The 115,671-nt window shown below is 39.9% G+C and overlaps 1 long non-coding RNA gene across 1 annotated transcript; it reads left to right on the top strand.

The window, feature by feature from the left end:
* The first annotated feature begins 31,604 nt into the window (after positions 1–31,604).
* Positions 31,605–99,351, top strand: LOC144246134 (uncharacterized). The gene is made up of 3 exons (XR_013339818.1): positions 31,605–31,638; positions 95,269–95,375; positions 99,288–99,351. It is a non-coding gene; the product is annotated as an uncharacterized LOC144246134 (long non-coding RNA).
* Positions 99,352–115,671: the final 16,320 nt, after the last annotated feature.

Genomic DNA, 115,671 nt, shown 5'->3' with positions numbered 1-115,671 from the left:
ATTAGCCTGCACAGTATCTCTATTTAGCATGTGATAATGGCATCATGAAGGCCTGTCCTCTGTCCTTTCTTTGGTATATAGAACAGAGGGTATTGTGAGATTTGCTCTTGGTTTTGGATTTACTTGCTTGATTAGGCTTAGCCTAATAACCTCTTTCCCTGCTTCCTTCTTCCAGTTCCCCACTGGAAGAAATGATCCTTCAGCAGGAGATTTTTTTTATTCTTCAGCCTTGATAGCTCCTGTTCATCAGTCAGTCATGAAAAGGTTTAGCTAGGGCAGCAGAATTTATGCAATTTAAGGATGCTCAGCACTGTCCTATTTATCATGGCTGTGTGTTTTTATTGTGCTGCTGTCATGACAGTGCCAAACCACCTAGATTTTGAACAGTTTGCTTTTATTTGTGTAGCTTAAAACACATCTGGAAAACTTGAACCAAGTTTGAACTTGGTTTCTGATAATTGTTTATGAATGCAAAAGTCTTATTCCTGTCACCATCTGCAAGTGACTCAGTAGGATATTTAGCAGCTTCACAAGCATGCAAGTAAGGATGTTGCAGCAAAAGTGAAAGACCAAAACCAGAAATATAGTGTGTGGCTCTTCATCATGGCTAGAGGGGGACAAAGAGTGAGGAAAATCAGAGTCAAAGAACTGATTAGAGACAAGTTTTCTTCTGGAATATGATGCTGAGATGCAACTTTGCTGAACTATTAGACATACTGAACTAGTATGTCTAGAGATTAGTTGTGAGAAACAGTAAACAGAAATGAAGACTATTTTGAATTTCAGATAATACTCACAAATTTTTTGGTATGAGAAAACTTTTTTCTCCCTGAATGAAGGATTTCTTCAGCCATTGAGGGTTTGATCTTCTGATCCTCCTGAAAGGCTAAAGATATGTTTTGTTTTCTATTGTTATCAGCATGACTTATCTCTCTGTTCTTTCGCTGCTACACATAGGACATGACTGAAGGTGCTAAATTGCTGGCACGGTGAGGTGCCTGTGCCAAAATGTAATTTGTAGAGCACAGTCATTCTGTGAAAAGTAATTCTTATTCATTTGCTTTCCTGGTCAGCTAGGGCTTTGAGAGGAAAATATATTATACAAAGTGAGATACTAGCAATTTTTGAGAAGAAACAAAGTGGGTTGATTCAAGTGGTTCTCCTACCTGACAGCAATGTATATGGAGAGGAAGTAAAGGCAAAGTGAACTGGACTATGGTGTAATGAACATTTTCTTAGCTTATTGCAATTAGTCTTCTTTCCTGCTATTATTGTTTTCTTCTTTACATTCTTTGTGAGAGTCCTTGACGTTAATTAGTAAGGAACCTTCACTGATACTTTTTCCCCCTAGCTGCTGTACATTCTCTATTTTCTCTAGTGGGAGACAGTTTATTTGCAATTGTAAATCCAGGCACCTCTTCATTTTCTTCTTTCTGCAACCTCTCAAGTGCCTGTCTAATGTCATAGGTGAGATGAACTGACTTCTATGTGTGCACTGAATACATGTTTGCCCATATTCTTCTCTTCTTTTGAATTACTTTAATAACTTTTTAAAAAGTTACATTTAACAACAGAATTATACATGAGTCAGAATGTGTTTGATTGGATCTTGTAGGTTCAGAACGTACAGCCTTGAAATTAATGGGTAGCCGCTGTAGCCACCTGAAATTGCAAGTCCACTGAAGTCAATCAAAAAGACACCTACTGGCAGAAAAGAACATCTCCTCTGTCTCCTACAGGGCTCTTTCCAGCAATTTGTTTACTTACAAACATCCAAATTAAGGGGGATTTTATTGGTGACTTTTTTGACTCTTGAAGCGACTTACTCAATTATATACATATATTGCATATACTAAATTTACATTCATACTCTTACATAATAAATGTGTGTTTTCAGTTCTTGAGCAAGTTGAAAAGGCATGAATGGAACTGCAGTAATTCAGTGCTAAGTAAAATCAGAAAATAAGAATTTCTGATAGCTTTACCCATGTTATTTATAGAGCATCAGTGACACATCTGTGTTTCACTGTTACCTGAAAAGTAAAACAGATAGACTTTTTGGCTTTTTTTTTTTTTTTTTTTTTTTTTAATAACAGGAGATACCATCATTGTGGTATCAAGAGAATATTCTATTTTTTTTCCTTAAATAAAATAAAATTTTTATGGATCAGTCTTATATAAAGCACTACAGGAAAGCCACAGGTTTAAAATACTATCTAGACAATATTTCTAAAAAATAAAATATCTCATTTACTTTAGAAAACTGCTTGGAATGTTGGTATGGAACTGTGGTCTGTCAGCATAGAAATAGCTGGTTGCTCTTAGTTGTACAAGAAAAAAAAAAAGGAAAAAAACGTACAAATTTACACATGGTGTTACTGTTGACCAAAAATTATTTTACCTTCTGGGTGCTAGAGAAGGATCAGAGTAAAAGGAATTCTGTAATTGCTTGTGTAGTAGGCATATGATAATTTAGAAAAGCTGTATCTGCCAATGTGTAATAAATACAGGAGGGAACCTTTGGCAACATAGCAAATTTTGTCTTGAAATATATATATTTTGCTTGGGAAGTAAAGGATAAAATGAAAATATTACATCAGCTATTATCTCAAGTGTCCAATACCACTTGTGTTCTGTTCTACAGTTTGTAATCTGATTTGTGCCCTGCCGTTTTTAGAATCCAGTTTTTTCATCTGAGATAAAAGTGGAAAGGAGATCTGAACTTGGCTTTCCCACATTTTAAACCACTATTGTGTCCTAAATGGTAACAATGTCTTGTCATATCTTGTGCATTTTCCTATGTGATAGTCAGTGGAAAAGAAATTACTGTCAAAATTGATGCACAAGGATTATGGTATTCTTATTTTATCACACACCTTCTATTTCTAAACTTCAAGTTTCTTAAGCCAAAAGTTCTGCTATTTAGGTGGTGCTCAGTGAAATAGTTCACTTATTTGTCAAAAAACCCCACATGAATCATCTGTGTAAACTTTTATGGAGCCTGTTACTGAAATTATTGTGTCTTAAGAACTAGTATTTTTTACTGGAAGTTTATTTGTTGCCAAATGTATTTTTTTTCCTTCTCCTTAATATTAAGGTTGTTTCTCTGTCATGTGACCTTTATTCTTCCTTTGCAATTAGAATGAAAGGAAAAGCAACTACTTCCATATCAGTGAAATTCAATTTGTGGCTTCAAGAAGTCAGTCTCTTGCGCCTTTTCTGCAAACCACTGCACTATCTTATTTTTGCTGTGACATATATTTACAAAGGAGTTCCTATTAATTTGATTTTCTATATTCATGTTGAAAGAGATTATTTAAGTGAGAACAAGAGTTCAAGTGACCTAACCTTTCTCAATAATTCAGCAAGTTCTAGAGGTATTGTAAGGCAACAGAAAGGAAGGCAATTAATTTTCCGAGGTGAAGTGACTTAGGCTAATTTTTTTTTGTGGATGACATATATCACTAGATGAGTTTTGAAGAAGCAGTAGCAAAGAGGGAGGGAGAGGCATAAAAGCAAAATGTAGTAACTAAATATAATTTCTAAAGAATGTGTCTTATTAATTTGGCTCCAAGAATTAGCATTTTGATTTGATGACTAATAATTTCTGAACATCATTGAAGGTACTTTGATTTTTTCATCATGTTCTTTTAAGATTTTTAAAATTAATTTTTAAGTAACAGGCCACTTCTGATCCTCATTGCTGGTTTTAGAACAAAAACACCACTTTTATGTGGAAATGATAGAAAAAAACAGTTGATAGGCTTGCTACTGCTTTCCCAATGCCAGATTCAAGGCAGGTTTTGACAGTGTGTCTGCACCTGTAATGTGTCATTGTCTTAACAGTGGTGGTATTTGATCTTCTGTCATTTTAATTAACCATATTAATCTGGCAGCAACATTGTTCTCCTTAAAGAATGCCATTAATTTAGGGTTGGCAGCAGGTAGCAGTATCTTGCTAAAAACGCTTTCTATCTTTACTGGATTTCTTTTAATGATGAACAGTCTTTCCTGCCTAGGTTAGCAGCAAAGGAGGATGCTCACAGCCTAAATTTTTCACACATGTGCACACCCCTGTTCACATAAACAAATACAGACAAAGGTGTTTTGAAGGTAATTTTTGTGTCTTACGGTTGAATAAGATGTTTGACTCCATGAAGTGATAAATGAAAACAAGTTCTATGGAATTACAAATGTACCAACTAAGCCTCACTATTGGAAAACACATGCAACTACTCTTGCCTGATGCCTGATGCTCTTACAATAGAGTAGCTTATAAAAAGACTATAAAAGGAGGTCAGGGAACTGGAATTGTAAAAATTAAAATGTAACTCTTCCTTACCTTTCCTGAGGCAGACAAAGAAAAAAAAACTTTCTATTAAATCCTTTACATTCCCTTCAGGCTATTGTCTGAAGATAATTTGTTCTCATGTAGCAAGCACTGAGGATTGAAATTGTTTTATAAATCTTTTGCTCTTTTGCAACCAGATGGTGGGTGTTGATAAAATGTTTGTTGTCTCCCTAAATTGTTCAGATAATCTAATTTTAGCGAGTAGAGTTTGTAGTGGTAAGAATTATGTGTAGAGGTAACATTCGAAGGCTGAAGAAACTAATTTCTTGTGTCTGACTTCATGTATTCAGAGTTTTATCTAATGGATTTATTTCTAGATGTCTCTGGTGGAGAAAGGGCCCTCCATCTCTCCTGCTGTAGAGCACACATTTTCTTTTATGGGTGAATAAAGACAGAGAAGTCTTGGGCTGGCGTACAGATTCCAGCATTGCTCTAATGAAATACTGCTCTCTTAGAAAGATGAACTAATGTTCCCTGCTGCAAAGCTGTGTTTTTCCTTCATGTTCTTGTTCCTTACTGAGTTAGTGTGTGGAATACCCAAAAAGGAAAAGCAAGGGGCAATAGGAGTCTTAACCTGTGGAAGTAGACAATGACAGCTACTAAAACCAATTTACATTCCCTACAAAAAGAGAGAAGACTGGAGAGAGAGAATCCAAAGAAAGGACTAAAGGATAAAAGAAAAATCACTGAATAGCAGATTGGAATAGGTGATTGGAAAGAAAGCATTGAAGATAATTGGAAACTGAACCAAATTCTTTGGGGGATGAGGGAGAGGAGGAAGGACTGAAACACTGCTTTTGTCTGTGGTTATATTAAGGCTTGTATAATGATGAATTTCGACAGGCATCCACAGTGATGGATGCAGTTTTATCTGTCAACACAGAGCAGCCTTGTTTAGGCCCTGTCTTTCAGCAGCAGAATTTTATTCATTCTCCATTACCACAGAGTCTAGATGCTTGTCATGTCTTCAGACTTTAAATGAAAGCATTAGAGTTACAGACTGTGGAAATTGTTTCTTTTGCGAAATACTGCAAGACATTTTGCATGGGGGTGGGCTTTTTATTGTTTGGGGGTTTTTTGTTGTTGGTTTTTTGGTTTTTTTTTTAAATCTAAACTTTTGAGAACTCCCACTTGGGAAAAAAATTCTTCAGTTCTGTGTTGATATTTTTGTCTTGATTCAGGACCAAAGTACATGTTGAAATTTCTCATGGCTGTACACTGGAGGCTGGGGTTTTTTTGCATACTATCCAGCTTGTGGCATCTCTTTACCAGCAGCCCAAAGTCATAATATCAGGAAATTGTGTTTTATATATGGACATTAATAAAGGATTTTCTTTAGCCAGTTGCAACTCCCTCACCACAACTGCCATCAATCTGCAGCAATCAACTGTGTTTTTCACTGCTGTCACCTCTTGTTTGAAAAGAACAAACTGTTCTTTTCATAAAGCAAAGTGCAACTTGGCATTGCAGGTTTATATGACTGACAAATTCATATTGATATGCTAATCTATGCATGTTGTCACCTTTGTGTTGAGCTCTTTCCTGTCAGAATGGCTCTTTGTCCCATTTAGTTTTTTTTGCAAGATGCTTTGCTAATGCAAATAATCATCTAATCCAGAAAACCATCTCCCGTCATGGAAAACTGACATCTTTGCTGCTGTATATACTCTGCATCTTTTGTCTATGGTGGAATCTTAGATACATATACAATGTATTTTATAATTATAAATTGTTACCAGCCCTAGCTCCAAATCCCATGCAAAGGTGCTACTACAAATACATATATAATATTGGTCTGGTGGAAATCTCTCCTTCAGTCCTACAATGTTAAGTCTTGAAAAGCACATGTATCCAAAAGTTCTAATTCTAAAATCTATACATAGTGTTTCCTGGTTGGCACAGAATATATGATACCAGATTTAGAGATCTAAAACCTTCAATTTTTAAAAGAAAGGAAGCTGTGTGAAGTAAATTACTCTCCTGAATTTCTACTGCAATGAAAATGTTATTCAATAGCCTCTGAGTGTTTCAAATAGAGTGATGCTGCTGCTATTTTTTTATCCAATAAAAGAGGCCTCTGTAGTTCCAGATAAGTACAGGTAAGACTCTTGAAAGTTGGGCTTTTGGGTGAAGAGCTGGCCATCAGGTCTTTTCCAGTACAAAGATGGATAAAGCTGAACCCTCTACATGACAATGATCAGCTATAGCTTTCTATGTCAGAGATATAAAGAACTGAAGAAGTGTATTATGGTCTTTCTCCCAGTGTGCCATTTTCAGTGTGTCCTGGGAACTTACTGAGTAGATCAGATTTGGGGTACCATTGTTAATAATCATGATGAAACCTAGCAAAAGTGGTTTTATTTATACTTTTGGTAGATCCAAAAGTAAATAATAACTAGCCCCAAAAAGGTATTCCATCTTGTCTCTTAAATTTGTGGCCTGATAATTTCTTTGGACTCAGTTTCCTAATACTGTTGTTTATAAAACTCAAGAAATAAGAATTCTTTATATTCTCCAGACTCTGTTAAGATGTATTAGATGTGTTTCTCTTGCAAGCAGAGGATATATAATATTTTTAAACCTTCCCAATTGTAAACTACACCATAAGTCTCATTTCTGTTAAATATGGTTGCCTTTCTCAGCAAATCATGTTGCTACCTGTATATATATTTTTTTAATATTTATAGTTGCATTATATATTAATAGAGCAGTATAATTGTGTTTTGTTCTTTCTACCATTTCTGGTAGTTAATATGAAGAGTTAATATGTGAATTACTATGAATAGTTAATATGTGAATTTTGGTTGCTATAAGCCAATGTTTTCTAAGAATCAAGCAGCCATTTAAAGCCTAAATGGTGGGCCCATAGCTGCAGGGAAAAGCTCTTTATTCCATGAAATTTTTATTGACTCTTTTGGTAGTAAAGGTTCTTTCTTTACATGCTGTGTTGTTATTTACAGGATTTTAAATTTCTTTCGTAAAAAAATAGTATAAAAAAAAGTCTTGCAGAAGGCAATTTGAAGAACTGCAAATATACCCTCAGCAACCAGAAGGCAAATGAGAAGGATTTTCACTGGAACAATTTTGTCTTCCAAGATCAGAATCCTAACTTCTGGGTTCTTGGTGTGATTGTTCTTGTGTTAGGGAATTGCAAAGGACAGTGGCCAGAGAAAAAAAAAGAGAGAGAGCATAGGAGTCTGGCTGTAGAAATCTTTGAAGCAGCCATCCCTTGGGAGAAGCCATAGATTAGGATAAATGAGACACAGGAATTGCCCTGGTAGAAGCAGGCTGGGGCACCTGTCAATTTATTTTAGAATTATCTCTGTATCAGCTAATGAGATAGAAAAGGGCAGGTTTTTGTTGTTGTATGATGAGTTGGTAATTTATAAGTGAGGCAGTAACATGACCTGTTTGTATTTTCTTGGATTATTAGCAGAAAATATAGGTATTCCTGTAAGACTTAAAAAAACCCCCCAAACATCATCACATCAATAGATTGTCAAAACCTGTAGAAAAAAATCACTTTCTAATACAGGCTACCAGTTTTTTACATTATATTAAAAAAAGATATTATTTCTTCTAAATACTGTAAGATTTTTCTAGTTGGGATAAATTCCTTTAATTAGATTCTTAGCAGGCTTTAGCTAGTGATTTTAGCAGCGCCTTTCAGAACTATAGAAAGCAGAAAATGTAGAGCAAAACTACTGAATAATCTTAGAATGGCTTGGGTTGGAAGGGATCTTAAAGGTCATCTAGTACCAACCTCCCACCATGGGCAGGGACACCTTCTACTTGACCAGGTTGCTCAAAGCCCCATCCAGCCTGGCCTTGAACACAACCAGGGGTGGGATATCTGCAGCTTTTTTTGGCAACCTGTTCCAGTTCATCACCCTCACATCAGCAGGTTTCTTCCTAATATCCAATCTAAACCTCCCCTCTTAGTTTGAAGGCATTCCCTCTTATCCTATCTCTACATGCTCTTGTTAGAAGTCTCTCTCAAGCTTTCCTGCAAGCCCCTTTTAAGTACTTGAAGGCTGTTATAAGGTATCCCTGGAGTCTTCTCCAGGTGAAAACTCCAACTCTCAGCCTTCTGTTGGTAATTTAAAGTTTCGGGAGGATGATCATCATGAGTAAAATGCATAATTCCCCTATAAAGAATATGCATTATGGTAGATGAAAAGCAAGCAACAGCTTTAAGTACTGTCTCCAAATGGGTAGAACTATGGATTAGAAATGGATAAATGTACCCTTTATTTGGCAAAATTAACACAGAAAAAAAGAGGCAGAATATAGAGTTATATTGTAATTAATTATGACGTAGGAGGTCAGAAGTGGTGTTTCCCATCAGGGCTCAGTATTTAAGCCAGTCTTGTTTAATATCTTTATTGAAAAACTGGATGAGGGGATTGAGTGCACCCAAACAGATTTGTAGACAACACTAAGTTGAGTAGGAATGTTGATCTGCTAGAGGGTAGAAAAGGTCTGCAGAGGAATCTGGACAGGCTGGATCAGTGGGCCAAGGCCAGTTGTATGACATTCAACAAGGTCAAGTGCTGAGTCCTGCCCTTGGGTCACAGCAACCCCAGGCAGTGCCACAGGCAGAGTGGCTGGGAAGCTGCCCAGTGGAAAAGGACCTGGGAATGCTGGTCAACAGTGGCTGAACATGACCCAGCTGTGCCCAGGGGGCCAAGAAGGCCAAGGGCATCCTGGCCTGTGTCTGTGGCCAGAAGGACAAGGAGGCCACATTTCAAATTCTGTGTTCAGTTATGAGCCCCTCACTACAAGAAGGACATGTAGGTGCTGAAGAATGTCAGAGAAGGGCAGCGGAGGTGGGGAAGGGTCTGGAGCACAAGTTCTCAGCTGAGGGATCTGGAGGTGTGTTTAGCCTGGAGAAAAGGAGGCTCAGGCAGAGGGAACGTTGTTACCACTCAGCCTGGAAGAGGTTGTAGGTTGTAAGTTGGTGGGAGTCATTATCTTCTCCCAAGTAACGAGCAATTTGACAAGAGGATATGGCCTCAACTTGAACAAGGGGAGGTTTAGGTTTGATATTGAGAAAAATTTCTTCAAGTTGTGGAATTGCCAGCTTTGGAGGTATTTGCAAAATGGGTAGATGTGGCACTTGGTGACATGGGTAAGTGGTGTCTTAGTGGATCTGGGTTTAATGGTTGGACTTGATATTGGAGGTATTTATGATTCTATGATAATCAGTCTGTTTGATTATTTTCATCTTTTAATCTGCCTTGTATATGAAAAACAAAGTCTGTGCCAGAAACACCTAGACTGCGTAACAGTTATTCTCTTGGGATAAGAATCTAAGAATTACATCGTCAAGAGAAAACTGAAGACAGACTAAATGACAAGGGGGGAAAATAGCATTTGCTTCAGAAGGGCAGGAGCCTATTTACATTTATGTCTGTCATACCTAATTCTTAAAGGTCAATACGGGGTTTTTTTAAGAAAACAATCAATTAAGTAATACAGCAATAAGACATCAAACACTGTAAAAAATATACGCTGTCATTGAAGAAGAATGCTGACATTTTGCAAGAGATGTTGGAGGAGTCAATGGGAAACACTGAAGAGGGGAAATTATGTACTTTCAAACATTAGAAAGAGTTAGTGAAATTTTCAGGAGAGTTACAGTATTTGCAGTTCAGTATGGCATTCATTTCAGGCATTTGGGTCTGAATTTTGATTTAGAGCAGCTGAAGTGAGCCCTTTATCAGCCCAGCTAGTCCAGTAGGAGCTAACAAACCTGTGTAAGGAACTGCTCTTCTTTGTATGTGAGCCTGCAATTAACAAAATCATTAGCAGTTATTCAGATAATCTCAAAAGCATCTAAATTGAGCTACAGGGTCTTCTTTGAAGAGAGTACTGCCTTTTTGGCAATTGATGACATGTTCTGGTTCTGTTAGTCTGTTTTTACACCTTGGGAAAACACACCCTAGTTATTCCTTTCAAAGCCTCTGATATAGACATCTGTGAATAAATCATGCAGCCTGAGAGGGTTCCCCATTGCTCTTGTAGTGACCTGTGTGTGGCACTTCCTTGCTGAAGGCAGCACTTCCAGCTCCTTCCAGATACGTGTAAGATTGGTGCTAATGAGAGGGAAGGAGAGCTGAGGCAATGCAAAGGTGCTAGGCTTGAGGAAGAAGCAGCTGATGGATATATGGAAGCACAAAGGACAGAACTCATTGTGTAGCTGTCCACTAAAGCAAGCCTCAGGAAAAGTAGCAGAATTAATCTCAAAGGACCTTCCACCACCAAGCTCTTATTAATAATAGTCAAGCTACTTATTCTCTTTTGTAAAACTGGCAGTATTTTTTCTTCTTTAAATACGAATATTTTGAAAATAGCTGCCTGAGAGCAGTGAGAAACATAGAGCAGAAACATCCTGTCTTCTTCTTAATGAAGTTTACCATGGTGTCTAATTGGCTGTGCTTGGAGATGTATAGGCTGACTAGGACAGCAGCAGCATTCTGAATGAAGCCACCTTTCACAAAGCCACCCATTGCTTGTCCTTTGATGCTGTTTAAATGCAATGACTCTGCAACTCTGGTTCATAGGAAGATTTTTTGAAAAAGGGTAAGACAGACTGTCTTTTAAATGGTTCACCTCTGCAAGCTGAAGTAGAAAAATAAATTTGTAAACAGTGATTCACAGTAATTATCTGGATGGTTTTCCAGTAGAGATTTATGTTAGAAGTATGTGAAAGTCAAAGCATGAGAAAAGGTTAAAGAAAATACCTCTAGGTTGTGTTCTTCAGGCATTTATCTAACAATCATTTCCTTTGGATGCTTGTTTTGTTACATAAATGACTAATGTTTATAAAGCTTTTTGGAAAATATGAATATAAACAGTGTGCAAGTGCTCACTGTTGTTATTACACATAAATCATTGTATTAACAAAAGCAATGACTTGTCTCAGGCATGGAGCCAATCCATCTCACACTGGGTTTGATAGGATGCATCTTGTGACTTCAATGAGGATCGATTTGGCAAGGTTCAGTCCATTTTGCTGCTTTCTCCTTTCATCCCAATCCATTTCATTTTAGTCACTTTGTTTTGGAATTTTATTACCCAACATTTAATGTTTGATTACAAAAACACTGCTTTAAAGAGGCTTTTTAAGGTGTTATATTCTGGCTGCACTAACATCCCTTGTATTTGTTCTACCAAAGCTAGCAGAGTACCTCTCTAACTTTACCAGTGTGTTATGTGTAGCAACTTTTTATTGAGATTAGATCTCACTGTGCTGTGTAAATTCCTTCTTCCTCTGTAATTTTCTTAGCAGATACTATTTTTCCTGTATAGATATACCATCAATCAGCTGCCTCTTAGTTCCAGCATTTTTAGTATTCATATACAGGAAAGTTTAGTAGCATTAATTCAGCCCTATGTCAAACCCAAGTAAAATGGCTGTGACCTAGATAGACATGTGCTTCAAGAGCATGAGTTGTCTTTTGCCCTCATGGTGTTACTGTACAAAAGTATTAAGAATACTCAGCTGCCTGTTTCACTCAAGTACAACAATGTCAATGAGCACCCAGAGCCTTTTTGTGAAACTTGGGGGACTGAGCAGGAGATTCAGGCATGTGGCACAGAGAGCTGTGGACTGAGCAAAGAATCTTTGTGTGTGCACATGGGAACATGTCCTTGCTTGTCTGAAGTTATTATCTGACATGTTTTGTCATGTAGAGTGTTGAAGTCTGTCCCTTGCTCACCTTTCTTGTACCATTGTTGCCTGGAACATGTTAGAAAACAATGGAGACACCATACAGAAACATCAGCTTGGAAAACTGAGACCTCAGCTGGTGGCAGTGGTGATAGAAATTTTATTTTAATTTTTATTGTGCAATTCATTTATCTCTCCTCAGGCTTCTCTTCACATCTCTGTGGATGACATGAAAGGCATAAAATTCCAGTTATGAGATCCATACAATATCTAAATCCACTTCTATCTCTATTGTTTGTGAAGCCTAGTTTTTACTTCAGTTTGTTCTAAACAATTAGGGAGGAATAGAGGGCAGTGCAGAAAAGCAATGAGTTAAACTATTGGACAGAAAAAAAATATTTAATATTTGGTAACTAATGCAAATGAAGTAATGCTGAACTGCCAACTGTGGCAACTATACATAGGTGTGTAAATTATTAATAAAATTTCCTGGTTTGAAGATAGTAGTTGAAGAATAATTTATGAAGCTTTTTTTCTTCAAGGGGATGAAATGATGGTAGCTGTTCACCTTGTGTTTCTGCCGTGCTATGGTTATAAGTAATCAAATACATTGTTAGAATTGGCCCTTATTTCAGCACCAAAGATGTTCACTTGTGTTTCGTTTGTTGAGTGGGGATCTGTGCAGACACAGCTTGCACAACTACTTGCAGAAATTCTTGTAAGACTTGAAACATAATTAACAACAAATACTGAAGCAGCATTTGGAAACTTGCAGTGAAAGTGGAACAGGCAATAAAATACCTCTTTATAATTTAAGAAATAAACAGAATATAAGTTGATTTGCATCCCTGTCATTGTTGGAATGGAACAACACGCTTCCAATGGAAACACCACAGTGGGCTAAAGTGACAGGCTTTTCACAGCTTTCATTCCTTGTTGATTGGCTGAGAAGTTCCCAGTAAATAAGAACATGAAAAAGAAACAGGGGAACTTGAAGCACAGCACAAGACAGCTGTCAGTGCTGCTAAGGAGTTAAAGAATCACAGCCTGGAGATAATTCAGAGGTACTACCTTATGCGTCCTGCTTAACCCTTGGCACCAATCCACTCTCTACACCACAGCCTTCTGAACAGCCATATGGATGGAGGGAAGATGGTTGTGAGGGATAAGTGAAAAGAAAAATAGCTGCAATCAGTGGTCTTCTGATTCCTGAGTGCCCTACTAAGCTCTAGAGAGTACAGCATTATTATAAGACCTAGTTTCTTTTCTGTTCAGTACCATTTTTCATGTAGTTCCTGTGGAATGAACTACAGCAGAATAACTGTCTGTAATTAGCATCCAGCTCTTATTCTGGCAAAGATCAGGATGAGTTTTGCTGCTTTTGTCAGTGGAAGCCTTGATAGGTCCTTTGCTCTGCTCTGGAGGTAAGAAATAGTAATGACTCCAGTGGAAAAGGGCTGTAAGATGTAAGAGCTGCCAGGGAAGTAAATGGGTGTCAGCTGAGCAACTTGGTGTTCAAGAAGAGGGGCTAGAGTGTAAACCATCCACATTAAGCAATTGCGTAAGAATAGAATGGCCCCAAATTTGTTGACTAGGCAGAGCTGGGAGCCCAGTGTAGTACTGAAAACTTCACCACTTACTTCTCTTTGACACTTTTCTTTGTCTATGCTCGGTATCAAAGCTGGACTACGAAAAAAAAAAAAAAACAAACAAAACCACTATTCCTGATGTATTCTGTTAAAAGAGTTACATCGTCACCAAGTCTTTGTGTCTTGGTTTCCTGTCAAGGGAGAGCTTGGAGGCTCTATTGTGACAGTTCCTAGAATAAAGTGTGATGTGCACTGTACTGCCATGCCTGCTGCAGACAAAAGTCATTCTCTGCATGAAGTGAATGCTCACATGCACTAGCTGGTTTTGTCTGATAGCTACACAATGCTTGTATTTTTTGTCTCCTAAAGGGAAAAACTAAGTGAAATTTAATTTATTAACTAAATCCTTTCTTCTACAGATTATTTTCTGCAAAAAATTGCACCAGAAGTGTCTCCTTTTCGGTGCTGAGACCTTTCTGTTTAGTTTACTTTATAATATCTTTTTCTACTATTTATGATGATTAGTTATGCTTTTTATTCTTAAAAAATATTGAATGTAGATATTCCCTGAATGGGTACATTTTTATTTTCCATTCAGAGGATATCTGAATTCAGTTTATCCCTTCTCACCTTTTGGGTGCTGTGAAAATTTAATTGGTCTCTTAATTTATGTCTGCATCCGTGTCTCAGTTTTATTTACTCATTTTTGAAGGGTCAAAGGCGATAGATGGTGAGCTTTTTAAAGTGAGTGTGTCTATATTGTTTTGATATTGGTTTGACTACATTTAGAAGTAGTTTCAATAACAAAAGGTACTGCATTTGTAATGCTCTTCATACTAGTAAAGAAAAAGTGGTTATTTCTTCTACTTCTCCAGTTGGGAAGACTAGGAAACTCTGACTGTAACTAATTCAAAATTACTGCCAGTGTGATTTTAAAGATTTCTTGTGTATTTCCATGACACTATCACAAGGGTCAACAAAAGCAGCTACATGATGCAAATATCATTTGCATCAAATGCAGGGAGGCATAAAAGTAATTCTTATGAGCTGTAAGTAGGGAGGGTGTGGAATTGTATCTCTGTAGGAATTATACAAGTACTTTATAACATCAGAGAAATAACCTTTTCTACTTGGATCTGCAACCTAAATTATTCTCTTAAGAGCTAGTGTATGATAAACAATGTTTCTAATTTCTAATTCTGTAACAGAATTTACAATTTATGATTTTCAGTCATTCTCAATGCTGTTAATGCTGATCATGTACTAGCCAGCTGGCTAAGAGTCCTAATCAACACAGGGTGCAATTGCTGTGAAATCCTGTATCTTGCTGGGAACCGTAGCTTCTTAAAAGTCTGGATCATGGTGCTGCTCTGGACTTCCACTCTTCTGTTGAAAGTGGGCCAGTGTCCATTAAATGACTGAAGAAAAAGCAAAGCTGGAACAGGGTGAGTTTGTGGCCCAGAGATAAGAGCACTTGTTTGAATGATCTGTGTCAGACACCTCAGTGTTGATCTCTGTATTTCATTAAATGCTAAATTGAATATGTAGACAAGTGTTCTTGGGATGGAATAGGTTGCAATGCAACAGGTTAGTGTCTTAGTATATGTTGAGATCATGAAAGAGAATGGTCAGCCCTAGACGTATCAAATATATATTTTGGTGGTTGGGGAATATGCCTTTTGAAGTGTTTGCTCCCTAGGACTAGAACATGACTCAGCAAGAAGGAAAGCATATCATAAGATTTGATAAAACACCTAGTTGCAACATATTTCTATGCAAAACTGAGGACTGGCATTCTAGTAAGTGATATGGATGCACAGAAAACTATGCAAAGTTAATGAAAGATGCACCTCGTTTCTTCTGGCACCTTCTTGTTCTTGTGCCTTATGTGCATTCTCAGTGAATTACTGTGCATGATCACTACCTTGAGAAAAAAAGGATTTTGAGGAATTTGTAAATTCCATTCATAAATGACACTACTCACCTTGTATTTGCCATGCTGGCTACATGTAAGAACTAGTTTGTTGTTAGAACTGACTTTCTTTCAAATCAAGAAATATGTTTTGTTTTATTCTGTGTAATCCCAACTGCATACAGTAATTCTTTATGTAATCATTGAGAGAAGTAAGTCTTTACCACACTTGACAACCCCTGAAAGACTAACAGCAATTTCTGACATTTCATGAAGGTCCAGGTATTTAGGTATGATAACAGACTTTAAAAAAAGGAACACATTTTTTCTTTCAAAAAAAGATGAATTTGTGTCGGAATAAGAGAGAAAAAATGAGTGACACTACTCAGTAATCCATTTTCCCCCCTGCTTTGGGCCTGGTCTGTAGCAGCACTTCGGATTTTTCTTTCTTTTAAGTAAGCATACAACTGAACCCTTGCTAGTGTCAAGACTGAAACATTTCATACACAGAATAATTCCTCTAAAGATGTCACTTGCTGAAAAGCTCAAAACATATTTACATGGTTGCTCCTGGAGTAAACTAGCACCACCGCCTTCAACAGAGTGAAAAAATGTTTTTTACAAAAAAAATTCTTGGCCTCACCCAGAGTTCAAATAAACTACAGTTTCAATTCTATTATCAGTCCATGACACTAATACTACATATTTGTGCCTGTAAGACTTCAAGAACCAAAACAATATTTGGATCTAAAACAGACCTGATAAAAGGGGCAAAAATGACATTGGTTGACAGGTGGTCCAGAGAGACTGTGAAAGAATGAAATTTTGACGTTTGTACTTTGTTTGAGTATTCTCCTGCACTTTCTGTCTTTAGCACTCCACAACTGCATGAGTACTCCACAACTGCTATTCTGAGATTTAACAAGTGTAGTTAGGATGATATGGCATTACTTTGTGGGAAGAAAGAACAGTTTAAAATTGGACAAAGAAAAGGATAAATTCGTTAAGATGCTGACACTTATTACTGTCTGAAGCAAATGAAATTAAATAAAAGATGCTTGATGTTTTAGCTGGGAGGAAGCAGTGCTAATAGTCTTTACTTGAGTAATTATGGTAATAGAAAATTCCTGCTGTGATCAGTATTTATTAGATGCTAATATTTTGGTAATGCTCCATATTGCTGTTAAAATCTAATTGGTGGTACTTTTACAAATAAAGCCAAAAGCATATACAAAGGGTGGTATTTACTGATGTTCCAAATAAGCCATTTAGAAGATTTATTTTTTTTTTTTTGCTTTCTAAGTATGTTTCAGCCTTTTGCTGTTCCTTGCAATGCTTTGAAAAAAAATGCCTAAATTCTAACTGGTTCTATTCACTCAGGTTTTTTTTTCTTCCTAATAACCAGTAGGCCAGATGGAAGAATTGTGATTAACTAGTCTGTTCTTTTTCAGAATATCTCAAACAACTGAGTTCTATCCATGAATTTCATTCAGGAAAGGAGATGAGCTCCCTCCAAGACAGAACCACATATTTTTGAATAATATTCAGTTTCACTGCAATAACTCCAAGTTCAACTGCATTCTCAGGTAACCTACTACAAATATTTGTTTCCTTGACTACTCCTATTAGGTGGTCCCATTACCTAGGTATAACCTCTCAAAAAAGTCTATTCCTGTCTTCCAGTAGTATCCTCTACCAACAGTCATCTGTGAGATTATTAAATCCACAGCATCCCTCTTAAATTCCCTCATTTTATCCTTGATTTGTTCCCTGCCTGAGCAAACTGTTCCCTCTTTTATTACCATTCTCAAAGCCTATGGGCAGATTTTCAAACATTTTAGTGACTTTAGACCTTTCAGACTGAAATCTTTGTTTCTTCTCTGACTTGTAGCCTATTTCCATCTGTGTGCTTGCCTCTTCTGATTGTATGGACATTTGCATTTGCATTTTGTTGTTTCCCATATGAGAAATGAGAGCTTTCTTCTCAGTTATTGTATCATTAGTCTCAAGAATTTGATGCAGCCAGGAGTAACACCTGAAAAGTTCTGGGACAATATTTGGGTACATTTGTTGTCAATTTCAGTCAAGTGTTTAAGGCACATGTGGGACCTGTGACCCTGAGGAGATATTGCAAGCCACGAATGTTGCTGAATTTCACAGCATGGTTCTGCATCATGACACACTAGAGATTTTTAGTAAACAGCTTAGACAAATGACTTATTTTCCAAAGCCATCCTCCGCAGAACATCTGAAAATTTCCCCTGTGAGCCCTGCAGCTCTCAAAATCAATATGAAAGTTACTATGAAAATAACCTAACTTTGCTAGTGAGAACATAGAATTGTTTAGGTTGGAAAAGATCTTTATGATCATTGAATCTAACCCTTTAACCATGACTTCCAGTTTCACTGCTAAACCGTGTCCCTAAGCACCATATCTCCTATATGCCCCTTCAGATTTTTCTTGTCTCTTAAAGTTGTAGCTACTGAAAGAATATACACTTAGAGTTACAGGAGCAGTATTAGAAATTCTGCTTGGATTAATAATCCAGTGGATAAAAAAAAAAAAAAGAAAGAAAGAACAAGAGTGAAGAAAAGTTTGCTTATTACTTTAAATAACAAGAATTCAAGAATTACAACTTTCTATGAGGACTCTTGACCTACTCTCTTGACAGATCTCCCATGACTTGGCTATTTATTAAGGTAGCTCACTATGTTAAGACCATTGTCCATTAATTTAGTTATATTTTGAAATTATGCTTTGAAGTTCAAATTCCTTAGAAGGGGAAAAGAATATTTTATTTTTGGCAATGAAGTAGATGCAGGGGTTTGGAAAGAACAACTGTTTCTTACTAATAGTTTCACATCACAGGTCAGACCATATATAGGTGTAAAAAAATTAGAAAAGAAGCTGTATGAATTAAATATATAACATTAAAGATCACTTCATCCACATCTGTGTTAATCAGTGACTGAAAGCTGAGTATATTATAGAAGGATTAGCAGCTATTTCCCAAATATATTGCTTTTTCTGTAACTGTCTTGGTTTGACAAGACAGGAGTTTGTGAAGGAGGGCAAAAGCCTCCTGTGCAATGGAGAAGGTAAACCCCCTCCCTCCGAATTACCAGGATTTTTAAATTAAAAGGCTCTCAGGCAAAGATATGGGAATGGGAGTAACAATTCTTTACTAGGAGAAAACTAGATAACAATTTAAAAAGGCAAATGCAATCGGTACAAACAAAACTAGTGATAAAGTCCACAACCTGAGGAGTCAGGGTGTTGGTAGCAGTCCGGTTGAAATGACAGCTGCTCCTCTTGCAGTGGCTGATGAATTGCAGCTGCAGTGGTGATCTCTAGAAGGGTATAGTTTTCTCTGAAGATCTGGTGGCAGTGGGGCCGGTCTTCCTCTGCGCCGGGGCCGCCTCCGAGCTCCGCCGCCACCGCCTCAGCGCGCTCCAGCCGCTTCTCTGGGAATCCCGCCAAAGGAGCTGCTTCTCTGGGAAATCCTGCAGAGAGAGCTGCTCTGTCCCCCAAAAGGTACCCCTTTATACAATAAAAGAGTGCTTGGCTTCCCCCTCTGGGTGGGACCCCTCACAATGGGATGGTGTTACTTTACCAGGCCTGCAGTGAGTCAGTCAATGGCCCATTAACAAACCATTACCTCTTTGGAGCAAACCATTGTTCTTGGCAGAGATAACAAACCTGCCCAACCTCCAACAGATGGCAAATAGAATACAAGCTTATCTTACAACCCAGGGCAGTAACACTGAGCTCAGTCATGCCTTTTTTTCCATCAACAGTTAATAAGTAGAGATAGTATAGTCCCATGTGGCAGACTGAAAGCTAAGGAATCGGGAAGCATTCACTTCAGTTTGAGAAATTATGTGCTGGGATCCCACTGCTTTTGCAATGTAAGAAAAGTGACCTGAACCCTACATCACACATCCAAAGAGAACAAGACCATTTTGTGTAAAAATTAAAATTGGCAGCAGGAATTTCCCCATGACCTCAAAATCCCTGCACAGCTTCTGCCTCTCAATGGCCAAACGGGCTGGAGTTGGAGCTACTGGGTCAGAATTGGGTCATTGCTACGAGGTTAGTGCATGGGAATATAGTTTAGGAGTTCCAAGATGGAAGGCTTGTAGGAGGCTTGCTTCAGGGATTAGTGAAAATAATTGGATTGAGGGACTAGTGTGGAGTATAGAGATAAAGGTTGAAGCCCAACTGAAGTGGTCTGCAATTACCATCTCACTCTACTGTCCTGATGACTCAAATTCACATGATTTTTTTTTCATATACTGAATCACCAATTTGATGCTCTGAAGGGACCTGAGAACTTCTGAGCTATCAACAGTGAGTGGAACATTTTTACACAAAATTCCCTGTAGATAATTCTCCTTTGTGTGAACATTCACTCTGAAGGTAGAAAGAGGTTTTATATGACTACGTACAAATGAGGAAAACAGATATTGGAAGACAATGTAATCTGGTATATGGGATCAAAACTGACAAGAAAATGAGCTGATTTATCAGTGGTAGTGGGTTCCCTTCCACTAAACAGGTTGACTGAATTGATCTGCCAGGAAAGAAGAGAATTCAGATGAATGGACATCAGGCAGCTGGTGTGTGATCCAAGAGTGCACAAACCAGATGGTTGATCCTAGGAGAGGAAGGGAAGGACTAGATATCTACGCACAATAGAGATGACAAAGGGGAAAGAGTAGCTGATAACATTATTACAATTACAAAAGAATTTTAAAGTACTGTCATGGAATGGGCTCAAAGCCTCACAGGTTACCTACTATGGTTCAATTATGTTCTGTATCAGTTTATTTGTTAGGAGATAAATGTGAAATTGCAATTCATTTGCAATTGATGCTTAAGGCTGGTAGTCAATAGGATATATTGGTTCAACTAAACTAGCTTTAAGGCTGGTTTAGATTTAGTTGGTCTACCATTTAGGCTCAGGCAAGATATTTCAATATCTAGACAGGAATGAAACCTTACCCTCCAATAAATTTTCTGTGGTACTGATTTTCAGTGTGTTTCAGCATGTGAAAAATATCAGAGGATATGTCTAATAGTTTGTCTTTAAACTATAAATAACTATTGTTTTGCATATTTTCATAAATAGGATTGTACCTTGTCAATAGAAGTGATATTACTTCTTGATAAAAATATAAAAGACAGAGAAAAGGTAGAGATTAAAAAAAAAAATCAATGCTTGGTATTTTATTGACATTCCTATAAAATCCTAGTTGAATCTGAGTTTGAGCTAGCTTGAATAGGGCTAGAGTAATAAGCCAGAACAGTTAATGTAACAGGCAACAAGTAGCATCAGTCTGTCTGGAAATTAGTATTAGGAAGAGTTTTATTGAATGTCTCCTTATGTAAGCACTCAGGGAAAGTATTGGTAATAACTTAATGAAATCTGAAGGTAGTACTGAAATGATGAAAGAGGTGCTCACAATAGTTGAAGCAGATAATAAAATGTTAATTATAGGAAAATACAAATTATATAGCTGAGGAGGATCTGAGCAATGCCTTACAAAAACTCACATACATGAGTGAGAAGAGACTCACATATGAAGTTGAACAAAGAAGATCTCAGGTGAAAAAGTAGTAGTAGAAAAGTAGTTGAACAAGGGAGATCTCAGGTGACAGAAATGTGGTCGATTACAATGATAATTTATAGTGATGCTGTGAAGATAACCCACTCAAACCTGACTTGCTGTCCAACAGCATCTAAGGTAGAGAACTCTGTATGGCACTGATGTGACAAGTCAGAACAATTTATTATCAGAGAAATAAAAAACCATGGGTATTTCAAAGACTCTGGAAACCATCCTGTGCTCCATTCTATGCTAGTAAATTCAAAGGTGAATTCTGGAAAAAAAAAAAAAGAAAAGAAAAAAAAAAAGGCAAAAAAAAATTGTTCTCCACAGCTTCTCTAATACTGATGTACATGTATTGAAATTACTTATGGCAGGTTGAAAATAAACAAAGGGAAAAAACCCATACACAGTACTAAGCTATGTACTTCCTTGCCACAGGGTATTGCAGGCACTAAAGGTTTTATGGTGTTCAGAACTGATTGCATATATTAATTGAAGAAAAAATTATCTAGGCTGTTAAAAGAAATATGTCAACTGGGGTCAGGAAATTTTAGAATAAGAAACTAAAAGCTAGGTGTCAATTCCTGGGAAATATATTTCTCATTTTATTTCTACTTTTCCTTAGGAATCTTCTGCTGGTGTTACTGAGTACAGTGTACTGACCTAGACAGAGCTTTCGTCTGACATTTTGTGGTTGGTTCCATTTTCTCGCTAAATCTTCTTAAACCTAAAGCTCTACTTTATCTAAACTCAGTAAGTAATCCTCACCATTGCAAATCTTCCTCTTTACCTTCCAGGGTTTATAGAAGTGGTTGCTCAGTCCATGTGATCCACAAAACAATAAGACACCAGTTTTTCACTAAATGGTCTCATTTAAAAGGACATTTTTCAGGGAAGAATAAGACTACAAATAATCAAATAATCAAAAATAACCTTACTTTAATATGCATTTTTTGGCTACAATTGGGAAAAATGTATTATTCTAATATGTCACACATCCCTTCCTTGCAAGTTTCTGTTTTCCTATGCTCCTAATCTCTTAAAAATTGATATAAAGTGATGAACTGAAACTGCAAATGAGATGAAGCAGAAGTGTCTAATCCCTTCTTTGCCTCAGTCTTTAGTGGGAAGATGGCTTATCCTCAGGACAAGCCCTAACCCTCACTCTAACTGTCCTCCTGGGCTGATGGATGGTGTCAGGGAGCAGAATGGTGCCCCTGTTATCCAGGAGGAGGCAGTCCGAGAACTGCTGGGCCGCTTCTATGTTCATAAATCTGTGGGATCAGATGGGGTCCATCCCAGGGTGATGAGGGAGCTGGCAGATGAGCCTGTGAAGCTCTCCATCATTTACCAACAGTCCTGGATCACTGGTGAGGTTCCAGATGACTGGAAGCTGGCCAATGTGGCACCCATTCACAAAAAGAGTGGGAAGCAGGATCCCGGTAATTATAGACCAGTTAGCCTGACCTCAGTACCGGTAAGGTCATGGCACAGTTTACACTGTGGAGGGATAGGTCGTGTTTGACCAACCTGGTCTCCTTCTATGACCAGGTGACCCTCCTGGTGGATGCAGGAAAGGCTGTGGATGTTGTCTGTTTGGATTTCAGCAAGGCCTTTGCCACTGTCTCCCACAGCGCGCTCCTGGAAAAGCTGCAGCCCACAGCTGTACGGGTATGACAATAGTTACAGGATCATGGCCTAAAATTTCATCACAGCATCTGCAACCTTTGATAGTGATGTCTGCAAAAAGCTCATAAAGACCTGGAGCTGTTTTTTGGGACCTGAAAGATAGAAATGTCCATTCCAAAATATGCAGTTTGTCTTCCCATTCATCACTCTATTGACACTACCATCTGCATGGTATTTCATCATCTCCCAGAATAAATAATTGCACATACACAGAAACATCTATCCTGGTAAAAAAATTAGATGTCAAGGCCAATTCAACTTCTTCTACAGCCTTTTTTGCTGCAGCGGTCAAATATCTTTCATCCCTGGGGCAGACTTCTCGGGGGGAAATACATTGACAGCCTCAGGCCCATCATCCTCCTGTTCCTCTACTTCAGTTTTTTGCTCGAATTCCTCTTCCTCCAATTCCTCCCCTCCATCTTGTTCTGCTTTCCATTCCTTCAATGCCTTATACAACAGTCTTCAGCTAGTAGCCAAATTGACAACCGTCTTATCCCTCTTAGATATCACATCCTATAGTCTCTTCCCAACATTTTTCCATGCCCTGATACTAAAGGTAGTGTTGGCAGCAGCTTCAAAGTCCTGTGATTTACACCATATCTGTAAACTACAAAGGCATAATCAGAAGCTGGAATATTTTTCCTTTACAATAAGGCTTTCCACGTGGACAAAACAGTCTTTTCCTCATTTGATAAATTATTTTCCATTATTTTTTCCCAGTTGCTCACCTCAAATGAGATGGCTGAATTAGGTGTGGACCTCTGCAGCCTTCTTGTTGCCTTCACTTATTAGGGTGCCTGGTTGTACCCTTCAACTTTTTTCTCTTTTTTTTTTCTCCTTTTTTTTTTTTTACAGCCCTGTTGTAATCACGGTGGATGGTCACCCAATGTTGCCATTGAACCCCATACGGCCAAAGCACTGGGGCTCAGTCAGAAGGCTGTTTAGGCTTATTTATTAAAGCAACATGTTGCTTTCATAGTTTTACAAGATGTTTACATTTACTTATCGAACATATACACTGCACATTGGTCGTAAACAAAAAATAAAACTTTCAATAGGTGAAAGGAGCCACGCCACTGTGTAATGCAATCAAACTCCAGATCTTCTTGCTTACACTTTTCTCTCTCTCCCTGAGCTGTCATCGTGATAGCCTTGGTAAATTCCTTGAGAGAGATATGAGGCCTTCCTTATCTTCCAGAAGCCTTCACTAGCTCACTAGAACAGCACAGAAATGTCTTTCCCACAGAGTATTGAGTCTTTCATTAGTAAATTTGGGGATGACACTAAGCTGGGAGTATGTGTTGATCCATTGGAGGGTAGAAGGCTCTGTAGCCAGACCTGGAAGGGTTGGATGAATGGGCAGAGTCCAGTAGGATAACATTTAATAGGTCCAAGCGCTTACTCCTGCATTTTGGCCACAATAACCCCCTGCAGCGTTACAGGCTGGGGACGGTGTGGCTGGACAGTGCCCAGGCAGAAAGGGACCTGGGGGTACTGGTGACAGCAGCTGAACATCAGCCAGCAGTGTGGCCTGGTGGCCAAGAAGGCCAAGGGCATCCTGGCCTGTGTCAGGAATGGTGTGGCCAGCAGGAGCAGGGAGGTCATTCTTCCCCTGTACTCAGCACTGGTGAGGCTGCACCTTGAGTGCTGTGTCCAGTGCTGGGCCCTCAGTTTGGAAAGGATGTTGAGATGCTGGAGTGTGTCTAGAGGAGGCAACGAGGCTGGTGAGGGGCTTGGAACACAAACCCTGTGAGGAATGGCTGAGGGAGCTGGGGGTGTTTAGCCTGGAGAAAAGGAGACTCAGAGGTGACCTTATCACTCTCTACAACTTCCTGAAGGGTGGTTGTAGTCAGGTGGGGGTTGGTCTCTTTCTCCAGGCAGCAACTGAGAGAACCAGAGAACTGAGTCTCAAGCTGTGCCAAGAGAAATACAGGTTGGATATTAGGAAAAAGTTTTTACAGAAAGAGTGATAAAGTACTGGAATGGCCTGCCTGGGGAGGTGGTGGAGTCACCATCCCTGGATGTGTTTAAAAAAAGATTGGATGTGGCACTTGGTGCCATGGTTTAATTGAGGTTTTAGGGCATGGTTTAGACTTGATGATCTTGAAGGTCTCTTCCAACCTAGTGATTCTGTGTGATTCTGTGATTCTATGAATTATTAAACTTAGAAAAAAGCTCCAGGTTTATAGGCCCTTAATATTCCTTGAGGAATGGTGTGCTTTATTTTGAATAAAATAGCATAGCTTTGATGAATGTCTATGATTTCGTGTCATACAAAGAACATTCTGCTTTTCTGGATGAATTTAAAAGCATCCGATGTAGACAATTTCCCAGAAAAACTAATTTCTTTTTAGTCCTGTGGTACAGCATAAATGTCCTGTTATCTCTGGCAGAATTATTGCATAGACAATACTTACTTTGTTGCTGTTCATAGGCTTATTTTTCACTAATTCCATCTGTATTGCTACAGCGAAAAAGCTTGTGGCATTATGTCCCCAGGATTTTCAAAACAAAAAAATAAAGCTGGTAAACTTCAGGGTAACTCTGATAGTCCTTCCTGAAATGATGTGAAATATTATTGTATGTGATCTTACCAGTGATCTGCTTTCCTAACTTCTTAATCTAATATGATCCTCATTTACAAAAATTAACTGCACTAAAGTGAGCTGAACTGAACACTTAGTGGTGAGTCATCTGATAGAAATTTGCACACTCAGTGGTGCAAATAATAGACTGTAAATTCTATGCTAAAATTTCATGTCCTTTTGTGTGCTTTCTCAAATTTCTTAGCCTAAACTGTTGTGTGTTTGCAAAGCCTCTGTTTCTTTCTGAAGTAGAAAGAATGAAAAGGCTTTATTGGGGTGAATAAAAGGGGCTGCTATCTGCTATATTTTCATTGATATCAGACTGAATTTCCTCAAAATAAATATGTTGCATAAACAGTGATTGTCTCAGTATATTTTTGGCTTAAGAGACAAATTTTACTGTTTCCTATTATGAGGTTAACTTTTATCTGAGTAGAAGAATCACTAATTTTTAATAGCTTAGTGATAGGATTACTTCCAAAATCATCAGGAAAAAAATAGTATTCTCCTTTTATATGGTACTCTGCAATTAAATTTAAGTGAAATCTAGACTGAAGTATATGTACAGAAAATTAATGAATACTAGTGTCAAATATAAAAGAATATGAATTTAACTATCAGTTAAATCAGAGGGTTGGAAGAGTTGAGGGTGAAAGTATTTTTTGTTTGCTGTAGGCAGCAATTGATTAGGGTATACCTCACTTTCCAGTTAGTGGATAAAAAACCCATTTCTATCCAAGTAGGGAAGTTTTGACACAAACAAAAATCTGATGTTAATCAGAGAAAGGGCAGAGGTTTGGAGGGATCAATATTCTGATCTGGCATTCCACACTCCCACCTCCTTATTGCAGTGTACTAGAGCAGAGTTTGTGACATTCCAAGCCTTTAAAACACTGTAAAAATAAGTCTCTGCAGTCAGGTGTTTCAAACAAAGATTGGGCATCGGGGAAAGGGGGGAGAAATGTTTCTCTAATGAATTCTGAATCCCTAAAGATATCTCAAGTGTCCATGAAAGATCCATGGGGAGATTGAATAAAATCCCTAAAGATCCAATTGATTTTTCAAGGACAGTCCTCTCTGGTCAGACAACCAAGAGATCCACCTGAATGTGGTGGGTACATTCTATCTGTAGCTTTTCAGTCTAGTCAGTAGTAGTAGTCAGTAAAGAATATGCACCATGAGTTGTATATTTAGTAGAAAATTGCCAGTGATAAGAAAATATACTTAGGTTGTCAAAAGCTGAGCTGTTAGAGGAAATTATTCTTTCCATTCGTTGTCAGAATCTCTCTCCCTCCCTTGCCAAGGTAACTGCTTGAATGAATGCCTGCTGTGAGTGACCCAGCAAGTAGGTCCTGCTGAGTAGAGAGTGCATCCTTCAGTGTCCAGTGAACTGTGCACTGATCTGCCAAAGGATGAGCACGGGGAAGAGTTGAATATGTAAGAGGGAAAATTAAGACTGCCTAGTTCCTTTGTGCTTAGGAACAAACATCATCCCAAGCATTTTCCTTCACCACTGGTCTCGGGATGGAAACAATCCTGGAAAGTTAACAAGCAGCACTGTTGTTGGAAGGTCATCTGCCATTCATAAATGTTTGTTCTGTCTGTGCTGAAAAGTTGAAATTTACCCTATGTAGCAGGTAGAGACATCATCCAGCACTGAAGGTGCTACAAGACCCAATATTTGCTTAATCAGAAGACTTTTATTTGAGCAAACCATCAATGATTACACCCTAGGGATACTTCTAACAAAAGGACATGGGGTGCTAGTGAAATTGTACCTGATTTCCTCTGAGTTTACCATCTTAACTAAGAATCCTGTGCTACAATACGGATAGGACCTTCTCACTCCATGTGTCTGGGATAAAAAGACCATTTAAGTACCATGGGAATGAAAGGAAGAACAAAAGGCCGGGAATTTTCTGTCTGGAAAAGGAAAAACAGAAGGGAAAGGTAATAAGAATGTATGGAAAAGATGAAGAGGGAATAATTCCTTTAGGGTTTGTCATTCAAGTATGAGTTTTTCTTCCAAGAAATCGGGGTTGTAAAACAAAAACACAAAGAGATATATTAAAAAAACCCCAGAAGTTTCTTTGTGCCTTGTATAGTGAGACTGGGGAGCTCTGCTGCAATCTGCTGTAAAGACCAGTGTTTACATGGATGCAGAAAAGCAACTAGAAAGCTTCATAGATGAAAAAGAGGTCACCTCTTGTCAAGAGCTGATACATGATAAAGATATTACCTCAAACCCCAGAATTTATGAATGAAGTTCACTAGGTGATCTTTCAGGCCCCTTCCAACCCAAGTCTTTCTGTGACTGTATTAATTTCTTGCACCATAAGTGATTTATGTGACCAGATGACTATATGGGGAAGAATAAAAAACTTTGTTTTCTTAAAATCTTTCTTAGGCATTTGCTGCTGCCTGCTGTCAGAACAGTTGGAGGCTGGGTGAGGCTGTCACTGTGCAAGCTAAGCCCTTCCCTGATACAGATTTCTTATGGTGAACTCAGATCTCTAAACAGTAACAAATGTAATGAGAATATTCACTGTAGGTGCTGTGATCTTTGGCATGGCAGTAGCTGTAGTTCTGTCCTGGCATGTCTGTGACTACAGCCCGATCATGCACATGGGATCTTGGGAGATGTGAACTTTAGCAAGGAGGGAGTGAAAACAAAATTATGGGACTACTAGTGCATGAAGTAATCTCTGCACTTACTGACATTTTGCAAGGTAAGTAAGCTGGCTGCTGCTTAAGCAGGAAGCTCAGCTGTTGCTTTTTTCCTCTGGTTTGACTTCATTCATATGTGTCAAGATTCTAGAAAGCTGCCAGTAAAATTTCTGTCTAAAGCCTCCAAGGCTGGCATCTTCTGTTTTTAGACAGACAAATATTTTGATGAACTTTTAATTCAGTACATTTATTAGACATGCAACGTCCCAAGTCACAAAGTAATAAACCACATACAGACACCTACCAGCTTTCCAGCTAATTATTGGAGAAATCTGATTTTGATTTCTGCTGCACTGATTGCTGCTCTTCTTCCTATTAGAAAAATTGCTTACCACCTGTGCCTTAGCAGTACTGTTGATACTCTAGGTGTTACATTTCTTCTAAACTTGGCTATGTTGCAATGCTGAGAGTACTTGCTAGCTTTGATCCTCCTGTTTACATTTCTGTGCAAAGGTACAGGAAATTGTTTCATTTCAAACTGCCTCGCACATATTTATATTGAGTAAAGATAGAGTTCTTGAACTAACACGGTGGAGGAAATTTGATAACTCAGATGAACACTTGTCACACAAATTTTGGTCATGTCTGTGGTCTCTAAATAGCTTATCTTACCCCTCTCCTTTTTCTGTTACCTGCTGCAAAATGTACGTCACAGTCCACTTGTGACAGTTACGTGCAATTGTGCCTGCGGTGTGAAACCCATCTGCAGGGCTGGGGTGCTACAGAAGCAGATGGTACAGTGAAAAAGGGAAAAGAAACCAAGATCTCTGAATTTGATTTCCACTAATTCCAGAGGCCATTTTTGCTTTGCACATACAGAGCACTTCATGAAACCATTTTTCTGATATATGTAACCCCTTTTCAATTTATATCATAGGTACGCATTTTGTAATTTCCTCAGGAAATCAATGTTAAAATTGAGAAATAATGATTTCATTTTTTTTTGCCATTAACACATTACAGTGTTGTTCAGAAGATTTCAGTTATTCAGCACTATTTGTCTTCATTAGAAAATGAAAGAGTGTTCAGGAAGAGAAAGTCATCTAACTAAAGTCACATTTATATTCTATCCCAGGAGAATATTCTGACTATATTGGACCTACAAATGTAAACAGTTATTCAAATGCTGCACACATTTCAATAATGCAGTTAACCTTGGTATTAGGCATGAACAAAAACATAATGTTATATGAATAAGTAGTAATAAAATCGCTTTGCAGTTCTCTTTTCTGCACAACCTTTTGTTTCTTAAGGTTGAAGTGCTGTTGCAAATTCACTCTATTTATCTGCTCATGTAAATTCATGTTTGAATAACTGTGCAGTTATTGCTAAAAGTAAGAGAACTCCTTTTAGATGCTTTTCCCGACTGTGCTGGCAGCCTCTAGCATCTGCACTTCAAAAAACAAAGTTTAAGGGTGAATTGAACAAAGTTTCACATGGTCAAAATTGTGCTCTCTTCTCTTGCCAGCTTACAGGAGTACTTTGCAGTGCCTAAGTACCTAAGAATGCCTAAGTACCTTCCAAACATTACAGATAAATGGAATTGTAATATTATTACAATATACTGGTCTCCAGTAAGTATCTCTTAGCTTAAAATTGGGTCCATTGCAGAGTTATTGGAAAGAGCAAATATCCTTGATATTCTAAACTATTTTTCTAAAACAATTTTTATAATGATGATCTTGTGAACTGAAGTTTGGCAGGTTCAGATTGATTCCATTCTGCTCTTATGTTCAAATTTGACATCCCTAAAATAATCACAGAAGAACTGAGTGAAATTCTGAATGTTGTAAATGTTTTCAACTTGACACAGTGACAAGTTTACAAGACTCCCTGCAGGGTCTGAGCTAATTTTGGATGTAATTTCAAAGATGTTTTTAACTGATTGTGTCTAATTAACACCAGAAGATTTGGCTGGAGCTTTTATAATACTGAATTCATGTAAGCTACTTTATTATTTTGGTATAAATATAAACCAACTTAATCTATCTGCAGTATCTCTAGATCAACTGGGTACGAAAAAGAAGTAATCTCTTAGTTGCATATAAAGTTATATGAACCATTGTTCAATAAAGCTTGAAATGAGCACAGTTGTGCTATAATCTACTAAAAAGTAACTTTTATTGTAAAAACTTACAGGGTGATGTCCTGTATTCTCCATCCAATGAGGGGAATTAATTTCAAATGTTTATAGCATTTTTATTTCCTAAAAGGAAAAGAAAAAGAAAATACCATTAACTATTTCTGCTGTTGAAACATTTCATAGAATCATGGAGTGGTTTGGGTTGGAAGGGACCTCAAAGATTGTCCAAGTTCAAACCTTGCCTTTATCCAATTCAAACAGAAATAACAGATGTCCAGTTCCTAAACAGAAGTAAAATTTTTGTCATGAACTTAGTTACTGAAACTGAATTTCATAATAAGTTCATTAATTGTTTTTGTGCATTGCCTGCTAATGATCTTGTGAAATACACAACTTATTTTCATAAGTGTGCAAACACAACTGTGCTTGGGCTGGAGAGGGGCTCACCTTCTTCTACTTTTGAGAGGTAAGTTGTTTATGCAAACATTGTAACACACATTGACATGAAGGTACTTTACAAGTCATGCATAAACATTCTGGTCAGTCCTTTCCAGCTCCTTGCAAACTGTAGGAGACAAACTGTACAGAATGCCATATTAAAACCTTTTGTCCTCATCAGCTCTGCAGTGCAATTCATCCATGCAACAGCAAATAGATAACCTAGGGAGGGACATTAAGGGAGTTTTGCAGGAAAGCAAAATTGAGACATTTGATACTGGCTGTTTTTTTTTTTTTTTTCTGGTGGTTTCTTCATGCTTTTTCTTTTTATCTGGTTGGAAAATGGGACACAGTACGGATTGACAGATAGGATTCTGTGTAGTGGGAGTAAAATAATTGATACTATCAGAGCCTTAGGCTGCACTTAGCTGGTTCTTGACACTTGAACAGAGTGATATCTTGAGTGCTGTCAGTGATTCAGGTGCTAAACTTTATATTAATGCTTTCCTTATGTTTTCTCTGTGATTCATTAGGCACAAGTCATGTGGTGCCAGGTGTCAATACCAATAGCCAATTTTTAATCAAAAATAAAACTATCATGGAGCTAGCTGGTGGCAGAAATGTCTCTCAGGAATGCTTGCTTAATGTAGCACAGGAGAGAGGACATACCTTACTCATGTGCAATCTTACATATGCATGGTAAAAAATACAATTGCCTGTTACAGAACAAGATGTAAACAGATACTCTGCTCATTTATGTAGCTGTACCAAAGTCAATCTTATTTGATTTTGGATACCTGAAAGGTGGATTTCTACATCTAAGCTGGTTGTCCAAGCTCACAGTGCAGCCAAATCAGAGTTAGCACTTCCAGGCTGCGGTGCTTCAGTGAAGCTGAATCATCCTCAAGAGGATCCTGTTGCTCCAGTCTGATTCCAGAGAGCTTCGTTGAGCAGCTTTGGAAATAGCTACAGTCAGGTGGGACTTAATGAACTGAAAAATATATAGTTTTTATTCCTCTGACAGAAGGGAATCTTCTACCTCATTGCTCAGGTTTGTTGTATTGTCCTAGTCTTGCAATAACTCACAATATTTAGATAATACCAAAGGGCTTTTTTTTTTCTTATTGTGGAACTTTAAATTAATGGAGAGATGTATGGTAGCAAGACCTATTAGCAAGATTATGCATTTGGGGTCATATAGGAAGGTCTAGAATGTGAGAACAATTCTTCATTGAAAACATATAATACCTTCCCTTTTTTTTTACTAATAACTCAAGTGATTTATATACCATGTACATGATTTAATTCTGAAAATAATAAAAACCATATTTCATTCAGAGATAATTCAGACTATATTCTCCTTCAGACTATATTCTTGCATTATTTTTTGAAAGCAATATAATTTCAGTTGTTTTAATGATGAAAGTAACTGCAAGGACTGAAACTCCAGGTGATTTTTTAGAATTAGTTGATTGTGATATTAATCATTCTTATTGCTTGCTTTGCCATTTTCATGTATTATTTATGTAAACATTCATAAATACTTGTGGGTTGTTTTCATGTTGGCTATTTAATTTGCTAGAAATGGTTTGCTTTAGTATTATCTTCTTTCTTTTTGCATCTGTAGCTGTAAATATGAAGGCTGCTTATAAGAAAAAGGAAGATTAATTTTATGTGTGATATAGTTTTAATTTATGGCTACTTCTTTCCTTCCTCCTTCCCCTGTGTTGATCCATTCTGCCTTGTATAATGTAATCCCACTCTTCTTTACCCTGGGAGGAATTTTTTTTTACATGTCATACAGTTTCTAAACTAGATTTTGCTACTTGTGCTAATTTTTTTGACACCTATAGCTATAAAAGCAATTAGTCTTTACTGTGGTTTACATGAGGGACTAATGCATGGCCACACCCTTAGTCAAGAGTATCTGTTATGCCCATGAAAACTTACTTACACCTAGGCAGCAGGATTTATCAATGTCCAGTGAAGGGAGAAGTTGTTTCACTGGTTTAGATAGTGCAGGAAACAATAAATTTCAGTGTAAGGCTGTCTAGAAAGGACAGCTTCTGCACAGCTGACATTATCTCAGAGAGAGCCTATTCCAAAAAACATTCTGTGGAAATACCTAAAATACACTCTGACTTACTTGCAAATGTATTATTTGTGTTCTATCCTGGTTTGTTTTGCTTTACTTTAAAATATTCAGAGCTTGTAGAAATTATTTTTCTTGCCTGTACTTCTTATATCTTCTTATGTGACTTTTGTAATAATAATAATTGTGAATTAGAAAAGACAGAGAGAAAAATATTGAAATGTGCTGTTTCATGTATCCTCAGGTCTATGTTTTAATCTTATATTATATATTTTTATTTCATATTATTATTTATATTATATTTTTATATAAATATATAGAATATTTTAAATTTGTTTTAATTTCATATTATTTAATATAATTCAATATATAATGTAATATATAAAAATATTTAATATTCAACATATTTTGTAGTGATATATTAATATTTAGTATAATATGTAATATAACTTATCAATATTTACTAGAATACATAATATTTAATAGACATTTAATTGAAATTTAATTTATTTAAAACGTATTATATATTATATTTATTATATATATTTATATTCTTATTATATTATTTATATATGTTTTATTTTAGATTATATTTTTAATCTGAGAAAAGGTCCACTGGATTTAATCCAAATAGTTATGAAAATACAAAACTAATTAATGCTGTGTAGTTTTGGCCACGCTTATCTTTGCTCTGCTTTTAAAATGATATATATTTATTTCCAAATATAAAAGTTTTTATTTGCATCTATAATTTAATTTGACTTGTCACTCTCTGGGATAGGACTGAGAAATTGTATGTGTGGGTGTACATGTAAGAAACACTCAGTTATTTTTCAGAATGTAAAAATTAATATTTAGCACTAGGACATACTTTGGTAAATTAGAATTTTGAAGTATTTAGTTTAACCCCCTGTGCAATCCAGGGCAAACTTTAAATTACAAGGGAAGTGCCCAGGGCTTTGTCTGGTTGAGTTGGTTGAGTACTGAATGCAGTTTCTCTGGGCTGTAATCCAGAGCCTGACCATTATAAAACTGAATTTTGTTTTTCTATTTATGCAGACAAAATTTCCCTTGCTTAAACTTTTGAATATTTTTCCTTGTCCCTTTCTTGTGAAGATACATAATGTGCCAATCTTATCTGTAATCAATAATGTAGTCTCAGAATATAAATATAGTTGTCAAATCCTGCTTCATTCCTCACCACATGTGGTAAAACAGCTTTGAGAAGTACTGCTTACAACACAGTGGATAATACTAATGACTGCAGTATTTTTTGTCTATATGTGGAGTGCTATATTTTCAATACTTATTTAATTGAAATTTGGTCAGCATTACCAGTCAACTTTTTCAATCAATATATTCCCCACTATATTGTCTTCCTCTAATATCTAAAGTAGATGTCCTTTTAAAATATGTACTCTATTACATTTCTTATAGATAATGATTAAGGTGTCGTAAGGTAGTTTTTCCCACTTTTATTTAGGGGTTGTATTAAAATGTCCATTGCAAACACAAGAGGAGGGCAAACAGAAATTCTTGTGTGGTTTTTTTTGTGTGTGTGTGTGAAAGCAGACCCCAACTGTTTGAACTGTTCTGAAAAGAAGTAAGGTTACCTTCAGGCTTTTCCTGTTTATTTTTTGGTACAAATTCTCTGGGGTCCAATCCTGTCCTGCAATTTTTTCTAGAGAAGTTTAATTTGCAAGCAGCAAGAGATGAGGTTCCTCTGCAGCTTTTCTCCGCACTACCCCCATTCAATTTAAAAAATTCCAACTATACCCTAAATGTCTCAGACAAGTCCAGACTGATATTTAGGTCTCCTAACTAGTCAGAAACAGCTGTAATCTTTTCAGTCCTTGTTACAGTCTAGCCACGCGTGTATTTTACCATAGTGTGGATGCCTGAGTTTAAATTGCTTTCACTTGTTCTCCTTGAGCTGAAAATTACTTATTCAACAAGTATGTTCGTGACAGCAAGATGTAACCTTCCTAAAGAAAATAGTCTTTTACCATTCTTGCAAGGTATAGAAGTAGCTTTACAGCTCCTGCTTGAGAGGCAACTTGGCTTTTTACGTAAAGTAAAATTGCATAAGGATAAAAATATAGAAATGTAAAAATAGAATGTTGCTTAAGATCTTTGACCTCAGAAATACTGACACCAAGTGAAACCTATAGCAATTGCTCCCCCAAGTACAAGAATGAGAGCTTAAATTGCTGGCGTTTTTCGATAAAGTTACCAAATATAAATATAAATAGTGGTGATAAAACAGCTTTCTATCTCAAATATTGCCAATTAGTAATAATAGCCATCGTCATATTTTGATGGTGAAAAAATAAGATTGTGCACTTTTTAGTTGCTCTTTGACATCCACCAAAACAGCTTAATTTTAACCTCTTCCATAGGGGAAAAAAAATATAACAAGGTTTTTACTTGATTGCATGGGATTAAATCACTATGGTTTATGTAACTGTGAAGGAAAATAGACCACTGACTCACAGGAGTTTTTAAAAGCTGTCCTTGTTGCTGACTGATGTTCCAGTTAAAGATGTATTGTGTTCTTTGGTAGCTGCTTAAGTTTGTTTTATGTCTTGGCCTCCCATTATGGATAACAATATATTCACCCATTTTTTCAGTGTCTTTTCTAATAGTACCTGCAGGTCCCAAGCACAGGACAATGTAAAAAGGGTCACCTGTTCAGGGAAGCTGAAATGGGATTCTACCCCCACTAAACTTGGTGAATATTTGTGTCCAACTTAAAACAGAGAGCTTTAGTGAGAATTTACCAGTCTAGATAAAGAGCACAAAAGGGGAGGGAACTTATCTCAAGGGTCTCGAGTTTTTTCCTTGTTTTGCTGTAACCTGTAGTGGAACACTTCTGTTTCTTGCTTCATTTGCAGTCACCTGGAGCTTTTACTTCAAAAAGAAGCTAAACCACATGCTTCGATTTTATTATTTCAGTTCATATATTTTTTCAAATAATTATAATAATCAGCATTGATAGAGCCTGTAGAATTTGTAACATTGTTAGGATTATTACAATATTAATAGAGAAGCTCTCAAAACAAATTCTTGGAATCTCTCAATTTCTGAATTCCTAATTCTAGTAAAATTCTATTATTTTTCATTAAGAAGATACCAGTAATGCTAGTATAATAATAATAAAGTCAGTGTATATGCAAATAAATTAAGTACTTATCAGCTAGGCAAGGCCTGTCACCTGAATGGTCTCCCCTGCCATCCCTTCTATTTGCAATTCCATTGACTAATTAGGTGTTGCACCTTGTTATTTCCTGGAGACAACCTCTGCCTGTCTTTGTCAGGAAAAGCTTCTCTCTCCTGTCCAGTGAGAGTTACAAGGTGCTCCCCAGTTTCTGGGCAGGGGAAGGAGGAGGAGGTGGCCAGAGGGACAGAGTGGAGCAAGATGTTGCAGGAGCACTGGGCAAGAAGCAAATGGGACTGACCCTGCAGGCTGCAGCTCCACCCAGAGCCACGTTTCATATGGGCTGTGCACAGAGGTGGGAGCAGCTGCTGTGGAACAGATCTGATGTCAGGAGCAAAAATTCCTGCTTCCTAGGGTGGATGCTGGGACAGATTAATGCATGAACCTAGACTAATTTCCTCCACAGTCAAAACATGTTAAAACTCACTGCCCCTTCTCCTGCCACTGGGAGTGGATCTAGAAGAAGGCTGTAGATTCTGAGCAGGTCTGTCCTCTTAGATGAAAAGCTATCCCTGACAACAAGCAGTTACACAAGTTGAATAAATCCTTCTTTACCTTCCTGTGACCATAAATCAGATGCAAACTGCTTCACCATGTAGTCAGACATATTGCTGTGCTGATATTTGTGAGAAAAATGGGACAAAGTATGTGTAGATTTGACTTCCTCTTGACAGAAAATAAATATATAATATTCCCATTTCTTTGGATAAAGATTTATGTAGGCATTGCAGGTCATTATACCATTCTTTTAATATAGCTGAGATTAAAATCTTTGAAGGCAATGTTTCCCCTTTTTGACAGTTACTGTATGATCTGATGGAAAAGCTTCCTAAGTCAACAATGAAGTGACAAAAAGAACAAAAGCATTTGGCTTTCTATTAGACTGCCCAAAAGCAGTAAAATATTTAAAGGTTTTGCTGTCTATTTATAGTGCCATTTATATTCACTAGTTCAGTAAGAAATGTAGCTGTCTCCAAGCAGTGCACAAGATAAATGACAATGGACTTTCTGCCTGCAACATCTCTTAGTGCCACCATCAGTACATAATAACAAGTCAAAAATAATAAGAAGAGTAATAAATTTTGAAAACTGCAGAATGGTGATTAGTTGAAGGGAAGTTATTTTTAATTTCAGAAAAGGGCAATTTTTTTTTTTTCTATATGAGGAGTGGTAATTGGTCTTATGACATTTAATTCACATTTATTCAAACCTAAAGCATACATAATAAATAGAATAGTTTTGCAATAATGCATAGAATATGTATTTTGCACAATACAGAGAATAATTTTGCAATGATAAGTAATCATTATGTCTGAGGAAAAACAAATTGCCAAAGATTTGAATGACTGGAATACATTCACGTCTGTTGTGTTGGTCTGCAACCTGAATGTGGCCTTCTGACATCCAGAGCTTTTCTTGTCATGTGGCCAGAGCATCTGGAAGCACAGAATTGTCATTGAAAGATGATATTGTTAACTAATGAGTTAATCTTTTATGTGAAATTAAAAATTCTTGGAAACCATTAAAAATTCTTGGGAATATGTGGAAGCAAATACAGAATAAATCATAGGTGGAAGATAACTTTTACACACTGTTTTCAGTGCAGTACTAGAGAATCCCTAAGCTGTCATTTTTCTCTCCCATGTACCTGGTGTGGCAGTCTGTTGCCACAGCCTCAAACTGGGTAATAATTAGTATTGACTCCATGATTGCAGAAGGCTGATTAATTGCTTTATTATTATCTTATACTATATTTATTAAGAAACTCAGTAACCCTTACAGCCAGTCCAATACAGCTTTGACCTAATTGGTCAATCAATCTAAACATTATCCAGTGTAAAATTAAGAAATCACCCTTTGGTAAACAAATCTCCATGACACATTCTACGTGTGCACAACAGCAGGTGCAACAAGTGCACATAATAATTGTTTCTCAGTCTTTTCTCTGATCTTCTCACAGCCTTCCCTGGGAAAATGCTTGGGAAAGTCCGTGCCTGGTCTCTGTGGCCAGAGGGCTGCTGCCACAGCTGTCCATCACTGTAAAAGTCTGCAATAAATATAAAGCAATCACCATGTCATTGTTGGGTATTTTTCAGCTCCTAGTATGAAATGAGTGAATGTAGAAGGATAAACTGGAATTTTAGGTAGAAAAATATTTAATTTTGCTCACATTTTGTTCTCTATATCTAATGTCATGTAAATGTCTGTTTTTTTTCTCTTTGTTAAGGGGAAATGTATGACTAAAAGTATAGCATATCAAATTGCTGTTTCTAGGGGAAGGTTAGGTTCCTCTGCTGAAAAAGTAGCTCAAACACAAGGTACCTCTTCCTCATTGTTGAGACCTGTTGTTAGCCATACAGAGGTCTTGTCAGCTCTTTTATCTCAGCATTTCTCCCACTGGTGGTGACTCCTCAACTGCCAAAGTGTCCCCTGGTCCTTCAGAAACAAATCAGCATATTCCCTGCGGATGCTGGAGCTGTGGGAGTACAAACTGAAATGGGACAGAGCACTGGAGTTCTTATTGTAGAGTAGTGTGTTGATAAATTTTGAAGTGCCAAATGATTGTATGAGATTAATAAAAGTCAAGATAACAATTAGCACAGGGATCTCCCGGAAAGCTGTTTCCATGGTGACCCTCTATAATAATGGCACCCTGGGGGTGTGAGAGAATGGAGGAGATAATGAGGAAGTCACAGTTAAACCTGGGGAGTGTGGCAGTGCATTTCTCTCTCTCTCTCAGGATTTTTCATGCAGGTGCACAGAGAGACAGAGGAAACAATTTCGATTTCTGCTCCTTGTTTTTCTCACGTGGAATATGCTTGGAGAATTGTTTACCTGGAGTGAGTGCTTGATTGGATTCTGGTGAGGATTTGCACCTGATGGCAAATCCAATCCACCTTTGTCTGGACTCGAGAGAGAGGGTCACGAGTCGTGTGAGAGATATAGTTAGAACAAGTAGGTTTGTAGTTTTTACTATCTTCCTTTATATAGTTTATTAGTGTATTTTAACATAATTATAATAAGAAATCATTCAGCCTTCTGAATTGAGTCAGACATCTTCATTTCTTCCCATCGGGTTTGCCTGCATTTACAATAGGAGAGCAAGCAAACAATACTTGAGAAGGATATCAGTAAAGAAAGAGAAACACCTGTCTTGCTTTTGAAAGTGACCCAAAACTAGGTGACTTGCTTTGATCCAGTGGCAGTGTGGAGAAGGGCAGAGAGGCATGGTGCAAAATACAAACTGCTGTTTTGCTGGAAGTTTCTCTTTAACCAAGGCCTTCTTTTATCATGTGAGACAGGAGCACAGAAAATCTAGATGCATCTGAATGGGAATTTGCTGGAGAAGAGAGGGGAGTGAGAGAGAGAAAGAACATGAAAAGGGGAACACCTTTAAGATCATCCGTTTCAAACTTAATCTCCTGGGTTTGAATTTTTATGCAAGTTTTTCATTAGCTATGCAGGTGACTGAGCACTGGAACAGATCACCCAGAGATGCTGTGGAGTGTCCCTCACTGGCTCTTCTTGGTGGTGCCAGGCAATAGGACAAGAGGCAACAGGCAGAAACTGTTGTCACTTCACAGGAAGTGTCACCTGAATATGAGTAACCAAACTGGGGAGGATAATTCTGGCATACCTAGGGATCTCTTCTCACTGGAGATATTCAGGAACCAGCTGGACACAATTCTGATGACCCTGGACTGAGCAGGGTTGTTAGAGCATTGTGGTCCTTTCCAAGCCAATTAGCTTCCAATCCATTCTGTGATTATGTGATAGGTTTTACAGCTGGGCTAGAAGCCTGGAAACTTGCTTATTAGTTAGTACTTATGAGCCAAACCTGCGAGTAACACAAATTTGGCTGTGTATGACTCTTGTCTCCCATCCCTCCATAGACTGTATTAATTGAAACACTGCAAATTCATCTGCTAGTAGTTGAATAGTGAGATTAATAAATGAAGCCAATTCAGTTGAAGTTTCCTTTTCTCTCTTTATGACAAAATGTAATTCCTCAATGCTATCTTAAAAGGAATAGAATTCAGAGTAATGAAAATTTTGCAAGGAGCAGGGAATCTGACCAGAGCATTGGCAACTCTGAGCTGGTAAAAGCAGGAGCTTTATTTTAACAAAACCAAAAAGCATTCTCTTCATTTTTATGTTCAGCTTCCTGTGGACTTCAGTATAACGTACTGAGATGTTGAGCAGGACTAATTGCAATCTGGGCTGCATGGGTGGAGGTTACTGGGTGCACCTGGAGGGGACTGCTGCTGGGATCAGGTGAGATGGCTCTGAGAGGGGCAAGGGTAAGCAGGCATTGCTTGGTGCAGGGTGTATGGTTCAAGTAACCTGCCTTAGGGTGCCAGCAGAATGGTATATCAGTAATAAAAAGCTTGAAGAAGCAGGAATACTGTGCCAAGGAAATGCTTTAAATGCTTTTTATGCAAGAAGTATATGGAGAAAAGAGTCATGTCCCTATCTGAGCCAATAATGACCTTATTTTCATGATTTCTTCTGACTATTGTGAAGGACCACAGCAGCTCTGAACAGTTTTCTTTGTGTCAGTGGTAAGTGTGGCCTTTGAAGGAGAATAAAGCATTTAAAGGCTACAAATAAAAGTTGGAGTAGCCTGCTCTTGTTAATGTTTTGGCTAACAAGAGCTTTTAAAGTAGTTTTGAAAAAAATAGGGTCCTTAAAGCATGATACTCAGTAGTGAAAGCATAGCTTCAGAATGGAGAGATTAGAAATACGTTCTTTGAAGTTAACACACTTCTGACATTTAGAGCAGACTCATTGCACATCCTGTGTAATTCATATCTGTTTAAGTTGTCCCATGTACATTGCTGGAAAATACTGGTTATGTTTTACATGTACAAGTAAAACTAACTTTACCCTCTGCATAACTGCATTTAAAATAGTCTTATCAATTAGGAAATAAGCTTGTTAAAAGCAATGAGAACTTGCAGTAAACTTTGTCCTAGACTTTTGTATTTACATTACAAGCAAATGTAATCCAAAGAGAAAACAAAATGGGGAAAACTGTAAAACTACAGGGAACTTAACTGTTCCAGTATTATGCTCTACTAAAGCAGCTTTTTTTTTTTTTTTTTTTTTAAGCTTCCTTTTTCTGGCTGAACCACTTTGCTTTGAAACTAATCAACTATTGGTGGCAATTAGAGAGTTTAAGGAAGTTCTTTGCTGAAAGGTCTTTGTAGCTCAGAATGTGGCTGCAAGCAGGTCTAGAAATGCACAAGTTAAACTACCTGGAGCTGAATTCTGCTGCTCCCTTGAATAATACCAGTGCTGCAGTGGTGTCCCAGTGGACTGATGACTTACAAGTTATGATGTAGAATCTTGATTGCAGAGGTTTGGTGCCCAACTATGCTGTCTTCTACATGTTAAAACTTTTAAGTTTTCTTACTGTTTCTATGCAGTTTTGTGTCCCATGCAAACACCATGTATCCACCTGCCATAACTTCTCATCAGCCAACAGAAATTGTTTTCTGGTAGTGAGGGTGATTTGGCTCTGAAGCAGTCACTGTATGATTAGAAAATCACAGGGTTTAAGACTTTTCCTTTTTCTGGCTAACTTCAATTATAAGGATGGTAACAATAGCTATCAATTGGTTTACTCTTCAATCGTACTAATTATTACTGTAGCTATGGGCTTATGTGATGAATAAGTTCACAATCTTCATTTGTTCTGGTTTTGGGTTTGTTTTTTTATTTACCCAGGGGTCGTGCAGTAATTAACAGAAATTCTTACCCATAATTTATCAATGACAAGTTGCCTTTGTATACCTAGATGAAATTATGATCACAGGAAATCATATATGGGAGGTCTCAGAGCTGTGTTACAGACTTCTTCAGGTTCAAAGTATATTTGATCATGCAAAGGATGCTGCAAAAAGTGTGGGGGAAAAGTGTTAAAGTGTTTTTTAAACTTCACTATGTACTTGTTTCACTTCTTTCATAACCTGTGGAGTGTTCTTAGAGGTGTTACCTTGTTGTGATATATTTTGATCAGTGCTTCTGCTGGTAATTTAATGAGAACAGACTTCAGAAAGTGTTTTAACAAAGTATGTATTGTCTGAGCATAGAAAAAGAAAAGTTGGGAAGGCACAACCTGCATGAGGTTTCTGTTCCAATGCAAAAGCAAGGAAAGATGGAGGAGGAAAATTGTACATATCTGAATTTGTGTTACTTAAATGTTTAGCCCATAAGTACCAACTGATGCAAGTTTCTGGGATTCTTGGCAGAAGATACCAGTCATTACCTCACACTGCACTTCCAGGTTTTATTCACACCGTTCCACAGGGTGTTGGGGCATCACAGTGCCTTGTGGTGTTCACTCCTTAGTGCCTCCTCAGCAGCCCAAAATTCAAATGTGAAACATGTGAAGCATTGCTCCTGCCAAGCTGTTAACTGCTGCTGCCTCTCTGTACTGTAAACAAACATAAATATAGACTACAGAGAGCTACTAAGCAATGAACTCTGGCTGGTCCTGTGCCTGGCTGGTATATACACTGTTGACTCACTGTGGGCATTGCATTGTTTCTGCTTAGGCTGCTTGATGCTTAAAATGTGTGATAAAGCCTCTTTACAAGTTAAATCTTGTTTTTCTTTGTACTCAATTTAACTTTCTAATCATGCAGGTATGATTATATTAACTGTGATTAGTGCAGATAGCTCCTAGCTGCCTCCTTACTGATATCAGACCAGATGGCAATTAATTATACTGAGAGAAAGATAGTTGGGCTGAGGAACATCCACCTTCAGCCCTGCCTTTGGGGTCAGCTGCAGCAGTGCTGTTCTGTAGTTTCTAGTGAGCTAAATGAGCATGCCACATGAAAGATGCTGCTGCTGCTAATGGTTTTCTCTCTGAGAGCTTGCCTTCATAGCACTTCACAAACACTAATTAAAGAACCACTGGAAAAGGCTTTGCCTACCCAAGGATCTATGTGTTGTATCTGCTTTTTTTGGATAAGAAAATCATTGCAGAAGAAATGTCTTCCTATAGGGAAATCAGCAGAAAGCTGAGCTTATTGACCAGGACTTTGTTCCCAGGACTGTACTCAGCTGTGTTGTTATACAGGGATGATCCAGTGAAAATGCAGCTATGAATACCAAGACACTGAGCAATCCTTTTAAAAATAAGTAAATAAAAATGCACCATCTATTTTCAGAAGCAACTTTCCTAAGTGACAATACTTGCTTAGTTCCCCAACTTTATTCTCATTTCAAGTTCCTGCAACTAGTGGGAAAAAAAAAAAAAAAGGCAAAATTGCCTTTGCTATTGATCTCCCCCAAGTCTTTTTGCTCGATAACTATTTTTAAAGTCTGCACTCAAATATGTGTGTCAAATGATTCATGATTTTATTAAATGCAAGTTTCAAGTTGCCGCTCTGTTTCACAAATTCTTTCTGAATCTTATAATGGATTGGGTTTTGGAAGTAAAAGTGGTTGTTTGGGGTTTTTTTTATGATTTTTTTTTATTTCAAATAGCATATTGCCAGTCTCTAACTGCTTTTGTAAACATCATTCCTTGTCATTTTCCTCTGGTATAAGAAGTAACTTTATGATTAGACTGTGTCAAGATGTCATGCATTTCTTCCCGTATGGTTGTTTCAACCTGTTGGTATTGTAATAATTTTGTAATTATTACAATATTGTACAATTATTGTAATAATTTTGTAAACATTTTCAATATTGTTGAACATTGTGTCTTCCACTGTGTAATCACCTCTTGCACAGCCTAGCTCCTTTGGCATAAATTTAATGAATAAGATGGAGTAGATATTTTTCAGAATTGTGTAGCTAATTTAACAGTCTGTATGTGAGTGATCAAATGTTGCTGCTTTGGAGCCTTCATTTTTAAGTATAATTCCCACTTCTGCTGAAATTACCTTTGTAGAGGATTTTGGAGTCACTTCAGGAGGGGGTATAGCTAGAAAATAAACAATTTGGTTTTCATTGTTCAGCATAACGAATGCTTTAATTAATGGGGTATGTGTTTTGTATAATTTCTAATCATGTATTACTGCAGAAATGCTTTTTTTTTTTTTTTTTCTTTACTGGTATTCTCTTTGTGTGAATACCTCAGTCCTAATAACTTGATACTGCCAATGTCATGGCTGTACAAGGGAACTTAGCAATGTATGCCACAGATTAAATGGAGTCTGAATATACAGAGTTTACTGTGCATATATAGGCACATGATACAATCTGATGTCCAGTGGTACCATCAGACAGAAACCATGTTTTGAACAATCCTAAATTGTTGCATAAATGTGGGTACCTGGCCTGGTGGAAAAGGTGAAGAAGTCTGCATGTTTCAGAAGGGGGGTGTGAAATCTTGACTGGATGAGGAAAGGAGAATAGGATATATAGAAAGAGAAATAAGAAGCTATTATTAGAAAGCAAGAGGGAAGAAGAGGATAAAAATACAAATAGAAAATAACCATGAATACATGGAAGGAGTGCAGGAGACCATAGAGGATGGAACAAAATGCTTAGAAAAGGAGGGATACTATTATTTACCTACTACTTACTCTGGCTTTCTAAGAGGTTTTTTTGTTATTGTTGTTCACATAGATAAACTAAAAGAAAGCTGTGAGGAAATAATGATATATCTGTGTGCATATATATATATATATATATATATATATATATATATATATATATATATATATATATGTCCCAAAATAAAAAAATACTATGTGTAAAAAAATCACATTCTCAGAAGTTAGGAGTTAGGAAATAGTAATGATCCTTGACCTTAATCAACCCCACTTGTGTATTATAGTCTTTAGTTACGATTACATGAGTGATTATTCAAAAATAACCAGATAGCCTTTAGATAATTGAATTTTATTTAATCAAACAACATTAAAACTCTTTTTTATTCTATTTTATTAATTAGGGCTTAAATTTGTCACCTGGCAATCTAAAGGTAAAACTAAAGTACCTCTATTTTCAAGGTATTTAGAGATAGTTTCAGATGTCAGCATATCTTTAGAGAGAGCACAGTTCCCCACTCCCTCTGACATTTCACTGCATTTCTTTTTATTTAAATGTTTTTCCAGGATATTAAGTAATTTCCTCACCAGCAGAAGATAAAAAAGCATCAGAAAGGTCCTTGAACTGTTCTCTTTTGCTACCGTTCAGAAATAGGAAAAAACCCCAAACCCTACTTTAAGTGATCATCAACTCTGTTTGTTACAAATTTTCAGCCTTTCTGCCTTTCTAGTGTAGCTGAGCATGAGGTTGACTTTCTGGAACAGCAGCATTCCACTAACAGAAGTTTATATTGCAAAAAGAAGCCAGATATTCGGGTGACTTGATGGGGATGGGAGGCAAACTATTTTTTAATTGTCACGTCCTGTAATGTCCTCTTGCAATTCTCTTTATTCCCGTCAAAAATTTTTCTTCCTTCCCCTCTCCAAATGGCGATAAAACACAACAATCCTTGGTATCTTCTTCCTGCAACCCAGGTTTTCCCAAAACTTCTGTGTTCAGTGGGTTTTAATCATTGCTGCAAGTGGTACTTTCAGGGAGAAGTTACTGAAGGAAGTCATGTTGATGTGCCAGGAGACTAAATAAATTAAATTCTTAATGGCTGATTCTATAGGTATAGAAAACAGGAGTCCATGCTAATGCTGGAATTTTGACTTATAGGTAGAAAATATAGCAGAGAAAATCAACTTATTGTGTGTTTTGTGCAACTAAAGCACCATGAATAAGCAAGAGGCCCAGCACAGTTGATTATAACTATTTTCATTATCTGGTGACATTTAATTTATGGTGAAATTGTGGACTTCAGTGATCTGGAAATGCAGCTGCAGCAGCTGATGATTTTCATAGCTACTGTAGAAGTTTTAGCTGTAATTTTTTTATGTATTGCTATTGCAGTTGAACTTTAGGTTGCCACTGTAATTTGTTAGTTAAGATTATATACAGCCTGTTTTGAATTGACCCACTGCAATTTAGGAGGGTTATTTATTTATTTAAATAACAGAAGGAAAACTGAAAAGGTGTTAAGGTTGGGGTTATGAAATAGGAACAATTGCATAGTTGCACACCAGAAATTCCTTTAGATTTGTAAATATGAAGCATCATACAGTGATTTCATTCATCTGCAGTTTTTGTGCATAGCACTATGAGACCAGGTATTAGAGGCCTGCAAGTTGGTTCTTGGCTTAAATTAAAGATCACTGATATTAGAAATGCTGTCCTTTTCTTTATAACATTTGTGTAATATGTGAAAAAGAGTTTAAGCATCTTAAAGCTTCTCTGTTATAGGCCACTGTTCTCCTTTGGCTTCTTCTAGCCTGTGTTTATGTAGCCCACCAAACACAACAGGATGGTGCTCAAGAACTGCATTTTAGAAAAAGACATAATGTGCACAGGATGACTTTTGCTGTGCACTGAAGTGCAGTTTTACATGATTACGGTGGTTAAAAAATGAATTAAGCAGCGAGTCCGTAGGTCCTGTTGAACCTCCAAACCCTGTGAAAGGGCTTTGTGTGGCTCTGGGCTGACGTGTAGGTGTGCTTTCTGAGCATCACTAGTGCTCAGCATCACTATGCTTTCAGCTGGCAGCGGGAGGAGCTCACTGCTGACCCTGTAATAAGCAAAGACTTGGCAAACTGACACCTATTAATTCTCTACAGCTGTCTGAAATCTTTCAGTATGTTTGCTTCCTACTGCAGGTAAGGCTTGTAAAGCAAACTGCAAGACAAATTCCCTGGAGGAAAATCCCTTCCTGCAGGTAGCTATTACAAGATTCCAGTTGCTGCCTCGCTGTGTGCAGATGTCTGGTCTCTGCCAAGCCATGTGGTGCCAGCAGCTGTCCTCATGCCACACTGTGCTTTGCTCCCAGCCCCTGGGGAACCACTGTTTGGCTGGCAGCCCCACAGGTGGCAGAGCAGGAGAGAAAGGGAGCTGTGTGCACTGTTAATCAGCTCGGGAAACCTTTTAAACCTCTCTTTTTATCCATGCCTGTTACAGCAGCTTGTTGTCACTTGTGTTGTCCTAGTGCCACCTTGCCTCTTCCCAGCAGCCTTTGTCAGATTGGATGAAGGGGGGCTGTGAGTCAGGATGACTCCTGCAGTAAGCAGGCATGGAAGCAGCCTGCTGGATCTTACCCACACTCAGCAGCACCTGTTGCCAGGGCTGTCCCCTCCTTTTAACAGTGTACCTCAGGTGGCTTTAGGGCCCATGGGGACAAAGGGTGGAAACCTGCTTGGAGGTGCAGTGATGGCAGTAGTTCCCCTCCACAAGGATTCCTTGCAGAGGAGGCCCTTGTTTCACAGGGCCAAGAAGGAGGCAAACTCTTAACCTTTCAGATGACCCCCTTTGTGTCCATGCCAAGGCCAGAGTAAGATGCCTACCACTGAAGCCATGGAGCTCCTGTTCTGCTCTTGAGTTTTTCAATCTGCCTTTCTGGTGGCAATCCCCAAAGTCATGTGGCCTGAGCTGTGCTCAGAGTATTGGCAGACTGGCTGTTGCTGAAGCCCCTTTAACGGCAGGCTAACAATTTAGCCACTTTGGTAAGACTTTTGTTAGTATCGTGCTGACCTGCATTTGCAGTCTGATTTAGGGCATCCTGACAATGTCTAGACACCATGACCATGATGTTTCCTTCCAACAGCTGTTAGTAGGAACTTTTTTGATATGTTTTTCTTGTGTGCAATCACTGATTGCCTAGCAGTAAAATATAATAGCTCTCTAATGGCCTCTGTCTGCTGTCGTGCTGTTGCTCACTATGAATGAGGCGCTCAGGAAAGGAGCTTGGCTTCTGGATAGGAATTTATTATAGGGTTGGTGTTTTTAAAAAAGCTGGTTTGGTCTGTTCTATGAGAGGAAGAGGAAACATCTTTTCAGGCTGCCAGGGTTTTTTCTGAAGAGGAGTCCTTTGCAACAGCCTGGCAAGTTCCTTCCTCAGGCACAGGGCCATTTGTCTTCTTGGCCAGGCTGGCTCAAGAAGGGCTGCTCCTTTTTTCTCTGTGGGTTTTGCTCAGGAAAGAGGCCTGGCTCTGCTTATGCTGCTGGGGCTAATCACAGCTTAGCATTGTGGCAGGCCAGGTCCCAAGCAGTTTAATAATCTGCTACCAGCATTCCTGCCTCTCCAGTCTAAGTGCAGGAAAGGCCTCATATATGTGAGCAGTGCCACTTTGGGAAGCACTCCTTTCCCAAAGGCTGTGAATACAGCCTTGCCAGAGATGAACTTGTGTGGGCAGTCTGCAGATCATGTTGTCCTCTGACCTTGGGCAAGTCTCTCAACCACCTGACACTTCTCCGTTCACATCCTTCTAGCAAAATGTGTTGCATGTCTTAAAATGCTGTTATGAAGTAGGCTGAGGTAGCTGTGTGTCTTGAAAATTCTGCTATGGTTGGATTGGGGAACTTGATCTAGGCACCTCAGTGCTCTGCAGAATTACTAGGAATGAATCTACAGTACCCCTTGGGGTAAGGCTTAATTGTATTGAAGAGTACTGACAGTTTAATGTAAATATCCAGTTAGAAATTAGCAACAAAAATCACTTACTACTGAGGCCCTTTTAAATGTCAAGCTATATGGGAGGAGACCCCATGGAAATACAGTGCTGAAAGTTAAAGGCATTGAGTAGCAGATTTAAAGAAAATATGCAGTTTTATTAATAAAGGAATTTAGCTACACAGTGCACATTAATTTTAAATCCACCATTTTACTTGGCTTTAAGATTAACTAGCTTGCTGCCACTTTTTTTTTCCTCCCTCCTCCACCTAGCTAGAACAGTCCTAAAAGAACAAGGGTCTTACATGTAATAAGATTAATGATTCAGCTGCTCTTGTAGCTAGGAAACTATTGGAGATGAACCTTTCATATAACACCTGTGCCTCTCTGAGTTCTATCATATATCTGTCAATGTATTATCTGTAATAAAGTCATGATTTGAAAAGGATACCTTCAAAAAATTGTTCTTAACAACATTAGTTACTATCTCTTGTATTGGTAGGAATGTCCTCCCTAATGCTGTCACTTCCCCTCCTTGCTACTCTCTTCAGAAAGCGGCTGATGAGATTAAACATTTTTGGGAGATAAAGCTTAGCCAGTGTTATAACTCAGTGGTTCTTGCTGTCTGGAGTTCATCTACTTTAGAGCAAAGCATGAGTTTTTCTGGAGTTAAATGTCTTGGTACCTCTGAACAGTGAGGAGGATGTCCTTGGCAGGAATCAGTGTCCATAGTAAGGAAAGAAAGCAAAGCAGGGCACATCAGCTACTCCTGTAGCAGACTGACTGAAGGTGCAGCCTTCATGGCCTCTCCAAGCACAGCCACGTTCTGCCTGGTTTTGGGAAAGGCCCATGTTGGTAGCATCTGTCAGATATTTCAGATCTGTCTGCTCTGGGTCCTAGTTTAAAATTCCTTCCCCTCCCACTCTTGTTCCCCATAAGTCACCACCTCCTTTGAGTATAGCTGATGGTAGAGCTGTTACTTCAGGGTCAAAAAAACTGTTCTCTTTGGTCCCATTAGCTTATGTCCTTGTAAGAGCCCAGCTAACAGTGGTTGTCAGCCTGCCTCTCTAGCCTAAGTCAGCCCTCTTGGCCCTTTCCTTTACTAGGAATTTTTGCATCCTGAAGCAGAGACTGAGAAGTGCAGCAGACATAGATCTTTGTGTGAGCATCTTCCTTCTGTCCCATTTCTGTGTTAAGACTCTTTCCCATTTCACAATGTGACCGCAGCAGTGCTTCATTAAGACACTAGAGGAGAAACAAGATGAATGAGAAGGAAACAGAATGCTGTTGACAAGCTGCCCTACCTGTTGATGAACTACAGTGGAATAATGCAAGAATTGTTTGAACTTGCAGGCAAAGTACTGGATTGTTGGGATTTTTATATTTTTTTATAATAGAGCAGGAAGGCCAGAGAGGTACAAGTGTGAGCAGATCAATTTAAACTCTTGCTTCCTGCCCTAGGAATATATTCTGGTGTGTATTGGAGAGGGGAAGATGCACATGGAATACCAAGTTACACATCGTGATCTCATTTTGAGCTCTGTATTTAGTGGTAGTCAGCTCAGTCTAGGAGAGCACAATGACAGCACTGAAATAGAGAATGGGCAACAACAAGGGCCTGATACTGAGGTGTCTCTTTACTGAGCCAACTCATGGCAGCTTCCTCTTAAGCAATCCTATTATAAATGTGCTTCACTTTTGGAGGTTAGTTTTTATTGTTGAAAAGGAGAAATCTGTGGGTTTGGGAAGGGTCAGGAAGGAGGCAGTGTGATAACAGGGAACCAGACTGCTGCAAGCTTGGAGTAGAGATTTGCCATGAGCTCTGTCAAACTTGCTCCTTTGAAATGCAAATAACACCAGTGTTCAAAGAACTACAGAGGTGATTTTAATGATCTCTCCAGTTGCTTTTCAAGAAGAGTGATCTAAAAAATGATAATTTTCCATTGTACTGTATGTACTTGGATTCCTTTTTATAAGGGCTAAGTGGTATTTTCCTTCCACTATCTGCTTTTCCTGCAGATCTTTTTTTGATGTAAAATTACTTCTCTAGTCCAACCCAGAGATAAAGCATTGAAACAGAAGTAGTGATGAGCAGTCTATATCTGAGCAAAAATTTGCAGCATTTCCACAGGGAGTATACTCACTGGGATGACTGGAGCCAAAGGAAGGCTTCCAAAAAACATGAGGCTTCCATGTAGGAAGAACTAGGCAAATACTAATATTTCTGTAATACCATCAGGAGACATTCACCAGGTAGTCAATGCCCATTGCCACTTGTATTACCAGGGCTCTCAGAAGATGCTCTAACTCTTGACTCCTTACGCGACCCTCCATCAAATGTCAAAGCAGCACATCTAACTTGAGATGAGTGACTGAAGGGGAATTGTCCTAAAACTCACTCTTTGAAACTTGAAATGTCTAGAGTATAATGACTAAAAATCACAGGCCAAACTCCATTGTCAGATTTTGGAAATGGTCCTTTTAACTTCCTAAAAGTGAGAATTTGTAAGGTTTTGGATATAGAGAACGAATGGTGAGAGACATCCCACTGGCACAGCTCTCTGGAGTTCAGGAGAGCTCAAAGAGCCTCACTTAGGAGCATTGTTTATAACATTACAGGATGATTTGGTTTATTCATCCATAAATTTATATCCTGACCATGTTCAGATCCATGAAAAACAGTCCTGGAAAACCACTATTCATATATTAATCAATGACTGGTGTTCCAAGCTCATGTGCATTGATGATCACTGGGTTACTCTGCCCTTTGTGAGTTTTCTGGAGGAGTTCTTGGCCCAGCTACAGCTCAAGCTGTATCTCCTTTGCAGCCTGTTCCACACCATTGCTAGTTTGGATATGGGGGTTGAGTACACCTTCTTAGGATTTATGCCCCAGTTACAATTTGATGTCCCCTTGTGCTTGGCAAATTAAGGGAAATAATGGGTAGCTGGTGCCATTTGCCCTTTGCATCGTGCTATTGGAATTGCAGGAAAACCCAAAGCTGCAGGTATAGTTGTATTGCTACTGAACCAAAAAACTCATAGCCTGCAGAGGCAGAAACTGGCTCAGGTTCCTGCCAAGAGAGTTCAGTTCCGGGAGTGCTGTTGCCTTCTTCTCTCTCAGCACAGCTGGAACTTGGCAGCTCAGCCTGTGGAGTTTCCACAGCCTTTTTACTGGGGAAACAACCCTCTGTTGTCATTCAAAAGCTGCTGACAAAGTGTTTGAGCCTTCCAATTTGAAGGGTCATAGAAAGATGCCTGGCTTTTATCTGCCTCTCTGTGCATTTTTACAGATAGGTCTCTTAAACCTGGGGTCCATCAAGACTCCTGTGGTGGCACCACTGACAAGGACATCCTTATATAGTCTGAAAAATTGCTGGGTGGGGCCACCTTTGTTCCTTGTTTGTTTTTTCTAATATTTAAAGCTAATAGAAACTCATATGAAATATTGTAAGGCAGCTTGTGACAAAACAGATGCTAGAGATATGCTGGAAATCATAGTTTTTTGTCTTCTTCACACTCCATCTACCAGCAGCCACTTCCCTATAGCACAGCATGAAGCGCTGCTGTAATTAAAATCAATGAAAAAACAACAACAACAAACCATTTAAAAAAACTGTTGGTGCATTTATGAACTTACTTACAAACTAGTACAACAGAGCTGATGTGTAATGTCTTACTGCTGAAGTGACATCTATGGTAACTTTTGAGAGCTTGATCCTGTCTTTTGTGGAAATTTATCAAAGACATTAGTAATATAGTAAATACTAAAAAGAAAAGGTTGTGTCCAAACAGATTTAACATGTGTGCTATCAATTTACCCCACACCTCGACCGCACTTAATTTAGAGCTCTGTAATGCAGAACTTCAGGTTGGTCAGTGTGTTTTATTCAGGACCTTTAATTTCCCCACTTCAATAGGTCCCACTTTGGACAGCACTTAATTGAGATAGTTATTAATACTCTTGGCAACTCCTTTTTGAATGCTAAACTGGCAGTGTTCACTTCATGGTTTTGCCTTGCAAAAGAGAGAGGCTCCTCTCTCACATTCATGGGGAATAGTGAAAGGATATATGGTACATTTAGACAGTAAAAAAAAAAGTACTTCCTTTAATATTTAGGATATGATGCTTTCATTGAAGAGAAGTACTGTTTCAGGAAGAATATTAGGGTTTCTACATTCAAGTAGGCATGTAGATAAATAGACTTGGTATATTTCCTTCCAAATACAGTAATATGGACAGGTCATGCTTAGAACATGAGACTTATAGTGATGGAGGAAAAAGATATAATTATGTTTTCAGAGCTTGTTAGGCTGTGGAAGTGGCAAAGCCAAAATCAGTGAATTTAAACTTGAATCATGTCTTTTGGGAATATGATATTGTGTATAAGCCTCGTGTGAAGATGGCAGATCTTATGACTGCATGATGTGTTTAAACATTTGATTCTTCTTTGCTGACAGCACAATTTCTCTGAAGGCAAAAACCATAGCTAAACTGTGAGTACTGCCCAGGCACAAGGGCATTTGCCTTTTGGGAGCCAGCTAGAGCTTGGACACTTATTCTAGAAAGGTTTCAGGACTTCAGGAACACCATTAGTTTGGATAGCACCTGGTTTCACTCACCAAATATTCTTGAAATGTACTTTGTTTCTGTGTATTTCTTGTTCATTTAAAATGCAGTTATGTGGAGAGATTTTGAGATGATATTGCTGAGCTGCTGTTCAGAGGTCAAGTCTGAACAGCAGCACAGTCTTCAGGCAGTTTTCTTTAGGACCACATGGAATTTCTGACTCTAAGGTGGTTTATAATAAGCAGGAGAGAAGTGCCCTCATTTACCTTAAGAGAGATGACAGTGTGGTGCACCTAGGCATTCTTCTAGTTTGTTGTAAAATGGGTTGGAGGAATTTTAGCAAATTGGATGCAATGTAGATTCTCTGAAAAGAGTCCTTAGTTGCAGTTTTATGGGGTAATTTGGGCTGGTAGAGCGCAAAATACTGTGCTGTCCTACAGCACAGTAGGAAACTACTCCCTGACCACTGCATATTTTTTAACATATGAATCTAAACAAAAGTTATAAATGTATGAAAAGTTCTGAACAGCAGCATGTAATGTTTATACTGAATGTTTGTATATATTTATATAAATGTCTGTATTTATGAATTAATTTTCCATGAACAGTTATTTTGGAGAGGTGTGCTGGTGCACCCTAATTCTTTGGCAATAACTTCCGTAAGATGCTTTGCTAATACCAGCCTGAGCCAAACTGCTGTATTTGTGAGACTTTTTTGAAGAAGAAAATAATAAATTTGAAGAGGTGGAATATCTCAGGGTTTCTCTGAAAAGAGTTGTAAAGTGTAAGGATGAGACCTAGTACAATGCTTAGATAAATGCTTCCAAATTATTAGAGGTGTCCTAAGGATGTGAAATTCACAACATTTAAGAAATAAAAACACTAACTACCTCCTTAACAATGGCAAGAACCACTGAAAAGAAGGGCTATCTCTTTTGACAATAGGAAGTACAGCACTTAGTCTGGCATCTCTTTTGACCTCCACCTGTTAATAGCTGTCTTTCCGACTAAATGGAGTCGTATTAGGGTCATACCGCCAGCCTTCCAGTGGCTAAAGGGGGCTGGCAAGAAAGCTGGAAAGAGATTTCTTTACTAGGGCATGTAGAGACAGGACCAGGAGGAACGGCTTTAAACTGACAGAGGGCAGGTTTAGATCAGCTATTAGCAAGAAAGTCTTTGCTGGGAGAGTGGAGATTCACTGGAACAGGTTGCACAGAGAAGCTCTGGCTGCCCCATCTCTCTAAGTGTTCAAGGCCAGGTTGGATGGGGCTTTGAGCAGCCTGGTCTAGTGGAAGGTGTCCCTGCCCATGGTGGAGGGTTGAAAGTAGGTGACCTTTAAGGTGCCTTCCGATCCAAACCATTCTATGAGTCTATCTTATTTCTCATCTTCATGACTGTTTAATTTCTGGTTCAGAACTTGAGGCTTGCAACTTGTTCTTCAGTTTGACTTAGTTGACCATTTTCTTTTTGAACCTTCAATCTCACACTTAAGAAAACACTGTGAAATATTTTAGAAGTTGCCCATATGGTGTAGAGTTGAGTCATGAAGACCCTAAATAAATAGTTGATTAATAGCATAACAGTAATTTGACAAATCTGGTTGCCCCTTTCTTTGCTCACTGTACAGCATACAATTTAAAACACATTGGCAAGCATTATTTGGTAATGTATTTTTGCCAGATGACACCAAGGTCTGCATTATCTTGGTACATGTGCTGCAATAATAGCGATAAGAGACATGGAGGTTGTCTGCTGACAAAACCTGCCAACCAAAATTTTCAGCAGAGAATAAAGAAGCAGTGATGATGTTTTGATTTTCATAGATTGTATTTTCATGTTGCTGCATTCCAGCATTACAGGATTGAGCTGTGGGCAGTCTGTAGCAGAACACTGTGTGCTCCTCCCTTTCTCTGCACCTAAGTAGTTTCCTCATTCTTGCACAGGGCCAGGCTGATCCCCCTGTACCAGGTCAGACTGAGCTCCGCTGAGTGAACAGTAAGTCTGCCTCTCTCCAATGATTGGTTTTTTCATTGGGAGCAGAGATGTTTTATAGTATGCCCTTCATTCTATCAACCCCTAAGTACAGTGCATTGCTTCAGGTGAAGCAACTCAAAAGTTGCTTACTTTGGAAATCTAAAATACTGGGGTTCTGGCAACTGAATATTAATTCCCAAAGCATAGCACACACTGCCTATTGGTCACAGAAGTAAAGGGCAACCTCTTCACTTTCAGTATTCCCTCCTTGAAATCAGGGAGGAAAGACTACCTGAGGAATAGCCATTGCTGTTGCCATGACATTAGAAATGAATACAATTATGTTCTTGGCACTCTCTAATTACCCCAAGGAAATCTTGACAATGGCAGGGTGAGAGACGGAATAAAGCAAGAGCAGGAAAGACTAGAAGACAAGCTTGGCTTAGAGCTGAGTGAGAGGGAGAAACCAAACATAATGACTAAGCTGAGGTAGGGGCAGCTGAGGAATATCATCAGCAGAACATGTGAACAAAAATAACAGAGAAATTACATTCTGTCCCTTTTTATGCCTACATAATTGGAACTGCTATAAAATTGATGCCCAGAGCATGGAGAAGACTTGGAGAACTCTATAGTGGCCCAATGAACCAAAGGGGACTACTGAATAACAAACAGCAACCCAAATCCCCAAATTACATAGCAGATAGTTTCCTTAGAAGAAAGACAAGCTTAATATAAATTCAAGATGACTGGCAAAAAAACCCCCTCAAAATTTACCACAAAGACGAGACAGCAATTTCACTATAGAAAAAGAAACTGAAGTAAATGTTTTGGAACCCAGATGCAGGAGGAGTGTTTTAGACCTTGATTACCCAGTGGCTTGAATTTACAACCCTTCCATTCCAGAAGCTTTATTGGAGAAGCAAAGGTCTCAGTCTTTTCATCTTGGAGGCTGTGAGGAAGGACTGCACAGCCTTGCTGTGCTGCCCTGCCTGTCCCCTGAGAATTGTGGCTACATGCCCTTTACAGTACCTTCCAAGAAACCAGGAATTAACTTTTGATAACTTCAATTTGTACTTGTAGGAAGGCTGTATTCATCTATGATAAAGGCTTCCTATAGATTCTATCAGAAAGGTTGTATTGATTTTTTTTCTCCCACAAACTCCCTATACCTGATGGATTTTATATTTACCCTTAAGTGTTTTTCTTTCTGCACAAGGATGCATTTCTTACCACAAGGTAAGAAAGAAAAGGAAATGATCATGTTATTTTCACTGTGGCTCAAAAAAAAGTGTCTAAAATACAAGATGATGTCATTTCAGCTCAACTATAATTTCTCTGCTTTATGGTAGGCAGTGTTCTGAAAAAGCAGTTTCCAGTTACTATGGAAACATGTTTGTACACACGCACTCACCTGCGCACACGAAGAGGCTAAAAAGTGCCATCTGTTGGAAATGATGTATAACTCTGTCCCTGTGGCTGAAAGGAGACCTGTATGGCTGGTTGAGTGCAAGAACACTCTGTATTAAAGATAATACTGTCACAACAAAAAATGTGCATAAATTGGCTACACTCTGTCAGAAGCTGTCTTCTCTCATTAAAGCAGTTTGATTTGATGCCCAAGGTGAATGCAGCAGCAATTTGCAGTAGGTTTAGAACAGAGGCAGAACTGGATTTCCTGGTGTGATTCACTGCAGTAGCAAAGAGTTGGCTGCTGCCCTCTGCCAGCTTCCCTTTGACTCTTTACATGCATGGTATCTTCAAAGGTATTTTTGCTTGGTCTTGCATTTTTTGGTTTTTCTATGCTGTCATGGGCCACAATATCCAAAGTACTCCCACTTGCTGCCAGTGGCTGCCTGACAGTCCATGAAACCCTGGTAGGGCCAGTAGCTGACTGTCCACCTGAAACGATGAGCTCAAGAAGTAGTGAAGAAGGGGCTTACTGCCTTGAGGAACAACAAATGTATCAGAGACTCAAAATAACCAATTTCAAATGTACAGGGTAAAGGAGCATGAGTTGGGTGAGACAGGTGAGCAGGAGAGGCAACAGCAGGGCATCTTCAGGTAGAAATGAAATTGCGTAAGTCCTAAATTCATCATATGGAAAACTGTTTGCCTTGCTAACAAGGTTCAGAGCTTATAAGATCTACCAATCCTAGAACTTGCCACATCCTGAAGCACGTGCCTAGAAATGCCTGGGAATTGTAACCAGTTGTATAAACTCTACTGAAGATATCCTGTGCAAGACCAGATATGGGGGGGGGGGGGGGGGGGTTGTGCAACACTTAACAATATGATTTCTTTTGCATTATGTTATGTACCCAGTTATTTTGAATATGTCAGAGCACTGCTTGTTTGTTTTATATTCTATGTCAATAGGTATAAGAGACTTTACTAAATGGGAAAATTAGGTCTGAATGATGCTGTATTTTGTGATGAGATAGGCCTTTGTTTTGGTCAGTCACTCTTCTGGTTTCACCTGGGATAGAGTTAATTCCCTTCCTGTAGCTGGCACAGTGCTGTGTTTTGAGTTTAGTATGAGAATAATGTAGATACCACACAGGTGTTTTACTCAGTAGTACTTAGATAAGTCAAGGACTTCGCAGTTCCCTGTGCTCTGGCAGTGAGCAGCTGCCCAAGAAGCTGGGAGGAAGTATGATCAGGACAGCTGGCCTGAACTGGCCAAAGGGATATTCCATGCCATGGAGCATCCTGGTTGGTGTATAACCTGGAGAGAGTTGGCCAGGAGGTGCTGATTGTGGCCCAGGAACAAGCTGGCCATTGGTCAGTGGGTGGTGAGCAAGTGTATTGGGCATCACTAGTGTTTCTTGGGTTTTGTTTCTCTTTTTTCCCCTTAATAATATTGCTTATTTATTACTTTATTTCAATTATGACATTGTTCTTATCTCAGCCCACGGGTTTCACATTTTATCTGCTTCTTCTGCCCAGTCACTGGCAGTGAAGAGTGAGGAAGTGGCTGTGTGGTGCTTAGTTAAGGGCTGGGGTTAAACCACAACAGACACAATGCAGAGGTAAATTTTATGTCAGTAGAAACCAGATCAGCTTGGACTAGGTTGCTAATATTTTCTCACTTGATGAGAATTGAGTGCAATCTAAAAAGCCAGAAGAGTAATTACACTGTAATTATCAATTGTCAGTGCAATTATGTTTGTGTCTAGTGTAATTCTACTCTTAAAGGCAGAACACTTTCCTAAAGCAGACACTTGGGTTTGGTGGATGTTCTGCAATAATGCAGCTGAGAAAATTTAGTGTCCTACTTAAACCTTTCAGGTAGGTTTTCTGGGTTATCTCTTAATCTGATTTATAGCTTCACAAGGCAGAGGACAAGCAGCCCTTGGTAGTGAGCATCAGTCACCTACTATCAGAGAGAAAATACCCAAGTGCTTTTTTTTGTCATCTCAATTACAAGGTTTATAGGAATGGCCTCCCCTTCTGCAAGACAAAATGGGACTCAAAGATGAAAATACCATGTTGCAAGGGCCTAGGAAAGTCACTGAGGAAAGATATGCCTACACTAAAACCTCCCATTGTAACATTACTTTCTAATCAGCTGAACGGTTTTGTTTTGTGAGAATGAAAACCTTTTATTCTTTAGCCAGCACATGGAATTATGAAAATACATATACCTGTTGTTCATCCTTTGTACAAGTGGATAGTCTGTAACTACAGTTTTTCACTACAGTGAGCAGTGTTTTTCTGCCTTGTCTGGGCTCTTTTTCCTGAGCCTTTTCAAAGTGCTGTGATAGCAGAAGAGGCAGAGCAGAGTATGCTATACATGACTACAGATCATGAGTGAACTTTGTGAGCCCAACCCAGTGTTGGTGTGTTTTGGGGTGCTAAATTGCTGCTTTATCTGCCTAATGCCATTGGATATTTTTTGGTTTTTTTTAATGATATGAAGAAAAGAGTTTTCTACTACTTGAAAGGCAAGCGTCTTAGCCCAAAATTTTTGTTTGCTTTGTTTAATAAACTTAATCTTTATTTCTAGATCCCATTAAAGCCTTTTGAATGTATGAGTAGCCAGCAGTCTTTACCAAGGATCTATTGAATTCATTGTGAATCTGAAAAAAAATTATAGCCTAGACACTTTTTCCACCAGAAAATCAATTTCTGTGCTAGTAAAGAAGGTTAATTTATAAAAAACTAACTTCTAAATTAGCATTTCTACTTACGAGCTTTTCTCCAAAGTTACTGAATTGTAACTCATAGAGTACTTATTTGTTGTTGTAAAATTTGGACGATGACACAAAATTAATTTATTGATGGCAACCTTGGTCTAATCTATTACCAACCAAACATCAGGAGGAAATTCTGTGTTGCATGGGATTTTCATGAGGTGTGATTAACTAAAACCAATTCATCAATGCCCACAGTCTGTTAGTTCGAAAAGGAAATAACTATAATTAGAGAGCAGCTGTTAATATTTTTTTTTTAAGCAGGAATTTAAACTGTGCTTGAATCTTCCAGCAATTGGAGAGAAACTGGGCTCAAATAATTTTAAGCTTTTGTACAGGAACAAATTACCTCTAACATATTGAGTGCTAAAGCGTTTTTCATACTTCAAAACACTAGTTGGTGTTCCAAATTTTGGTTCACTCTGGGGCAAAATTAGATTGGTCTGTTAACAGCGGATGTTGCAGAAACCAGCAAGAGTTAGCACTGATTGGAGATGATGTGTTGTGCTCTCACAGCTTATCCTTTCATCCAGTGGGCTGTTACTGATACTAAAATTTAGATAGGATATATTTATTTTCCTCTCTTTCTTCCACTGTTGCTTGTGGGTTACAGCTTCTGGGCTTCAGAGGGCAAAGTTCACAGAATCAAATCTGAGAGAGATTTTGTTCAGTAACCTTTGAGAACCAGCCACGAAATGTTTGGTTCTTCTGGGTTCTGGTTAATACACCACACCCCCTGCCCATTCCCAAACTCCTTCTCTTGTTCCTTTGTATGACAAGCAAGTCTTTTTAGAGGTGAAAGAAACCTGAAGTGGCAATTGCCACTTCCTTATTTCTAAAAATAGACAAAGTGGTAGAGTGTTTGTGCTGATGAAACAAACAGGAAAATAAATATTAAACAGAAAGTTATGGATGCATGAAAGATCTATGGATTTATAATTCAAAAGAAATCAGTAGATTTTATTCTGGTGCTGCTTAGTCAGTGTTCAGAATCTAAGCACTAAATAATTCTATCACCCAGTCTGATATTTTGCAACTAACTGCTAATTAGGGAGATTTGAGCAGGACAATTAAAACCAGAATCTGGCAGGTGTTTAAAATTCCCCTTGAAATATCATCTAGAAATGCCTTTCTTTAGAAGCAATTTAAGTTGCTCATTTCTGATATAAAACCTCTGCCACGTATTTGAATCCACAGCATAGATATGCCACAGTTATTAAGCACTAGAGAGTTCTTTGTGGTAATTTAGCAATTTATTATCCTGCTGTCGATCCCTCTGTGGAAATTATCTCACTCTGTGTGTGCAACCTTAATCTGTTGCAATGCAAAACAGAATGGATTCACACCATTGACCACTGGCTGTGATAGAAGATGATTTGCAAAAGCCATGTCAGGAAATCTGGTGTTGGGTTGCAGGATTCTTGACATCTGGAGCTTTATGTAGGGTGGACCAGACAAACAGCAGCAAAACAACTTTTCTTTGGAGTGATGGTGGCTAAACTCACCTGTCTGACTTAGCCCTCTAGACTTGAGAGGGGCAGGTGAAGCCAGTTCCCTTGCCTCAACCAGGGATACAGTGACCTCCCAGCTGGGGCACTCCTAAGGCTTTTCACTGCTTTGATGCTCAGGTTTATCTTTGTTCATAGTCTATGAAGTGTTTCCCTTCATGGAGTAATGTCTAGAAACAGAAATACCTGAGCTTGCTTTGGTTCTAAAAGCAGCACTTTGTTAATGCTATGTTTTAATGCAGTGCTCTGCTGCTCAGATGGGTTACTTAGCTGTATTCTTTGGCCCCAGTGAGTGAGCTCATTTAGACATGAGTAGGGGCATTGGAAGTAGTTGGGAATTCCTTTTCAGAAGTTTCTGAATAATTCACATCATGTATACACACTTCTACTTTGTAATTTTTGCCAGTTCATGCCAGTTTGATTTAGTTCAACCTGCTTCCTAATTATACCAGAATAAGATATCCTGCAAAAAAATTTCCAAACTGGAAAATCCAAATGCAAATTACTTTAGGAATAGCTGTTGTATTTTACACTTGTACCCTATGTTATTCCATTTCAGCTTTTAAACGTAGATCACACTCTATAAAAATTCAGAAGTCTTGAAAAGCAAAAACTTTTAACCAAATAATCAGAAAATGAGCAATAATTTTGACATCTACATTAAGATTATAAGTAGAAATGATTATGTGAGACTGTTATTTCCTAACAGATGACTCATGAAAATACGGGTTTAGAAGTAAACTGTACAGAGTTCAGCATTTGTGTAAGCTAAAAAATATAGAAAAACCAGCTGATTCCTGGAGAGTAGATTTTACTAGCTTTGCCTTATTGGAAACCTTTTCTGAAGTTCCAGGTATACAATTCAAGTTAAATTAAAGGACAGTAGCTTGAAACAGAGTTTGCAGTTTGTGTGCTTGTTCCACAGGCAGCACTTAATTGCTATGATACCCACAGAGGGTAAAAATCCAGAGCAAGGTGCCAGCTCTACTCCTGACAGCAAACAGAAGGCACAGCAGCAGATAGCATGTGATTGTAAATGACCTTGTACATAGAGCTGAGGCAGTAAAAGATTTCCTTTGTACAAATGAAGTCAAAACTTTATCCAAAAAAGTGTGGAAATATGACCTCGGGTTAAGAACTGCAATAGGACTGTCTCTAGTTTGTAACTGCTTTGCCTGGGTACCTCTGAGCAAGTTGATTAGATGGTTTTCTATCTGAGATGTTTTTTTATTTTCAAATGTAGCTTGAACCTCTCTTACTTTGAGGTTTGGTGTGGGTTGTTTTTAACTTTGGATTTTTTTTGTTTGGTTGAAGATTTTTTTTTCTTGTTTTGTTGTTGTTGCTTGGTTTTTGTTTGCTTGTTTGTTTTATGGGTTTTTTTGCAAACACAAGGATGCACTTGTAAAGTCATCAAAAGGGCGACTTTCTCTTGGTTTGTGCTTTGGAAAATAGGTAGCACAATAGGGCTCCATCTCAGCTGCTGTTTCTGGATTCCTAATTACTGTGTAATAATACTGTGGGTAATGCATTACCACCTGTAGCAGAAACCAATCCCTCCTTTGTCAAGCAGAAAGATGCTTGGCAGATGGCTCTTTTTGCCTTTGGCCTTAGAGATGACCCAGCACATATCTAAGACAATATGTCCACAGTGTACACATGACCTCTTTAAAGAGGGGTGGTCCAAGTGGCACACAAGCAATTATACTTGCAAAGCTCTCAGAGCACTACATCCAGCTCTGTTGTCAGGAATCCATCCTTAATTTTCTCCCCTCATTTTTGGTGTCTGTCTTTGCTCTTAGCTCACAGCCAGTTTGCATTTTCTGCTGTGCCCTGTAAGTTCATTTGGCAAAACCTCTGTCTCAGCTTTGGTTGACTTGAACATGAAGTGCTTATGTTTCTGCTGCTGAGCCCAGCATAGTTCAGGGGTGGAAGTGTGCATTAGTAATATTTTTGTGTCAGGTCAGTGAGGGCTAATGGCCTCTGGAGTCCGTTCCTGACGCTGTCACGTTAAAATATACTGAGCAACTGTGTGCTTTCTCTTGACCTTTCTAGTTTATTGCATACATGACATAAGTTATGCCAATGTTTTTACATAACACTATGTGGAGGAAACGTGCACAGAAAAACTTGAGTCTCTACCTTCATTCAACAAGCAGAAAAACTAAAGCAGCCTTGTTTCTGAGCCTGGACATTGCAGTTCAGCCACTAAGCTGCAAATATAGCAGCAAAAGAAGACAGAGAAAGATCAGCACAACATTTTTGCTCAGAACTTGTTGCATGTTGCTAAGACACCTTTGCAATGCAAAAGCCATAATAGCTGAAAACACCTTCTATATATGTTGCTGCTTTTTTGAAGAATTCTGCTTCTCTGACACAGAGAAAGGCTCCCAGGCAAATGCAAAACTTAAATCTGAGTGAGGAACCTCACTTCAGTATTACCTTGGATGCTTTTTCTTAGAATAACTTTCTTTCGGTGAAATATGTACCCAGCTGCTTTTGGATTAAAGCTTGGCTGGCACATCTGCCAGCTCCCAGGGTCAGAGTGAACTCCCAGCTCCACTCTCACAGCTGTGTCCAGCAGCTCCCTGCTATTAGGCTGGGAGAAGCAGCCAGGGAGTACTGCCTTCTGCTTTGCCTTCATGCACCAGCATTGAAACAAGATGTGAGAGGCTGGGGGGAGAACTCACATAAAATGAGCAAATCAGCCCTACACAGGATGGGGAACCTGCTGATGGCAGGAGACTGGCATGGAGGCTTTACGAGCCAGTTTTTCTGGGGAACAGCTCCATAAAGCATTTTTGTCATTGATGTTCTCATGGACTGAGTAGCCTTTCTGTAGAAGGAATGAGTTTTTACACTTGATAATAACTATTCTTAAATGTTAGCACCTAGATTTTTCCTTCTAAAAAGAAACATTTATTTTTTAGGCAATTCGGGCATTGACAGTGGTCTGTGAGTGGCCTCCTTCATAAATACCTAAAATCTGGGACAAGCTGAGGAATGGAAGAAACTAAGTTAAGCCTCTAACGAAATGAGCCCAAATATAATGCATATTGTGCACCTGTAATTAGCAAAGGTTATTTAGATAGAACAGAAAAAAAATAAAATAAAACAAGTAGGTTTTCAGGCAAAAATAAAAACCATCCCAAACCCCAAAAAACAAGACATAACATAATTGTCAACCTCATATGTGCACAAAACTAAGCCCATATGAAATCAGACAGCACTGCATGTGTGAGCCCTGGGCAAACACACAGGTGGTTGAATTAGCTATACCAGGAGCCTGCTGGTAGAAATTAGCATGTACTGCTTCTTTCCTGACAGGCTGGAAAAGCCTTTCAGCTGGAAATGATTTAACAGCCCTCAGTTTGCCCAGGATTACCCGCTGAGTCCTACAGAGTGGATGGCCTCAGCATTTTGGGCTTAGAGGGTTAAGAGAGACAAATTATGAGATGTTTTCCATAAAAAAACCTATGTAGCCAAGCATTTATCCTCTGCCCTTATTTTCTGGATCAGCCAAAGAAGCCAACTTGCCTCAGAGGTGGGCTTGGCAATCCATGGTCCCTGCAAGGAGCTGTGAAAGGAAAATGTGCAAGGCAGCACAGTTGTGTTTGATCCATCACTGTTGAAGCCCAGATGGCTGAGACACTGTGCCATGAAAGGGCTCCAGAAAGCTCAACTATACCTCTCTCCTGGTAGGCCATAAGTAATTTTCTTCTTGTCTAGTAATGCTTCTGGAGAGAACCAGTCATTGAATAGCATTGAAGGTCTCTTGAGAAACACTAAGAGGTGTCCAGTTCTGTTGGATCAAGTCCCTGGAAGTTAAAAGTACTTCTGAGTTCAGATGATTCTGTGCAGTTTAGCCTATTCTGAGGATGATGACCTTAGGCTGGATATCAAACACCTCATCGTCATCAGGCCACCAACCATTTCTTGATTTAAGGGAGCTAATCGTACTGATAGGACAGAATATTAATTTAATTGCTCCTTTTTTATATTACATTATCATCTAGAAACACAAGAAAGACCTGGTCATGTTGTACTTGATGCCATTTGTCAGTATAGTAGGGGACTATGTCTGTCCCAGATTTATATTCTCATCAAAAACCAAAACAACAAAGGGCAGAAGTAGAAATAAAAGTTGAATAAACTGAAGTGGCTCCAGCTTTGTGCTGTGCCTGCAGATGTATGCCACTGACACCTCTGAAAGGGATAGCAAAGCAGCAGCAGTCAAAAGCCTAAGGGAGTTTGATAACTGAGCAGAGCCTCTCACTGCCCTGTAGTTTGCCAGTTGCCTGTTTATCCCCTTGAAGACTATTGGGGAGGAAAGCAAAGAGTCTGTAAAGCAAGGTGGCCACTGATTCTGAGGTGTGATGTAGGAGTGTGTGGTTCAGAGCCCATCACAGCAGTCACAACAGCCAAGGGTTTGGGTTGGTTCCTGTTGTTATGCATGCAGAAGGTTTGGCTGGGATGGGTAGAAGGCTGGAATCAGTAGATAAACAGCACCAGAGAGAAATTTGTAATGAGCAGTTGTAGCTATACTATGATTATTTTTCATTCCCCCAGTATTTATTATTCTGTTGAGCTGTGCTGCAGGGGCTTGGCTCTGGAGGTGTGTGGCAGTGAGCTGATACTAGGTCTGTCAAAGTGAGAAATCTGAACCGTAAAAGAACTGAAGCTATTTTTATATGGTTCAGAAGTGTACTGGAGGAAAAATAGATGAGGTAAAGTCTATTTCATTTGCTTCACATTAGGCTGAATTCAAATAGAAATATTTAGAAAGCATCCAAAAATGTGGATTCTCAGATCAATACAAACTAATAAAGGCTAGCAGACAATTACAGCAGGAGTGGAAATAACATTGCTGGCCTAAGTGCTAAGTGAAAACAGATTTCTCTCAGTAGCTCCACTGGAAGAAATAATCAGTTTATAATTAAAAATAGCTGGAATAGAAGTGTGGGATGTTATGGTTAATATCCATAGCTGAGGCATCATTAGACTTAAAGCCTAACTGGGTAATACTAAAGAAACTTTCTAGCTCTAAACTCTGAGTTACAGAACTAGAATGCAAAATGTGCCTTTGGAGAAGTGTATATGTAGACTATGTTCCATACCAAACCCTAAATAAAGTTGAGCACTCAAGCTTTGTAATTAGCTTTCCCTAACTTGAGTTCTCAAATGTTCAAATTTCACCTTGAATTAAGGAGGCAGGAGAGGAAAAATGACATTTTAGCATCCAGGTTATATAAAAAAAGTCTCATGAACAGAAGCCAAGCTTGTAAATTAGCCAGGCCCAGACCATCAGGATTGATGGTTCCTTTGCATCATCTTTGGTAACAGAGGATCCCAGGATATAACCTTGGACTGAAGTAATTGCATGAACTTCTTTGGGAATCAGGAAGACTAAGTGATATTAAGGGAAGTGTGTATATTATTGTTTCTGGCCTGAAAAATTCATGTTTATATTATCTGACTCTTTTTAAATCACTGCTTTCATGGCTGAATACCTCCCCAGGACTTGTGAGGTAAACCAGACTTTGGCAATTTAACGCAACTAGCAGATGAATCAGTCTCAAGCAAAATCATAGTGTATTCTAGTTTAGTAGACTGTTTAGTAGTTGATCCTGAAGTATTTCACAGTAGATGGAATGTATTTCAGTGTTCTCTCTTGCTGCTGTCTTAGCACAGTATTCTGAGATTAATTTTGTTGTGATTCAGAAGCTTGCTCAACTCTCTTCCCTCTGGGGCAGACTGGTACAGCTGCATTTACTTTGTCATATTTTGATCCTTGGTCAAACAGATTAAATATGAGAGGCTTGTTCTGACACTTGCCTTTGAGTTGGACATTAGTGTGTGTGTGTTCCCTAGGTCTCTCTGCACAGGGCAGAAGCAGCTCAGGGACGTGGTAAAGCTGCTTCTGCAGGGAAATAATATTCAGATACAGTAAAAAGGTCAAGAGCTACCCCGAGGAGCTATTCAGCATGAAGAAAACTGAAAATATCAAGCCTGCAGAAAGAAAAGACCATTTATTGGAATAAGAGCTGTGACATTGAGTGCTTTCCAAACCTTTCTGCGTTTCTTGGAGTGTTACGTGGCCAAATTAAGCAGGGAACATTTTGCATTTCTTCCCTGGTGTTGGGCACTTCACTGTGTGACAAGCCTTACATTGTTTCTCATGGCAAAGCTCAGCAGGGCTCTTCTGGACCTGGCCAGCATCTGAAGTCCTCTCTTGCCATGTTTCCCACCCTCTGCTTATGAAAGGAAGCTGGCTGTTTCTGGCAGTAGTTGTCATGTGGAGATAGCAGACTGAACAGCTGGCTGGCAGACAGAAAGACAATAATCACTCACTGTAGGAATCCCCTGAATTACCTAGTCCTGTCCCTGTCCCTAACAAGCAAGCCTGACACATCATCCTCTTCACAAGCCAGCTAAACTCTGCCTTAAGACAATTCAGCTCTACCCTCTCTACTTGTCTTGGAACACTGCTCCCTAACTTCACAGTTCTTGTACTTAGAAATTATATTATCTCCCAGTTTAAATGTATTTCTGGTCACTTTATATCCATGTGCTTCTTTCTGATATATTTAAGTCCACCAATTCAATTTTACTTTTCCCTTGCCAAGGAAAATTAAAAATGCATAAGGTGTAGTAAAGGAGGCTAAGCCTGGACTTCTGTTCTACTTGTCCTAATTGTTTTGTTACATGATTGAACAAATAGCATGAACACAGAAGTATAATGTGAATTGATTTGCAAAGACTTTTGATTAATTGAACCTGTCACTGAATTAGTTGCTTCACAGTATGTAAAAAGTATCTTAAAAAGGAATTTGTTGCCCCTGATTGTCCAGTTGGACATTAAAATATCACTGCTGGTAATTTCCAGTTTTTTTCTGGAAGACCATTTGGATACCACTGAGTATGTACATTATGATCTCCTAACTGATATACTGAAGTTTTATTCTATTGTCTAGTATTTGTTGGTATTAACAAAATGCTTAAAACAATATGTTTTGATTATATACCTTGGAAGCTTTTCCTTTCTTTTTTGTCCTCCAGCCTCCTGGGTAGTTCAGTATGGCCTTTCATAGGTTTCCCACAGTTGTCAAACTTTCAAGGACTAAATTTGTAAAACAGAACCAAATGAAGGTAAATGAAGAAAAACACTCCAAAAAACCCACTAGCAATATTTTCAAAGGATAGAGACAGTCGAACATACAAGTTGACTTATTTTGTACATTCTATTTCTATAATGCATGTGCTATTTTAACCTGTTTATAAACATGACACAGATCTATCATAACAATGGGTCACTGCTCTATACGTTGTATTTAACTCTCTTGAAGTTTTTCCTTCCTTTGCAGTCAACAGAGCAGAAACAAATTAAATACATTTTGTCTTTAGAAGTTTCAGTAGAAGAGGGGTAGTTCTAATTTAATTAATCTAGGGTGACATTAAGATAGGAAAAGTGATTTGGCAACTCTTGTTTACAAGAAAACACTTCTTGTTTACTTGCTTTGCTGATGGTAACAAAAGCTGTTAAAGAGTTGGGTTCTGCTCTCACTCACCTGGCTACAGGTGGTCAGTGGAAGTAGTTGTGCTATAAATAAACAGGGTAGGGATGGCTTTTCCTGAAAATCCTCTGCTGGGACTTTAACCATTGATTCTATGGGATGGGATCTGTTTCTGCAGCTCAGCAGAGACAAAGCTGCTGGGTCAGAGCAAGGGCCACCATAGTACAGGGATTCAGCATACGCTTGCTTGAATGGCTCAAGCTAAACTAAGTGACTGCAATTCCTCTAGTACAGGGACTTTGCAGCCCAGTGCAACTGGGCATTTGCACAGGACATCTACCCTTAGCCCAGCACTTGCTGAAGGAATTATTGTCCTGTGTGTACTGCCTGAGCCTTAAGGAAATAAATGCCTGAGGAGTACACTGTGCACCCAATGTTAGGAGTGGAGTAGGAGAGATATAAGTACAGTGAGACTGAAGTCATGTAAATTTAATCTTCCAATAAGCTTTTCAAATATGTGCAGGGACTTACTGATATATATTTAATAAGATCTGGGGAAAATGTTTCTTAATGTTATGACTAAAATTAAGGAAACAGTGGAGGAGTATATAATTTCAAAGCAGGCAACACAGTTTCCTGGCAAATACAGCTTAAAGGCTTGTCTTTTGCCTTTCAAAGCAGTTGAAGTCTCCTACTTTTGTTTTCTGCTAACTAAAAGTAGTGAAAATATTCTAAATACAAGGTATTTCCCTGTAATTCTGACTAACAAAGATAAACAGAGCTGGTCATCTACTGATAACTTAGTCTCCTTTTGCTTTTTATCTGCTTGCATGTCTGCATCAACATGACAAGCAAAGTAAAATCCTGTTTTGGTACCACTCAAGATCTGTGGGTGCATTAATACATTGTGAACAGAGCCATGAATATTTTAAAAAACCATATTCAGAAATTGCAACTTCTGTGGCCATGTTTATTGCCTTAAATTATTTCTGGACTCTCCGGACAGAGAGTGAACACTTTTGTTTAGACCCCTGCTTTGCCTTCCCTGTCTCTGATTTTAAAAACCCCAGCCCTGTAGGCAGGGAGCACTGGCACTGGCTGTCCCCATCAAGCAGGGCCTCCTCCCCACCTCTTTGGGCAGAAGACAGAGGCATTGCTGCCTGTGCTTACCCTGAGCCCACTCACAGGGCACCAGAGCAGCAGGGCAGACACGGAGGGTTTAGGAAATGGCCTGTGTCAGGGCTGTGTGCCCATTGCCCTGAGGCAGGGCTCTGGCCAGGCTGCTCTGCAGAACTGGCAGCCTGGCACCCATCAGGAACAGCCAGGGCAGTTATTGTGAGGAAAGCGCAGTGTTTGTGTTCCCCTGGACTTCAGGCATTTATTCATTGCTGCCTTTTTTTCCAGCATCTCTGCACTCATGGAGACTTACGGCTGTCATCAGCCGAGGGTGCGCTGCCTCGACTGGAGCAGCGGCCAGCGGGAGCGGAGGGGAGCCAGCCTGGTGCGGGGAAGGGGATCTCTCACGCTGGCAGAGCAGGAGGGTGTGCTTGGCATCACGCAGCCCTCGCCACTTCAAGGGAACTCATTCCGTGTTCTGCTCTGCATCCTGTAGTTGACTCCCACAGACAACTGGAGCCTTCAAACCAAGACTGGCTCACCCTGTACCCTTGGTAGACCATCTCTGAGAGTCAGTGAAAAAATTTGGCACAAGCATTTGCAGAAGGTATTTTGCTTTAGTTATCACCACTATTTCTTTTTGATGCCTTGCTTTGAGCAAGACAGTTGTGTACATCAAACATTTGCCAAGTGAAACTCAAATCCCAATGTTGTTTCCATCATTTCTGATCGGAAACGGCACCTTCAGTCTTGCAATGCCTCCTAGGTGTTTTTTTCACTCCAGTCATTTGACTGTGTAAGTGAGAAAAATCAGTGACACTTCCAATTAATATTGCTAACTGAATTCAACTGATGACTAAGTGCCAATTTTTTAAAAAGTTGCTGCAATGACAGCTGAACATTTAAGAAAAGATATTTGTGTTGTTGTTAAATCTAGTAATGATCTAATTTGGGAGGGAAATACAAACCTCTGAAATACAAAATATTAACAATCATTTTGAAGTTGAGTGTATTCCTCATGGAGGGAATAGAATCACTCTGCTTCATGACTACTTCTGCCTGAGTGTCCTTCATTCCTCTGGGATCCAAAAAATAAGTTACTCAAAATTTTAATCTCAGGACAGGAGGATAATGGTAATTTCATACAAACTCCCCACACAGTATCCAGAAAACTCTTAGTAGTGATAAACACCAGTGTATTTCCCCAAACTGTATTTAATTAATTTTTGTTATGTTTATTCTAATGAAACATTTTTACTCTAACTAAACATTTACATAGATAAATAATGAGACAAAGAGGAAAGCATCAACTTTTTGGGGTTTGCTTTGTACAAAGTAGGCATCATAAGTTGGCATAGGTCAGTGTTGTGGGTTTTGTTTTGTATGTGAATGTATTTTGTAAGTGTGCTTAAATTCATAAACTTAGTTCCAAAAAATACTAACTGTATTCTGCATGGAGAAGCTGTCGGACAGTGAAGAACCAGAATTTGATGAGGGTGCAGAAAGTCTTGCTGCTGTTGCTTGTTGAACTTATAGGGTGATTTCATGCTGAGTGAGCTACAGCCCAGGAAAATCATGTTTCACTTGTTCCAAATCAGCAGCAAAGGTGAGATGGAGCTCTCTGCAGGGGCAGTACAATCCCATTACTCTGTAATAATCCATCACAGTCATTGCTCCACTAAAGCCACTGTTGAGAAGGAGATTCAACAGCCTGCTTGCCTGGGAAAGCAAACATCAGGGAAACTCCTGATTTTGTCCTATAGATTTTAGGTCTTCTGTTGCATTTTAAAAGGTGTATTGTAAAGATCAGATAATAACCATGCTTCAAAATACATGAGGTTTGTTATCCTGCCCCTCAGGCCATGGGAGAGATGGCATGCTGAATGGGGTGGAGATTCAGCGACATCCCCATGGTGCTTGGGAAGGGTTGTGTTGCTCACAAAAGAGCCAGGGTTGCAGTGAGATTGTGGGGCCTGAAAGGCCACTTGGTGAATAGTTGGGGTGCCTCCAAGAAAGACACTAGGCTCAGACAGAGGGGAGTGCAGGAGCAGCTAGAAACCTTCTGAAAATCCATCACCCTTCTGAAAAACCATCACTATATCACAGAAAAATAAACTGTTAGAAGGAGCAGAAGACAGTATGTTCAATCTCTCTTCCCTGCTCCATGAATGTAGCCTAGCACTGACTTTTTAAATAGAGGCTTTCACAGCAAAATGAAGCTTCAGAAAAAGAAGTCAGCTTTTATGTTTAACTTTTCCTCTGATGCTGCTGGAGAAATGTATGTTTGAAATGTATGCTTCTTCAAAAACCTGGTTCCTTCACCTATGTTTTTTGACTCTCACAAATGAATTTGTTTCATTTCAGTCATAAAGAAAAGGGTCAAACAAAAGGTAAGTAAATGGGAAAGCCTTGGAGGGCACACAGTACCTTGCTGCCCACGAAGATTTCCCTCTGCCTGCACATAACCTTGGGGATGAAATGCCAATGTTAAATTATCTGTAAAAGACAGTGCACTTGGAAATGTAAAAATATTTCAATCTATATGATATCCCCACTTAGGTACCCCTACTATGGGTGTCAGGCATACAGTGGTCTATTGTGCAGAATTGATTCCAAGCCCTCTGGCTCAGCATTGTGACAGCCACAGGATATTATGAGAGATACAATCAGTTTATCCTCTCAATAACTTTTGCCTTGAATACCTAACAACTGGTTAAAAGGAAAAAAATGTTTAAATGCACCACCTAGACAAAGGTACACTTAGAAACTGAGGCTTACAGACAAAACTGCTAAAGAGACCTCCAGTGTGGTATTTGATAAAATGTTTGAGTCTAGTTTTAAGTACAGTAATTGATTATATTGCACATAGTACTAGTGTTTATATTAGTGAGGACTTTTAAGGATCAATCTTTGCTTGGCTTCAGCAGATATATGCCTTGTCAATATCTGCCTGAGGCAGGGGACACTTCAGTCATTGTTGTCCCACTGTGTAATAAATGATACTAAAAAGAAAGTAGGCATTATGGCAAACAGATTCGTTCCGTGTAAATTTAATACAAAAAAAAAAGCTCTGTGTTCTCTTAAAAAACCTTGTCATTTTTCCAGGGAAAACTAAAAATGAAAAAGGTTTTGTTCTGTGTCATGCATCCACCATATCTGAACTGGACAGAGTTTCAAATGGAAAATTAAGGAATTCATCCCAGAGTACACATAGCAATTTTAAATTACTTTTTTGATCACATGGAGCATAAGTTCTACTTTTTAAAGGAACTTCATATGATTTCATGAGACATCTGTGCAGATCTGAAGTAAGAACCAGTGTTAATTGAAACTGACTTTCTTCAGGAACAGGGGTGTGTTTCTAGCCCTTACTGGCCTTATCTCACATTTTGGCACCAGAGCAAAGCATGAGATGACTTTGTTTGTTATTACAGCTTCTGTAAATTCATTCTGTTTTCATCTGTTATTAAAGAAGATGAGAATATCTTGCCTGGAGCACAAATACCCCCAAACCTTCTGGACATATACATACATGGTTATCTTTTATGAGATGTTTCCCCCTCTGTAAAACCGTGACATGAAAGGCCACGGCAGCTGTCACTTTGGTTGCCATAGGTGCTGCCCCCACTTCTGGCTTCACTGGTTTCTGTCCCCCTGAGCTCCCTTGAATGAAACTACAAAGCTTTGCCACAGCCAAGGCAGATAGCAAAAAGGTTATGCTGGAGAGAAGAGTGATGATGGAAGTGGGGAGGAAGAGGGACGTGGAGGGAGCTTCTCACCAGCTGCTCCCTCCTTCCCACATGAATCCTGGCCCTGACAGCCCTGGGACTTATTTTCAGTTAGCTTGGGAACTCTTCTTGGGCACTTGCACTATGTGATGTACACTGGCCTTTGAGGGGAGCAAAAGAGCAGATTTCAGACGGTACTATTTTACTTCAGCCATAAGTAAAAGAGTATGAGTAAGAAGAAATTGAGAAGTATAATAAATTAGGGTGCTATTTCGCAGTAGTCTACTATTAACTAAGGATCCTGGCCCTGTTTATGATAACATTTATGTTTTTAAGCTTCTGATTTTTGAGAAAATCACCACAGTAGTTGAACAGGTCAATCAATCTTTGTATTGCTGCGGAACTGTAGAACAGTAAACAGACAGTATTATTGGAATAAATGTATGTTGGCAGATATTAGCCCAGAGAATTATTATGCATGCAAATCTGAAGAGCCCAGTGTATTGGCTCCAGAAGCAAAATCTCTGTGCAGTAGTCTCTCTAAGCAGTAATGACATGATCAAACATTATGGATAGGCTGTTAAACAGCCTGACCATAAATGACCCGTAAATTATACTCTGGAAATGCTCAATATTAGCCACAGTTTGGCAGCAGATAACATAAATCAGCTGCATATGTTGTGCTACACCCACATTGCTTACAAGCATGGGGAACTCTTTGGGTTGCTCTACTCCTTCCTTTTAAAAAAAACCTCAGAGCCAATGTTATTTTTCTCAGGGTTCCTTTAAAAACAGGGTTAATGGCTGCTCAGACTCTGGGCTTTTAATGAAGTGCAACAGCAGTCACACTTCTGTGGCAGCACCATTTGCACCTTCAGTCCCCGGTGGCAATGGAAGAAGCTAAACCTGCTTTTGAGGATGTCCCTTTCAAGGACATTTCTGCAGAGCATAGGGCTGTGGGCACCTGTAGCAAGCAGCAACCTCCCACGAGCTTTCTGCCCTGGGGAGATCTGTCCTGACAGTCTGCATTCAGATGTGTTTACTGACTGAGGATCTTGCTGGCAGTCCTGAGATGATAAGCATGTACTTAGCATTCAGAATCCTACACAGGTTGTGAATTTCTAACAGGCAAGCAAATGGGAACTCAGCTTTTCAAGTACCAAATCTGTTTGTCCCAAAAGCAGTTTCTTTGCTACATTTTCTTATCAAATATGCTACTCCTGGATGTTAGAGTCCCCAGACTTGTGTCCTGACACCTCTCTTGGCAGAATGGAGCAATTTACTCACTTTGCTTTTCCAGAACAGCCAAAACCAGCAGAGTAGTTGTTAGATTTGTGCATTGACCTTTCCTCATCAGTTGGCAACTTTGGCATGAGTTGGCATGTTGGCATGAGCTTTTAGCTTTAAGGTATATACTTCTACATTTTCCAGTCTGCAAAATGAAAGATAAAGAATGCAAGGGAGTACAGATGGAGTAAAGAGTTGATACAGGATATAGTCAGATTTTGAAAAAACTATTTGTATTATTTTGGGGGCCTTTTCTGGTTTCTACATGGGACAAGGCATGCTTTGACTGTGCAAAACACTTGCCAAAACAGAATTTCTGAGCTGTCTGTGAAAGGATACATGGCTAGATATTCTTAAGGAAAGACAGTGGCTTTTACAGATTTGAAAGGTTTGGGCACTTCTGATATTAGGGGCTCTTTAGACAAAGTGAATGGGAATGTTATCTTAGCAGCTAAGCCAGCATCACACTCAGAAATGTTTATAGGTTCACCCTACCCCAAATATTGCCATTCCTGAGTGCCAGGGGCTATGCAGGGGGGAGTTTGAGGTGTGTGACAATGCAGCACTGCAGATGGGGCATGCACAGGGCTGTGCAGCAGGGAGGCAGCAGTCAGGAGGCAGCAGCAGGCCCCTGCATGCACAGCCCTTGCAGAGCAAGCACAGCACCTCTGGGAAGGCTCTGAGCAGCTCTGAGCCTTGCAGGTTGTAGCAGGCAAGAGAATCAGTGTGCGATGAGGCACAGGGAGGCAGAGGCCAAGTATGGATTTTACACAGGGTATGTAAGACTTGACATGCTCACCTTGTCTCTGGGCTCCTGAGCAGCGCTCGTCACAGCCACTGCAGCCCTGCAGCAGGATCGGTGAGGCTGCAGGTGAGGCACAACTGCTGCTCATCTAACCAATGCCGCCTGAACCAGTGTGCACACACATCCCACTCCTCTTCAGCAGCCCAGACTAGCACAAAGGGATGCTCCCCACAGAGCACAGTGTGAGGCTGGCCTCTTTTTCAAATCCAATTATGAAACCATATTATAAAGCTCTGACAAGCCATGCTATTGTTAGCAAAAGTCTTCAGGTACTTCTAACAGCAATTCATTTACCAGCATGCAGCTACTAAGTGGGCGTGCAGCCTGTTGTTTCCCCTTTGGGCCGCAGCAGGAATGTCTGCAGCAGGTACCGAGTGGGCAGCAGCACAGTTTGCAGCCCCGGAGCGCAGAGCCCGACCAGGAGAGGCTCAGCAGGCTCGCACTGCTGCCTGCAGGCACGGCTCTCTGGGGACACCATTACATCACCGGCAGGAGGGAGAGGGATGACAATCCTACTGTGCCAGCAGAGATAATAAACGAGAGAAGCCGTCTCCCTCAGCAGGGATAAAAGATAAGAAAAAGTGACAGACAAAAGCAGAAGAAATTCCCTTCTGTGCTAGCTGTTGCATCAATCCAAGGAGGACCCTTGACCACTACTGGCTCTAATCACACCCTGCAAATTTCTTCTTAGCAAGAAACTCTTACTTAGCTCTCCCTGCCACCAGATTTGCTACAGTCTCTCTTTTCCATTTTTAAGATTGCTATCCTGAGAGTCTACTTCTTCAGGGCCCGCCACATATCCCTCCTTCCCCTCTTGGTCCTCCCAAGAATAGTAGCAGCCCATCTACATTTGATTTGAATGACTTGTCTCAGGGATGGAACCATTTCTGAGTCCTTGGCCTTCAGCAAAGTTTTAATACTATATATCTAAAATGCTGTCTGTATAAGGTCTAGTCTGATTGAGGACAACAGAACTAATGCCCTGCTTCAGATTAATAAAGCACATTTAAATCCCTCTGTGAATGAATTTCTAGAGAGAGAACAAACGTTTCTACAAACTTTTTTTTCACCTGTTATCTCCATTCCATAGTTACTGATTTCCGTTGCAGTCTGAGATAACTCTTTAGCATTGCAATAAACATTTTATTTTTTCTGCTCGTTAAGCAGCATCCTGGGAATTTCTTACGTGTTTTCTCTGTGTGTCTGTCACCTCACTCACCGTGTAACCAGGAGAAACTTTTCTCTTTTTTTAAGCCAATGTTGCCCTCCAGCGGACAAAGAAATGCATACAAGCACCTCCACTTTTGGAAAATAGCGGGTCTGCAAGAGTTTTCAGCTTCTATTTTAGCTGAGTGGAGCTACGGCAGTGCAGTTTGCAGGGGCCAGTTCAGCTGAAGATGGGGACTATGTGAAGGCCCCAAGTTTTACAAAGACAAAGTATAAAGCCAAGGTTTAAAAGGCCATCCTTGTCAGAGCAGCCTGGGCACATGTGTTACTCCAGCTGCATGGCTGGAATTGCCTCCAGGTAGGAGAGAAATGGAGTCCCCCAGTATAGCCTGGTCTCTTGTGTGTGTCCATCCATGCCAGGCCTCCAGGCTGTTCATTCCCTTAGGCACTGCCTCCAGCTGGTGTCCAGCTGCATTTGCCCTTCTAGTCATAAGGTGCTCAGAGTGATTTTCTCACGGAAAGCCTCAGTGGGGCATGAGGTTTGTGAAAGGTTTGCTGTCCTGGGTAAAAGGAGTCCCTCTTGCAACCTGTTTCCTTTCAAACCACTGTGAAGTTACTGTTTATAAGGAATTTCTGCTGACAAACCATCAGTGCAAAGTCAGTGCAAACCCCCTTGTTCCTGCTTTGCAAAATGAGTGAGCCTTAAACTGATGAGCCATAGTTTTCATTCACATACAGGACTCCAGTGGGACTGGAAGCATGGCCACATCCTGGTATTTGTGGAAAGGGTGGGCAGTTCAATTCATATTTAAAAACATCAAGCTGTGAACAAGAAAACACAGGACACTAGTGCTGCCATGCTATTTCAGGCAGCTGTGAACATAGATTGAGATGTTACAACTCAGTGTAGAGCTTTTTCTATAAATATTGAATGCTGGAAGATGAAGACAAAGGAGAAAATCCAAAGCCAGTAGGAAGGAAGCAATAAACCCCATAATTGTCTATATACACATGCAGAGTGTATAGGAAATGAGCTTCAAGTGACATTACAGGAAGGAAATTATGGCTTAGCTGGTAATGTAGAACTGTAATGAGATAAATCAGAGACCTGAAATGTTAATATTGATGGATGCAATCTGTGCAGAAAGGACAAAGAGAAAAAAATGAGAAAAGGTTGCACTGTACATCAAAATCCTGGGTGGAAGCTGCGCAGCATAGGTGGATAATGAAAGAAATGGTAATAGTGATTTTTATGAGTCATGATGAGAAAGAAACAATATAAAATGAAACATTCAGATAGCTCCAGATATAGATCACTGGCTTGGAATAAAGAGGTTGATAAACTGTATCTGAAAAAAGGTATCAGAGCTGATGGCGTTGGAGAAAAATAAGTATAATGGAATTATTGTCCCTATAATGGCATGTATTATCCATACAAAGAAGAATGTTTATCAGTGCACTTTGGAAAATACTCCTATTTTCAAAAAGTCACCAGGAAACAAATTTTTACTGAATCCAACATTGCCCACTAAGGAAAACATCCTTGAAGTAATAATTCAGGAACCACTAATATTCATTGTACTGGTCCCAAGATAAGAACACCAGTAGTCTTCATGATCTGTGAAGGTGATTCCTTCTTGATGTTCCTATACCCACAGAATAGTCTAGAGCTAGGTTCCTTTTTTCTTTAAATTTGGTGGTTCTTAAAACCAAGTACCACTGAAAATTAAGAGAATTAAGGCTAGATTCACTAGATGTATGCTGAATCCTATGGTTTGCACAGGAAAACTTCTCTAATAAGATCGTGTGTTTTTCCAGGTTTAGAAAAGAACCATTTTTAACATGCCTTTTGAAGGTATTCCACCTGTCATGGGCTGAGTATAACTGTAGAATAAGAGTATATAGTAATATAATGAAAGGTTGGAGTGCTTGGCTGAAGAGGGAAGATTTAGTTTTCCTTGCTCTGCTGAAAATCTAATATAAAAAGTATGCAGTGGAGCAGACCTAGAAGCTCATGTTGCGGTCTCTCATTTATGTATTCAATCCATTAGGCTTTTACTGCCATCAGTGTTTCTGTATAATTGTTCTGAAGCCTGAGAGCCTTTTGAAGAAGATAATCCCTTCTCTTTGATCCCAACATGCTCTGCACATCAGTATTCTTACATAGTCCTTGCGGTGCTTGAGATCCCCAAAGAGTACTGCATGGAGGTATCCCAGGTGTTGGTTAAATGCTCTGTGGGCTGGGAATGAAGGCATCACTGAGGTGGCATCGACTGCTGCTGGTGGCATCTCCACCAGAGGTGCACTGCCTGGCCTCCAGTGGGACTTTGAGAGTGCCTCGTGGCTTGGGTGCCCACAGAACACACACACAGACACTCACCCCGTCAGGAACTCACTGACCAAAATCTGAGACCAAGTTCAGGCATCTCCAAGATTTTGTGTGAGCTCTCTGGGCTCTGAAGATCTGGATTTAGCTAGCACTGGCTTTTAAATGGGAAGCAAAAATTTCTGCTGTATTTTCATACTGCAGAGAACAAGAAATCAGTTGTTAATTTGGCAAATAGAGTATCTATATTGACTTACTGGGATTATGATTATTGGGATAGCTTTTGCTTCTACATTAGTGGTTTTAAAGAGTAAGAAGATTTTTGTGAAAGAAGGTAAGAAAATAATTTGTGGCAAATGACAAGAGAACCTTAGAGAAAAGAATACAGTAGTAATTGGGATGTTTGAGTAATGAAAAGAAATATTAATTGAATACATTATTGATTAACTGTAGAAATTATTTCAAACTCATGAATACTCTTTAATCACTTGGCTATGTTCTATAGAAGAATGAGGGAATAATCTCAAGAAAAACAGGAAAAAAGAATACTAGAAAAGAAGGGAAACAAAAAAAGAAGCACAGAGGCCAAGTTCTCATTATCATAAATCAGGCTTAACTGATTAAGATGGCTTTGTTGATGCTTTGCATCAGCTGAACAGCACAAAGTAGCTAAAAGCACAAGTAGATCTAGCCCTCCTTCTGGAAAACAAGGATATCTCAAGACCAGAGATTAATGCTAAAATTTATAAATGCACAAATTGATGTTATGAGGGAAATTGCAAGAATACAAAAAAAAAATAAACTCAGATAACCAAAGGAAAAAGAAAGCAAACAAACAAACAGTTGAAAATTAAAGAGAAGGAAAAAGAAATCACTAAAGCACAGAAGGATACAAGTAACTCTACTTGTTTGTCAGTAGAACAAGTTCTTCAGCTAAGATATTTTGAAATTGTCAACATAAATCTAGAGGTATCAGTATCAAAACAATGAAGAATGCTTTCATTTGAATAGTTACAGTCCCAAGTATATCACCTTCAGCTACATTTCTGCCTCAATTTTGTATGTGATCAGAACTATTTGATACATGAAACTACTTTTGGAAAATAAATACAAAAGCAATTCTTCAATAGCAGCTTGAGGTGTTTCAGGGCACCAGATTTTGTTTGTGAAGGACAGCATACTGACACCAGAGGGGCTGGTGGCTTGCTGGAGAAAAGAACTGAGTTGAGGTAGTATCAGGAATCCTGTCTGATCTCTTGCAGCCAAAACAAATTATTTGGGCTTATTTTCCATTTGGGCTAATATCTCATTAACCCATAGATGAACAACAGGTGTAAACCTAGGTAACATATTTCAGCAGCTAGAGAAAAACACAAATAGACTTATGGATATTCTGAGCTATGATAAATTGGCTTCATTCACTTCATGAATAATTTCTGTCTATTTTCTCCATTAGAAACACCTAGTTTAATAAAGAAAACTTTGCTCTATTGAAGATTTGTATCACAAATTCAGGTATGAGTTTCCTTCTTGTATTTTTCTGACATCATCATGTCGTTCCTTTTGTCCAGTTAAAGAGGAGGCTCTTTTATTTTTGTGGTAGAACAGATCTAAAAATGCCTGATCTACTCCACAGAGCTCCACTGCACTAAGCGCCTTTAAAATGCCCACCAAAGAATAATGCCAGTCACAACAATTTTACAGTTTACATAGTGAAGACAGACAACAAATGAAAAATGGCATTACTAACAGCTGAGATGAAGAGGCTAGAACTACTGAGCAAGATAGATAGCTAGGAATGAAACACAAGCTTCCTGATTCCTAAGCCAGTGTCTCTCCCCTAGATCATGCCACTACTTTCATGAGATTACTCTGCAGCTTTGCACTGAATCCTAATGACCCCAAATACAAAGTCCTTTTTATTTAACGTTTCCTCAGCTTAAAACAAGATCTATATGTTCCCCATCAAGCACAGAATGGATGCCCTAGGAAACAGTAAGATTCTGTTACTGCATCTTTTAGTGATTTTTATAACTTGTAAATAGTATTTTCTTATCATGACAATAAATAAAAAATAGCCTGCCTCAGGAAGGTTCAGTTCTAATCACTCCAGCATAATAATACTATAAACTTTTATTCCAAGAAAACATGATGGAGCTTCGGTCTACTTTGTGAGGAGCACTTCCAAAGACAAGACAAAAGTAATGATCATTATAACCATCTTTTTATGTGGATGTGCAAGAACATAGTGAAATGCCAGGGTGAATTTATGGTGGAGTAACAGATAAAACATTAGCTGTGCATCAACTCCATCACAAGCTGTGCCTCAGAGGCAGCTGTTCACTTTCAGTGTTTCTGATTTTAAGCCTAAATTACTGATGCCGAGACTATAGTTACATGAAAATTATATTCACTTGCACTGTGAATTAATGGATTTCAGAAAGATAAAATGAAGTTAGGTACTCTTTGAGCTTCAGATATGAAAGATCATGAGGCCTGGAGGATGTGCTTGTTCTCTTTGGGGTTGTACAAGAAGTGATTGATAATAATTGATCATAATAAATAGTGATTAGGAACAAAACAAAAATAAAAAGATCTGCAGCGTTGTGTTGGGCAAAATGTAGGCCAGGTCATTACAGCACAGCAGGCATACTTGCAAGACTGTGAATAAAAGCAAGACCAATAAATCACAGGGTCAGGTCTTTGTCTAGCTTAGATTTGGTTCATCTTTTGGTTTGGGGTTTTATTTGTTTGTTTGGGTTTTTGGTTATTGTTTTTTAAAAATTGTTTGCTTTCTTGTTTGACAGTGGAATGATGGAAAGATCAAACAAGATATCTTGGGGAGAGTGTCTCACTCTACAAGATGCTAGAAGTCTTTTTTTTAATATAGAGACTGAAAATACTGGATCCTTGGGCAAGACATGCCTAAGAAGAGATCAAACCATGCAATGGCTTATTACTGGGAGATGGAGTAGAAGGCAAAATATGTCTGTTTCTGCTGATGCACTGAATTTCAAACCTAAGTACTATATGCTTAGTACTGAAGTAAAACTTAATCTGAAACAGAAAAACAATGTTTTCTCTGATTCCCACCCTGCAAGTCACATTTGTAAGGAGGTTTTAATGTAGGTTCATAGAAAAATCCAATAATTGGTTCTTTGTGTAATCACAAAGGCCTAATCCTATGCTCATTAAAGTAATTGATAAAACTCTCCCTGACGTCAGTGGTGTGGGATTGAGCCCTAATGCAGCATATTGGCTTTCAGACATACGTGTCACATGTGAGAGTTAGTAAATGAAAGGCACAGAGACACAGACAGAAGCTACTTGGAAGAACATCTTTTCAAAGGCTGAATACTGTGTCCTTATCTCACAGACACACACAGGCAGTGATATGGCTGATCCAACTCAATATTCTTCCTGCTCCAGGATAATGGCAGTGTTTTTAGTCAGTGATGGGATGCAGTGAGGGAAAGGAATGCTTCTAGATGTGCTTTATTCTACCAAGAAGAAAATGCACATTTCCAAAATTGTGAAAAAGAAAAAGAGAATGCACAATAATTTTACCCACCACACAGCAGAGATGTTCTTGCAGAATCACACAAATTAATTACAGTATCGACTAAGCAATCTCCAACTTCACTTCTTGAAAAAGCAATTCTACATGCATAAAGGAAAAGCTGAATAAGGGTTTAGTAATTTAGGACCAGCTGACATGCTAAGCATAGTAACTATATCTTACACAAAATAATACTTTTGTGCCAGAATACTCCTCCTAGGTCAGCAGACCAGATGCTTTCTCCAGGGTAAACAAATTAAAGAGCCTGGACTTTTTATCTTCTCCAGCTGAATTAAATGCACCATTCCATAGTAGGCCAAATTCTGGACTTGCGTAAAGTAACAGAATTGAAAGTAATTTATGCTGATATTTTGTTTACATTTCAACGGTGACAACTAAAGCAGTTGACCCTCAAAACTCTGACTTTCGATTTCAATATTAATCATAATTTTTATAATAATGACTGAAACAAACCAAAAGTGAAGTTCCATTGTGCTGACTTTACAGAAACCTTATTCCACTTTTCCTCCTGTGTCTTGTATTCCCAACAAATTATAAAAATTAGTGCAGTAATTGTCTTTTATTTCCTCATATCTTTGAATAGGCAACTAGTCTCATCACGTCATGAAATGTCTCTTTCACTTTCATTCATAAACCCCACAAAATCCCACAATCAAATGTTCCTGCAGGATTACACCCACACAAAACCAGATGAGGAATTCAGACTCCTACTGACCCAGAATTAAACATGCAGGTAGGTTCACATCTGGGGATTTAAATCCAAACTCCTTTCCATAGAAATTCAAAGAGGATCAGGTCTGAGGTTCTGGTTTTGCACAATTTCTAATCCTAATAATTTTAACTTAATCCAAACCTCAGATATAGAAACTGTACAATTTTAACCAGGACACTACTGACAAATTTGAAAGTGAAAATAGGAAGCTAAGAGTAACATATGCCAGCTACTGCCACCCATTAGTAACGCTCAAGTAGACATTTTTTCCTCAGTCTGCTTCTGCACTGTTTTGACTACTCATTTCAGTGGAGTTATCCCTAACTCACCCCCATACAAGTGGATAAAGGTTCCATCTTCAAAAGGGGAACCAACATGGCCTCATGTAGGCAGCATTAATTTTCATTTGTTGTCTGTTCTTTGAGAGAAAGGTACTTTTTATTTCTTCCCAAGCTTTATCCTAAAATAATTATTTGCCCAAATCATCCTCAATGAGGACTGGGTTTTTGGTTATTGAGTACATTTTCTGGTTTATATGTACCATCATAAGGCATTCTGTTTTTTTAGAACATTTTTTACTAGGAAATGAAATGGAATTACTATCAGGACTTTTAGACATTGCTGTGATTCAGTTTGAAATTGAGCACATTTTTAAGCTCACTAAATAAAGCTTCTTTCATCCACAAATAGGTCCAATGTGACTCTGGAGCCAGCCACAGCACATGGGCATCAGTTCTCATCTGACTCGGGTAGGTGGATTTACAGCTGGGGTGCCTGGGTTGGTCTGCTGTGAGGGCAGGCTACAAACCTGCACAGCTTATGGACAGAAAGGTAGAAAAGGTTGAGATGTTTACCATATCAACATCAATACATACATTTAAAAACCATATTGAATCATGTCAACAAGTGCATTTCGAAACAGAAACTTAAACTCGGTCACAAACCAGTAACTTCTCAGTTCAACATGGGTTTACAGTTTAGTTCTGCTATACCTGGGAAGAAAGCAGTTCTCTGACTTTGTACCTAGGTAAAACCTCCAGACTTGCCTGACAGCAGCATAATTGGGAGCTTTTCCCATTCCTAGCAGGAAACTCACATTTTGTTTTGCTGGAATGCAAACTGATTTCTTTGACAGGAATTCAGGCTTTCTATGCTTAGAACATTGCTGTTATTAGCACAAAGACTTGGTGCCTTCACAGTGCCAGTGTGTTCTTAGGTGCCTGGTGAGAAAGGACTGTCTTTGCTGTGCACCAGAAGGGGCTGCTTGGTCTTTCCACAGCTTCCATTTAAAGGTGAGATTCTTTTTTTGATCAATTTTCTTATCCCAGAAAATTATTTGCCTTTAACCTTTTTGAGAAAGAAGTTGTCTTACACACAAGAGAGATGAGACAACCCAATCATAGAATCATTAAGGCTGGAGAAGACCTCCAAGGCCCTTGGTTACAGCTATTAACCTAACACTGTCAGGTCCACCATGAAAACATCTCACTAAGCACCACATTTACATGTTTTTTTGAATGCTTCCAGGGGTGATAATCCTACCACTTCCCTGGGCTTCCTTATTCAATGCTGACTGTGCTTTTAGGGGAGGAAACTTTTCCTAATATCCAACATAAACCCTTCTGGTGCAATGTCCTCTCATTCTATCTTCTTGTTACTTGGGAGAAGAGGCTGAGCTCCACCTGGCTACAACCTCCTTTCAGGTAGTTGTAGGAAGTGACAAGATCTCCCCTGAGCTTCCTTATCCTCATGATAAACAGTTCCCTCAGATTTGTGCCCCAGACCTTTCTCCAGCTCTGTTCTTCTCTGGACACACTCCAGCACTGCAATGCCTTTCTTGCAGTGAGGGCCAGAGTTGGACACGGGACTCAAGGTATGGCCTCAGCAGTGCGGAGTTCGGGGAAACAATCCCTGCCCTGCTCCTGCTGCCCACACCATCGCTGATCCAGGCCGGGATGCCCTCGGCCTTCTTGGCCCCCTGGGCACAGCTGGCTCATGTTCAGCCAGGTGCGCGGTCAGGATTGTAACACAATTCCTGTGGTACGGTGCCAGCTCAGCGTTCACTCGGAGGAGAAATGAGCAGCGGCGGCTCGGCGCTGCGGGTGCTGCTGCGCCCCCGCCCACGGCCGCAAGAGGGCGCCCCGGCCCGGCGCTCATCCCTGGCTCCCGGCGCCCATCCCTGGCTCCCGGCGCCCATCCCTGGCTCCCGGCGCCCATCCCTGGCTCCAGGCGCTCATCCCTGGCTCCAGGCGCTCATCCCTGGCTCCCGGCGCCCATCCCTGGCTCCCGGCGCTCATCCCTGGCTCCCGGCGCCCATCCCTGGCTCCCGGCGCTCATCCCTGGCTCCCGGCGCCCATCCCTGGCTCCAGGCGCTCATCCCTGGCTCCAGGCGCTCATCCCTCCGCCCCAAGCAGCTCCGGCGGCAGCAAACGCCCCCGCGGGAGGGCCTGGGGGGAGCCGAGTGCGCCGAGGGGAGGGGAAAGGTGGCGCGACAGGCGGAGGTGGCGCGACTCCGGCCCCCGCGGCGCCTCATCCCTGCCCCTGCCGGCGGCGCCGCCGGGAGTGCTCGTCCCCTGCCGCAGTGCCCCTGCAGCCGCCGAAGCCATCTTCCCTGCGCTCCGTTCCATTCCCGGGGCGTGCGGGGCAGCGGGGCTCCCTTCGCTCACAGCCGGCAGCAGCTGACATTGGAGCTCTCCCTGGGGATGCTGCTGATCCGAGCGCTCCGCGGCCGCCCGCCCGGGCTCTGCGCTGGGCACCGGGAGCGCCTGGCTCCGAGGCACGGCGTCATTCTCGTGGGCTGCGCTGGGCTTGCTCACTTGGCGAGCTTGGGAATGTCGCGGTGTAGTGACAAGGCCGGCGCGATGCCGCTCAGTTTCCCCGTCATCAGCCCCAGCGCATCGGTCTGCCCCGAGATCAAGCGTCACCCTCTGCATCTGGGCAGAGAGCGAACGTGACAAAAACTAAGACGTTCTTTTAGTAAAATGTTTGACTGGCAAAATATCCACTACAGATGTATAATGGGTTTTTTTTTTTAGACAGGTTCAGGGTGCTTTTGAAAATGCTGTGACTTCTGTTTGTCTTGTTTAGCTTGTACAAACCCATCATACACTGGCCTCTTACAGGAGAGCCAGGAGTTGTTCTAAATGACAGGAACACATCTTGCCCGTCCATCTATCCATTCATCCAACCAACCAGCAGGATGCCTCTGCTCACAAAACAGTTTCAGTGCCAGCCGCTGTAGCTTGGGTTTTCCCAGAGACGTTATTCCTGGCAATACCGCTGGACATGGCCAGCTGGACATCGGACCCAGCCGAGCACCTTCGCTGCGGTTCGTTGTCTGGGTTGGGTCACTAGTGAGAAGCGCAAGCTGATGTCATGGACTATACTAAGAAACACTCAAATATTTAAGGCCAGGTATTTTTCCACACCATGTAGTTACCCAGGATTTTAATGGCTGTTCCCCTGCAGCTTGGAATAATAGTTTAAATCTTTCTCACCTTTTCCCATATGAGCAGGGATGGCATTTAACTAGTGAAGAGTGGTGATTGGGTAATGGTTTGGATACAATTTCAGAAAAATATGAGTACAAAAGAGTTTGAGCAAAAGCAGGTATTCTGCCTAATGCCCTCAGCTACCATTAAGAAACATGAAAATCTAATTGTACTGAATGGAAACGTACATCTTCATCACTGATTATGACACGGAAGAAAATTACTATATGATTGGCATCATAATGGCCAATGTTGAAATGTGATGACACGCCAATATGATGTACATCTCCATTAGGAATGATAAATCAAAGGTTATTCATTTGTGCTTGATTTATGCCTGGGAAATGCTACCAAGGGAAATCTTGATTTAAATCTCTCAAGTCATTAAAAAAAAAAAAAAAAAACGGGAGTGCCCTCTTCTGGCAACAGATGACAACTGTAGTCTCTGCAGTACTTTTCCCTGTTGCTTTTTATTTATGAATATAATTTAAAATTTCGATCTTTCATTATCCCTTTTACTACCACCATGGTCTGTGATATTTTCAGTAATATAATTCGTAGTCCTTTCTTGTATTTTTTTCTCTGTTTCAGAAGTAGACTAGATAACATTTAATCCTGTGAAATCTCCCTTCTCACAACCAGAGGCCTTAATCTTGCTGGTAATCTTATTCCATGAGTACAGCAGAAAACTGCACAAGGGCTGTGCAGTTTATTACTGAGCATGGAGGAAAGAATTAATATTTTTCCTGAGTTAGATGAGAGACACAACCTTATGGGTATATTGAACAGGATCTGGGCCACACGAGAAAGTAATTATTGATGGGACTGAAATTATTTGCTGAACTGTTGGCTTATCCTAGGCATCTGCTCTGTAGTTGCCTGTATTCAATAGCTGCAGAGGAAAAAGTGGAACAGGAGGTGAGAAGGAGGAAACGCCTCGACTTCTTACTTGCTGCCATTCCTTGCACTTGTGCTTGTGCACAGGGTGCCATGCTGTCTGTCACTCACGGCTGTGTCGGAGCATCGGCTCTGACTTCTCTTCTGTACAGCTAAAGCCTTTCAGCTGCTTATACCACCCCATCTCCAAGTCCTAAATCTTCTAGCTTTTAAAATCATCTTTCTCACTCTTCATGCAGCTAAATTCTTGCTTAAGTTCACATTATTTAGCAGCTGAATTGGTGCAGCCTCCCTTTCTATGGCCTCGACACATGCAGGCTTGCCTTTGCCCTAATCATACTGCATGTGGCTGCTCTTGCTTCAAAGATTATTTTGCTGGCCTGTCTCTTTGAACATGTCACCTTTCTCTTGGCAGCACTGCACTACCCCCCCTCCCCATCTCACATCAACATAAGCTGCCTGTCTTCATTTCCAGGGTCCCCTGGGACTCCACCTATCATCTCTCGTTGTCAGGAGGCAGGAACTGCCCTGTGTGAGCAGACTTCAAGCTCTGCCATGCGTGGTCCTTACATTCCTTTTTGGAGGAAGATGTGGGTGAATACGATTGGTCAGGGCAAAAAAAGGGGGTGACTATTAAAGGCAGCCAGGAATGAAGACAACTGCCATGTTTAAATGCTGTTAAAACCTTAAAATGGTTTGTCTCCCTTGGTTTGGAATTATCATGCTCCCGTGTTCATCTCCAAGCAAGCCCATTCTTGTTTTCTCCTCTGTGGTATCCGTAATACTTGAGAGTACCCCACATAAACACTCTCAGATTTCTGTTGGTAGCTCTCTAGAATCTCCTTAAAAGTCTTCTTTGCCATGAGGTCTACATAAGCTTTGACAGCCCTTAGACTGTAAGTGAGGTAATACTGCTGTCACTGAGCATCCATTTCCTTTATTCTCCCTCTGTTTCTATCCATCTATGGTCTCTTGTCCTCTGTTTAGTTTGTAACCACTTTGGGACAGGGCCATCATTTTGGTCGATGTTTACACAGTGTTCCAGACAATATTTGTTGTTAGAGTTCCTGTGTGGTCCAATAGTATAGAAAATAAATAAAAACAGTAACAGCATGTGGCAGGTGCTCTCTTCTTGCATAGACCTCATTGATTTCAGGCTGTGGGCTGAGCAAATTGCATGAATGTGGTTTAGGTCTTGTGGGTAACTGAGAAAAGGGCAGAAACAGAACAGTGCTCTGTGTTCCATTCTAAATGTTGGCCAAAATGCCTCAAATCAAATTCCTTCCCCCATTTTTTTAAGGGCAATAGACCAGATCCAAGGACAACCATTTAATTTCATGTAATTTCTTTCTATAAAAAAGCAGGGGAGGAGAAGGCAAAATTTACAGGCTTTTGTTTCTGAAAAATAAAACAGAAGGGCTATAAACATCAGGAGAAAGAAAAAAATCCAGACCTTTTAAGATCTTTAGACCTCACCCTTTGCTCTTTTTAGTTGCCATAAAACTACTTCAAAACTCTAATCCTCAACTATTTTATTAAACAGTAGTAACTGTGTCTTTGCCTGAGTTTCTTAATTTTTTAATTGAGCATCTCTTGCTTTAACTAATATAGGGGCTATAACCTTATTTTTGTAAGTCTTTTGATGATTGATAGGGGGATATAATGAATTGTTATTATTGTATGATAACCTGAATTTGGTTTTAGTAGAAAAATGAGTTTAAATACTATTTGGCAGAGCTCTGGAGCTCTGCTAACCTTCAGAAATGCCCAGGGCTTGCTAGAGAGGGCAGGGGATATGGTTGTATTGCAAAACATTCAAAAAGAATTCTCTATTGCTCTGAACTGCTAAGTTATCCATAGAGAGCTTTCATTAGGCTGATGTAAATCATAAAATGAGCAATCTTTGGGATCAGATATGAATCCAAATGGTGCAAAAGTGAGTTAAAGTACCTTCAATACCAGTACAACATAGGAGCCCAGCCCATGTAGTTTGCTATGCCAGCCAAGAGCAGACAAAAAAGAGTTACTTAGTGCAATAAATCAGAGTTCAGTGCTAATTCTGTATCAAAGTATTGGATAAAAAGAACAAGTATCAAGTGGGGTATAAAGAAACTGTATGAAACCCACAGCACGTTGAAATTTTAGTCTGAGCTATGCTTAGGGTGGTAGTAGAGCCCAATGTTTGGTGTCTTTTGATCTGGAAGTTCCCCATACCTTTTCAGAGTACTGAGTGAGAAATTTAAGATATTCTGTTGTAGACAAGAGCCTCAAAAGAAGACCAGAGGGAGCAACCATTGATGAACATAAGAGAAGCCAGGCTGTGTAATGGGACATACAGCATGATGCAGCTGTAGAGTGAGATGCTGGGTTGCAAAGTCATCGGTGGGAATGCTTCGCTCGTTGGCACTGATCCCTGCAGAGCTGGCAGCCCAAGGAAGGTGTCATACTGAGAAACAGGACCCAAGTTATTAAAGACCTGAAAGCAATGCAGCTTCTGTCACTTACTCTGATCGAAGGCTTAAGAGAATCATTAGTTTTGTGTTGATTGCCAGAGTATGATCAAAAGTTACATGCCTGAAAGAACAGAAATGCATAGGAAAAGAGAAAATAGAGAAAAATCATCTTTCTGTGAGATCTTAAGTGTGACATTTAGATACAGACTTAGATGAAGAACATTCACCTTCCATTAAGTCACTTTTAAATTCCTTTTCCTGACTCATGCCCATCTTTCCTCAGCTTTAAGCTGATCCTGGTGTCTGCAAGCTGGCTCCATTTTTTGTCCTTATTACTGTCACTCACAGACAGAGTCAGAACTTGACAATTAAAAAGTAATAGGGCATTTCTGTTGATGTCATGGGGACATCCTACAGAGGCATTCAATTTGAGAAGCATGAAAATATTTTTGTTATGACCTCAACGATTTTGGAAGGTATTTTTTGTGTTGGGTGGGTTTTGGTTTTTGTTTTTTTTTTCAATATCTAGTAAAACTGATAGGAAGTTTTAGGATAGGAAGGAAAAGAAAACACAATAGGTGAAAAGCAAGGCAGTTAATGAGACTGAACAGGCATAAGAACATAGCAGTTAGATGGTATGGTATGTGCCAAAATGAAAGCATTTATTTATTGTCTCAATCAAATGGCAACATAAGGTTCTTCTTTTCCCCCATTAGTCTTACAGCATGGAAAACATTTTGTTTCCCCATGGAGCTCCTTCAAGTCAATCCTCTATAGTAAAGAAACCCAGCCTTTAATACTTTATGATAAATAAAACATCAGGAATAAAGACATACATTATGACAGATAGTACCAAAAAGCATGCACAGACCTGTTCAATAACATCTCTTTGGGAAATTCCTCTCCTGATGTTTCTCAGCACTTAAGAATTTAGTATCTGAGCACCTCACAATCACTAATGGATTTTAGTCTCCCTTCACTCCAAAGGCAGAAAAGTACATTGCCCTTTTACAATTTAAGAAGTGAATAGTCGTAGACTTGCCTAATGTCCTAATTATTTCTTCTGGAAGTGGGGCTTGAGTCACATTTTCTGTGTCATGGTCCAGTACCTTGAGCCATCTTTTCACCCACTAACGGATCTGCATCACAGCATTTAGGAAAGGGCCATGTGATACGCAGTGATTGTTGGCCTTTTTTAATATCCCAGGTCCTTCTAGTCCTGACTGATCATCAGGAAGAATTTGCTGTTAGCTTAGCCTTTGAAAGAAGCTGCTCTCCAGCATGGTGTACATTTGTCTTAACTTTAGGGGTTGTACACAACCCTACAACAAATTGTGTATTTGTAGCCCACCTCCCAAAGGAAATTGTCCTGGCATGGTTTGGGACCAAGGTTTGCAATGTGTTTAAATAGCACTTTGCTGCTACAGCTTGGTTGGGAAAATTCTACTCAGGCAAAGTGATAAAAAACCGATCAAATGAAAAAACTTCCCTCTGGCCAAGATCTGAAAGGGTGGATGGTGCCCAGTCGATTCTTCCCTCATGTTTAAGTTCTCTAACCCCTACCTATGGGAGCACTTAAGCACTTCAGCCTTAAATGCTTGAGCAATCACGTTGCCTCGGGGTAGGGGGTTGGGGAGAATATTCATCTGCTTTCCTGGGTCAGGACCCTGACCTAGAGACTGTGGATGTTTGATTCTTTTGAAAACCAGGGCACTTCTTCAACACTTTACAACGATTTGGGAGTCTAATTTTATGCAGTTGTATTTTTAAAATCTGGGCCTAAGTACTCTGCCTGTGGTAAACACAGCATCCCTGGTTTTGGGGCTCCCACCAGGGATAATTTCTTTAAACAACTGGCCAGAAAAGAAAGAAACAAGCCCAATCAACCATCCTAGCAGTACCCTCCCCCTGCAAGCCTTTCCTATCCCCAAGGTTAGTTTGGGATCCTGGATGCATTTTGAATGGCTGTTGATACAAAGTCGTGCTCTTTTCATTTTCGTGTCACTTATTTAAAGAGGAGTCTTGAAGCTGTTGTTTACTGCAGCAATGCTTAGGAGGGAAAAGAATAGCAAGTGTATTTTCAAATGCCCTTAGCAGCTTTCTTTTTATTTTGCTCTCCAAGCCCCTGCTATTCATGTTCCCTTCTCCTCAGAGCACTAACAGCTAGATTGTTCTGTGCAACCAGCTCCCATTAGCAAAAGGAGTCATACACATCATTCCCATGAACTGCTTTTACAGCACAGTCTTATATGATGAAACGTGCCTCAAAGACAGAGGATGCTAGATAAATATTAACCACATAGTGTTCTCATTTAAACTTGCATTTAAAATAGCATTTGGATTTTTAAAATGTACACTTACATTATTTGGTATCATTCATCTTTGTCTTCCCAGTTTAAGAAATTAGATATGCCAGAGCAGAACAAATCTGCATTAGAAGCATGGGGTTTGGTGGTTTATGTTGGAGAAAAGAAGGGGGGTGGGGGCTGACATTTGGGTTTACTGTCAGCCCTTAATAATCTACAGACCTTAATTTCTCATCAGTGAGTCTGTTTCCTTTCTTTACATTAATTGCATTGAAATTTCTGCCAATTATTTAAACTCTGAGTGGTCACAACTCATTTCTTGCATCGTATAGATAATATGAGATCTGACTGTGATTAAATTAATATATGGACAGACAGAATAATTTCCGTAGATTGTGGAGTTTCTCTGGAAATCTTCTGCCTCCTGGAAAAAGTTCAGTTTGATATGAATTAAAATGTGCCTGTGACTAGCTGTCATTGGAGAAGCATACCAATTCACTGGTTGTATCAAAACCAAGCTCAAAAGTGTATTCAGAAATGTATATAGTCTCATTGCATAGATTCCAACATGCTATATATAAAATAAACAGAAATATTATTTTGTTGGGTAGTGTTGGAGAAGAGGAAATGCATTTTTTCTAATGTCAGACAATTAGTTTCTGATTTATATCTTAAGCACACCAGTTGTTAAACCTTGCAATTTCATGATAGCTAGCACGGCTGTGGATGGCTTTACAGAAAACTCATAAAAAATTAAAATAATTTTCTAAGGCTGGTTGACTTCTTTATTATCAATGACAGTGAACCCTGTGTGTGGATGTGCATTTGTGCATTTTGGTTTTTTTTTTTTTAATACACCTTCTTTTGGTTCAGTTTGGGGCTTTGATTTTGTTAAATCAGTGGACCTTTCATTCTTCATGATTAACAGCAGTGATTGACAGTACATGGATGTTTTTTTCTGTAGCCATCAGTACCAGTGACTAGAAAAACAAGCAAATAGTCCCAACTGTATAATAAAAAGTAGAAATTATGTATCTTAAATACTTCAATCCACCCTCAAAATAACCATTCTGCTTGAGTGCATGGATATAACTTAAAACACAGACCTTAAAGGTGGAGTGCACACCTGGTAACTGAAATTCTCCAATCTGTGGTTACCATTTACTCACAATTTTGGACAATGCAAAAACTTAAAAGCTTCTGTTCCCAGGATTGTTGCATATTACCACCATTCATCAAAACATCGTGATATTTGTCTATTCTTCCCCACTTTATATTATTTTCATATTTTTTTTATCACTTGGAGACTGAGAATCTGCACAGTAACAAACCAACAGGTTTATGCATTGCAGTATGGACAAGAGAAAGATTTTAAGTGCCCTGCTTCCAGGAGGCTTATTTAAACTATAACAAAATAATTAAAAGTTGCTTGACCATACCTTTTTAATTGGCTCCCTGCTAGAAGGGTTAATAGGAATTCTAATACCTGTATAAAAAAAAGACAGATAAAGAAAACAGTGTAATGTAAAATAATTCAAATTGTCTCTGTGTAAATGAGGCAATAAATGCCTGCAACATGAAGCTTAGTCTGACTTCACAGCAGGGCTTGGTGCTTAATTGAAAGTCCTAACTAGACCCATTTATCAAAGAAATCACTCAGAGGGAAATTTAATTATCACAATTAATCTATATTTTTTAGAACATCCCAGCAAGGCACACTGAAAATTTCTTTGGAAAGAACTTTACAATGTTATTGCCAAAAAAGCCAAGTGCCAAACCTCTCATAGGTTAAAAAAAAAAAAAAAAAAAAAAAGTGGGCAGGCACAGGGCACGTTTTGTGAGGAGCAACTAGTATTGCCACTTAGACACAGCTCAGAGTAATGAGCACTGTCACAGCAGGAGCTCAAATGGAATTATTTCTCCCTAAGTCACAAAACTGCTCCCTTTGCAAACTGGAGAGAACATCTGGCTTCTTGAGAGAGCTGCCCCGCAATGTGCCCATGGACTTGGGATCCTTGGCACAGTTTTGCCTTGATCTGCAGGACCCCCAGCACCCCTCAGCTGCCCCCGTGAGTCCCTGCTCACAGTTTGTCCTGGTGCACACACAGAAAAGCCAGAGACACAGCATGGCTTCTCCTAGGGAGCTAACAGAGGAAGCTTCTGTAGAGGGAGCAACCAGCAGCACTTTTTGTTTTGAACACTCATGTTGAGAGGAGATTTCTCCAATAGAGCTGTGCATGCTTGCATTTATGTTAAGTGTCCTCCAGTGAGCAAAGTTTCATCCTGAAACCAGGGTATTTCCCCAGAGTAACTGGTGGTATTCAACTCCCAGCTGGCATTGGCTTAGAAGCTGGACAAATTGGGAAGAAAGGTGACTGAGCTCCATTCTTGCACAGCTTCACCAAATTTTGGTGTTTCCCAAGAGGTTTTGTTTTCCATTGGTGGCTTTTCAAAGACCAGGTAACATTTGAAAGCTTAGTTCAATTTTCTCTCTTATTTTGAAAAGCAGTCCCTTGTTTTATACCTCAATTTCCAAGCCTCCAGTGTAAGCCTGGTATGCTGCAGAAGGCTACTTCTGGAGCAGACAACAAGTAGAATTACATTTATGTGCATCATGTGGCACTTGACATGCCTGAATGAAGATGAAAAAACAGCCCTGAGAAAGTGTGCAAGTCTCTGTCATGGTAAGATTCCCCTTCAGTCAATCAGTGATGTGATGGATAGTAGTTTTTTAGGGCCTCTGGACAGTAGTGTGCAGCACGTGGCAGGTGGGGGTCTGCTTCTTTACTCTGAGACCACAGAGCTTCAGTACCTGCATTGGAGGCAGGATGCAAAGAAGGTGCTGTACTCACACTGGCTTCAATGAACAGCAACATGGGCACTTCAAAGCTCAGGGAAAATGTGGATAGAAATTTTATCTCACTTTGTGTGGCTTGCACAGCCCCACAGCTACTCATGTTTCCCCAGGCTTAGAAGAGGCCCATAACTCACCTTAAGGTAGCATAATTTTCCCTTCCATTTTTCACAGTCAGAACATTAGAAAGTATGACCCATGTTAACATTCTTATGCAGCACCTTCCTCCTTTGTCTTCTGTGGGAAAAGTTTCAGCTTGGCTTCTTGATGTCACTGGAGTTGTTTACCGCCCTTTTTTTTTTCTGTATTTCCTACGTTATTCAGGTTATACTAATCACCAGAGGGGAAGGAAACAACTCCAAAGCAGATTGAATTGACGTTTAATTGGACATCCTGTGAAATAAACATTGTGACTTGGATAAGATTAAAATGTGAGTCACAAGTCTGGTGAGTTTTCAACTGTCAGGGAATGCAGTGAAGGAATGAGGGAAGAACAGCAAAGAGAGAGCAGCTAGAAGCAATGCTCAGTAGAGCAGCAGCTGCTGGACTTGCATGCTTGTTTTCACTAGGCTTTTACTAAAAGTACAGTGGACAAAACTGGAGAAAAAACCTGACAGTTCTTTATTTAAGAATTATTACATTTTCAAACAGATTTTAATTTATATATTTTTTTTTCCTGTACTGAGCCCATCTGTGAATGCCCTCTAGCAGTAAACCACTGTCCAGCTCGGCTAAATTCTTGGATACTAAACATGAATACTTAGAACTGCTTCTGGAGAAGAAACCTTCAACAGGTTTGGCATCTTCCATGTACTCCCTTTTTATGTTCGATAATTTGCAATACTTCAGGTGAGTAGATTTGCTGGAAGAAACAATTTGCAGACAGAAATTAAAACTATATTGTAGACTCAGCAGAACTCCTGCCAACACCAAGCTGCTGCTTCCCACATATTTGTTAAAATATGAATTGCAGATAACAGAATCACTGAATGGGTCAGGCTGGAATGGACCCCAGCAGTTCATCTGGTCCAACCTCCCTGCTCAAGCAGGGTCAGCCTGGAGCGAACATCACAGGAATTGTATCCAGACAGGTCTTGAGTATCTCCACTGAGGAGACTCCACAATCTCTCTGGGCAATCTGTTCCAGTGCTCAGTCACCTGCACAGTAAAAAAGTTATTTTTCATGCTCAGGTGGAACTTTCTGTGCCTTAGTCTCTGCCTATTGCCTCTTGTCCTGTTGCTGAGCATCACTGAGCAGAGCCTGGCTCCATCCCCTTGACACCCTCCCTTCAGGTACTCACAGACATTGATGAGTTTCCTTCTGTGTTGTCTCTTCTCGAGGCTGAACAGACCCAGCTCCCTCAGCCTTTCCTTCTGAGAGATGCTCAGGTCCCCTCATCGCCCTTGTGGCCTCTGCTGGACCCACCCCAGGAGCTCCATGTCCCTCTTGTGCTGAGCAGCCCAGAACTGGACACAGCACTCCAGATGTGCCTCCCCAGGGCTGAGCAGAGGGGCAGGATCACATCCCTCAACCTGCTGGCAATGCTCTTCCCAGTGCACCCCAGGATGCCAATGGCCTTCTTGGCCACAAGGACACTGCTGGCTCATGGACAGTTTGTTGTCCACCAGGACACTCAGGTCTTTCACTACAGAGCTGCTTCCCATCAGATCAACCCCTAGCCTGTTCAGGTTCATGGGGTTATTATTTTCCAAGTGCAGGGCCCTGCATTTGCCTTTGTTGAATTTCAGATGCTGCTTCTCTGTCCATCTCTCCAAGTTGCCAAGGCCTTTCTGAAGGGCTGCACAGCACTCTGAAATGTATAATGGCAGCATTTCACATGATCCTCCTTTGATTTACCTGCATAGACCTGATGCTACACGTAGGGACAGACTCCTCTTTCAGACTCTTAACAAACATCATGTCAGGCTCCTGCTTAGAATCATAGAATCATTGAATGATTTGTGTTGGAAGGTTATCTTTAAAGGTCATCTAATCCAACTCTCAGAGATGAGTAAGGACATGTTCTTCTGGATCAGGTTGCTCAAAGCTTGGTCCAACCTGAGCTTAAGTGTTTCCAGGAAAGGAGCACCCATCATCTCTCAGGGCAACCTGTTCCAGTGTTTTACCAGCCTCATTGTAAAACACTTTTTTCTTATAGCTAGTGTAAATCTACTGTCTTTTCGTTTAAAACTGTTACCCCTTATCCTGTCACAACATACCCTGGTCAGAAGTTTATCCCCAGCCTTTTATAGGGCTGCTTTAAGTACTCAAGGGCCACAACAAGGTCTCCACAGAGCCTTCTCTCCTACAGGCTGAACAATCCCCACTCTCAACCTTTCCTTGTATGAGAGATGCTCCAGCATTCTGAGAATTTTTATGTCCCTCGCTGAGCTCAGTCCAACAGGTCCATGTCTTTACTCCAGAACTGGACACAGCACTCTGGGGGGGGGGGGTCTCACCAGGGAAGGGCAGAGCAACAGAATGCCCTCTGTAACCCCACTGACCATACTGCTCTGGATGCAGCCCAGGACACATTTGGCTTTCTGGGCTGTGAGTTCACATTGCTGGGTTATGTTCAGCTTTTCATCCAACAGCACCAAGTGCTTCTCAGCAGGGCTGCTCTCAATCTGTTCATCCCTCAGCCTGTGTTGATACCAGAAGTTGCCCTGATTTAAGTGCAACACCTTGCACTTGGTCTTGCTAAATCAGGTGAGATTCCCATGTGTCCTACTTGTCAAACTTGTCAAGATCCATGTGGATGGCATCTTGTCCTTCAGATGTGTCAGCCACAGCACCAAATGTGGTGTCGTTGGCAAATTTGCTGAGGGTGCACTCGAACCCTCCTGTAATTGTTGCTGATGAAGCTATTGAACAGTACTGGTCCCAGTATGGACCCTTGAAAGACACCACTTTTCACCAGTGTGCACTGAAACAGTGAGCCATTGACTACTTCTTCACAAGCTACAAGCTAAACTCAGCTCCTTTCTCCTGGGCTGCTTTCTCCTTTGCCTCCATCCTGAGGTGAAGGAGAGGCTGGCGGTGGTGGAAGATCTGGTGATGGAGGCAGCTGTCTGGCAGAAATTGGCCAGACGCGAGGTCAGCTGCTCCGTGTTGCACCTGTGGAATGGCTGATGGCAGCCTTTGCTGGCTGCTGTCTCCCAGCAGTGGCTGCATAGCAGTCACCTGGGTGTGAAAAGCTCCCAGCCTTTGACAGTTCCCAGAGCTCTCTGATCCTTTGGACATTTATTGTAGCTTGGAATTTGTAAAGGTTGTTGGTTTGCTATTTGCCACCAGGTGGCCTAACCATTCCACCGTTCATGAGGAACGAGACTCCATTAGAGAACAGCAGCTGGAACTTTTTAAGCTTTACATATTTTTCTTCCCAAGCCTCCACCTCCCCTCCTTCCTCCTCATTCAGTTGATTAAAAGCGATCAGGGCTGCTCTGATTTACCAACTCAATCCTTTACTCCAAGCAATTGAGGAAGCTGGTGCTTCCAGCCGTCCAGCCCCAGCTTCAGAGATCAAGCTCAGCCGTCTCTGTTTACCTCTTAGCCCAAATGAGCTCCTGCCATAACAACGCAGGTTCCTCGGACTTTCCTCGTGCAGCAGTAACTGGAGATTGATGCCTTTGTTTGTTGCCTCTGGTATGACTCTGGTAGCTGGTTTTGTGACCACCCAGGAGTTCTGCGCTGGCCACATAAGCTGGATTTATTTTTTTATAAGCTGCCTTGTGTCCCTGGAGCACTGCAGCATGGATTCAGGGGGCCAGAGATCTAACTCAGTAAAAGGGTTTTGATTTTTAAACCCATAGACGGCATTCCCCTTACGCAGTAGTTTTGGGATAGCCATGTGGGAACTGGCTGAGCTGAGGAGTCCTTGGGTTTCGAGGGAGCTGGCATTACAGCTCATGCAGCAAAAGTTAGGACTGACTTCCCATCTTGGACTGAAAGGAGCCAGACTTACTGATCTAAAAATGGGAAGGAAGGTATTACTGGATGTTTATCTCAGGTGTTTTTTGATGAGAAGGGTGGGGAAGGCTCTAGCTGTCCCAGCAGTATGAACTAAGAAAAAACACATTGGTATTACATTGACATGAAAGTATTGGGAAGCCACTGAATGACTTCTTAGGACAGGGAAGCAGTTTCAGGAGAAGATTGGTTTTTCATGTACTGAAACACTGATAGCTTAGGAAATGGTATTTTCTACTGTTTGCATAATGCCTGAAATTTTTCAGAAGATAGTTTGAAAACAAATCTCAGTAACTAAAGTAATTAACTATGATTATTTGGTTAAAACACACAAATTCACTTATTTACCCATCTTTTTAATTGTGCATTTCAGCTTTGGTATGAGCAAGGACAAGGTGCAGCGATGACAGGCAGGACCATCCTGTCAGAGCCCAGCAATAGAAGCATCTTCTCAAGATCAGTTCAACTCAGCTCTGAAGTGGTTTCTAACAATCCCAAATCAAAGGTATGCAGTTTCTGAATGCCCCCTCTCATAACACAATTGCAACGCAAATCACAACTGCATTGGGCAGGCTTTCCTAAACGACGTGGTGATTGAACTTTTAAAAATATCAGTAATTTGGAGAAAATACCAGAAGTCCTTATATCTGGTAAATGAAATGGTTATAAACACCTGGAAATTGTTAGATAAATCTAGTTATATCACAAATATGAAGTAGAACTGGATATTTCAGCTACTTTAACCTAGCCTTGGGCACAGGAGAGTCCAATTCTGATAATATGCAGGATAAGCAATCAAGTTCAGGGTAAGGAGACTTTAGCCAAGGTGTTACTCTGGGTTTACACCTCTGCAGATAGAATCAGATGCTATCTCCTAGTCTATGCATCCTCTGAGAATAGAATTAATTTTGAATTCTTGTATCATCTGCTTGCTTGTGCACTTATTTGCTAACTGTCTGACTGAGTGAGATATTCTGGGTCAGTATGATTTAGGCATCCTTTATTACACACTTTCCAATTCAGTACATTTTTTAATCAAGACTAAATTGAAGTCAGGTTCCAGGTACATATGAATATAATATATATTTAGTGAATACATTGCAAATCCCCTAGTCTAATTTTGAATGTAACTATAATAGAATAAGAAATATGAAGGTTCCTTTATTTTACAGAGGAGTGTTAAAATATTGCTGCGTCTTAAAGGCAAGTTAAAACCTATTTTCATATTTTTAAAATCACATTAGCTAAAAGCTTGTTAAGGAATAAATAGTCCAGAGGATAATTGAGACTTAGCTGGCTTAAGCAGTAATGAATCAAAATCAGATGCCAGATCATTAATTAATTCTACAAATTATAATGTTGCCATTACTGGCAAATACTATGAGAGCTAATACCAAGGAGAAAATTAAACTGCATAGTTTCCTTTCTTACTACATATCTTTCACCAAAAAGAAAACTGCAGTAGGATTTTGTTATTACATATATTGTCTGTTTTTTAAAAACTTTTGAATGATTGTTAGTTTAAAAAAAAAAATATTTCAATTTCTTTAACTTGCTATTTATAGAATCTGCCTATCATAGACTATAAAGATATTTCCATCACTGCTGTAACTCATGGAAACTAAAATGTTTTAAAGCAAAAGTGACAGAAAAGTCAATTCAACACTTCAGAAGCCTCACAAAACTTCACGGCCCTTCAAATCAATCTCTTTGGTAAAAGGCATAATAATAGATGGGTCTTGCAATGTGGCCTGAAGTGCTACTATCTCGGGCTCTGTCTGACCAATGCAGAAAAGGAATTCGATGAGAAGTGAGAAAGGCAAAACAGAAGGTCAGCTGGATATTTCTAGCCACCACTTCTCATCCCAAAAGAAGAGGAAGCTTCAATATATTTAAATGATGGTGGACTTGAAACACTCTTCTGCAGAGTGCAGAACTAAGCTGGGGAATGGGCAGTAATGGAATATCACTGAACCTTACAAAGAATAAAACACTAAATAGTGATGACATGATAGAAGATCAGCCTAGTCGGAGTAAAACTTTAGGTACAAAATGACAGAGCACTGTTATCTGAAAACTCACAGTATTGGAACTGTTTGTCTGGTGTGGTGTATCTTTTCCTTTTTTCCCATCATGTGACAGACATCAAGATTATCTCGGATCTAGAACATTAGGGTGGTCTAAAGCATACCCAAAGTGCTTTAATTAATCCTGGAGACCAATCAAAAGCAAATGTACTGCAGTTCTAGTGAAATAGTTTGCTCACTTAAGCATCACTAGGTAAGGGGGTAGGTTCACTCTCCTCTGAGATTAAATTGTCCTGAAGGATCCAGCACAGACTGTCAAGTCTGATGCCCATAAGAGCCATCTGTACCTGTAAGAAAAAGCTGTGGAAGAATGTCCAGTTTTTTTCTCCTTATTGATTCTTATTTTCAATCAATTGCTTTTCCTCTGCTTAATTGAAGTCTGGGTGGATTATTTCTAGGTAAAACAGTAAGATAACCTGAAATAAAAATATTCTCGCAGTTTCCCAAAATGAATCACAGCTCAGTTTCCAGCAGGAATCTGAGATTCGTGAATCTTGTTACCAAGAGCTACATCTCAGCTGCAGAATAATAAGCTGGCACCTTTTTTTAGCCCTCAGTGTCTGTCTACCATTAATAACAGCCAAATTTTTGCCAAATCAAATCTATCATCTAGATCAGAGGGTGCTAGCACTACAATGACTGTCTTTTCTGATAGTTTCATATCTATGCTGAGTAGATGAATTCTTGGTAATTTTTTACCCTTTGGGTCCTTTGAACTATCTAAAGATGTTAACCTTTGCCATGCAATAAAAATTAAACTGTCAATAGGCAACACTTTAGATAATAATGTATTCTAATATAACTATATTATCTGTCCCTCTACTGACTTCATGGCCCTTCTCCATGTTTGGAGACAACAGATAGTACTAAAGCTAATTTGTTGCAACTTTTGGCCTTCTGGCAAAATTACAGTATCTAATTATAAACCAGTAATTACAAATTCTCCCCAAAGTTGCTGTCTTGAACACAATTTGAAAAGAAATTGAGATCAGCCAACAGTGGATATGTATGAAACACAGAGATACTCCTTCCAAGGACTTTTCCAGATTGCAGCTACTTGCATCTCACCAACTTCTTGAGGCATTTAATAGTACTTGAAGAATTTTTCTTGTGTGAATTTGTCCAGTATTTCTTTTTGCTAAGATACACAGTCAATATGGATCACTCTTCTAGTTTTATTCTCTCCAGCTACCCTGCTAGATTGGTGGAAAGATGATGGGCTTTTTTTGTAATGAGTAATGACTCAGAGGTGGAAAGGACTCTTTTTACATGGTTGGATGGCCAAGTTCACGGTGAAATAGCTGCTATAATTCTGCTGGGATTTCATATTATCATTAATGATTTGCAAGGGCACTTGAAGCCTGCAATGCTATCCCTTAAAAGGATTTAAAATCTAAACACATTTAAAAAGCTCTGCATTTGTGCTGCGTGGCTTATGTTCCTATTTTCTGACACTACAGCCCTAATTCTTTTGACACTCTGAAATCTGTCACTGTTGGAAATTATTAATGCCACCATCAACAAGGAAAACTACAAACCCAGGAACTTTTACAACTGTGGGGTGGAAGCACAGTATTCAGCTGCTGTAGAAACATCTTTGGCATGAAACTATTTCATTATTTATCTTGGTTTTATATTTTTCTACTCATAGAGGTTAATTAATTACAGTAATTATTAGTTAGACCAAATTTATGCAGGCTGACAGGACCTTTGTTCCAGATGGACACTGCCATATAACAAGGGAGCACTTGGCAATGATTTTTTTCCTTACCAAAGGGTGTCCAGTGGAAGATCACAGTCATGGCAGTTTGGGGAGAAGGAAACAAAACCACCATGCAATGAGATATCTTGTGACAAATATCTTACCCTAACTGGTAAGTGACCCAAAATAAATGCTTTTTTTAAAATCCTTTTGTTACATCTTACAAGCTTTCAGCCAATTTATTGAGATAATTTGTATAGAATTGATTTTTGTATATACTTTTATCAGATAGGGAAGCACTCGCTGATGCTTAATACACAATGGTCCTATCACACAGTGCTGTATAATCAACAGCCACCCAAGGATTAGATGACCTGGAAAAATCATTAGATGGGGCATAATTCTTCTAAAAAAATAGTCACACCAATATAATGTCCCAAACGGAATCACTAATTTCCCTATGCATGTCCCTTTTTCATCTTGGATTGTGTCACCTTGGATGCTTTTATCACTGAATGAAAGCAACTGTATGCCAGTTGAATTAAGTTCCTATAATTAAGATAATTGTAGAGATGTAAAAGGGAAAACTTTTTATTCAGCCACATTGTCATCAGGCCCCGAGGCTGAATCTCATGTCTTTGGTGGAGAGGCTGTGGTCTGGTGAATTTACCACAGCTCTGCTAGTGTAGATGCTTTTGTTTTTAAACTCAGGGTCCCCAATCCACTTCCCACTGTGTCATTTTGGAATTACAAGTTAATTGGCATACACCTTCAATAAGTTAGCATGGTCTTTTCCTGCTATACTGTCACTTACACCAAGTGATATCAAAGAAAAAAGAGAGAGAAAGGCACCACAATATACTCAATGAGCATTTTATATTAACAGTTTGGGGAATAATATAAATTGTGGTAGATGCAAGGAGGTTTGTTGGGTCTTTTTCTTGTTTGTTTGTTTGTTTATGAGGCTATCCTAGAAGACGAGACACAATGAGGAAAATTCTGCCTTTAAGAAAGTTAATGGGAAACAATTCTGCAGTTGCAACAGGGATAGGATTTTTCTGATTGTGTATTATTCCATTCCATTTTTCCCCCTCTGCCTCCTCTCCAGCACGCACGCGGTAGACAAAGAGCAGCGCCTCTCCTATTTCAGCTGTCATTTCAGAGGAAGAAGACTGACTTAATTCCCTATCACCAGGTCACTTAATTGCTTGGCAGTCATAAAGGATAACAATTTTTATTGTTCATTTTAATTAGGCAGCTTCTAGAATAAAATAATTTGAATTTTCTCATAACACAATCTTTCTCTTGAAGAAAGGATAAAAGCTTATTTCAATGGGAAATTGTGGTTTGAGTCACATCCAGAAAAACCCTAGCACCTCAAGTCACTGAAATAAAACTGCTTTGTGTAGAAAAATGCAAAACCTATCCTATAGATAGGTTTCTATAAGAACTGAGAGTGATATTAATTGTTTTGGAAACACTGTCTGTCAGTCTTACCAGCATATGCAATGGCACTTACAAAAGTGTTGGTTTTTGGAGAAGAGGTTAAGCTACTAGCTAGAGAGTGTAAAGAAGGCCTGGGAAAACTGAAAAATAGATTATGTTAACTGATTGTGGCTAAGGATGAAAGCTGTCTTTAGGATTTAACATTTCTTTAGGGTGCTGCATAATCTCACAAATTCAACAGACACTCTATCCATCATACAGCAAAAATATAAGTTCTGACATTTAAAAAATCTTTTCTAGGGGTCAAAATATCTGACCTATTTACAGAAAAGGAGCAAAACTGACAACTTGCCTGTTCTGGTGCAGGAGGATGCCAACCTCAGCAGAGTTCACTTTTTTCTTAAGAGCACACCAGGAATTTTGTAGCACCTGTCTGGCAAAAAATCTGCTGGTCATCTGGCTTTTCCTGTGGGTATGTGCATGATGACTAAAAGTGACAGAGAAGTAGAGGGGAAAGGTGCTGCCCTGATTCTTAAGATTTTCTAAAGCCTTCTGAGTTTACATTCTTGTAGAGAACTTTCTCACACAACTTTCTGTAAATAACCGATTGTTTTGCATTCCTCCATAGAGGCGGAGAAATTTGATGTACTAGTAGTTTGTCCAATGTCATTGGAGAGGTGGCACATTCACCCTCCAATCCACTGTCACCTCTGGAAAAATATAAATGCTGGAGTCAGAAAATAAACTTCCTCTTTTTCACCTTTGCAATAGCAGCGCTTGCGTCGTGCTTTCACGTGTCCTATAGTGACAGGAAAGGCACTGAAATGGGATGCTTTTTTACTTCAGTAAATTTGCAAAATCAGTAATTTCTGGGGGGAGCTCAAATCCACAAGCCCAGTCAAGAGATTCTACATTTTATCAAAATGTAAAAAAAATTATTCTGCAGCAATCAAAATGTATTAGTGTTTTTACAGATTGTGGAGCTGAAGGGGTGAAATTTTCTACCTTGTTTAAAGCCAGCAGTTTGCCTGATGTATCCTCTGAAGCAGTAGCAGAGTAACACTTTTAAATTTTATTTTTTAAAATACCCTGCTAAACCAGTGAAAGTAACCTAATCCAATTCAAGCACAGAGCACACTTGTTCTGGTATAAAACATCTTCTGGAGGATAGTGCATGTTGTTTGGAAACAAACAACATAAACAAACAACAACAAAAAGGAAATTTAAGTTGTCCAGAGAAGAGCCACTGGAACACAAGAGCATGAACTTCTCTCCAGGTGTTCTGTTTTAAATAACATAACTATAGGCCAGTTTCCCAAGATACCAGACTGCTAAAACTGGTCAGCTAGGACATGAAGCCTTCCTCTTTCCTCTCTTTGTCCTTTTTTCCTTTCCTGATAGCTAACAGTAACCCATGGAGATGTGCCTCCTTTGAAGCCAGGCATTACTGGTGCAGTAACTGGAGTTAGGAAAATACACTGGCACTGGCTCCATCTCTCTGCTCTTTTCCCCTCAGATTTGTTACCTTCCAAATTGCTTGCCCATCCTATTACTTGATAAAGCACTCAGGATGTTGCTGCACTTGAAAATGACCTGGTTTACTCCAACCCTGTATATAAACTGCCAGTGTACATCTAGATCTTCTCTGAGTCCATGCAACTCAGAATAGACCCACTAAAGCTAGTGGAGCTGCTCCAATTCATCCCAGCTCTAGGTCTGATCCATCTTTTCTCATTTGGTTCTTTAACCAGTCCCTTTTTCTTGTTCCAACTTCTTTCCTCATTTATTGGTCTAGTATTTTGAAATTTTATGCAGTCTGGTTTCATTTACTGTTAAAAATGCATCCCCAGTATCAGGCACATCATTTTCTAAGCTTCCATCATGCCAAGAGAGTTAGTAAAACATCAGTTTTTCACTTCAGTTCCCAACCCATATGTTTTCAAGTAGCACTGGGGAAACATTTTTTAAAGGACAGACTCCAGAGATGTCCTCTAATATCATCAGCAATGATAATCAAAAGCTGCTTCTGCAGAAGCCTGTGGGATTATCAGTCTCTCAAAAGGAAATTCAGCAGCTTTTCTTGCAGTAACATTTATTCTCCACCCTTGCACCTCAGGCTATCCTTCACCTCAAGGTGGTGACACGCCGGACAACTCATTTCCATATGCACTTCCTATTCAAGTGTCAGGAGGGACCCTTAATCCAGGGTAAAAAGCCCTCCTGGATTTCTACGGGGAAGCACAACTCAAATGCTAATAACAGTTTATCATTGTTCCTAGGTGATACAATTATGCCTCATTTACAGTTGCAAAACAGCTCTGAGGAAGTTGGGCTTTTTTTCCCTCTCTAATTCAGACATAATTTCAGCTAGTCATGACATCAGTGTTAGGACTTAGACTTTGCCACAAAGGAACACATTGCTAATTTCGAGTTTTCTTTGCTAATTTCATTCAGACCCAGAGGTGATACAGCCTTTTTCTATCCTGTGATTGGCAGTGTACTGGATGTTTGTGAATATCCAGATAATGATCATAATTTCTGCAAACCTTCCAGCTAGTGACCTCTTTGACAAGGAGAATAACATAGACCACAAAGGGGCAGTGAGCACCCTGTTAAAAAGTTCAACCCAAATACTCTCCAGAATTGATTTATCTTCAGCAATCTTATTATTTTGCACTCTACCATTTCTCACTATTTCTCTTCTTCTCTCCCTCCAAGTGTTCTATTTCCTTTTGTTTTTCTTCTTCAATTTCTCAGATGATGCCTTCAGGACTTGCTGTGCCCCCTTGTCCCTCCCCACAGGATGGAAGCATTTTGGTATCACCTGAGCCATACTTCATTGTGAAGGCCAGCAGAGCCCCACAGATCCATAGAAGAGGATTTTGGGTCCTTTCCCACAAATCTAGAGACAGTCGTCACCTGCCTTGGCTTGTGACTAGCTTGTCGCAGGTAATCCCTGAGACCAGTTTATTGGCAACGCAAACATTCAACTCCATTGAATTTCTGTAGGGGCAAGGATATAAGCCCTTGTTTGGCCACGAGGGCAACAATCCTCTGCAGTGCCTCCTGACCAGCCTTGCTCTCCTCCAATTTTCGGAAAACGGCTTTGCAGTTGTGTCCAGCCCCTGCAAGGAGCGTGGGGGAAGCGGGGCCAGGATCTGAGCCAGGGTGAGGGGTGCAGGGTGCAGCAGCAGGGGAAGCCGGCAGAAGGGATCTGACCACAGCCCAAGCTGTGACAGGAGAAATTGAAATGTAAATTCTGCACCCTGGCAATAAATTTCACAGCAGCCTAATTTTCCTAGCAATGATGCCTTAGGCAGAGCCTGTGTGGGCCAGAAAGGAACGGGCTTTAAATTTTCTAGAACTCCCTAATCCTCTTTATCAGTCACTTTTCCCTAAACTGCTGCTGCTCCCTGAGAGATTTAAAGCCACAGTGGCTTCTTCAAGGCCTCTTCCTGATTATTATGTTTATTCTCATCCAGTCAAGACAGAGAAACATTAGCATGTGATTTACACTGCAGGACCAATAGCAAACACCAGAACTCAGTATTTGAAATTCAAGCAGTAGCTACTTGCAACAAACTGGTCAGGATCAATCTGGAGATAAAAAGGAGGGTTCTGCCTTTTTAGAAGGTGGTACAGATCCATTGTCGAGGTCTGTCAGTCTTACCAGCATATGCAATTGCACTCACAAGGTATTAATACATGTGCCTATGCTAGGTTTAATTCCTTTCTTTTGTTTAAGGGTTTCTTTTTCCCCTTGCAACCATCTGCTTTTCCTCTCATGTTTCAAGTCTTTATATCTATCTGTCAAGCAGGCAGTGGATTCAGGACAGGTTTTCATGCCAAGGCATTCCTTTACCTAATGAAAACAAGTGAATAAAACATAAGAGAAGTAGCTTTAAATTAAAAATAGAGAGAAAAAACCCTGAAGAAAACCAATATCTGAAGGAAAACATTTTTTCCTAGGAAAATGCTTATAGAATATATGAATTTCTATTTATTTCTTGTAATTTAAGTAGGCATCTATAATTATACCCCATTTAAGTAAGGATACAGATCATGTCTGGCAGAAGAGAAATATATACATATGTGAAGAGTCAAGACAATGCAGATAAACTTCTGATGGCATGACATATTCATGCAGAGTAGTCACTTTTCAAAACTAAAATTTCCTCCCAAAGGCCCCCAGTTTGTATTATTAATGACATTTTTCTTAGCCTGCATTACCATTTCCATTGGAGGCAAAAAAAGACAAAAACTTTTCTGAAGTTTGAAAGGAAAAAGCAGTCTCTGAGCCACAAACATCAAATGCTTTTGCACAAGCCTTTGAATGGATTCTATCCACATGGTTTTGTAAATGAGTAGAGTGAGCATCCACTCCTGGCCTGAAACCCCGTGCTGAGGGACTTGGAGATGAGGTACTGCCAAATGGCAAACTTGGAGGGGAAAAAAAACATGGAGAAAGGATTTCCCAATGCTTTACACTTCAACAGCAGCCCCACAGAACAGGGCCCCTTCCAGTCTCCAGAACACTGGTCCCGTTTTGCAGTAGCTTTGGTGAAGTGAGTACCTTTGGACCCTGTTTTAAATTGTGGGTAACACTGATGGCTCAGAGCTAAGTCTATAACAAAGGCACTGAGAGGAGCTGGGCCATTAGAGTAGTTTCAATCTGTTCCTTCAGGTTTCTGCTGGCTGCATGGAGCCTTGGATGCCATATCCTAAATGTCTGCCACCAACTAGCTGTCCTTCTCTGTTTAATGTGAATATCCTGTAACTGGAGTGTCAAGCTTCTCACCACCACCACTGAGGAGGAGGATACGGAGGAGGAGGAACCAGAAGAAATCTGTCTTTGCTGTAATGAATGCATGCAGTTCAGACCAGATTGGGCTGCTCAGATGTTTTATTTCTCCTTTTCATCTCCTTTGTTGGAGGCTCAAGCAGTACCAGAACACGGAGAATTCCTTTTAGGGCTTCAAACCAGCAAAGATCTGCTGGGTCCACTGTGTGGGATACAGACAGGGAAGCTTTTTTTAACACATCTTTCTAATCTCTGTGCTGCTGGTGCTTTTTGCATATCTTGTTGGCTGTTGGTGTGGGGGATAATGGCAGAGGCTCCCCTCTGGAAGTTGGGGCTGGGGACTCAGTCCAGGCTGCTCTGCTGCTTTGGTGAAGGCAAGAGGTGACAAATAGCTGGTTATACTGCGGTCTCTTGTGCCCGATTGTACATGGTGGCACAAACGTAGATGCAGTGCCTACACTGAGGCACAGAAAGCACAAGCAGGTGTTTGCTGTGATGCTGTTAACTCATTTACACAGCTGTTTTTAGGGGCCTGGGCAGTAGCTCTCACTGGCTGTACTCCATATGGCCTCTAGCATTCTCTGTCTGTTTCACGGATGAGGAGAAAATCTATGGCACCCAAAGGCCCTGGGCTTTTTTGCCCTCAAGCTGCTACTAGCAACAGTTAGGTCCTTAAAGGAGCAACAAGGGGGCTCCACAGTGCAGAAGAAGCCCTTGTTGCAGCTTTCTGTGTGAGCTGCCTGGAGAGGAGTGTGAGGTCTGTCAGCTCAGAGCGCTGAAGGAGCACATCCACCGTGTGATTGCTTTGGTGGGGCACTGATCTGATACTGCCCTGGCCTGTCCTGGTATCATTGTGTGTGCCCACCTGCTCTGTTTGTTTGTTTGTTGTCTAGATGGATGGAAATCAAAGCTTTTGTTGTTGCCTTACTCCATTCAACACAGTCTGAAAAGGTACCAGTCCCTACAGCTGTCTGTGCCTTTGTAGGCCACCCTCACCATGATGGATACACCTACTTACTGACAAAACCAGGATATTTTAGTGTTGTTTTGTTGTCTTACCTAAAGATCTGAAAGTGAATAAATCATGCATGTGTGCCGCTGCTAAAGCTATCAATCAGATGTGTAAACATTGGACACTTGCAGAGATGCAGAAAATCTACTTCTGTTTTCTAGGATCATACTTTATTTTTCTTAAATGAAAGATATACAATTTTCTTCTGGTAGTATCTACTACTGTTGAAGTCAAAATGAATACTTAGAATGACCATCAAATTATGTTGACCATTTTCCTGGTGTTGTTCTGATCAGGCCTTTAAAACTTTGTGAATATCGTCTCACCATTGATTACATGAAATTTCCTACAGCTATTTAAACAAACCAAACTTTTACAAATAAAAAGCAAACTCAAGAACAGACCATAGTTACCTTGGAGAGATATTCCAGACCAAGCTGAAAAAATGCAGGAGTCATTTGTAGTCAGAAATATGAGTTAAGATTAGAACATTTGATTTTTTTTTTAATACATGACTAAATAAGCTTTCCCACAGGCTTGAACAAATAATCACGAAATCCACAATTCAATAGAGAGCAGGAAAACTGGACTGGACAACTCTTGTGCAGGCTGGGATATTTTACATCTCCTATTCATCTATTTACTCTTTCCCAATGTTGCCCAGATATCTTAGAATTCATGTATTGGGTCCAAAAATAGCTTAGGAAAAAGTGCTAGATAAAAAAAAAAGTACTTCCCTGGAAAGCAAGATTTAAAAAATATTCCATAAAAATTATTCTCTGTAGATGCTGCAGAACACATTAAGTTAGTGGTGTCTAGGTCAAAAATAAACCATTGAAAGAGTGCTTTTATCTGCCACTTGGAGCAGGACGAGCTGATTTTTTGCATTTAGCCAGTATGCATAAATTATTTTGTGTATTGCTTAATTGCTGAAGGTTTGTACATAATAATTTTGCAGTTCATGATTCTATCCTATGGTAAGAAATTCCTTAAGTAAAGACCTAAGTGAAGATGTCTGTCTGATTTCTGCAGGATTCTGAACTGAAATAGGTATCACTGACATTCCTGACTACAGCAAGCCTCAGAAAATAGCCATCAATAGCCTTGGCCTTGTACAGCTGACCCTGCTTGAACTGTGATTACTTCTCCAGAATTCACCCAGATTGTATTGGCAACCAGCATGAAGTATGAGCCCAGTCTGTCCTAAAGACTAATAACTTAGCCATAAGGATTGGCTTCATGTGCCATGTTAATCGAGTCTCTCTTGAAGTTAAGAATGAGCAGTAATTTCCACAGGGAGTCAGAAAATTAATACAGCCTTGAAATGCACACCAAATTGCCTTTGCACTTAGTTAGCTACCTATATGCTAGATACAAGATGGTAACGGTACCAAAATTTTTGTTTTGACTTGACTACTTCATCTATGGGGAATAATGATGCTACGTAGGTGATGAAAGGCACCTTAGTCCTTTCATGAAATGGCAATGGGATGGAAACACTGTGGTGCTCAACCTTTGCCTTGAGCCGTGCTGTCTCCACACATCCTGCCTCATGAGCATCCAGACTCTGCCCTTGCCACCGGAGGAGTGCTCATGGGATTAAATCTCAGTGCCAGTGGGCAGGGTTGATACCAATAGCCTTCTCAAGAGATGGTAAAAGCACAGTAACTAAGTCAGGGAACCTGCATGATAATATTGAGAATTTAATTCTGTATTTATTATTGGTGTTCTGTTTACTGAAGTCCAGCCACTGTTTAGTCCTCCCTCACCAGCTCTATCTCTTTTTGCTCCCTTCTCACCCCCCTGCATTTGGTGGTTCAGACTCTTACAGATGACCACAGAGGAGAGTGCATGCAGGATCTGCTGGGTGAATGGTGCACTCGAAGCAAACATACTGTTTATTCAGAAATATTTCAGGCTGTTTTCAGGAGCCAAGAGAATACTGATTTCTGATTGTGCTTACCTCTTAAAGGGGAGCACGCAAATCTCTGTGGTAACTTCCCATTTCAATGGCTACTGAAAGAAATCTGTTTTGGGAATTGCCTTTCCTTGCTTGTGTAAAAATCCTTTTGTGCCATTAAGACACTTTGCAAAGAGAAACAAGATCTAGAGGCTTGTTGAGGCACTGTTTTTACTACCCAGTAGAGTTAGTCTCATTAAAATGGACCTTGTCTCCTCACTGCTCCTGCACATACTGTCAGTTTATCACAGATCATCTGACATCTCCAAAATGGAAAGCATGACGTAAAGCTGGAAAAAGAGCTCGAGACTGAAAAAAGTCAAAATGAAAATTGCAAAGACTTTGGAGGAATGGGGAGCAGGAAAAGATGACTGCATCCAAACTTGTCAAGTCTTCAGGGTACCTATCTATAGATGCCGGCCGGAGGGAGCATAAGTGTTCAGGGCTGTGTACCACTCTCTGCCCCTGGCCAGCTCTGCAAGGAGCAGTGCACAGTCCCAGAGCCATGCATACCAGAAAAACCTTCTTAGGAAAACCCTGCCAAAAAAACCTTTGCAGGAACACCAATCTGTCTTCCCCCACCTCAGCTCAGAGAGCACGGACACAGCCACGAGAGGCTGCAGCTGGGCTGCCTGCCCACCATCCTGCCCAGACACAGAGCAGGCCAGCTCAGGTCTCTCAGGCAGTCCTCAAGGGCAGTGGTCCTGAGTGTTGGTTAACCCTTGAGTTTTGGGCTGGGAGCAAGGGAACAGAAGCACCTAGATGAAAGAAGACAAAATAGCTCCCTGAGACCTTCTCTGTGTCAATGAGGAGTGCGAATCCTGTGATCTGCCTGACAAAAGGCAACAACCAGAAAACTACAGAGGGGACACTGAGAAAGCCCTGGAGGCAGAGTGCTTGTGGCTGCAGGAGACACAGGGGTGGGGTCAGGGCAAAGCACCCTGCTTTCCCTGTCCCTCACACCAGCTGGCAGATGACAGCTGCTAGCAAAGAGCAGCTGCTGACTTTCCTCCCAAAGCTGGACTGCCTCAACTGGATTTCCACAGCGCTCAAATGGGCTCAGCAAAGGGTGGATGGATGGGCAAGGATGGCCACATGGTGCAGGGATCTCCTGGCTTCTGAGGTGGCCTCACTCGGGTGGACACTCCCTCCCTTCACCAGAATGGAAATGCCTCCAGAAGGAGCTTGCTGTGGGAGATGTAATTTCTCCTGTTGGTTTCCATGTGACAGCAGTAAAATCTTTTAATGCTCCTTAAGCTGAATCTTCCACGGTCAGCTTTCCTAGGAGACTATTTTTGCCTGCATTTCCTCATTGCCTGGACAAAACCAAAACGGATTTGAAGTCAGAGCATTGCAATAACTCAGCTCCACATAACAAGCCAAGTTCAGTACGGGTGGGGAAAACAAACAGTCTGTGGATTGACAGGAAGAGAGATTTAAATGGTGAAGTAGAGCATCGTACTCTGTCTGGGGCTTCAGTGGGTTTTCAGCATAGCAGGAGGAGAGGCTGTGGTGCAAAGCAGTCCCTTTCTATGGGTATGTGTGTATGTATATATGAATGTATGTTGAATATTTAGATTAACACCCCCTCCCTTATTCAATGTGTAAAATGCACAGGTGTAGTAATACTGGAATCCAAGGTTTTACCCCTGACAGTCCCTCTGCCCCCTCAGATTCCTTTGTCCCAGGCAGTCCCACTGGAAAAACAAACAAAAAGGCAAGCCAACCCCAAGCCAGCATCAGCAGCGCAGAAACAGCAAGGCTTTCTTATCCACTGCCATTCAAGGGCTCTGTAATCGAATGCATGGGGCTGCGCTGTGTGCTGCCCTGGGGAATTTGCCCCCCGCAGCAGCCTTTGGCTCGGGCAGAGCCGGGCGGCCTGGCCCTGCTTTCCCCGGCACAGCGTCTGCACAGGCGGCTGAGGAGCTCCGGAGCCAGCGGAAAGGAGCGGCCGGAGGATGAGCGCGGAGCTAACCAAGCCCAGAGGCAATCCCACGCCGGGAGGTGTTGGCTTTGCTGTTTCCTGCATTTGCAGGTGGCATCGGTTAATGTCTTAAAATGGCTAATGTGTCATTAAAGGAAAATGGGATGGAAATGAAGGATTCTGGGTGGGGGAAGCAAACGCCTTGAATTCCTTGCTGTAACTGCTGGGTTTGTGAATGAGCCACTGCCACCAGGTACTTCAGAGGAAAAGACTAGCTAATAACTGGAGAAAATGGTATTACCCAAAACTCTCCAAGCGCTTGGCCTGGAGGCTGTGTGTCCATTAGAGGAAATCACAAAGTCAAAACAGACACTGTGTAATTTCTCTGTACTTGCATTAACCATATCCCCAGCACTAGCAGTGTGGGTCACTGTAGTATAATAAAGCACTTTATTCCACACCATCACAGCTAAGTATCCTCATCAGATGGAGCATCGCAGTGGCTAGAATTCACATTTCCATTAAGGAGATCGTGCATCTTGCTAAGACATTAGTCTATAGCTCAGCAATGTTCTGATTTTTTAAAGAGGGCAGAGTTTGGTAACAAACATTTACCCTCCCAGCTCCAGAGAAACTTTTAATTTAGTAAAAAACAAAAAAAACCCTTTCATTTCTACTGTTTGGCAAACTGCCTTGGTAAAACATTTTGTCTAAATCACAGTGTTAATCTAGTTGTTTCAGTGCACAAAAGTTGTTCCTTTCTAGGCACCAGAACTGGTTTCCTTGTGAGGCTGTATTGCATTAACTCTTTGAGAGCCCTGAAATCAACAGAGCTCTCAAGGTATGGGTCTTTGCTTTTTTTGACCTGGAGCACTGTCTGAAGGTTGGCCAAAATAAAATCTGAACTGGACTTTTCTGAGAGATACAGGGGGATAGGAGAAGCAACAATGGATACAAGTTGGTATGCAGGAAATTTGAATTAGATATTTGAACTGTTTTTTTTTTCCTTTTTTCCCACAGGAAGGGAAGTCAAAACATTGGATCAAGAGCCCACAGAACTTGTGGTCTCTATCCTCAGCAGTGTAAGGACTCCATATGGACGAGGCTCAGCACAACCTCATTTAATTGGTGCTGCTTTGTACAGGTGTTGCCCTACATGATCCTTGAGTCTCTCCTAGCCTGAATTATTCTGTGATTTAGTCATCAACACAGAGAACAAGGCAAAGGGGACAGCAGCAGGAGCAATTTTACAAGCTCTTAATATTCATCACACTCCAGAGCCAGAGAAGACCAAGCTGGATCCTCAACCTTCCTACACTGATGGCCTCTACCAAAGTACATGTGGATGCCTGGGAGCTGCTGAAGGAGGCAGTGGGGTAAGAACATTCTTTCTCCATGTTTGGGAGCCAGGGGGTTGAGGGTTTTTAAAATATTTTTTGTACCCGTGGGCATTGCCACATGGGCTTTGGAGCCTCATATGTGATGTCTTTATGGAGTGATGCTGAGAGCTCTCTGGCTGAAAAGTCTTGAGGTTGGTGCCACAGAGCCAAACTGTTCTCTCAGGTCTGCTCCAACAACACTGAGGTTTGACTGGGTGGGTACAGCCAAGACCACAATTAAAAATGAGGACTTTTGCAGTTCATTTAACTGGTAGAAATTTCTGCTTGCCTTTTAATCCTTTAAGTAATTTTAACTCCTTGCTCACATATACCCATATTGGGGATTTATATATTTATGTATCCGTAAAAGCAGTAAAACAACATACAGATGGGTTAGAATAGAATATAACAGAATATTATATATAGAATCCCTGTGATAACCAAGA

The sequence above is a fragment of the Lonchura striata genome, chromosome 4 (assembly GCF_046129695.1).
Source record: "Lonchura striata isolate bLonStr1 chromosome 4, bLonStr1.mat, whole genome shotgun sequence".
Lineage (NCBI taxonomy): Eukaryota > Metazoa > Chordata > Aves > Passeriformes > Estrildidae > Lonchura > Lonchura striata.
Note: the sequence above shows the minus strand (reverse complement) of the source record. Positions and strands in the feature narration are given on the sequence as shown.